At 44.5% G+C, this 112,602-nt stretch overlaps 3 protein-coding genes across 11 annotated transcripts; all 3 read left to right on the top strand.

Moving 5' to 3' along the window:
• The first annotated feature begins 5,018 nt into the window (after positions 1–5,018).
• Positions 5,019–31,945, top strand: pop4 (POP4 homolog, ribonuclease P/MRP subunit). Of its 2 annotated transcripts, XM_085908517.1 has the most exons (7): positions 5,020–5,443; positions 11,795–11,850; positions 15,855–16,078; positions 17,194–17,271; positions 19,633–19,694; positions 24,469–24,570; positions 31,412–31,945. In XM_085908517.1, the coding sequence occupies exons 1-7, from the start codon at positions 5,437–5,439 to the stop codon at positions 31,546–31,548; spliced, it is 666 nt and encodes a 221-aa protein (XP_085764643.1). In that variant the 5' UTR covers positions 5,020–5,436; the 3' UTR covers positions 31,549–31,945. The 2 variants fall into 2 exon arrangements, with proteins under 2 accessions (XP_085764645.1, XP_085764643.1); XM_085908519.1 differs by lacking the exon at positions 17,194–17,271 and having other exon boundaries at positions 5,019–5,443.
• A 106-nt stretch (positions 31,946–32,051) lies between these two features.
• plekho2 (pleckstrin homology domain containing O2) lies at positions 32,052–88,403 on the top strand. 7 transcript variants are annotated; one of them, XM_085908506.1, is made up of 7 exons: positions 32,052–37,271; positions 48,930–49,079; positions 53,287–53,409; positions 65,251–65,355; positions 76,723–76,821; positions 85,681–85,872; positions 86,013–88,402. In XM_085908506.1, the coding sequence occupies exons 1-7, from the start codon at positions 37,263–37,265 to the stop codon at positions 87,150–87,152; spliced, it is 1,818 nt and encodes a 605-aa protein (XP_085764632.1). In that variant the 5' UTR covers positions 32,052–37,262; the 3' UTR covers positions 87,153–88,402. The 7 variants fall into 7 exon arrangements, with proteins under 7 accessions (XP_085764632.1, XP_085764636.1, XP_085764638.1 ...); XM_085908512.1 differs by lacking the exon at positions 32,052–37,271 and adding an exon at positions 46,424–47,622 and having other exon boundaries at positions 86,013–88,400; XM_085908509.1 differs by lacking the exon at positions 32,052–37,271 and adding an exon at positions 61,136–61,271 and having other exon boundaries at positions 49,066–49,079; positions 86,013–88,401.
• On the top strand, positions 88,403–97,111 carry LOC147058899 (uncharacterized). 2 transcript variants are annotated; one of them, XM_085908521.1, is made up of 3 exons: positions 88,403–91,305; positions 91,422–93,263; positions 93,517–97,111. In XM_085908521.1, the coding sequence occupies exon 1, from the start codon at positions 90,851–90,853 to the stop codon at positions 91,277–91,279; it is 429 nt and encodes a 142-aa protein (XP_085764647.1). In that variant the 5' UTR covers positions 88,403–90,850; the 3' UTR covers positions 91,280–91,305; positions 91,422–93,263; positions 93,517–97,111. The 2 variants fall into 2 exon arrangements, with proteins under 2 accessions (XP_085764647.1, XP_085764646.1); XM_085908520.1 differs by having other exon boundaries at positions 88,403–93,263.
• The last annotated feature ends 15,491 nt before the right edge of the window (positions 97,112–112,602 follow it).

The raw sequence follows: 112,602 nt of genomic DNA, 5'->3' as shown, positions 1-112,602 counted from the left end.
CAGATTAATTATACTTAAAATGGACGGTCCTAAGATTTGAAATAATCTTTAAATAGTTTGGCTGGAAGCGGGTCGAGTAAACATGTTGTTTCTTTAGCCGCACTAACTAATTGTGTAACCTTTCGAGGGACACGCTTTTAAAATTTGAAAGGGGTCATTGCATGATCGTCAGCGCCGGTAATCGGCGGTCCCGACTGAGCGATCGGAATGGTCATCTTGATCGCATCCCTAATAGATTCAATCTTTCGAGCGAAGAATTTCATGAATTCGTCAGCTGAGTGAAAGGAGCTATCGGGGGTCGGCTGGCGTAGTGTTCGCTTTGCCACTGTATCAAATAGGTATTTAGGATTGTTTTTATTGAGATTAATGACTTGCGAAAAATAAAGAGTTTTTGCTAAGATAAGCACATCTTTATATTTCAGGAGGCTGTCGCCGCCATGCCTGATGGAAAACCTCAAGTTTGGTTAAACGCCATTTGCGTTCATGCTTTCTACATAATTGCTTAAGCGTACGTGTTTCATCCGTGAACCACGAAGTAGGCAATCCACGGCGAGTTTTCAGACGTAGCGGCGCCACAAAGTCGATGTCATTTAACAATGCAGCATTAAATTCATTTGTAAGATTATCAATAGAGTCGGTATACGGGGGAAATACGGCAGTTGCTGGTAGCAGTTGCGCAGATAGCGCAGTTGCAGTCATGGAGTTAATATTATGACTGCTATAATTCTGATTGCTCTCTTGTCTTTGACTAAGAACTAAAATTACAAATTTTATTAAGTAATTTTCAGACAAAACAGTAGCGTATGGCAGTACTGTTATATTTGAGGTTGCCAGTCCTAGGGATAATACCAGATCTAAGGTATTTCCATTTTTATGCGTTGCTGCCTGTACGGCTTGCGTAAAACCAAACGTATCCGTTAGAGTCTGAAATGCCGAAGTAAGTGGCACTGACGGTAAATTCATGTGGATATTAAAAATGCCCATGATTACTATATTATCCGCATTTGTCACTCGATCAGCCACGAATTCTGAAAATTCATCCAGGAAGCCAGAGTAAGCCACGGGTGGACGGTAAATAACAGCAAGATAAAATGACGGTAAAGGGGTGGATCGGACAGTGAGAACTTCTAATGTTTTAAATACGTTAATCGAACGAGGCGTAAATCTAAGATTGGAATCTGAGATGAGGGCAACACCCCCACCCTTTTTTTGAGGAGGCGCCACATGTGAGCTCACAAAGTTTGGAGGCGAGGCCTCATTAAGCGGTAGCAGTTCATTAGGTTTTAACCAGGTCTCGCAAAGACCAAATATATTTAATTATGTTCCGTGATGAGGCCATTAACGAGAACTGCTTTCGTATGAAGCGATCTAATATTCATAAAACCGAGTTTAAGTGTAATCGGTCGATCAGGGTTCGTATCTATCAAAGGATTTTTAAACGAAATGAAAGTAAGATTGTGTTCTCTAGGCGTGACATCACCTCTCAATTGTTTATTAGCGCAGTGGGATGATACGACCGTAGGAATTTGATAGTTAATATTTCGTACATATGTAATATTATCTGAAAGAGGCACCGTATCATCAGCTATACCGGTCAGGGTGGAGCGATGGGATTTGTCTACTACCTCAGTAGAAAGTGTGTTAACATGTACTGTAGCACTATTCAAAATGTGACGCTCTAGTCTACACAAGGAATTATGTGCATGCTGGAAGTCTAGCCTAGCGCTAGTTAACTTTAACTTAACTGACTCCAAACCCTTCCTGACAGGTGGTCTAGTCACCTGTGCCCCGGCCTGCTCTAAACTGACCTGTCATGAGTGGCTCAAACAGTAATCTATAGTCCTAGAAAGAGTGAAGGTGCCTTCCCGGTTAGGATGAAGGACGTCCTTCCTCAGCAGGTACAACATATGAATTGTAAATGCTAAGGCATAACCTCTTGTCATTACGTCCAAGCTTGAAATTGATTGATAAGGAAATGGACAAACTTTGCAGGACAAAACAACAGCTCTTACTGAAAAACCTCGAAGACTCACCTTATAGTAGCTGTCCTTAGTGTCTTTTAAATGCAATGTGTGTAGACTGAGCAGTGTACTTGCTGTGGACACTTTTACTTTGACTTCTTCTTCGTGCACGTGTCTGCCCCTAGCAATACAACATTGCAATTCAAGATTCAAAAAGAATTTATTCGCCATGTTTGAGCGTGCCAAACAAGGAATTTGACTTCGTTACATCACAGTCTCTGTTCAACATTTAGGTGACTAATAACACTTCGGACATGTGAAAATGACAAATGACAATATTCTCAGCCATCCCCTGATCTTAAACTCCCATGAGGGCAAGGAAAAACTCAAATCTCCGACTAGGGGAAGTGAGAAACCTTGAGAAGAGACCACAGATGGGAGGGTCCCTATTCCAGGATGACCAGGCTGCAATGGATGCAGAGAAGACACATAGTACAAACAGTGTAGACAATTCAAAAAGGTGTGGAGAGCAGGATGTTATTACACAGCAATGACTCTGAGACTCTAAGAGTGGTGTGAGTTCATCAAAGCAACAGCCTGGGGGAAGAAGCTGTCTCTGTGTCTGCTGGTTTTGGCGTAGAGAGCTCTATAACGCTGTCCGGAGGGGAGTAGTTCAAACAGACTGTAACCTGGGTGAGAAGGGTCTGTTGAGATGTTGCTTGCACGTTTCCTGGTCCTGGACAGGTACAAGTCTTGGATAGATGGGAGGTTGATTCCAATTATCTTTTCTGCAGTCCTGATTGTCCGTTGCAGTCTGTGCTTGTCCTGTTTGGAGGCCGATCCAAACCAGACAGTAATGAGGTGCAGAGGACAGACTGGATGGTGGCAGCGTAGAAGGTCTTCAGCAGCTCCCGCGGCAGGTTGAACTTCTTGAGCAGTCTCAGGAAGTACAGCCTTTGCTGGGCCTTCTTCCGGACAAAGTCTATGTGGCCGGTCCATTTCAGGTTCCATGAGATTGTGGTACCCAGGAACTTGAAGGTGTCTGAGGAGAGTATGGTATTACTGCGGATAGTGAGGGGTGAAAGTGGTTCAGCTCCAGGTGATTTTGGCTGCACCAGTGGACCAGCCGCTCCACCTCCTGTCTGTACGCAGTCTCATCACCTTCCCGGATCAGTCCGATGAGAGTCGTGTCGTCTGCATACTTCAGGAGCTTCACAGGAGAGTCACCAGAGGAGAAATCGTTGGTATAGAGAGAGAAGAGCAGTGGGGAGAGGACGCACCCCTGAGGGGCGCCAGTACTGGTGGTCCTGGTACCAGATGTGATGCTCCCCAGCCTCACACGCTGTCTCCTGTTGGTCAGGAAGCTGGTGATCCACTGACAGGTGGAGGCAGGCACCGCGAGCTGGATGAGCTTCTGTTGGAGGATGTCAGGAGCGATGGTGTTGAACGCCGAGCTGAAATCCACAAACAGGATCCTGGCGTACATTCCTGGGGTGTCCAGGTGGTGCAGAATGTAGTGCAGTCCCATGTTGACCGCATCATCCACCGACCTGTTTGCCCAGTAGGCAAACTGGAGGGGGTCAAGCAGGGGGTCAATCCCATCCAATTATAGCTGCATGGTTTAGGGTTCAATATTTCATATTTGATGGATTTAATTTTGGCATCTATGTAATAACTGAGGTGTATTTTTGCCGGGCCTCTGTCTCTGTATGTTTCCCTTACAAGGCCAGGGTAAATGTAGCGGGTCAAACATAGGCTATTTGTGCTGGATAGGGAGGTTTAGTCTCAGTAATGTATAGGTACGACACAGAATATAGAACGGCCAGTTGTTTGTGACCAGAAAAAGAACGAGAAGATGGCGTGAACAAGTGAACTGAGGCTCAACCATTTTTCTTTAGGCGTGAGGCACTTCATTCTGACATCTGTTTAATAAAAATTTTTTCCAATCAGCCGTGTGTCTCTTAAATTTTCCTTCTCTGAGCCAGCCACCTTCCACCAAGTGTTTTTGGAGACCAGCCGAGCAATGAAGACAATTCACCACATAACCTAATATAGACTTCTATATCAGGTTACAGAACAAACCACACTTCACAGGGATCATTGGTAGTTTGTAACAAAGCAATACAACTTATGTACATTATTTATACAACTTATAGCTGGTTTAGGGTTTAATATTTCACATTTGATGGTGGGGATAAGCGGTATAGAAAATGGATGGATGGATTTAATTTTGGCCTCAGGTTATAGAAATAACCACACTTTACACGGGTCAATCAATGGTTGTTTAAAACAAAGCTTCTGTGGATTATTTATACAATTTATAGCTAGTTTAGGGTTCAATATTTCGTATTTGATGGATTTAATTTGTTTTGTCTATGTGTGCCCTGCGATTGGCTGGCAACCTGTTCAGGGTGTCCCCCGCCTACTGCCCGATGACTGCTGTGATCGGCTCCAGCCCGGCCGCGACCTCCGTGGGGACAAGCAGTATAGAAAATGGATGGAAAGATGGATGGATTTAATTTTCTCATCTATTTTAGGTTATTCCATAGCCCTAATATCAGGTTGCAGAAATAACCACACTTCACACAGATAAATGGTTGTTTAAAACAAGCATCACAACATCTGTACATGAAGTCTCGAGAAATGAACCGATTTGCAAACCGTTTGGTGGGAAAGCCTCAAACCCCAATGAAGCCTCATGTGCCCATAACTTACTAGTTAGTATGTCCCGGTATATTTCACATCCTTTCTTAGATTTTAACCTGTCTTTCTCTTTCTTTCTCGCTTGAACTGTGCTTCTGTCTCCCTCCTCTGTCTCCTTCTGGGAGTTTGTTTATAATAGAACTAGGCTCCAGTGTTATGGCTGTATCCCAGAATGTAACGTGTGTGGTCAATTCAATTAGTTGTAAGTCGACGTTTCATCAAAAGACTTATGAAAGAAAAGTTAATGGAGAGTAGAAACCTTGACAGATTAAGTCATCGTCTTTTGTCTTCGTGTAGTTGCCATTCATTTGTGCTTGTGCAATATAGCTCATTGCACATCCAAGATGGCGGCTGTCGATCACGTAACACGCACTGTTCAAATTCCGCAGTTTTCGTGCGCTTGTATCCTGCGCCACTCACGCATTCGTACTCTTATTCCTGGTGTGGACTTCACGTACGATTTACTGCGAGTATTTTGACAGGGCGCATCCAGTACACACACCGTTTGCTGACATGTTTGATGACGCATTCCAGCAGGGTGGCTCACATCGATGACGTAAAACGCACTGTCTAAAGTTTACAGTTTTACGCACGCTTGCACTCTACGCTTTCAAACCTCTCGGACACTTCTACTAGTTTTGCGTCTTACTTGAGGACGGATCGGGCCGAAGAACAAGAAGGAGGAGGAGAAGGAGAAAAACTGGACGAAGAAACACGCCCCTGCACGTGAAGAACAGACGAAAAATTAACGAACGCCTACAAGAAAATACAAATGGATGGTAGGTAACGTAGCAGCTTAGTGAAGTCAGGTCCAAGATTAATGCAATTAAGTCTAGGGCAGACGTTCACCGTAGAACGAACGCTGATTCCGTACATTTGAAAACTCTCTCAATTGTTCGCCTTTCAGTAGTTGGGGGCTCAGTCCAAAATGTTTTTAAAAAGTCATTCATATTTAATGAAAATACGTAAAAAACAAAACAAAACACTGTTTCCATTTGTGATTATGGACTACTTGAGAGTTTGTGGCATAATTTGTGGGCCATGGTTTATGCTACCTGTGCATATGAAAACCTTGAAAGACTATCATCTCACAACTGCTCATAAAAGACATCTTGAAGAGTTTTTAGTCTCAGCCTGGACTTCAGACTGAATTTTGCATCGTCACTAATTAGAAGATTACAACTCGACTACTTGTTTCCCACAATACATATCACCCCCCCCCCCCCCCCCCCCGCACCCCCCATCGTGCTCTCGGTGGAAAAAACCTACAAGATGGAGATTCAGAATTTCTTGGCTCCAGTTGCCCGAGTGTATGCAGCGATTGGTGCAGAAAAATACAAAAAAAATAAAAATAATAATAACTCACGTGCGAATAACAGAATGTGGGCATAGCTCTGGTTATAAAATATTGTCTATGTATGTATATAACACATTTACATATTTTATTTTTAATTGGGTTTAGATTATATTGTATAATACCAAAATATTTTTTTATAGGTGACTTATGCAAAATACACTTTTTTGGCTTTTAAATACATTTTATTGGGCACTTGGATAGTCTGACTTTCCTCCACACAAAGTTTGGGCTCTGGTACAAGCCCTCTCGAGAGGGGCTGGACTCTCCCACTCTGGAGTTGCCCACGGTGAGAGTTGTCGAGCAGGTTTGGGCATACTTGTTGCCCCCCCGGCTGGGCGCCTGCACATTGGGGTTCACCCCGGTAAACTTGAAGGTAGCCTCCCTCAGCCTTTGGGTGAGGGGACGGGTCCTGCCTGTTGTTTGTCTATCCACCAAACGACAATTCAGAGTACCCACCCTTCTTGGAGTCCTTGGAGGAGGTGCTAGAGAGTGCTCCTTCTGGGGACTCCATCGTTCTACTGGGTGACTTCAATGCTCATGTGGGCACTGACAGTGAGACCTGAAAGGGCCTGATTGGGAGGAACGGCCTCCCCGATCGGACCCCGAGTGGTGTTCTATTATTGGACTTCTGTGCTTGACACTGATTTTCTGTAATGAAGACAATGTTCAAGCATAAGGGTGTCCATGTGTGCACTTGGCACCAGGACACCCTAGGCCGCGATTCGATGATCGACTTTGTAGTTGTGTCATCGGATTTGCGGCCGCATGTTTTAGACACTCGGGATAAGAGAGGGGCGGAGCTGTCAACTGAATAGCACCTGGTGGTGGGTTGGCTCCGATGGTAGGGGAAGATGCCCATCCGACCTGGCAGACCCAAACGCTCTGTGAGGATCTGCTGGGAACGTCTGGCAGAATCCCCTGTCAGGAAGAGCTTCAACTCCCACCTCCGGCAGGGCTTTTCCCTCGTCCCGGGGGAGACGGGGGACAATGAGTCGGATGGCCAAGCGGAACGCAGCTTCGGCGGTAGATGAGGCAAAAACCCGGGCGTTGGAGGAGTTTGGCGAGGCCATGGAGAATGACTTTCAGACGGGTTTGAGGAAATTCTGGTCCAGCATCCGGCGTCTTAGGAGGGGGAAGCAGTGGACAGTCTACACTGTTTACAGTGGAGATGGCGTGTTGCTGACCTTGACTCGGGACGTCGTGAGTCGGTGGAGAGAATACTTCAAAGACCTCCTCAATTCCACCGACACGCCTTCCATTGTGAAAGCAGGGCCTGGACACTCTGAGGCGGACTCTCCAATCTCTGGGGTCGAAGTCACTGAGGTAGTTAAAAAACTCCTCGGGGGCAGGGCCCCGGGGGTGGACGAGATCCGCCCGGAGTTCTTAAAGGTTCTGGATGTTGTGGGGCTGTCATAACTGACACGCCTCTACAGCATTGTGGGGACATCGGGGACGGTGCCTCTGGATTGGCAGACTGGGGTGGTGGTTCCTCGCTTTAAGAAGGGGGATCGGAGGGTGTGTTCCAATTACAGGGGAATCACACTCCTCAGCCTCCCTGGTAAGGTCTATTCAGGGGTGCTGGAGAGTAGGATCCGTCGGGAGGTCGAACCTCGGATTCAGGAGGAGCAGTGTGGCTTTCGTCCTGTCTGTGGAACAGTGGACCAGCTCCTCGAGGGGGCATGGGAGTTCGCCCAACCAGTCCACATATGTTTTGTGGACCTGGAGAAGGCGTTCGACTGTGTCCCTCAGGAGGTTCTGTGGAGGGTGCTTCGGGAGTACAGGGTGCCGAGCCAACTGATAAGGGCGGTTCGGTCCTTGTATCACCGATGCCAGAGTTTGGTCCGCATTTCAAAGTCAAAAGTCAAAGTCAGCTTTATTGTCAATTTCTTCACATGTTAAGACACACAAAGAGATCAAAATTACGTTTCCCACCGTCCCACGGTGACTAGACACATTACTCAACACATACAAGCAAATAGCACAAAGAGTAAAAACGAATTGACAAGAGCGATGAATAAGTAATAAGCAAATAACCCAAATAAATAAACAATAAATAAATAAACAGATAAATAAGAAGAGCAAAATGGAGCAAGCATGCATACAGCCGACAGCCAGAATAAAGCGCAAAAGAACAGGACGTCATGCAACTGAGGGTGGAGGGGGGAGAGAATTCAGGATCCTAAAAGCTTGGAGCACGAAGCTGTTCCCGAGTCTGGTGGTGCGGGAGTGCAGGCATCTGTACCTCTTCCCAGAGGGCAGAAGATCAAACAAAGAGTGAGCAGGGTGACTGACATCACACACAATCGCGGTCACCTTGCGGGTGAGACGGGAGGTGTAAATCTCCTTCAGGGAGGGGAGCGGAGTAAGTCGAATTTGTTCCCAGTGAGGGTTGGACTCTGCCAAGGCTGCTCTTTGTCACCGATTCTGTTAATAATTTTTATGGACAGAATTTCTAGGCGCAGCCGAGGCGTTGAGGGGGTCTAATTTGGGGACCTCAGCGTCGCGTCTCTGCTTTTTGTAGATGACGTGGTGCTGTTGGCTTCTTCAGGCCGTGATCTCCAGCTCTCACTGGAGCGGTTTGCAGCCAAGTGTGAAGCGGTCGGGATGAGGGTCAGCACCTCCAAATCCGAGTCCATGGTCCTCGGTCGGAAAAGGGTGGAATGCCCTCTCCGGATCGGGGATGAGATCCTGCCCCAAGTGGAGGAGTTCAAGTATCTTGGGGTCTTGTTCACGAGTGAGGTCAGGATGAAGCGCATGATCAACAGGCGGATCGGTGCAGCGTCGGCAGTAATTCGGACTCTGTACCGGTCCGTCGTGGTGGAGAGAGAGCCGAGTCAAAAGGCAAAGCTCTCTATTTACCAGTCGATCTATGCTCCTACCCTCACCTATGGTCACGAGCTATGGGTCGTGACCGAAAGAACGAGATCCAGGATACCAGTGCGCGAAATGAGTTTCCTCCGCAGGGTGTCCGGGCTCTCCCCTAGAGATAGGGTGAGAAGCTCGGTCATCAGGGAGAGACTCGGAGTAGAGCCACTGCTCCTCCACGTTGAGAGGAGCCAGATGAGGTGGCTCGGGCATCTCATCAGGATGCCTCCTGGACGCCTCCCTGGGGAGGTGTTCCAGGCATGTCCCACCGGTAGGAGACCCCGGGGACGACCCAGGACGCGCTGGAGAGACTGTCTCTCAGCTGGCCTGGGAACGCCTTGGAATCCCCCGGGATGAGCTGGATGAAGTGGATAGGGAGAGGGAAGTCTGGGAGTCCCTCCTAAAGCTGCGGCCCTTGCGACCCGACCCCGGATAAGCGGAAGAAGATGGATGGATGGATGGATGGATGGATGGATGGATGGATGGATGGATGGGCACTTGGAGTCTCCAGGATTGTAGAAAATTTTAATCTAATCCCTCCAGGTGATAGATACAAATATAATCGGAGTAGGGGATATTTTTTAATCTGTTAAATTTTATCAATTTTCCATTACGTATTTTAAAAACTATTACGCCACAGTCTTTACAGCAGAGTACCAATCAAGATAATGGATGTGGCCAAACGATTTCGCAAGTCCGCTATCTTCATTAGTCGCAGCAATTTTTGTAGTCCAAGATGAAGGATGCTGAAGGTACAAGTGGAGAAATCCAAATGTTCCGTTGTTGAATGCATTAATCCACAGAATTTATTACATCGTTCCCTAGCATCAAAATCTCAAAGAAGTGCCTGGTTAAATTTAAATTTTCAGGACAAAGTTCCCACTTCTGTGGGTAAGGTCCTGTTTGTCTGCGCAAAGCACGTCAAGGACGATTGTTTTAGAAATCTCAGTCAGTACGTATAGAGAAGGATTTTTCATTGAGGGTTAATTTCCTTCAATTTATGGAAACGACGGACACAGTAAAGCGGTAAGCTTGAGACGGCACTATAATAGTTAGCAGTATTTTCCACTTTTATTCCGCTATTATTACGTGTCTCTGATGCCCTTGATTTCATAGCATTAGCATCAGTTTTGTACTGCTTGTGGATGTATTTTGAGTAGTTGTATCAGATGAATTGCATCAAAGGTGCTGTTTTATTCTTTAGAACAGGGGTGTCAAACTCATTCTTTTTCTGGGCCACATTGTAGTCATAGGCTTCTTTCGGAGGGCCATTATGACTGTCAACCCAAATAAATGTATGAGCACCGACAAAGCACAGCTACAAAACAAACTGACAAATAACTTGTTTTCAAATCAGACGAGTAAAAACTGGTCAAATATATATAAAAAAAAAAAAAAGATTATTAAAAGTGAAGACAATTTGCAATTCTAGTAATGACGCACAAATTTGATGCACAATTTGTCTTCGTGGGCCACATAAAATGATGTGGCGGGCCGTATCTGGCCCCCGGGCCTTGAGTTTGACACCCGCGCTTTAGAAGCACAATATGTTAAATACATTTGTTAGCTTCTCGCTAATGCTAGCATTAGCTTACATGACTGCAGTTCTTGTTTACAAGACGAGTTCATAAATAATATGGGGCAATTTATTTTGTTACGTGTTATGTATGGTTTGATGGACAAGTCTTCTGCAGTTGACATCTTTCAATCAATCAAAAAAAGTTTGTGTGCCGTAAGGTACCCCTGCTAACAAACTACAAATATGTCCGACTGGTGACCTGTAAGGGGGCGGGGTTCTGAAATATCTCATTTGCATTTAAAGAGACCGCACCAAAACAACTTAATCACAGAGGCGCTTCAGGACAGGGCTCAACGAGGCTACTCAGGACAGAAGTAAAAGAGGGGCCTGTGATGTTATGATAATGAGGAGGTCAGACAAAAGCAAAAGCAGTTCTGTTCCAAAAATTGAGGAATTTTGGGACGAGCCCGTACGCCAGAAGAAGGCAGGGAGTGCCCACGCGATCGTGGATTCTCTCCCCCCCCAAAGAAACTATTCAAAAAATTTAAAAAAATATTAAAATTGAGGAATTATTAACTTTTTACTAACTTAGTAATCTTTTTTTGGACTTTTTCTTCAGTATCAGTCGAAGTTTCTTCAGGTGTTTCTTTCAATCCATCTATAACCAGGTTATTTCTTTTCGATTGTCCATCTTGTCCAGTTTGTCTGACAGTATAATTACAATGTCTCAGATCTTGTAAATTTTTGTTCAATTTTTTTCATTTAGATATATTTATATCAACTTCCTTTTGAGTGAACTGCAAACTGGTTTTAATTTCTTGCAGTTCTTAGTAATATTGTCAAATGTTGTGTGTTTTAGTCCAGGATCAGTTTGATATAACCCCTTGAAGTGTTCCTGTTGGTTTATAAGTGCGGTGAATAGATCTTTCTGTTGTTGTAATTGATCATTTACCTGTAAAACTGTCATGAAATCGTCCTCGGGCTTGGATTCTTATTTTTGTTTGTTGGTCTTTGTTTTGGTGGGATGATTTCACTAGGTGTTGGCAATCCTCTTTTGATGGTCACAGGGTCTCCAGAGGGCGCGGGCTGCAAGGGTTGCTGCTCTCGTTGGTTGCCTGGCTTGGGCAGCTCGATGGTGCTAGTGATAGCCACTCCTGCTGTGGTTGGTCACCAAGTCTCAGGAAAGCACATGCAGCATCGGGGTCAGGGCTTGACAAACCCGTTAATTTTTTTTTTACCTACTCCATTGTCTCGTCAAAGGCCCTGGACTTTGTGTTGTAGCCTGTTATGGTCCTCACACCATCCCAGACATGAAATGGTTCAGCTTCTGTTAATGTTATTGCTATACAATTCTAAAATAGTTTTTTACATGACTCATTTTTCTAACAGAGGCAGCCGTGGACACCCATATTCCCCATGACTTTGAAAAAGTTCTTGGTGTTAAGGTGAGTCAATCACATTTTTTTTTTTTGCTTTGACTAATGAAAGAAAGGTCTTAACACAGAAAAACACATTGATGAAATCTGAATGTAGTACTACTTTTATTTCTTGTTTGACAGAACTCCAGACGAAGTTTTACTTTTGTATGAACACACTGTAACTTGACTTTCAAATTAATATTTAACACGATTTTTCTTGCAAATCAAGATAAGTTTATTTGTATTGCCCTAAATCACAAGCAGTCTCAAAGCGCTTCACATAGACAAACAATTGACAATTATTCTCAAAGCATCCCCTGATCTTGAGCTCCCAAAAGGGCAAGGATAAACTAAAAAAAACCCTACCAGGGGAAAAATGAGAAACCTTGAGAAGGGACCACAGATGGAAGGATCCCCCTTTCAGGATCACCAGGCTGCAATGGAAAGAGCAGGCTGCAAAGAGGGCACATAAAATACATAATATGGAAATCAAAAAGTGGATGTCCAGGCCAAGGTGAAGAGCTGTCGGAGGAGCCCTCGAACGTACTGGCAGTGTCTTCGAGGAGGGTAATCCGCTGCAGTTCCCTCATCCTGAGCTGTCAGCTTGGGTGTCACCTAACCACCTCCCCAGCCGGGGAGGGGTGGGGGAAGTGGGGTCGGGGCGAGGGAGCAAAAACAAACTCCAGCCGAATCGGCAACTACAGGTTAATTAAAGGCCATATCATAGAAATATGTCATTAAACGTGTCTTAAATGTTTCACTGAGGTAGCAGTTCTAATATCCATTGGTAGGGCATTCCAAAGCTCTGGAGCCCGAATAGAAAATGCTCTAGACCCTGCAGACATTTTCTTGGCCCTTGGTGTCACTAAAAGACTAGCGTTTTGTGAATGAAGGTTACGAGACGGAACAACTAGGTCGACGAGATATGAAGGCGTAAGCCATGCAATGATTTATAGGTTAATAGAAGAACCTTGAAGTCACATCTTAAATGGACCGGGAGCCAGTGTAAGTTGGCTAATATTGGGGTAATGTGATCAAATTTTCATGTCCGTGAAAGCAGCCTTGCAGCAGCATATTGTACTAGCTGTAGACCTTTGATGCTGGACTTGGTAAGACCAGAAAATAATGCATTACAGTAGTCCAGGCGCGACGTGATAAACGCATGTATAAGAATTTCCGCATCACCGGTCGAGAGGATTGGGCGAATCTTAGCAATATTACAAAGGTGAAAAAAGCCAATTCTGGTTATATTCTTAATGTGCTTTTGAAAGGAGAGCGTTTGGTCAAATATTTCCCCGAGATTAGTTACAGTATCACTCTGAGTGATAGTACGGTTATCTATAGTTATAGTGGTTTCCTTAAATGTTGATAACGAGCTGGACCAATTATCAACATCTCAGTTTTATCTGGGTTAAGACGAAGGAAGTTAAGAGACATGCATTGCTTGATCTCCGCGAGACACGCCTCAAGATTCAAGAAGAAGATTCAAGAAGATTTTATTCGCCATGTTTGAGCGTGCCAAACAAGGAATTTGACTTCGTTACATCACAGTCTCTGTTCAACATTTAGGTGACTATCAACACTCAGGACATGTGAAAATGACAAATGACAATATTCCCAGCCATCACCTGATCTTAAACTCCCATGAGGCCAAGGAATAACTCAAATCTCCGACTAGGGGAAGTGAGAAACCTTGAGAAGAGACCACAGATGGGAGGGTCCCTATTCCAGGATGACCAGGCTGCAATGGATGTAGAGAAGACACATAGTGCAAACAGTGTAGACAATCCAAAAAGGTGTGGAGAGCCTTTTTCTGCTCATAGCACAGCAATGACTGAGACTCTAAGAGTGGTGTGAGTTCATCAGAGCAACAGCCTGGGGGAAGAAGCTGTCTCTGTGTCTGCTGGTTTTGGCGTACAGAGCTCTGTATCGCCGTCCGGAGGGGAGTAGTTCAAACAGACTGTAACCTGGGTGAGAAGGGTCTGTTGAGATGTTGCTGGGTGAGAAGGGTTGTACCTGACAGGTACAAGTCTTGAATAGATGGGAAGTTGATTCAAATGATCTTTTCTGCAGTCCTGATTGTCCGTTGCAGTCTGTGCTTGTCTTGTTTGGAGGCTGATCCAAACCAGACAGTGATGGAGGTACAGAGGACAGACTGGATGATGGCAGTGTAGAAGGTCTTCAGCAGTTCCCGCGGCAGGTTGAACTTCTTGAGCAGTCTCAGGAAGTACAGCCTCTGCTGGGCCTTCTTCCGGACAGAGTCTATTTGGCCGGTCCATTTCAGGTCCCGTGAGATTGTGGTACCCAGGAACTTGAAGGTGTCTGAGGAGAGTATGGTATTACTGCGGATAGTGAGGGGTGAAAGTGATGAAGGATCTGAAATCCACTGTCATCTCCACGGTCTTGAGCGGGTTCAGCTCCAGGTGATTTTGGCTGCACCGCTCCACCTCCTGTCTGTACGCAGTCTCATCACCGTCGCGGATCAGTCCGATGAGAGTCGTGTCATCTGCATATTTCAGGAGCTTCACAGGAGAGTCAACTGAGGAGAAATTGTTGGTGTAGAGAGAGAAGAGCAGTGGGGAGAGGACGCACCCCTGAGGGGCGCCAGTACTGGTGGTCCTGGTCCTAGATGTGATGCTCCCCAGCCTCACACACTGTCTCCTGTTGGTCAGGAAGCTGGAGATCCAATGACAGGTGGAGGCAGGCACCGCGAGCTGGATGAGCTTCTGTTGGAGGATCTCAGGAGTCATGGTGTTGAACGCTGAGCTGAAATCCACAAACAGGATCCTGGCATATGTTCCTGGGATGTCCAGGTGGTGCAGGATGTAGTGCAGTCCCATGTTGACCGCATCATACACCGACCTGTTTGCCCGGTAGGCAAACTGGAGGGGGTCAAGCACGGGACCCGTGACATGCTTCAGGTGGTTCAGCACCAACCTCTCTTCCACTCTGGAGTTGCCCACGGTGAGAGGTGTCGAGTAGGTGTGGGCATACTTATTGCCCCCTGGCTGGGCGCCCGCACATTGGGGTTCACACCGGTGAACGAGAGGGTAGCTTCCCTCCGCCTTCGGGTGGGGGGGACGGGTCCTGTTTTTTTTGTCTATGCACCAAACAGCAGCTCAGAGTACCCACCCTTTTTGGAGTCCTTAGACAAAGTGCTGGAGAACACTCCTGGGGAATCCATCGTTCTACTGGGTGACTTCAATGCTCACGTGGGCAATGACAGTGGGACCTGGAGGGGCGTGATTGGGAGGGACGGCCCCCCCGATCTGAACCCGAGCAGTGTTCTATTGTTGTACTTATGCTCGACACGAATTGTCAATAATGAACACCATGTTCAAGCATAAGGGTGTCCATGTGTGCACTTGGCACCAGGACACCCTAGGCCGCAGTTCGATGATCGACTTTGTAGTCCTGTCATCGGATTTGCAGCTGCAGGCTTTGTACATGGATGCTGTCAAGCTGAAGAAGGAGTCCTATCGGGCCGTTTTGACCTGTGGGACTCCGAAGGCAGCTGACAAGCGGAACGCGGCTTTGGCGGTTGCTGAGGCAAAAACCCGGGCGTGGGAGGAGTTTAGTGAGGCTGTCTGTACTTTTCGGAAAAAAAACAACCCTCTTTTTTATTTTATTTATTTTATTTGCATTTTATCAAACCTACAAATGTGTCAGATCATTTTGCCGGACCCTGTAAATAAGAAATAAAATAAATAGATTAATAAAAACGGAATAATACAAAGAAACATGAGAAAATGTAAAGTGGGAAGATATCTTGTGGTATGATGAGGTGAGTCATACTCCTACAGTATAAGAATGAGAGAATGAAAAATGAAGAAAAAGTGTGTGATTGTAATATTTAGTGTACCTTGCAGAGTTGTTTTAACTGTGACTGGTGTTTGAATACAGCCATAGAATAAGAATAAGAAGACAATTATTATCCAATGTGGCCAACAATATATAATGTTATAATGTCCAAATTTTCTCGTCTCTAACTGCATATTTTCTTTTCTTTGGTGTAATTAATACTTTACCAGTCTCAGATTCGCTCCAAAGCTCAAGCTTTCACCCAAGCATTCCTGAAGAGAAACACTGAGACGCGGCCACAAAAGGATGCAAAAGGTTTGCTGAGTCATAAGGCCATTATCTTGGAGTACTCCAGGTCTAATAAAAAGATACTGCACAAAAAGAGACCCAAAGGATTAAATGCTCAGCAGAAGAGGGAAATCAAGATTTTCCATATAAAAAGTGAACACCAGAGGTAGGTCATGGATCCACAGTAATTATCATGTTAATTGTAAACATTTACCATTGTTATCGCTGTAATGTAATGCCTATGCTGAGCACTTTGAGATTTATTTGATTTTAAGTGCATTTTTAATTAAATGTATCATAATTAGTGTGAAGGTGAAGACCTTCACACTATTTAGTGTGAAGGCGAAGGCCTTCACACTATTGTTATTCTACTTTTTTGTGTGAAGGTGAAGACCTTCACACTATTGTTATTCTACTTTTTTGTTGTGCCCACTTTTTTGCCGCTTAACTACTTCCACATACTTCCACCGATTCACTCCGTTCCACTTTTCACTTATTCCAAATATTCAGGAATCGACTGCTTACATTTTTTTCATTGAAAAAATTTCCAGTTTTCACAAAATTTACAAATTTCGGGCAATTTTTGCCCCGTTCATTCTTAATGGCAGATTCAACATTTCACATTTACGTTGTTCCAGTTTGAAATTCACATAATTCAACACATTCAAATCACATTGGGGACATTCCCGAACTTGCCAAATTCAAAAATTTCACGTTTTCACGTTTCAAATTTTCACAAAATTTCGCAAAATTTCACAAAATTTCGTTTTTCACTTCTAATTTCTACATACTTCAACCGATTCAACTCGTTCCAACTTTCAACTGTTCATCTTTTGCTTACCTATTCCACACCTTCCCATTTAGCAAAAATTTCACATTTTTCAAATTCAAAATTCAACCAAATTTTCCAAAATGTCCTTTTTCCACTCTAATTTCAACATTTTTCAACCGATTCAACCCATTCCAACTTTCAACTCTTCATATTCTTCCTCCCTATTCCCCAAATTCACACTTACCATAAATTCCACATTTTCAAATTTGAAATTCAACCAAATTTTCCAAAATTTCCTTTTTCCACTCTAATTTCTACATTTTTCAACCGATTCAACTCGTTTCAACATCATTCTTCAGCATTCCCTGAGTATTAATTCAACTTCTTCACCTTCACACGCAATTTCCTCAGGAATTGCAAATTCTAGTTATTATTATTATGCTACAGTTCACCACCCTATTTTTTCCACTTTCTTCCCAGTATCACTGACTTGGTCATTGTTATTGCAGGTATGAGCTTTTCTTACCTTTGCATGATCTCTGGAAACAATATATCATTGACCTTTGCAATGGATTGAAGCCAACAAGGTAATAACCTCAAAATCTCATGATTTTATGTAGAGTTGCAGTGATTAATAAATTGATCGACAACTAATGATACTAAATGGGAAATGAAACTAAATGGGATACTCTTTGGGAATTGATTGCTTTGAGACCTGGTTCTATTTAAAATTATCCAAATCCTCGAAATTTCCACCACTCAACAGTAAATATTCTCAGGTTTGTGTAGTCCTCTATTGAAATGAGCAAAAAAAAAAAAAAAAACCATTTACAAACAACCTGCTCTAATTGCCCTAACCCTCTCATTACATAGGAATAGTATGGAGCGCATACAATAACTCCCAACCTGCGATGTCTTAACATTTTGTATTTTCATATTGTTTTCATTTATTTGTATTTTAAAATTGCAAAGCTTATTGGGCACGTGGTTGATGACCAAAAAAAGGCCAATCGTAAAATCCCCTCCACAATATGATCTAAACCCAAGGGGGAGTATTCTATACTGGTGTCCTTATGACACACTTTGTTCGGGCATTTACTATTTGTTCAATCATGAATCAATTATGATACGTGTTGGTATGGAATTATCACCCAGCCCTGCTGCGTTTAAATAAAAAATGTAAATAGATGTCGATTTGTCTGGTAACTCCTTGTCTTATTCGTGAATTTAAAGCCAAAAGTAAATTATTCACTTGTAGCCACCCAAGAATTCCCCCCCAAAACTTGGAATCATATCACTTTTGATTGGTCTGGAGAAGCCAAGAAGAGCGCTATGCTGCCTGCAACATCATTCAGCATGACCGTTTCGGTGGTGGGTCAGTGATGGTCTGGGGAGGCATTTCCATGGAGGGACGAACAGACCTCTACAGGCTAGAGAACGGCAGTCTGACTGCCATTAGGTATCGGGATGAAATCCTTGCACCCATGGTCAGACCCTACGCTGGTGCAGTAGGTCATGGGTTCCTCCTGATCCACCACATTCCCGGCCTCATGTGGCAAGAGTATACAGACAGTATCTGGAGGATGAAGGAATTGACACAATTGAATGGCCCTCACGATCACCTGATCTAAACCCGGTAGAACACCTTTGGGTCATAATGTTTCGGTCCATTAGACGCTGCCAGGTTGCTCGATAGACTTTCCAGGAGCTCACTGATGCCCTTAGACAGATCTGGAAGGACATCCCACAAGACACCATCCGTCGTCTCATTAGGAGCATGCCGCGACATTGTCAAGCATGCATACAAGCATGTAGGGGCTACACAACATATTGAAAAGAGTTTTGAATTGCAGAAATTGAATTTAGGTAAAACGAGCCTGCCACATCATTTTTTCACTTTGATTTTTGGGGTGTCTATATACTGAGCCCTCTGTAGGCTGAAAACTTTTACTTCCATCAAAAGATGTGGCATCCTTTTGTTCCTGAGACATTAAACTGTCCATATCAGTATAGATATCCAACTTTTTTTTTTTCACCATTGAAATCTACGGAAGAGGATTAGGGCCAGTGAAGAAAAAAAAACGAGGGGTGACAGGATTCTGACTTTTTTTCTCAGAATTCTGACTTTAAAGTCAGAATTTTGAGAATAAAGTCAGAATTCTGAGTTTAAAGTCAGAAATTGGGAATTCTGACATTAAAGTCTTTGAATGTCTTTCTGATTCTGACTTTAAACTCAGAATTCTGTCACCCCTCGTTTTTTTTTTTCTTCACTGGCCCTAATCCTCTTCCGTAGTCTCCGATGTGTTTTCAAAGTGTTCCTTTAATTTTTTTGAGCAGTGTATATATACATGTATTCACTGTAAAATCTTCTTTCTTTTATATTAAATAATTTGTATTATAAAGTCTGTGTGTCTGTATGCATTTATCTCTGTTTGCAGCTGTAACCTTGAGAGAAGAACAGAAGTGTCCTACTCCCTCGGCAGCCTGAACTGAACATTAGATAGACAGACAGACTTTATTGATCTGGGGAGGGGGCGAATTCAGTTGCCAGCGGTATGAATGAACAATTAAATCCATAAATAAACGGACAATATAAACATCTGGCACAACAAACAAAACGAGAGGAAAATAGGTCCACAGTAGATGCAATAGATACCTGTGATTAAATAAAAAAACAAGCAGACCAAAGTGTAATATATTAATAAACAAGATTAAACAAATAACAATAAACAGCAGACAAAAGTGTCAATATATATAAAAAACAAGATAAAATAAAAAATAAACAGACGAAAGTGTCAATATATAAATAAACAAGATCATGCAGCCCTACCCCCCGCGACAAGTTAAAAAGTATAGACAACTCATGGATTGATATCTCATAATTTTGTTTTGTCTTTCAACATACCCAACATTGCTTAATTAGGTTAACAATTTTGTTGTTATTGCAGCAGTCCACACTCTGTGCAGCAGAAACTATTGAAGGCAGACTTCCATGGTTCCATTGTCACAGGTAAATTGTCATTAATCAGCAATATCAAACCTACTGTCTAATAAATGATGTGTGCTTCCCAAGGGTTGCGTTTATGCCAGTTCAGGTTTCTCATACCTCTTGCTATTATTATGCTATTATTTCTTGCATTATCAAAAGCTATACAAGTAAATTACACAATTATCTTCAGTAATAATTAAACAACACATCTATTGCAGCTCTGCAGGCCCTCAGCTCACCTATTCTAATGCTAGGGCCAGGAAATCGTGCGTAATACTGTGGGTGGGCCACAGACTTAATTCAGAGTAGTGATGTAGGATGAGGTAGAAATACAATATTTTGGGAAAATTACGCGAGGCTTTTCAATTGCATTTCAAGGAGACGCACTAAAGATTGTCACGCCATTGCCGCGCATAACAAATGAGCCATCTACGTGGCTACTATTATCATCACAAATATCCACTTTATGCTTCATGTTTCAAGTGGGATTAAATTCAAGTGAAGTAAAAGTCAATACAGTACTCGAAACAACTGCAGAGCCACAGACAATCAAAAAAGTCAGTGTCCCTCTGAAGCAGAGAGGAAGAGGCAGAAAGAGCGATCCAGGGCGCTTGCGTGTGTTGGCTCAAATGTTGAGCTCTTGATTTGTGAAATAAAGAGGCGGTTACCAAACCCATGTCTTGCCTGGTACTTTGGTAAAGCTACAATATAGTTATATACTAGATCTGTGGAGGAATAATTGGGGCCGCAACCGACGACGAGGCTGACGTCAGCGGCGCACATAGATCCGGAATCGACCGCTGTTCTTTTGGGGGGGTTTTGACACAGAGGATGAATATTCCAGTGGATTTAATGGTTTGGAGTGACACGGATGGTTTGTTAAAGTTCTTATTTATATTACATTTATTTGATATATCTAGTCTGAAGTCAGCAGCCCACATAGTTCCGGCGTCAACAGCTGTGTATTTTTCTTTTTTTTAGACATAGGATAAATATTCCGATAGATTTAATGATTTAGAGTGTCACGGATGGTTTGTTAAAATTTTTCTTTACATTACATTTATTCGATATATCTAGTTGGACGTCAGCGGCGCACGTAGTCTTTCTGACGTCAACACCTGTGTGTGTGTGTGTGTGTGTGTGTGTGTGTGTGTGTGTGTGTGTGTGTGTGTGTGTGTGTGTGCGCGTGCGTGCGTGCGTGTTATTTATGTTTTTATTTTTTCAAGTGACAAGACAAAGATTCCGATGGATTTAAAGATTTGGAGTGACACGGATGGTTCGATAAAATTGTTGTTTATATTATTATTTCATACATAGTTTATATATTGTTATATGGGCCTGTGGAAAAATTTGAACTGCTGACGTCGGACTTGTTTACATAAAGGAAGACGAACTCGATCGATGGCTTTAATGATTTGGAGTGACACAGATGGTTTGATAAATGTGTTATTTATGTTATAGTTATTTGAATAACTATTGATGTTACATCAGGCTCGTTCTCAGCTTCTTGTTTGTGTTTATGTCATGTTAGTATACCGTATCGTTAGCCTGTTGTTGCTGGTTCATGTCTGGTTTTGGTGTGTGATTTTGTCAAATAAATTTCTCCCAAAACGCGACTTAACCTCCGGAGCGACTTATATATTTTTTTTCCTCTATTAAGTTGCTGATGCGAATTGTATTCCGGAGCGACTTTTAGTCAGAAAAATACGATATGTTAAAGTTAGAAGAACCCATTATTATGGCTAATGAGGATTATCTGTTAAATTGACTCTTGTGAAACATGCTTTTTTGATGTTGCAATGTTTAATCGATATCCAACATGTATGTAACGTTCCATCGATACATGAATGTATTACCGTAATTTTCGTACTGTAAGTCGCGTTTTTTTCATAGTTTGTGTGGGGGGGGCGACTCATACTAAGGAGCAACTTATATGTGAATTTTTTTCACAAATTTTCAAAATTAAAAAATCCGCGATATAGTGAAACCGCGATAAACGAACCGCGATGTAGCATGGGATTACTTTCATTTGAAATGCAAGTGATGTCACCGGCGCCGCGTGGCAATTGTTTACATAAAGGACAAAGGATTCGATCACGGGATGACGAAGATGACGAAGGGCCCCACGTTTGAAGGTTTTAATGATTTGGAGTGACACAAAGTTTGAAAAACTTAATTATGTTAGTGTTGTGTTTCTTAGCCCTTTCCTTCCACTGGGATTCTAACCCAAGCCAGATCCCATAGCTTGGAAAAACAGACGAAGAAGGATCTAAGCACTTCTTCGATGAACGAAAAAGGTGTGCTTCTCTTAGCCTGTTCCTTCCACTGGGACTTGAACCCAAGCTATATCTTGTGCACTTTTCACTTTTACACGTTTCACATAACTTTAGGGCTTCTACTTACTTGTTCCCTGGTTCGTTGCACTTCCGGATCCCGTCAATCCACTGTTGTCAGACGAAGGCAGACCTAAGATGCTGGCCCAGCGAATCATTTTCTTCCCAGGTCTTTCTTTACCAGGTCCTCCTAATGGACGCTGGCTTGTCGACAGTGCAGCACGTCCTCCTCCGTCCATCAGCAGCGGGTATGTTAGAATCCAGGTCACGGCACCAAAATGTTAGAGTGGTGCTCATTCTAACTTATTTGCATGAACCACACGGGAGACAGTATGCCCTTTGAGCACTTGCAAGTGAAGAATTAGTTCGTTACTGTAGGTACAGCGATGTTCGAACAAAGTCTGTCTTTGGTCTCTTGCAAGAGCATATTTATTGAGAACAAGCAGGGTGGGGGTGACATTGGACATGTTTGGTGGTCACCTCAGCAATTGGTTAATCAGTGCGGAGGGTCCCAGCTCATTGTTTTACAAGGTCGTGGAAACAGAAACTAGTGGAGCATTTTCAATGACTACCGTATTAAAATGGGCCGTTCATTGAAGGTGCGCCTTATAATCCGGGGCACCTTTTAGTCCGGAAAATACGGTAAGCGCATTCTCCGAGACGCTAGGCGGAACGAACCGGGAGCACAGTGGCACACTCAGCACACTTCCGCAGTACACTCCTCCAGAAAAATAAAACCAAACATGGCTGAGCCTGAGATATTCAACCCACTTTTTCCGAGAGATCCGACCTGCTTCGGAAATTTAAAAGAAGACGTGTGGAATCATTTTGGATTCAACAATGTTGACGGAGGAAATTAATTGGACAAAAGCTACGTTGTATGCAAGATTTGTCGCGCTAAAATAAAATACAACAAATATGAGAAGTCACACAGCACGATTCCACCCTACAGAGGAGGTGGGAAAGCTGGCTGCTGCTGTTGCTACTAGCAGCCAGAGAACGATTGAGGATGTTCTGAATAAGCTGCCACACACATCGCAAAAGGCCAAGCGAATTACAAAAGGCATCGCGGAATTCATTACAATGGGTTTGCAGCCGTACTCGGTTGTAGAGAATTGGGGATTTCGGAGAATGATGGAGGCAACAGAGCCGAGGTACGTCATCCCATCCTAACGCTATTTCACTGACACGGCCATCCTGGCACTCTCCAAGCAGACTAAAGCAGAAATAACATCATCGCTCTTGAATGCAGACCGAGTCGCCGTTACATGTAATGCGTGGATGTCTGTAGCCACCGAGTCGTTTGTTACTCTCACTGCGCATTTCATAACCGATGAGTGGGAGCTGAAAGCACACGTGCTTCAAACAAGAGCAATGTATGAAAGCCACACGGGTGCTAATATGGTTGAGCTGCTAAGCAGTGCTTTAAATGCATGGAACATTGCAAATAAAGAAGTTGTTCTAGTTACAGAGAACGCAGCTAATATGGTTGTCGCTGCCCAGCTGGGTAACTTAAGCCATCTGAAATGCTACGCCCACACGCTGAACCTTATGGCTCAATGTGCCCTGAAGGTGCCAAGTGTGGCCAGACTGCTAGGAAGAGTGAGACGCATCGGCACTTTTTTCCACCGCAGCACAGTCGGTGCACATCAGCTTGAAGAGAACCAGAAGCTGCTTAACATCCCCAAGCACAAACTGAAAGTAGACTGCTGTACTGGATGGAATAGTGCCTTTGAGATGGTGAGCAGGTTTTTGGAGCAGCACCTGCCATCACCGCCACACTCCTCTCCCCTCAAGTGAAAAGATCAGAAAAAGACTTATGTACACTCAGTAAGGCTGATGTCACAAATGCTGAGGATATCATAGCAGCCCTCAAGCCCTAAAGGATGCAACAACCGTCATGTCAACAGAGAGAAGCGCCACCATTTCTCTAATTGCTCCTCTGTAGTAGTCGTGGTGGTATTTGGAGACGCAATCCACTTTTTAAATCTATCCTTGTGGTCCTCTAATTTTTCCAGCGGTAATGCAATCACACTTTTTCTTACTCACAGTTGGGTACTCAGCAGCAAATGCAGCATGCCTTCCCTGGAAATGTCCTTCCACATTACTCTTTTTGTTGTTTGACAACTTCTGATTAAAGTCCCAATGATCATCGTCACTTCAAAACGTTGAGAATGATTTTCTCAAGTTTTCCCTGCTACAGAAACTATATGAAAATAGAAAATATATTTTCCCTCATCTTTTTCCATTTTCATACATTTTTATAAAAGCTCCAGGGAGCTAGGGTTGCGCTGCGGCTCTAGAGCCGCGGGTTGCCAACCCCTTCACTAACCAGACTCTACCCAATGCACTAAAACCCCTCTGCACTAACAAATCCCCCACACAATACACAAATAGATCAAGGTTGTTTCTCATTGAGCATCGTAACATTCACCTGGGACTTTTTTTTTTTCTTTTTACAGTGGTTCGGTCTAAATGCCCTTCATATGTGGGCACTACAGGAATTTTGATCCAGGAGTTCAAGCATGTTTTCAAAATTATTACAAAACAGGACAAATTCAAAGGTAAGCAATTGTTTCTTGCTATTTATTTCCGTTCAGAAAATGTCCCTTTGTAAATGTCATTGCTGTGACCATATCATCTGTTAAGAAAATTAAGGGGGGAGGGAGCGAAAACACAAACTCCAGCCGAATTAGCGACCACAGGTTAATTAAAGGCCATATCATAAAAATGTGTCTTTAAACGTGTCTTAAATGTTTCTACTGAGGTAGCAGTTCCAATATCCATTGGTAGGGCATTCCAAAGCTCTGGAGCCCGAATAAAAAATGCTCTAGACCCTGCAGACATTTTTTGGCCCTCGGGGTCACTAGTGTTTTGCGAGCGAAGGTTACGGGACGGAACGTAAGGAACAACTAAGTCAACGAGATATGAAGGCGCTAACCCATGCAATGGTTTATAGGTTAATAGATAACCTTGAAGTCACATCTTAAAGGGACCGGGAGCCAATGTAAGTTGGCTAATATTGAGGTAATGTGATCAAAGTGAAAAGGCAATAAACGAACCGAGATATAGCAAGGGACTACTGTATTGCCAGTCCGTCCTAGGTCCATCCATACGTATTCATAATGTAATTGTGCCTCTGTCTATAATCGACTTTTGAAAGCCCTTCTAACACCAGTCCGTCCCTGCATCCTTCGTCATGTTTTAAAATAAAAAGACATGAATCAAAATGATAGAAACCAATAAAACGGTTATTATTAAACGGTGGCTGCTGAAAATCTTTACATATTCATTTATTTTATCCGGTGTTGTCTACGGGATCACGGTAGTCACACATCGTCAACATTTTAAAGTCAAACTGGCTTTTAGAAACATTCTTTAGAGCCTCACTAAATCTCACGAAGTCGCATAAAAAGTACTAGAAACGTCATGGCTCCGCTCCGCTCTCGCCTTTCTGATTGTCATCCAATGCAGAGCTGCTAAATAAGTGTTGATCGCTGCCACCTGTACCCTTGTTACTGGCTGATTAGGGCGTGTATTTAAACCCATAAACCCGTCCATCTGCGGTGGTTTGTCCGCCTCGATACACGTATGCCTGCCACCTAGTTCTCTTATGCCACTTGATTCCAGCTGATCCGCTATGTAGTCAGATGCCTGTTTCCTGATTCGCTGTTTAGCGAAAGCCCTGTTTTTATGATCTGCTCTGGACTCTGGCTCGACCTGCCTGTCTCCGACCACGAGCTTGCTATGCCAATCTGCTTCGATGGTGCACGAAGTTCGCTCGCTGGTAGGTTATTTTATTAATTCATGCTTGCAGTGGAGCCAAAAAGGCCCTACTAAAAAAACAGCTGAACTTTACAATAACAACATAACAATAAAATGTTTTAATATTAAATATTTAAAAAAAGCAAGACATGTTTTTCGAAGCAGCGGGCATGGCTATCATCCCTAACAGACGAGATTTGCTGGTGTAAACAATCTCAGGTGGTGCAGTTTCATTCAACTGAGAGTAGTCGTCTAGAATTTGCCGAAGACAATCATACTTGAGGTCAAGGAGGAGGTCTTGCAACAGTTGTCCCTTGCCAGAGAGGGAGCGGATGTTAATTAATCCAAAATTGACGTCGGAGTGCTGGTTGGAGAAGCTAACGTCAGCCGACCTGGCTAGGCTGGCTAATGCGCGGTGATCCACCTTCCTGGGGGTGTTATTCGGACACTGGCGGCGGCCGGAGGACCAGATGGAGTGTATGGCAGTAGAATTGATGTTATAACTCCGTCCGGCCCGCGGTGGATGTATCTCCGACCTCCGGGAGGAAGGTGAGCAATGTCTGGGAAGAGGTGCAGTACAGGCGGGGGAGCAGAACGATGGAAATGGAGTTGGAGGCGCTTCGCACTCGTGTATCGGATCAAGGTTGATGCTGGATATATCAAAAGGGACAGTCCACAAGAGAGCAGAACTCACGGCGAGGTTGTAGATCCACATCATGAAACACGGGATGGTGAACCGAGCAGCAGTAACAGTGACCAGGTAGGTATTCCAGGTAGGTGTTCACTATACGCTGCAGGGCCTTCATGTTGTATTCAGTGCAGCTACCACCCCACACAGCGATACAACTGGAGAGGACGCTCTCAATGGTGCCACGATAGAATGTGGTCATGATGGCTGGTGGAGCACCTGCTCGCCTGAGTTTCCGCAGGAAGTACAGGGGGCGCTTGGCTTTCTTCGCTAGTGATGCAGTGTTGGTGGTCCAGGAGAGGTCTTCATTGATGTGCACCCCCAGGAATCTGGTGCTGCTCACTCTCTCCACCACAGCACCGTCGATGGTCAAAGGCAGGTGTTGGGTGGACCCTTCCGGAAGTCAACAACAATCTCCTTGGTCTTGCTGACGTTCAGCAGGAGGTTGTTGTCCCTGCACCACGTGGCCAGAAGGTCGACCTCTGATCTGTTTTGAGTCTCATCGCCCACGGTGATGAGACCCACCAGAGTCGTGTCATCAGCAAATTTCAGCATGCGGTTGTTGCTGTAGGTTGCAGTGCAGTCATGTGTCAGCAGGGTGAAGAGCAGCGGACTGAGCACGCAGCCTTGGGGGGCCCCTGTGCTCAGCATGATTCTGCTTGAGATATTGTCGCCAACCCGTACCACCTGAGGCCTCTGACAGAGGAAATCCAGTAGCCAGATGCAGAGGTAGGAACTGAGACCCAGTTTGTCGAGTTTGCAGATGAGTTGCTGTGGTACAATGGTGTTGAATGCAGAACTGAAGTCCACAAACAGCAATCTCACACGCGAGTCTCTTTTTTCCAGGTGGGTGAGGGTTGAGTGGAGGGCAGAGCAGATTGCATCTTAAGAGGACCGTTTGGCTCGGTACGTAAACTGGAAGGGGTCAAGGGTGGGGCGGAGAACGGATCTGATGTGTGTCATAACAAGCCACTCAAAGCACTTCATTATGACTGGAGTCAGCGCCACGGGGCGGTAGTCATTGAAGCAGGATGGAGCAGGTTTCTTCGGCACAGGTATGATGGTAGCAGCCTTGAAACATGATCGGACGATGGTCTGCTGCAGCGAAATGTTAAAGATGTCCGTGAAGACACCCATGAGCTCCTCAGCGCAGTCCTTCAGCGCTCAACCTGGGATGTTGTCTGGGCCCGCCGCCTTACGGGTGTTGATAAGCAGCAAGCGTCCTCCTCACGCTATCAGCAGAGAGGCACAGGGGCTGCTCGTGAGGAGAGGGAGGGGTCTTCAGCGGGCAAGTAATGTTCTGAGCGTCAAAGCGAGCAAAGAAGCGGTTCAGATCGTTGAGCAGTTGGCTTTTTGCGTTAACACAGGAAAAAATGTGGCTCTTAGTCTCTGACTCGTTGGCCACCCCGTTATAGACGGTAATTATAGCATTCACAATAATAATAATGGGTCAAAGTTAGAGAGTGAAATTTGAGCCTCTGATGCACAGCATTGGAGCAGTTCCTTCGCAGCGACCCTTCTCGTCACGACTCTCGCTCAAGCAGCTCATTCTATCGCGCAGAAGTTGTACTTGTGTTTTATCAAGCGGTTCACGGCAACTTAAAGCGGGGAGTAACCCATCACTCTCCTGTATCAACGGTCACTCTCACTGCTGCATTCCTCCTCCAGATGGCTTCTTCACACTCAGTCACAAGCTGTCACAATACAAGCAGTTTTCCTTGGGCATTTTGCTCCTCCCTGCCTCCATGAACGGATAAGCCAGAGGTACAGTACTGCTGGCATCTGAACCAGTCCGATGGTGTTTATCGTCGTCATCGTGAGACGTGATTTCCATGACAGATTTTGCAATTATAGAAGTAGAGCTACAACGAAAAGCAGTGTTAGGGCTAATGTTGCTGTTGATGCTAGGTTGTTGACTGTCCCTTCAGACTAATGGGATGCTACATATACAAATGCTTTTGCATATTAGAGGCATTTCCTCCCTTTGTTAAAATTTCAACATTGAAAGTTTTGCACGTCGCTCTATTCTCGTCCTTCTTGGCCAAACTTTGGAGCGCTTCTGCCTCACAGGTGCCATCATTGTTTACGTTGCGTAGGGTGCGTAACCTGCGTAACCTGCATCATGACATAATTCATGCTGGCTGGAATCGCTCAGGGAATTGTTAGCAAAAGAGGAACGATTCAGAGGAATTGGTAACGTGGGAACCAGCTCTCAACAAGAACAAGTTCTCAATTCCCATCCAAAACCTGACCACACGATGTGATAATATGATGATTGGGCAACAAGCCCATGTGACCACAACAGCTGCAGAGGTTAGGCACGACAGTAATGTATGCCTAATACAAATGGGGGCGGCTTGGCTCAGTGGAAAAGTGGTCATCTTCCAACCCAGATGTTGGGGGTTCAATACTGATACAGTGATCCCCTGTCACTTTGCGCTTCACCTTTTGCGAATGTGCTTCTTCGCAGGTTTATAAGTGACGGGAGAATGGCATTTAAATACTCACTGATAGCACGGGGCATGCTTCTGAGCAATGTGCGTCACTGCGGACAAGCGCGGCAGCCAGCCTGTCACGAACGAAGCAGGACAACCATGTGCAACACGGACTCTTTATTTAGGGCAGGGGTGCCCAAACCTTTTAACCTATTGAAATGACCAAGTCACAAAGATCTACCCACAAAAAAAAGAATTATATATATATATATATATATATATATATATATATATATATATATATATATATATATATATATATATATATACTGCTACTGCGTGTGTGTGGGGGTGTTGCAATGGTAGTCTGGCAGATAAGGCAAACACTTCGAAAATTTCATTGTGAATATAAGTTCCCTCCCATTCCCTATGAAAGTGATAGATTTTTATCTTCTTACTATGTCCAGCTGCGCCACTCATTTTTATACCCTTTCTTACGTTTAAGAGAAAAAAAAGGGTTCTAAAAATTGGAGGGAACTCGCGAGCTAGCATGTTAGTGTTGTGTTGTTAGCGTCGTTGTTAGCAAACGCATCAAGTGCAAAAAATTAAAATAAAATAATAATAATGTCACGCGATCGACCATCAGTTGCTTGGCAATCGACCGGTCGATCGCGATGGATGTATTGGGTACCCCTGATTTAGGGAATCTGAAAAGAGAAATAGGGAGGTTAGAACACTAGCAGAGCGGGTGCACGAGGCGAGTGACGAGCCGGTTAGCAAGTTTGCGTCGTGGTGGCATCTCATTACACAGCGACTCAGACAAACAAGAATCAGGTGGAAGGCGTGTGCATGTCAAGGCAGACAACCAGCCAGGTGCATTGCTACACAGTGGATCAGGCAAATGGGAATCAGTTGCCAGGCGTTTGTGTCAAAGCAAGCGAAACGGCGTGGACGGTGACAAATGGCTTAATCATTGGGTAACATGGGACAGGTGGTGGGGATCAGCACCGATTAGCATGCAAAGTTCTGTATAGGCGACGTGCGCCCCCGAGGTCTAGCGCGGAGGGTGCGTCAGCCGGCCAGCATCACAAGAGTGGAGACATGGCACCTCCAAACAAACATGAAGAAAAAATTCACCACCATGCTGAAAGAGTTGGGTCAGCGTTAATGAGCACTGATAGCGTGGGGTGTGCCTCTGAGCAACGTGCTTCACTGAGGACAAGTGCGGGCTGCGCAGCTGGCTGCCGCGCATGCAGGAAAAAAGCACTGCTGTTCAGGAGTTGGGACAGCAGTCATGAGCGGAAGAAGCACTAACCGGTGCAGAAGGAGTTGGGACACGTGACAAAATCACGTACAAGGTACAATACAATGCATGCACAGAACAGTGTGGGAATGGTTTTAAATGGAATGGTAAGGGTTTAAGTAGCGTAAAAGTATTGGGGAGGGTTAAAAGAAACTTTAATATTGTGTACTGGACCACAATGCAACAGGAGATTCACACGCAACCATGACTCACTTTGGTTTCGCTATTGGTAGTTAGTGTAGTGTGGCTATTCTGAAGACGCTTTGCATTGCTTTACAACAGTGGTCGGCAAATAAGGGCCCACGGGCCAATTTTGGCCCGCCATCTATTCGGTCTGGCCCGCGAGATGACGTTAATATGATGTAATAAAAAATAAGTAAATAAATTTCAACCCCATATTTTTTTTAAAGAAAAAAAGGGCATACATTTGATGGGATTGTTGTATGCCATACAACAATCCCATCAAATTCGAAACATTTATTGAGGTGTACTATCGTCCTTCGTGACATCAACAGGTGGAACATCCTATTTCAGTTATCCATGACGCACAGGTCGGAACGGTATTGACACGCGAAAAAACCCCAAAGTGTCCTGTCTCCCTCCTCCAGTGGGCAAGGTAAAAAAAGTCTATACTTCGTTAAATTAACAACATAACAAGGTCTGTTCAAATGGAATTAAATTAATTGTATTTTAAAAGTAAGATGTTTATTTTAATATAATAATTTAAAATCCCCCCCCTCTCCAAAAAAAAAGCAATGGCCCGCGATGGCATTGTCTGAATCTTTTTTTGGCCCACGTCCAAAAGTAATTGCCGACCCCTGCTTTACAAGGTAAACCATATTTCTAATTAACTTAAAATATACCCATGTCCTCTAGCAGCCAACAAGAAACACAATTTGTTGGGAATTTCAACATAGTGGAGTTTGAATTTCGAAATGACTTATATACCGTTTCTACTTAGCGGAATTTTGTTTTTCGAGGGCGGTTCTGGAATGCAGCTGCTGCAAAAAATCACTGTACTGGATACTTAACCCCCAGTTGATCCTGATGCTGCATCATTCAGAAATTCAGTGTAATGCACTTAGAGGGCCTTAGCTGGTTGAAAATACTATTTACCAAGACCATTTGGAAATCATAATCAAATCGACATGTTGCAATAAATCTGCAAGGAATTCTTCCAAGGAATTAACCATTTTTCTTTTTTTTTTTCGCAGTAATCCCGAAGAGGAACAGTGTATTTCAAGTTGAGATAAATGGCTTCATCTCTTTCATCTATGGAAACAAGTTTGAGCAGCGAGCCAGCGAACGCTCAGCAAAGAAGTTCAAAATCAGTGGAAGCATTGACTTGTGAAAGTAGGCAGCATGTTAATCATCCTGTTCTTCTCCCCCTCCCTCCAGCTTTTGCTACTAAGGTGGCAAAGATCTCTGTTGAAATAGGACATGTATAGGCCACGGTGGATATGTTCTGGTTCAACTACTGATGCATTCAAGTAAAACTGGCAGAATTTGCCCTTATAAGTCAGTATTTCAATTCATTGACTCCAAAAGAATCCTATTTTTGGGGGTGCGTTAAGAGGTCTGAAAATGGCTTGTACTGACCTGCTTCTCAAAGATGGATCTCCAACTCGGCAAGGCAAATGCATCTTACAATGAATTTTATTCTGTAACTAACTTTATCTCATTTGTCTTCTAAAGTCTCATTTGTCATTTTGATTTAATGTTGCCTAAATAAAGGCAAATCATTCAGATGTCGTTATTCGATTTGTTTTGTCAAAATTGTTATGTGCATAGTTAGATGCACTATTGCTGTCGCACCTCGTTGCAATAAAGTCGACTGACAGCTATATGTTGAGACTTTTATTTTGTAGGTGCCGCGTGTCCACATATTGGGTACCACCTCTGCCACCGAGCCGGAAAAGAGGCTTGTTAAACGGCCACACTCAGCTTGAAGGGTCGGCCTCACTCAGCTTGAAGGGTCGGCCTCCTCACTGGAAGTCTGGTGATGGGAATCTTTCCAACAAGACAACCGCTAGCCGTTATGACGCAGTCTATTGTGAGCCTCCTGGCTGAGCCGGCTGACACTTTGGTGTTTGTAATTTTCCATTCTTAGTCACTAGGTTGATTTTCTTTACTTTTCTTGTTGATCGCATTCTGGCGTAGACTCGGGGTGCGTTCATGGACCACACACACAGTTGGAAAACTCATTAATGCCGCTAAAAAAGAAATGGTGCTTTTTTGACACCTAACTACTCCCACATGCTTTAACCGATTCACCCCATTCCAACTTTCACACGTTCCAAAAATTCACGGCATGATTGCTACCATTGTATTTGTTCATAACATTTACCGTTTTTGCGTAATTAGCAAATTTGTGCCTTAAAATCCCCCATTCATTCGTAATGGGACATTCAACACGAGCCATTTCCCCGAGTAGGTACGACTCTGACATCTGACATCTTTTATCATGATTTCTTTCCTTAACTCATTTATTTTTTATTCATTCATTTATTCATTTAATTACAATTTAAAAACACCATTTTAATAATTTATTTCATTCAACATCATCATTATCAATTTACCATTTAATAGCATCATTCCACCGCATCAACAGTAAGTCACTGTTTAGCTCAGTTAGTTGAGAATGGCATATTCAACACAAGTCATTTCCCCGAGTGGATTAGAATCTGACATTGACATATTTATTCATTCAATTTTAATTTAAAAATAGCATTTTAATAATTTATTTCATTCATCATCATCATGATTAATTTACCATTTTTATTTCATTTAATCATCATAATTAATTTACCTTTTTTTTCATTTCGTTTTAATAATTTATTTCATTCAACATCACATCATAATTAATTTACCATTTTTATTTCATTTAATCATTATTTCGAGTCCCACAATAGTGTGAAGTGCCTTCGCCTTCACACGCAATTTCTCCAGAAATTGCCAATTCTAGTTTTATTAAACAACTTATTCCTCCCACTTTTTTGACACCTAACTAGTCCCACATGCTTCAACCGATTCACCCCGTTCCAACTTTCACACGTTCCAAAATTTCACATCATGCTTGCTACCATTTTTCTTGTTCATAACATTTACCGTTTTTGCGTAATTAGTAAATTTGTGCCTTAAAATTCCCCATTCATTCTTAATGGCACATTCAACACGAGCCATTTTTCCGTAGTGGGTTAGAATCTCACAATGGGCGTCTTGTCATTACACAAATTCACGCGCTTGCTACCATTTTGCCCCACATAAACAAATTCCACCGATTGAATAGAAGGACACTGGTTTACTCAGTTAGTAGAGCATCGGATTCCTAACCTTAGTGTCGTGGGTTTGAGCCCCACATTGGGTAACTTCATCAATAAACGCACTTATCATCTTTTCATATTTATCCCATTTTATCATAATTTATTTCTCATTTTATTCAATTTCTCATCATTTCTCATCATTTATTTCCCATTTCCCGCTTATTATTTTAACACATCAGTTTACCCATTTATTTTATTTAACATCATGTATCATTAATTTCCCTTTTTCATTTCAGAAAAAGTAGAATAACAATAGTGCGAAGGTCTTCGTCTTCACACGCAATTTCTCCAGAAATTGCAAATTCTAGTTCTTAATGGCACATTCAACACGAGCCATTTTCCCGTAGTGGGTTCGATTCTCACATTGGGCGTCTTGTCATTACACAAATTCACGCGCTTGCTACCATTTTGCCCCACATGAAGCGAATTCCACCGTTTCAATAGAAGGACACTGGTTAGCTCAGTTGGAATTCGACCAAATTCCAAAATTTCATTTTTCTACTCTAATTTCTACATTTCTCTCCCGATTCAACCCATTCCAGCTTTCAATTGTAATTTCAAATTTTCAAATTTGAAATTCGACCAAATTCTCCAGTTTTACTACTCTAATTTCTATATTTTTCAACCGATTCAACCATTTGAACTTTCAATTGTAATTCCAAATTTAAAATTTGAAATTCGACCAAATTCCAAAATTTAGTTTTTCTACTCTAATTTCTACATTTCTCTACCGATTCAACCCATTCAAACTTTCAATTGGCAAAAAGAAGGATTCCCCATGGGAGACCCTCTTTCTGCCATCATGTGCAATTTTTTTATGGAGGATTTAGAACAAAAATCACTCAACAGCCCCGGACACATACAAACCCACACTATGGAGACGCTACGTAGATGACATTCTAGAAAAAACAAAAACAGGACATACACAACACCTTACAGAACACCTCAACACCATAGACACCACTGGCCACATAAAATTCACTCACGAAGAAGAAACAGATCGATCCATAGCCTTTCTAGACATCAACATACACCACACAGACAACGGAGACATACAAATAAAAGTACACAGAAAACCCACACACACCGACCAATACCTCCTCTGGACATCAGAACATCCCACTATACATAAATTGTCAGTAGTCAGAACACTATACAAACGAACAACAATAATCACGGACCCGGAGGACAGACCACAGGAAGAAAAGCACATACAACACGCACTGAAAAAATGTCAGTATCCACAATGGGCAATAATTAAAGGTGCAGAACAGGTAAAGAACAAAAAATACACAACACAAGGGGAAAGAAAAAAGAAAACGCAGAAACAAGAACTCAGCGGTATGGTGACGTTGCCGTATGTGAAAGGAATTACGGAACGCACAATAGGGCCATGAAAAAATACAACATAAACACACCTACCAAACCACACACAACACTCCGTCAGATACTGGTTCACCCAAAAGACAAAATCAACCCGGAAAATAAATGCAACTCCATATACGAGATACCATGCAAATCATGCAATAAATCATATTTCGGGGAGACAGGGAGGAATTTCACCACCAGGAAAATGGAACACAAAAAGGAGTGTGCGAAGGAGACAGCAACAAGACAAACAAGTGCAACAAAACAACAAGCAGAACATAAACGCTACAAGTCAGCCATCACCAACCACTGCAAAAGAGAAAATCACATCATGGACTGGGAAAAGGCTAGTCATCCGCACCGAAGAAAATAAACATCAGCGTTGGATCAGGGAGGCCATTGAGATCCGAAAACGGGGCCCGAGGACCATCAACAGGGACGAGGGAGCCTACATGCTCTCTACCACCTGGAGCAGCATTTTGGAGAGGTGAAGGGACAGCAGAGGGCGTGACTCCTCTGTCAAATCTGACAGATGGGTCACACCTTCATTCATCCATCAGATGATAAAGACGCGTCACAACTACAGCAGTGACACTCTGATGAAGGCGGAAGTACATGCCGAAACATGTCAGGTAATGCTACCTAAAATAGTTTGTGATAAAAGAACCAAAAAAAGTGATTGACAAGGGAAACAAAATGAACTTAGTACAACTAACTTTCAATTGTAATTTCAAATTTTAAAATTTGAAATTCGACCAAATTCCCCCAAATTTCGTTTTTCTACTCTAATTTCTACATTTTTCAACCGATTCAACCCATTCCAACTTTCAATTGTAATTCCAAATTCTCAAATTTGAAATTCGACCAAATTCCAAAATTTCATTTTTCTCATCTTATTTCTACATTTCTCTACCGATTCAACCCATTCCAACTTTCAATTGTACTTTCAAATTTTCAAATTTGAAATTCGACCAAATTCTCCAAAATATCGTTTTTCTACTCTAATTTCTACATATTTCAACCGATTCAGCCCATTCCAACTTTCAATTGTATTTTCAAGTTTGAAATTCGACCAAATTCTCCAAAATGTCGTTTTTCTACTCTAATTTCTACATTTTTCAACCGATTCAACACATTCCAACTTTCATCTTCTTCCTACTTATTCCCCAAATTCCCATTTACCATAAATTCCACATTTGAAATGCCACCAAATTCTCCCAAATTCCATTTTCACCTCTAATTTCTACATTTCTCAAGTAATTCAACTCGTTTCAACATCATTCAGCAGTATTCCCCAAGAAGTTATTCAAAGATTTCGCCTTCATACGCAATTTCTCCTGAAATTCCAAATTCTAGTTTATTTAACTGTATTCCCATTGGGGTGGCTCGGTGAGACACTGGATAGCACGTCCGCCTCACAGTTAGGAGGGTGTGGGTTTGATTCCACCTCCGGCCCTCCCTTGGTGGAGTTTACATGCAATTTATGTTCCCCAATTCCCTTTTCAGCATTTTGATAAAAAACACCTTGATTATTTTTGTATGAACTCTATTGAAACGGCGAAATAATAAAAAACATGTAGTTGCTTAAAATTATTCAGATGGAATAAATCACAATACTTTCACCAAATGCTGTAGTGTGTAATACTGGCAGCACCTTCACAACGGAGAACAATCCCATTTGAAATCTCATCTCAGGCCCTCCTCTGTGGTCTTGTGCCTGTCAAGTTTGGGATTTTATTCGAATGGCTTCCACCTCCATCCCAAAAAAATGCATGTCAGGTTTAATTAAGGCTAACTTGTCTATAAGTGTGAATGTGAGCATGAACATATATTTGTTGGCTGCAGGTTAAGATCTTGGACCCACCGCAACTCTAACCTTTTTGAGCAATATAATGGATGGCCATTCACCCAAGAAATGGATCTTAAAACTCCCAGAACTAATCTGAGCCACCAAAATTAAAACATCTTGTGTATGTGTCAGTAATTTTAAGAGAAATTGCCATTTTTCCACTGAGCTGTCATGTTATTTGCTGCGAGACAAATAACGATTGAGAAAACTTGGGTACTGAATTTGAATAAGAATGCCTTAAATATAGTTTTCAGAAAGGCTCCTATGAAAATTTTTTTAAAATGAATGAATGAATACATATTGCCAAATTAAACCGAAAGCCAAACATTTATGGAGGGGGGGGGCAAGAAAAGAGGAAGTGGTACTCTTCTTGGTCTTATAGACCGGCACAGTTCTGTATTTCTTTTCATTTACAGGAAGTGTTGGCAATGTGAATATTAGGGAGGACCCACATTGTCTCAACAGTGATAAAACAGCAGTGATTTCAAACCATTTGCAGTTCACATAACGGATTGTGCCTTTATAATGGAAAACGTAAGTTATTTTTTGATTGTTCTATCAAATACAGTCTTATGTGTTTAGCTAGCATCATTCAGCCCAGAATATGTGGTATGTAGTAAGCAAAAGTGAGATTTCATTAATTTACCAAATCACCTTACAGTACTACAGCGCATGTTCACGCCTGAAGGTTCGGCGTGATGCAAATTGAGAAACATTGTTAGTTTTGTTTATATCTTGTTTTCACACCTCTCATGTACATGTCAGTCCTTTACATCCTGTTGGTTATATTGGATTTGAGTGATTGCCATTAGTTCTGCTTTGTTTAAGTCAACTTTTATTATATAGCCCTTAATCACAGAAACGTCTCAAAGGGCTTCACATGCCCACAGTTCACAAATATTAACACTTTTAAAAACTTTATTAAATGTTTGATTACCTGAATTGGAAATGGTCAGGAGAAAAAAAACATATATTGTTCCTATGTTACTTTTTATGAAAGAAAGCATTTATTTAACAAATTGATTAACGAGTAATTGAAACTACACAGCATGATCTCATGCAAATATTAAAAGAAGTGATCGGGCCACATAAAAGGAAGAAAAGGAATCAAAGACACATCAATTGACTTTAGTATTAATGTTTGGTTTTGAGTGCTCTGTTTGTTTTGTAAACAAATCAAAAACTCACCTTGAAACAAGTGATTCCAGTGAACTGTGTCAAAGTAATTTATTTTTGCTTGAATTTGTTGAGCAAGCAACTGTCAACATGCATCTCTTGTGGGTTCATTTTGAGGAAGCCGATGTGCAAAAAAGGAAGTCAAGTACTGTACGGAAATATCTTACAGCCAGCAGACAACACAACCTTTTGCAAATGCTCCTTAAAAAAAGGACTTAAAAAAGGCATTATTAAACAGATATAACTCACATTCTTTACTGCCTGGACGAAGTGTTCAAAGTGCTTGAACAACAAAGTACACCTAAATCTTGATTTTGCTCGCTTTGATCCTACCCAACTTTCTGTCTAAGGCGGTTTAGTCATGGACCCCAATTAATTTTTTATTTGTCACATTTTCAGGGAGTATTTTTACTGGACGATATAAGGAATGTATACGACGCAACATTACTCGCGTGTAAACCTTAGCGTTTAGCCCCCTTAGCGGAAGCACCTCATCCACAGTCACAAATCAAAGAGCGTGGCCCGACACAGTTGTAGAATAAGTAGGGGAATGGGTGGGTGGAGGTAAAGAGGGAAGGAGGGGGTGAGCGAGGGAGATTAAGAGTTACAGTGAGCGAGAGAAAGAGAAAGAAAGAAAAACAGTGAGAGGCACACACACAGAGAGAGCGAGAGAGAGTTTGTCGTTATCTAACTTTCACCAATAGGGGGTACTAATCACAGTGAAACGACTTCTACAGATTCAACCCGTATCCAAATAAGGCAATGCAGGCTGTCTATTCTCCCCAAAAAACTTGAGGCATCACATTTTTTTAATGACCCTAAGCAGCTACAAGCTGAGGACATTACAGCCACAGCTCCACAAATCTTTCCTCCATATCGTGGCCCATCAGAGAACAACTGTCCGTTCTTTTTTTATGCCATTTTGTTTGTCTGTTCGTGTACAATATGTTCAATCTCGCGCCATAAGTAGGAGGGCACTGTATTTCTATTGGTCAATGCCCAAGAACCACTCAAAGCACTACGTAGGTTGTCACACTATGTGGCATGACGACCAAAGATTCTTACATGCCAGACTTTCGGCGGTGTGATTGTGAACTATCCTAGACGCCAGCCGTCCAATTGTGGATTATGTCACACTACACAGATGGTGACACATCAAGACAATTCAAAATTGGCCACAACACACTACATTTGCCTGCGACACGTCTGTCAGCTCATTATCGAACTACATTATATATTGCTCCATTTTCTGTACCGCTTTGTCCCCACGGGGTTCGCGGGCGTGCTGGAACCTATCCCAGCTGTCATTGGGCAGTAGGGGGGGACACCCTGAATCGGTTGCCAGCCAATCGCAGGGCACATAGAGACGAACAACCATCCGCACTCGCACTCACACCTAGGGGCAATTTGGAGTGCCTGGAGGAACCCACGCGGGCTCGGGGAGAACATGTAAACTCCACACAGGGAGGGTCGGAGGTGGAATCGAACTGGCACCCTCCTAACTGTGAGGCGGACGTGCTAACCAGCGCGCCACCGAGCCACCCATGAACGAGCAACAACAGCCTAAACGATACGGTATGCTAACGTGACTTAAACACAAACGAAGAGCTGAGAATGGGCCTGATGTAACATTGACAGTTATCCAAATAACTATAACATAAATAACACCTTTATCAAACCATCTGTGTCATTCCAAATCATTAAATCCATCGATCGTCCTTTATGTCAACAATGTCGGGTGTGCGCCGCGCCGCTGACGTTGGCTGCAGTTCAAATTATTCCATAGGCCCATATAACGATGTATAAATTATATATCAAATAACTATTATATAAGCAACAATATTATCAAACCATCTGTGTCACTCCAAATCATTAAATCCATCGATCGTCCTTTATGTCAACAATGTACATTGTTGACGTGTGCCGCGTCGATGACAGCGGTTGCGGTTCAATTTATTCCACAGGCCCATATAATTCTAAATAACAATTTTATCAAACAGTCTCTGTCACTCCAAGTCATTAAATCCTGTGATCGAATCCTTTGTCCTTTATGTAAACACCGCGCCGCGGATGTCACTTGCAGTTCCTAATTACAGTAATCCCTTGCTACATCACGGTTCGTTTATTGCGATTTCACTACATCGTGGATTTTAGAATTTTGAAAATTTGTGAATAATTTCACTTATAAGTCGCTCCTGAGTATAAGTCTCCCCCCCACCCAAACTATGAAAAAAAAACTCCGACTTATAGTCCAAAAAATACGGTATGAAGTTTGCAAACCTCATAGTAGATGCAAATCAATTTACAAACATCCATCCATCCATCCATCCAATGTCTGTATTGCTTGTTCACACGGGGGTTGCGGACGTGCCGGAGCCTATCCCAGCCGTCATAGGGCAGTAGGCGGGGGACACCCTGATTTGGTTGCCAGCCAATTCAATGCATTTAAGATGTGAATAACTCCCATTCATGTCATTACTGTCAATGAATATGCAAAATGCCGCGTTCACACAATTTGGCCTAATAGTGGGAGAAGAAAATGTAAATGCAAAACAGATTTATATCATTTTCAACATTAAAAATGTAGTGTTACCCAAAAAAAATACACAATCTAAAACATTTCTGCACTACTTAACTCGACTTCTAGTTTGTGGATCAAAAATGTCTGCTGCATCTGGTAATTAGCCAAAAACCTCTGCAATCACCACCCAATCTTGGATTGACTCTTTTCTAGCATACAGTAGGTTGCGTGCTTGATGGCAAAGGCACTGATGTCTGACATTGTGTTGTTTAAAGACCGCAATAGTTTATATATAGAAAATATAAATACAATATATAATAGAAAATTCCTTCTAACTCAGGGTTCGGGAACCCAAAATGTTCAAAGAGCCATATTGGCCCAAATAAAACAAAAAGAAAAACATACCTGTCTGGAGCCGCAAAAATCTAAAAGCCTTTTATAATGCAACATAGACTGTCAATACACAAGTTGTACGCCTACCATTAAAATAATGTAAAGAAAAATAGTGGTATCTGATCATTTCTTCTTGCGGCCCATTAGAGTTCACGTACCTGCAGAGCCGTCTGTTCAATATCGGTCACGTCACACGAGTCATCCATCACAGGCAATTGGGAAAGCTGGAGCTGAATTGATGTCCTTGATGTGCTGATCGATGATATTGTTTGTGCGGAGAGGCATGTCTTTAATTTTCCGAATGATCTCGGTTTTGTTTTTGAAATCCGAAAATAGGCACTCTGAAAATTTAATGAATGAATCTGTCATGAACTCTCCATCGGTGAATGGTTTTCACTCGCTTTATTATCTCCCGGGTTGCAACAAAACTTGCAGCAGTAGTAGAGTTTAGAGATGCAATCCACTTATTGAAACTGTTTTTTCGTTGCTCAAATTACACCTTTCCCCTCAGTTCCAACAGGGTGATCGGCACATCACTCACACACCTGTTTGTTTACAACTCATCTGTGCTGTGTCGCAGGCTATGGCGCAATTTTGCTATTTGGCGTCATTCTTAAATCGATATTTTTATTATATTTACAACTAAATACATTTTTAAAGCATAAGAATTCTTGTGTCATATGAAAACCATATTTAAAAAAACAACAACAACAAAAAAATAAACCTTATTTTTCCATTTTCACGCAATTTTGCAAAAACTCCAGGGAGGCGCTAGGAGTGTGCTAAAGAGCCGCATGCGGCTCCGGAGCCGCGGGTTGCCGACCCCTGTTCTAACTTAATTATAATACTATTGGTGGCATGGTGGTCCTGGTTAGCATGTCCGCCTCACATTTCAGAGGTGCAGGGATCGAGTCTGTTTCAGGCTTTCCTGTGAAGAGTTTGCATGATCTCCCCATGCCTGCGTGGGTGTTCTCCGGGTATTACGGTTTCCTCACACATTCTAAAGCCATGCATGGTAGGTGAATCTAGCCCTCTAAATTTTGTGAGTGAGGTCTACATATCAACTCTGCTATATGTGCCATTTCTATAAGAACACAGTTTCCAATCAGAGGCAGGGATTTGACAGGCAGAAATTAAATCACTCAAGACCTGTTTAGCCGTTGTATCTGCCTGTACACAGTGACGTGCGGTGAGGTTCATGACTGAGGAGGCACTGACGTCACCCCCCCACCCCCCAATAAAATTTGTCGGACACCTAACCGTCTCACAAAAAAGGTTGGGAAACGCTGCTCTAGAGTAGCTTATTCATTATTTAATTTGAACTATTTTAATTGAAATCCCATATCAGCAGTCTTCACACATAAAACCACTCAATAAAACACATGGAATCAAAAACTTGTTTTCGATCGTGCGTACCACTCCGTTTGAAAAGACATGCTCCTAAGTCCCGTTGTCCGAATCAAACATTTTAACTCCGGAGTTGGTCGTCCTTTCCTGATGACCTCCTGCTTCAACTGAAAATCCATAGTTGAAAATCGTTTGAGTTTGCATATGTAATCCTTATTTGTAAAACGAAATGTAAAACCAAAAAATAAAAAAATAAAAAGTAAAACGAAACAAATAGATGACTGCTCCTCAGTTGTTCATTGTAAATTTGAACTGGAGATCACTTATTGTACAGGTGGGCGCATGAAGCATCCCAGGATCACTAGCGCTCCCTGCCATAAGGCTGGAGAACTTTTTTTCGCTGCCTCTGTTGGGTCTCTTTTCAAAGCCGTTTTGCTCATTTAAAGAAACACGACGTTACAGACAGATGACACGAAACACTAGATATTATATCCATCAGCTTAACTATGAACATAAGTTAATATAGCTACAGTGTTTCAACACTTACAGCGACATAGAGACAGACACCAGTTCAGTCTAACTGCATAGTGACATAGGCAGCCGTGTGATTACACCATCCTTAGAGGAGGCAAGGCAGGAAGTTGCCTCCTCCGAGCGACTCCTCTTTGGTTTTAACATAACTATAAAGATTCAGGGTTTCTAGTTCAAAACGATACAAAACGACTGAAATTAAAAGGAGAATGACTTTATAATAAAAACAACTGAATTTGTTTTTGTTTCGGGGCAGCTCGGTGGAGCAGTGGGTAGCACGTCCACCTCACAGTTAGGAGGGTGCGGGTTCGATTCCACCTCCGACCTCCCTGTGTGGAGTTTGCATGTTCTCCCCGTGTCCGCGTGGGTTTTCTCTGGCCACTCCGGTTTCCTCACACATCCCAAAAACATGCATGGTAGGCTGATTGAGCACACATTTTTGCAAAAACTCCAGGGAGCCGCTAGGGGAGTGCTAAAGAGCTGCATGCGGCTCCGGAGCTGCGGGTTGCCGACCCCTAAACGGGATCGACTAGATACTGCTAATCCTTTCACCACTACAAGCAAAAGTTACAAACTACAACACAGCTACAAACTACGCTACAAAAGCTGCAAGCTACAAGCCACAAAGCTACAGAACAGAAAACAACATCATGCCTGGAGATAGACACAAAAGTCGATCTTGGAAACAAGGAACCTCCTTGCGACCAGCATTGACAATCCTATCTGTGAACATCGAAGGGTTCTCCTCTGCAAAATGAACAATCTTAGCCGATCTACTGTGACGTGCTCTGCTTGCAAGAGACGCACAAAGGGAGTGAAAATAATCTCCCCACCATACCAGGAATGGTCCTGGCCATTGAACGACCTCACAGGTAGTACGGCATGTGCCATATTTGTAAAAACAGGTTTAGCTATAGAAGAGACAGACATGTCAGATGACCATGATATCAAAGTCCTATCTATCGAGCTAAGCAGTGCTGTCGTAACATCTGTCTATAAACCACCACCTGTAGACTTCATATTCCCCCAGCCAATCCCCAAAGTACACAACAAACCACAGATCATTATTGGTGACTTCAACAGCCACAGTATCCAGTGGGGCTACCCTGAAATGAACAAGGATGGTGAAGCAGTTGAGGAATGGATAGATGCCAACCAACTAAGTCTTATCCATGACCCCAAGCTACCACACTCATTCTTTAGTCCTAGCTGGAAACAGGGTTATAATCCAGATCTCACCATGGTCACAAATAACATTGCTGGACTGTGTAAAAAGATTGTGCTGGACCCTATTTTATCAAGCCAACACCATCCCATCGAGATCCAAATCAATGTGGCTGTAGTCCCAACCATCGTGCCCTTCAAAAGGCGCTTCAACCGCAAGAAAGCAGACTGGGAAGGATTCACCTCGAGATGGAAGAGAAGATCAAGAATATAATACCAGTTAGCACAAACTACGACCATTTTGTTAACCTGGTGCTGAAAACTGCTCGGAAACATATCCCCCATGGCTGTAGAGTTGAATATATACCTGGTCTCTCAAAAGACTGTGCAGGACTCTATGACAATTGTATCAGCATGTTTGAATCAGATCCCCTCTCAGAGGAGAGCCCAAGGTGAGAAGATGATGAAAAGCATTGCCCAAGAGCGAAGCAAGACCTGGAACGCTCTTATTGAGTCCACAGACTTGTCAAAAAAACAGCAAGAAAGCATGGGCACTTATTCAGAAGCTACGGGGTGACCCTAAAGCAGCTCCTCAGCGCCCAAAAGTCTCTTCCAACCAAGTTGCCAAATTGCTTGAAAATGGAAAGAGCGCGAGAAAGATCAAGCTGAACCTCAAGGAACATTGAGGACCCTGCATTTGCAAGACAGCTCACCATGGAAGAGCTGGAAGGGGGAAATCGCTACCCTCAAACCAGGAAAATCTGTTGGCCTCAAAAACATTGCAACTAAAAAGGCAAAGTTCAGCATCCCTTCTTTGGTGGTGAGGTAAACACAAATAACCTTTGTGCAAATACACTCACATACTGGCACAAATGTTGACAGTACTATCAGCACTTATTCAGAAGCTACGGGGTGACCCTAAAGCAGCTCCTCAGCGCCCAAAAGTCTCTTCCAACCAAGTTGCCAAATTGCTTGAAAATGGAAAGAGCGCGAGAAAGATCAAGCTGAACCACAAGGAACATTGAGGACCCTGCATTTGCAAGACAGCTCACCATGGAAGAGCTGGAAGGGGGAAATCGCTACCCTCAAACCAGGAAAATCTTTTGGCCTGAAAAACATTGCAACTGAACAGATCAAGCACTTCGGCTACAAGGCCAAGACATGGCTCCTACAGCTCTACAATGAGTGCCTGACAACACACAAGCTCCCCAACATCTGGAAGAAGGCCCACATTATAGCACTGCTGAAACCTGGGAAAGACCCATCCGTTCCCAAGAACTTTAGACCAATCTCACTTCTGAGTCACACCTACAACCACAGACATCTCCTCAGCAAGATTCTGGAGACCACAAGAGACATCTGTCTGACAGAGCTGATTGAAAGCATGCTTGAAAACAGGCGCTTTTTTGTTGAACTTGGACGAAAGAAAAGCAGGTGGCGAAGACTCAAGAATGGCCTCCCACAGGGAAGTGTGCTTGCACCACTTCTCTTCAACATCTACACCAACTACCAACCATAAAGTGCAGACACACGTCGCTTCATCTATTCAGACGATCTTGGCGTAGGTGCACAAGCCGCTGATTTCGAAATCGTGGAAGACAGACTCTCCAATGCTCTGACAGAGCTAACACCCTACTATGAAGAAAACCACCTACGTGCAAACCCGTCTAAGACACAGGCGTGTGCTTTCCACCTGCAAAATTGTGACGCTAAGCACCAACTGAAGGTCAGCTGGTCAGGAACCCCCGTTGAACACTGTGAGCACCCAGTTTACCTAGGGGTAACCCTGGATAGATGCCTCTAATTTAAGACCCACATTGAAAAGACTAAGTGCAAAGTAGATGCGAGGAACAACATTGTCCGCAAGCTCACTGGCACAGCATGGGGTGCTAATCCATAGACTCTCAAGACAACTGCACTTGCTCTCTGCTTCTCAGCTGTGAAGTATGCCTGCCCAGTATGGGCGCGAGCTGCCCATACCAAGAAGCTGGGCCCCGCCCTAAATGCTACCTGCCGTCTTATCACTGGCTGTCTAAAACCAACGCCTACAGAGCGCCTGTACATCCTGGCAGGAATAGCCCCACCAGAGGCTAATACTGCTAATACGTAGACAAGCAGCAAGCAAGGAAGAGCGGCAACAACAGTCCACTGACCAAAGGCCATGTACAAGCCAAAAGCCGCCTTAAGTCCAGGAAAAGTTTTCTGAAAAGTGTCCCACCCCTTGGAACACAGAGCATAGGCAGGGAAAGAGTCACTTGGTGGGAAGAAAGACTTGACAATCTTCCACCAGGAACTACAATGGAGCTTAAGGCAAGCACTGCCCCCAGGAGCAGACACCAACTATGCAACGTGGAAATGCCTAAATAAACTAAGATCTGGTGTTGGACGTGCAAAAGTCACTCGCCAAATGGGGACATCTGGATGATCGGAACGCTGAATGTGACTGTGGCACTGAACCACAGACCATGCAACACCTCCTCATATGCCCCCTGCTGGAACATCCCTGCACAGCACCGGATTTAGCAGAGTTTAATGAGAAGGGACAGAAATGTGTTAAGCTGTGGCTGAACCACATCTAGCCAAGCCTTGTAACTGTCTTGTAGCCACGAAGAGAACTACAAGTACTATTACTAGAAGTACTTAGTACTACAAGTACTACGACAAGTACTACTAGGGATACTATAAGTACTACAATTACCACAAGTACTACTACTACTCTTACAAGTACTATTAGTAAGATTACAAGTACTACAATTACCACAAGCACTACTACTCTTACAAGTACTATTACTACAAGTCAGATGAGTACTACTATTACCACTAGTACTGCTACTACTACAACTACTACTAATACAAGTACTACTACTTCAAGCACCATGACTGCTACTACTGCTATTACTAGTACTACGACTACTACACCATTCCTGTGTGGAGTTTGCATGTTTTACCCTGTGTCTGTGCGGGTTTTCTCCCACATTCCAAAAACATGCATTAAATGAAAGGCCGATTGACCACTCCAAATTGCGTGTAGGTGTGATTGTGAGTTTTGATGGATGTTTGTCTATGTATACCCTGCGATTGGCTGGCAACCAGCTCAGGGTCTACCTGGGCTAAGGCCCAAAAGACTGCTGGTATAGACTCCAGCATGCCTGCGATCCTCTTGACGAGAAGTGCTTTGGAAGATGAACATCACATCACATTAACAAAAACATCATATCACAAATGATCACATCCAATACCAAACATCAAATTACAAAAATTACAAACATCACTCACATAAACACGCCCACAGCGTATAAATGTGACATCACATGAACAACCCAACACTTAAACATCACATAACAAACATCACAACATAAACATCACAAAACATCACATCAACATCATGTCACTTAACAAACATCACAAACACCACATCACACAACAAACTACATTATTATTTACATGTATACCGTATTTTACGAACTATAACAGCTACTTTTTGCACAAGCTTTGAACCCTGCAGCTTGTAGTCTGGTGCGACATATCTATGGATTTTTCGTGATTTTTGTGATGTCTTATACACTCATTAGTATAAAGGTGGTGGACAGCTGTTGTGCAGCACCACTTTGCTCAAAAGAGGGATATGTGACCAGACACACGGTCACTAGGAGAAGTGTAGTGTGTTGATCTCAGGTCCGTCCGCCAGGCAAATAATGCCGCACAATTGACACAAACAAGAGACAGAACGAGATCAAGACGGACAATAATGGAGTAAGGAAGCTTTTATACACAAACCCTCATTAGGGGGGGGACAAAAAAATGCATATGATGCAGCTTTTAAGTTAAAGGCAGTCGTTATGGCTCCAACAAAGGAAATAGAGCTATTGTAGAGGTTTTCTCTGGCACTAGAGGCCACTGGGGTATTGTTGATGACATCTTGTCGCATTAACCTTTTCAGTATTTTTTTCCCCCGGGTCATGTCTTCTCTGGAGCTTTAGGTGTAACTCGTATTGCATGGCAAACTTTACCCCTGTAAGTGGTCCAGTTTTATTTTGTATTAGTCAAAGTCAAAAAGTCAAGTCAAAGTCCGCTTTATTGTCAATTTCTTCACATGTCAAGGCACACAAAGAGATCGAAATTACGTTTTCCACCGTCCCACGGTGACTAGACACAGTACACAACACTCACAATCAAATAGCACAAAGAGTAAAAACGAACAGACAAGAGCAACGAATAAGTAATAAGCAAATAACCCAAATAAATAAACAATAAATAAATAAATAGACAAAAAAGAGCAGCAAAATGGAGCAAGCGCGCTAATAGCAGACAGCCAGATCAAAGCGCAAAAGAACAGGACGTCATGGAGCAGAGGTTGGAGGGGGGAGGGAATTCAGGATCCGGACAGCTTGGAGTACAAAGGTGTCTCTGAGTCTGGTGGTGCGGGAGCGCAGGCATCTGTACCTCTTCCTAGAGGGCAGAAGTACAAACAAAGTGTGAGCGGGGTGACTCACATCACACACAATCGCAGCCGCTTTGCGGGTGAGACGGGAGGCGTAAACTTCCTTCAGGGAGGGGAGTGGAGTTGCAGTGTTCACTATGCGCTGCAGGGCCTTCATGTTGTACTCAGTTGTGTGTTGCTAGTGTTCCCTGCACATTAAGTTTATGCATGTTTGTATGTTTCTAAGTTTACAGAGCTTCTTCATCTCTGTCAATAAGCGTTATGTTAATAAAAGGTATGCATCCCCAAAGAACCATCCTGTGTATATTCTCTTACAAATGATAAATAAACATTAAAACAACAGCGATTTATAGTCCGGTGCGTCTTATATGGGAACAAAACAAAAGTTCCCCCTAAATATAGCTGGCGCGGCTTATAATCAGGTGCGTCTTATAGTCCAGAATTTACGGTAAATTATGTATGGTGCAGGTATGCAAGTGACCTTAGGTATTTTATTTTTTTAAATTTGCTGCTTAACAGAGCTGTTTATGTTTGGTATTCACATAAAAGATACAATACTATGTGTGCATTTTAATGAAACATTTGTATATATAACATTAAGCATTTTTTATCATTGAAGGCTACACATGATCACCAAGCTCCGTCTAACAATCCTGAATTCCTTGGAAAGGCCGGGTGGGTTAAAAGGGCTCCTTGCAGACTGCTGGCTAGCTATAAAGACAGCTACATCCATGTTGACAGGACTGCTATTGCGGTATATCAAAATGAGGTACAGTATGTTGTCATTCCCTTGTATGGTTTATATACTATATGGAAAGTATCATATTGTCCTTACATAAATAGAGTAGGATTGTCTTTTTAATATGTCTTTTACAATATCAGAGTGATTATGGCCCCTTTCATACTAAAAGTGATAATAATGCGTTGGATTTATATTGCACTTTTCTATAGAAGCCTGTACTCAAAGGGCTCACATTATTCATACGCTCACCCATTCACCATTGGTGGTGGTAAACTACGTAAGTAGCCATAGCTGCCCTGGGCCAGGCTGACAGCATGGCTACCAATGTGCAACTATGGTTTTTCCAAGCACCACCAAATATGCATACACTTAGTGTGAGTACCACAGCAGGCAAGGTGGGTGAACTGTCTTGCCCAAGGACACAATGAACCATGACTCAGGCAGAGCAGGAATCAACCAGCCAACCCTTCCGGTGAATGGATGACTGCTCTACCACTGAGCCACATAACCACGTAAATCATATAGGGATTTTCAAACTCATGTTCTACATACGTTTTGTATCTACAATCCAAAATGTTTGATATGATACAAATAAGTATTCACTAAAATTCTATGAGAACACATAGTCTATAGAAAACCTCTTACATTTAATACCTACATAAAGAACATTTTAAGTATCTAGTATAGGCAAATTGAAACTGTTTTTGACAGGTTAATAGTGTAACTCCAAATAATAGTCAATATTTGCTGCATATCTTAATAATAAATACGGTAATCCCTCGTTTGTGTCATGGTTTTGGCGACTGATTTGGCCCACATGCAGAACACACACAGGAGTCTGAGGAGAATTTTAAGTGTTTATTGAAAGGGGGATGAATAGACAACAGAGCTGAGGGTCTGGGAAAGGAGCAACAGAACTGATCCTTCAGAAGTTGGAGAGAGCAAAGTACCACCAGGGAGGAATGGATTCTGCCGGGAGGTCAGCAGGGTGGATATAGCAGCTGGAAGACAGCAATAGAGTTTATCAGATGGCTTGATAGGAATGCAGCGGAGGGCAAACGGGCAGATAGGTTTGCCAGGTGAAGTGGCGGAAAGCAAGCAGGGCAGATCAGAGCACAAATCCAAAGCCTTGGAGGCAACCACATTTGCAACACTCAGACAAGGAGTTGCTGGCAGAAAGCTCCTTAAAAGCTTCACCTTAATGAGCTTCAATCGGCAACAGCTGTGGGTCCTCAGCCACCCTGCTCACGGACGCCACCTTTGGAAAAAGAGGAGAAGGCTCCCAGACCCTGACAGTTTGGGCAATGCATTGCAGAACTACCTGTGAAGAATGAAAATCTGCGAAGTAGAAACGATATGCATTGCGTAGAAATTTAAATACCAATATATTGAAATTTTGAACACATAGTGTTTCTTGATGGCCGCTAGAGTGCATGGGGGTATTGTAAGTCAATTAAAAGTGTGGTTTAGCTTACTAAGCAATGCAAAGTGCACAACCTCAGAATCACTACACTACAGTAACCAGGGGGGGACATCATGCAAAGTGAGACCAAAGTGAGTCATGGTTGCGCGTGAATCTCCTGTTTCATTGTGGTCCAGTGCACAATATTAAAGCTTTTTAAATCCTTCCCAGAACGCTTTACAGCTACATAAACCTTTCTTATTCTCTTAATAACCATTTTCACACTGTTCTGTGCATATATTGTACCTGTACAGTAAATAAAAGAACAAACGTGATATTGTCACGCATCCCGACTCCTTCTGCATTGGTTGGTGTGCATGGCTGGTTGCTGCCTCCTAATCTTTGTCCTCTGTATCACTTATAAACAACACCACTGCTGACAGAAGTCAGACTCATCGTCAGTTGCGGTTCCAATTATTCCACAGGCCGATATAACGATATATAAATTAAATATCAAATCCTGATAACATAAATAACAAGGTTATTGAATCATCTGTGTCACTCCAAACCATTAAATCCATCAAAATCTTCGTCCTCCGTGTCACTTATAAACAACTCCGCTGACTCCGGAAATCAGTGGATGGATTCAGACTCATCGTCAAATGCAGTTCCAATTATTCCACAGACCTAGAGCCCCCTCATGCGGTTTAGTGTGAAAATAACATGTCAAGTGATATACTACTAGTAAGTAGGTAATCTGTTAATGATCAAGTCATAATGTGTTCATCATTTCACATATAAGTCACTCCTGTGTATATGTCACAACCCCAGCCAAACTAGGAAAAGAAACTGCGATTTATAATCTGAAAAATACAGTCATTGTATTGCAGGTTTATCAACTAATCTTGAATAGATTAATGTGCATGTCGAAGAGTACAGAGGAGCCTCGGTTTTCGAACGTCCCGGTTCTTGAACAAATCGGTATTCGAACAAAAAATTCGCTATTCTTTTGCTTCGAATGTCGGACGAAATTTGGTTGTCGAACCTCGCGAGACGAGCCGAGAGGACCCGCATGCCAACTGACTCCGTAGTTATTGTATTTTTGTTACTTTGAGGATTGTATTAACCCCTAATCAGGTCTCCAAATGAAGCAAGTGGGAGCAGTAAAGCCATCTTAAAATACAAAGATGCTCCTAAACCAATGCGACAGTGAGCGCCCAGCGCGCTGCGGTTGCGCGATCGGACCAAATTAAGCTCCCTGCGCACTGAGATCCACTTGAATTTTGGAAAGTACATTAGGACTTTAAAAATATTTTCTAAATTTCAGCGACGGCTCTGTCACAATAATGCGACCAGCGCGCTGCAGTTGCGTGGTCAGCGACGCACTCTGGTTGCGCATTGGGCGGTGCGCTGCAGTTGCGCGATTGGACAAAATCAAGCTCCCTGCGCACTGAGGTCCACTTATATTTTGGAAAGTACGTCAGGACTTTAAAAATATTTTCTAAATTTCAGCGACGGCTGTTGGGTCTTCAATAATCACAAAGAATTTCACAAAAGCAGAGTTGTCTTCAATGGCCACCAGCTTTTGAAAAAGGACGGGAATCAAACACCCAGCAAGTGTTGCTCGAAAACCGCACCCTTCTACAGGCTGGCCGCTTTTTATTGAGTAAATACAATGGGTGGAGTTTACACAAATGTATAGCTTCTCATTGTTCACAGCAGTCAGTTCAGCTCATCATTGCAGAAAACCAAGAATGTTCCTACTTAAGGCGAGCAGTATTGACCTCTCAATGATGTCATTGTTCAAACCCAGAATGGCTCCAGCCATATGCATCCTGTACCATGAAAAACATCATTGTTCTCAACATTCTATATCGGTAGGAAACTCCTTGGACACACGGTCAAACTGCCATACAGGGAACATCTTCCATTAAACACATGGAATCTAACATTTTTCCTAACAACGGCTCTGTCACAATAATGCGACCAGCGCGGTGCAGTTACGCGGTCGGCGACGTGCTACGGTTTTGCGTTCGGCGGTGCGCTGCAGTTGCATGATCAGACAAAAATGCGCAAATGAAAAAATGCTTAAAAAGGCTTTTTTTGTTTGTTTGGAACGGATAAAACATTTTTATCATTATTTGGAATGGGAAAAGGTGATTCGGAATTCGAACGATTCACTTCTCAAACAGCCTTCTGGAACGGATTGTGGTCGAAAACCAAGGCTCCACTGTATCTTGCTGAGAGGTCCAAATATGAAAATATTTAACAGATGCCAATCATACGAACCTCTGTTGTACTTTTCAACTTCGACCTCAGCAGTTAGTAGAGCTCTGCGTTTCCAAGCCAAACCCGCTGGGGCTGTGGCCACAATCCTCAAATGGTGATTCTTTTGATTACGTAATGTCAGGACATAGATTTGTGCGTCGACCGCAGTGATTTTGGTGCAAATGAGGGACACTGTGCGAATGGGCTCGGTAAAGTGTACTTCTATTCCCCAAAGGCGCAAACACCCTGTTACACTGAATTCTACCAGGACAACGTCTAGCAAAATACCAAAAAAAAGAAAACTTCACCCATGCGCACAGACTGCGCTCTGCGCTAAACTTGCACCCAAAACAAAAATAAGGCCCATAGAATAAGCTAGGGCGGCAGTATACTATGTCAGGGGAGATGTAGTGATTTAGCTGTTGAGTTTGATGTATTATCAAAATTACTATTTAAAATTAATATGGCTAAAATAGCAATACAAAATATTGTAGATTTCCCCACACTCTCTGAATTTTATTGATAAAATTTAATTGATGAATAATACATGCTTTTGTGTTACAGGACCTCATAAACTGCATTGAAAGTCTTGACCTACAAAACTATGATAAATGTCATGAATTGAAAAGCCTATTCATGAGGAAACACAGACTTATCCTTATTCGATCGCCGAAGTCTGGAAATGAGGTAAGCTGAAAGAATTTTTAGGTGAAATGACAACAGTACAACATGATTTCAATGTATTGAGTGCGGATTGAGTGACAGGTCAGAGGGAAACCAGTCTATCTTTGACCCGGCCTTGATCTTAGCCTTAAACTCGTATCCCACTCAGGAACGAAATTTGCGAATGTTTGCAAATGTAGTGAATATTGATTTTTTTTTTCTTTGTCAGGGTTTTTTTCAAGGTCACAAACTTTCACAAAGTCATCCAATAGACGTCCACCAACAGTTTAAATGGTTGCAAACAGTTTTTTTTATCATCAAGAAATTGAGCATATTTAAAAATAATTGACTCCAAAATGCATATAATCATCCATCCATTGATTTTCTATACCGCTTGTCCCCACGGGGGTCCTGGGCGTGCTGGAGTTTGGCATTAATTTTTAATGGCCAATTCAGTACCGTAATTTTCTGACTATAAGATGCACTAGACCAGGGTTCGGCAACCCAAAATGTTCAAAGAGCCATATTGGGCCCCACCAAAAAAAACATACCTGTCTGGAGCCGCAAAAATCTAAAAGCCTTTTATAATGCAACATAGACTGTCAATACACAAGTTGTATGCCTACCATTAAAATAATGTAAAGAAAAATAGTGGTATCAATTTGATCCTTTCTTCTTGCGGCCTATTAGAGTTCACGTACCTGCATAGCAGAGCTGTCTGTTCGATATCGGTCACGTCACACGACTCATCCATCACAGGCAATTGAGAAAGCTGGAGTTGAATTGATGTCTTTGATCTGCTGATCGGTGATATTGTAAGTGCGGAGGGGCATGTCTTTAATTTTCTGAATAATCTCGGTTTTGTTTTTGAAGTCCGAAAATAGGCACTCTGAAAATTTAATGAATGAATCCGTCATGAACTCGCCATCGGTGAATGGTGTTCTGCGGTTTATTATCTCCCGGGCTGCAACAAAACCTGCAGCAGTAGTAGAGTTTGGAGATGCAATCCACTTATTGAAACTGTTTTTTCGTTGCTCAAATTACACCTTTCCTCTCAGTTCCAACAGGGTGATCGGCAGCAAATTTAGCATGCTTTAGCTGCAAATGTCGCTCCAAATTCGTCTTCTTGTTATTTGACAACTTCTCATTACAAATCAAACATGCAGGCAATGCTTCAGCATTGGCAATGAAAGCAAAAAGTTCAGTCCATTCTTTCTTAAAGCCTCTGTTCTCATCAGCAATCTTTCTCTTTTTGCCTTTTGAATCCATGGCCCATCACTCACACACCTGTTTACGACTCATCTGTGCTATGTCGCAGGCTATGTCGCAATTTTGCTATTTGGCGTCATTCGTAAATTCTGTATTTTTAATATATTTACAACTACATACATTTTTAAAGCATAAGAATTCTTGTGTCATGATAACCATCTAAAAACCATATTTAAAAAACCACCAACAACAACAAAAAACCCTTATTTTTCCATTTTCACGCATTTTTGCAAAAACTCCAGGGAGCCTCTAGGGGCGTGCTAAAGAGCCGCATGCGGCTCCGGAGCCGCGGGTTTCCGACCCCTGATCTATCCTAACAAGTGGGCTGTAAATTCACGCACCAAGCAACACAAAGAAATTACAGAAGATTCCAGCATTACGCCTGGGGTGCTGGAATGTCAGGACTATGACACCCGGTCTCAGTGAAAACCTCCAAGAGATTAGTGATGTCCGTAAAACTGCAGTTATAAACAACGAACTCCTGAAGCGCAGAACTGACATCTCGACCCTCCAGGAAACACGACTCCATGGATCTTGCTCACTCAAAGAAAAGAACTATACCTTTTTCTGGCGGGGGAAGCCCCCTGAAGAAACCAGGGAATACGGAGTAGGGTTTCGCTGTCAGGAACACACTCCTGGTAGCAGTGGTACCACCTACAGGTGGCTCCGAGAGAATCCTGGCTCTCTGCCTCAATACATCCATAGGACCTTTCCACCTAGTGCAGGGTTCAGCAACCCGCGGCTCCGGAGCTGCATGCGGCTCTTTAGCACTGCCCTAGCGGCTCCCTGGAGTTTTGCAAAAATGCGTGAAAATGAAAAAAAATATTTTCGGCTCGGTGATGCAGTGGGTAGCACGTCCGCCTCACAGTTAGGAGGGTGCGGGTTCGATTCCATCTCCGGCCCTCCCTGTGTGGAGTTTGCATGTTCTCCCCGTGTCCGCGTGGGTTTTCTCCGGGCACTCTGGTTTCCTCCCACATCCCAAAAACATGCTTGATAGGCCGTTTGAGCACTCCAAATTGTCCCTAGGTGTGAGTGTGAGTGCGAGTGCGAATGGTTGTTCGTCTCTGTGTGCCCTGCGATTGGTTGGCAACCAGTTCAGGGTGTCCCCCGCCTACTGCCCGATGACGGCTGGGATAGGCTCCAGCATGCCCGCGACCCCCGTGGGGACTAAGCAGTTCAGAAAATGAATGAATGAATGAATGTTTTTGTTATTGTTGTTGTTGTTTTTTTAATATGGTTTTTATATGGTAGTCATAACACAACCATTGTCATGCTGTAAAGACGTATGTAGTTGTAAATATATTAAAAATACCGAATTTAAGAATGACGCCAAATAGCAAAATTGCGTCATAGCCTGCGACACAGCACAGGTGAGTTGTAAACAAACAGGTGTGTGAGTGATGGGCCATAGATTGCTGATGAGAACAGAGGGTTTAAGAAAGAATGGACTGAACTATTTGCTTTCATTGCCAATGCTGAAGCATTGCCTGCATGTTTAATTTGCAATGAGAAGTTATCAAATAACAAGGAGCGACATTTTCATGCTAAATTTGCTGCCGATCACCCAGTTGCAACTGAGAGGAAAGCTGCAATTGCAGTGCTGGTGGAGAAATTTGAGGACCGAAAAACTATTTCAAGAAGTGGATTGCATCTCCAAACTCTACCGCTGCAGGTTTTGTTGCAGCCTGGGAGATACAAAAGCGCGGAAAACCATTCACAGATGGCGAGTACATGAAAGACTCATTCATTAAAATATCAGAGTGCCTATTTTCGGACTTCAAAAACAAAACCGAGATCATTCAGAAAATTCAAGACATGCCTCTCCGTACAAACAATATCACTGATCAGCAGATCAAGGACATCAATTCAGCTCCAGCTTTCTCGATTGCCTGTGATGGATGAGTCGTGTGACGTGACCGATATCGAAAAGACAGCTCTGCTATGCAGGTACATGAACTCTAATGGGCTGCAAGAAGAAATGATCAAATTGATACCACTATTTTTTTATTATTATTTTAATAGGAGGTATACAACTTATGTATTGACCGTCTATGTTGCCTTATAAAAGACTTTTAGATTTTTGCAGCTCCAGACAGGTATGTTTTTTGTTATTTTTGGGCCAATATGGCTCTTTGAACATTTTGGGTTGCCGAACACTGACCTAGTGAGTGTTTACGCTCCAACACTTAGCTCCCCCCAAGAAATAAAAGACAGGTTTTATGATGAACTTGAAGCGACATCCCCAGCCGTGAACAGCTCTACCTATTTGGTGACTTTAATGCAAGAGTCGGAGCCGATCGTGACTCCTGGCCATCGTGCTTGGGACACCATGGCATTGGCACCAGTTAGACCTGATCATAACATGCACGTCTGAGATCTCAGAGGCATCCTTCAAACACACAGTCTTCACAGTGCAGTCTGCGACACAGACCACTCCCTTATGCTCTGTAGAGTCAAGCTACAGGCAAAAAACCTACACAGATCCAAACCAAAGGGAGCACCCCGCATCGACAGCAGCGAAACAACAGACCCAACCAAAGCTACAGCCTTCCTCTGTGCCTTAGAGGATTCCCTCCCCGACCCACCCCTGCCCAGCAGTACTGGGATGGCTTGAGGGATCCCATACACTGCACAGCCCTGTCAGTCTTTGGCAAAAGGCAGGGAAAGCCAAATGACTGGTTCGATGCCAATTTAACAACATTGGTACCAATCCTCGAAGAAAAACGCGTCGCCCTCACAAATTACAAGCATACTCCAAACACCAAAACTCTGAAGGCCCTCCGATCTTCTAGGGGGAAACTTCAACAAGCCTCTAGACGTGCCAACGACTATTGGCTACAGCTCTGAAGCAACATTCAATCAGCTGCTGACACAGGCAACATCAGACACATGTTCGACGGCATCAAAAAGGCACTTGGACCATCACCGCACAATTGTCTCGTTGAAATCAGCTTCGGGAGAAACCATTGCTGACCGCTCTAAAACGCTGGACCGCTGAGTGGAACGCTACTCAGAGCTCTATGCCAGAGACAACAGTGTCTCTGAGACAGCCCTCATGCATGTAGGGCATCTACCTGTTATGGAAGAGCTCGACATGGAACCAACCACTGAGGAGCTAAGCAAAGCAATTAACAACCTGACCAGCGGAAAAGCTCAAGGCACCGATGCGATAACAGCCGAACTCCTCAAGTGTGGGAAGCCTGCTCTTCTGCATAGACTACACAGTCTCTTATGCCTGTGCTGGAAAGAAGGCTCTATCCCACAGGACATGAGAAATGCAAACATTGTCACCTTGTACAAAAACAAGGGAGACAGGAGTGACTGTGACAACTACCGTGGCATCTCCCTACTCAGCATTACCGGTAAGCTCTTTGCTCGAGTTGCACTAAATAGGCTCCAAGTCCTCGCAAAGAAGCTCTACCCGGAGTCACAGGCAGGGTTCAGAGCAGGAAGATCAACCTTGGATATGATCTTCAGCCTAAGACAGCTGCAGGAGAAGTGCAGAGAGCAACATAAACCTCTCTACATGGCTTTTGTCGACCTTACCAAGGCTTTTGACCTGGTGAGCAGGAGCAGCCTCTTCCAACTGGTGGAATGAATAGGTTGCTCTCGAAAACTCCTCAGCATCCTCCAGTCCTTCCACACTGACATGAAAGGTACTGTTCAGTACCACGGGTGCACTTCTGAGCCCTTTCACATCCGCTGTGGTGTCAAACAGGGATGCATGCTGGCACCCTCTCTGTTTGGGATATTCTTCTCTCTCCTCCAGCGCCAAGCCTTCGGAACATCAACTGAGGGACCTTACTTACACACCAGGACAGATGGCAAACTATTCAACCTCTCCCGACTGAGAGCAAAAACCAAGGTCAGACCACTCACCATTCAGGACATGTTGTTTGCTGATGATGCAGCATTGACAACACACAGCAAGGAACACCTGCAGATTATCCTCGACCGGTTCAACCAAGCATGCGAGGACTTCAACCTGACCATCAGCCTAAACAAAACCAAGACAATGGGTCAAGGGACCACTGTCCCACCCTCCATCACCATCAACAATGACACACTGGAAGCTGTAAGCAACTTTACCTATCTTGGGTCTACCATCACTTGCAATTTGTTACTCGATGTTGAGGTCAGCAGCCGGATTGGGAAAGCAGCTTCTACTTTTGGAAAACTGACATCCAGAGTATGGCATAACAGCAAGCTCACCATCCATACAAAAGTACAAGTGTACAGGGCCTGTGACGTCAGTACACTTTTGTATGGACTCTTTACTCACACCAAGAGAGAAGGCTAAACTCTTTCCATCTGCGTTGCCTGAGACGCATACTGGGCATCACCTGGCAGGACGGGATCACAGACAGTGCAGTCCTGGAGAGTGCACAGCTCCCCACTATGGTCTCCTGCTGAAGCAACGGCATCTCCGTTGGCTGTCTGTTGGATGGAAGATGGTCATATGCCCAAGGACATCCTGTATGCCTGGGGTCACCAACCTTTCTTAAAATGAGAGCTACTTGGGTACTGATTAAGGCAAAGGGCTACCAGTTTGACACACACTTCTGAAATAGCCAATTTGCTCAATTAAGCTTTCACTATGTGTTATTGTCATTTCCAGTTCACGTGTGTGATTTTAACAAGAATAGCAAATATACAGTCAAACCTCGGTTTTCGACCACAATCCGTTCGAGAAGCGAATCGGTCGAATTCCGAATCTATTTTTCCCATTACAAATAATGGAAAAAATTTTAGTCCGTTCCAAGACTAAAAAAAAAAACCCACATTTTTTAAAGCATTTTTTCATTTGCGCGTTTTTGTCCGATTGCGCAACTGCAGCGCGCAGGTCACATTATTGTACAATCCGCACAAGTACGCTTTGAAGTTCCAGACGTTGGCCGGTAGCAGCAAATGGAACACCCTGGCTCTTGTTAGTACCTTCCTCCACAGTCTTGTCGAATATATAAAGGATGAAATGAAGGCCTTGCCAACCACAAAGCATGCCGAACCCATGGAGCTGGGACGAGCTCGCCTTCCTTTAGGGGAGCGCCGTCGATGCCTCACACAAAACTTGTGTCTTTACTGTGGAGAAGGAGGTCATCGAGCAGCAAATTGCTTGTAAAAAGACCAAAGCTCACGCAGCGTCGGGGGATTCGCGTGAGCTTGACCGGCACCAGCTCCCCCATCCCCAGCGCATTCACACTGCAGGCTCGGGTTCAGCTTGCAACAAGCGACTGGAACGTGGCAACCTTGGTGGATGGGCCCTGGGGGGGAGGGCAACATCATGGACATTGGTCTGGCCTATCAGTGGGGCATCGAGTTCTTGTCTCTGAGCACCTCCATCCCGGCCCGCGCCATTGATGGTCGGCTAATTGGCGAAGTGACATCCATCACAGAACCGGTCAGGCTACTTCTTTCTGGCAATCACCATTAAGTCATTCAATTTTACCTCCTGCCCCTCCCAGATCGGTGGCTCATCCTGGGGCACCCCTGGCTGTGGTAGCACAATCCCGTTTTGGACTGGGAGGTGGGGGCCGTGCGGCAATGGAGCCACCGTCAGTGCCTGAAGGCAGCAACCATTCCGCTCGGGAGATTCGCCCCCAGCTCAACCCCAGACATCTCCAATGTACCCGCACAATATCATGAACTCAAGGTTTTCAGTAAGGCCAAGGCCACCTCTCTTCCCCCACACCGGCCCTCCCAAGGGCTGCATTTACTCCCTGTCTGCTCCCGAGCGCAAGGCCATGAAAGAATACATCCAAGACTCTCCTGCTTCCGATATCATTCGACCATCCTCCTCAACCCGGTGACTTCTTCGTGGGGAAGAAGGATGGCACTCTCCGCCCGTACATTGACAACCATTGCGCTGTCTCCTTGAAAATTCCCTGTATGTGAAAGCAGAGAAATGCAAATTCCACGCTACGTCATTCCTCGGGTACATGGTACGGGAGGGGTTCATAGAATGATCCCGAAAAGGTGAGGGCGGTCACGTCATGGCCCGTTCTCGAAACACGCAAGCGGCTGCAGTACTTTTTTGGCTTTGCAAAGTTTTATCGCCGCTTCATTCGCAGTTATAGCACGGTGGCCGCTCCCCTCACCACCGTTAGCAGCCCGCCTCCCCGTACAAGTGGACAGAGCAGGCAGAACAAGCCTTCCGCAAACTGAAAAAGAGATTTGGATCCGCTCCTGTCCTCCAAATGCCTGACCCCAAATGGCAGTTTGTGGTCGAGGTGGATACCTCAAATGCCTACTCTCGCCGCCTGTCGTCCGCAGAAAGGAATTATGACATTGTCAACCAGGAACTCCTCGCAGTGAAGCTGGCCTTGGAGGAGTGGAGACATTGGCTGGAAGGCACCACCATCTCGTTCATTGTCAGGATGGTCCACCGAAACCTGGAATACCTAAAAACGGCTAAAAGACTAAATGCACGGCAAGCTCGGTGGTCTCTCTTCTTCGACCTGTTTAATTTCTTGCTTTCTTACAGACCCGCCTCTTGCAACGCCAAGGTGGACAAACTGTCACGAATATTCCCTGGAGGGGAGAAGGAGCAGGAGCCGGCTCCCACTATCCTTCTAAGTTCAGTCCGGGTCGCTGCAGTCTCGTGGGACATTAAGCGCCAGGTGAGGGCAGCCAAATGAGACCAACCCGGCCCCTCCAACTGCCCAGAGGGTTTTCTATTTGTTCCAGAGGACCTTCGGGTGTCGGTCTTGCGATGGGCGCACGACTCCCGTCTCACCTGTCATCCCGGGGCTGCCCGCACGAGGTATGTGGTGGCCAAGCGCTTTTGGTGGCCTACCTGGAGGTATTACGTCCGGCCTTCCTGTAACCGCTACAAGTCATCAAGCCGTCTTCCGCCTGGGCTGCTCCAACCCTTGCCAGTGCCTTGGCGTCCCAGGTCGCATTTGTCCATCGACTTTGTCACGGGTCTCTCTCCAGTCGAAGGGAACACGGTAGTCCTCACTATCGTTGACCGGTTTAGTAAGATGGCACATTTTATTCCCCTGGCTAAGCTCCCCTCCACGAAGCAAACAGCGTTGATTCTTCTGCGGGGGATGTTTCAACAACATGGCGTCCCACAGGAAATATTGTGGACCACAACTTCCTTCCGCCTTCTGGACAAAGTTCTGCCAGCTCCTTCTCCGCCACAGCCAGCCTTTCCTTGGGCTTTCACCTGCAGTCTAATGGGCAAGCGGAGTGCCTAAACCAGGAGCTGGGCAAGTCTCTCCGGTGCATGTCCACCGGAGATCTGCACGGGTGGACCCAACAGCTCCCCTGGGTGGAGTATGCCTACAACGCACTCCCCAGCTCGGCCACGGGTCTTTCACCTTTCCACTGCGTCTTCAGATACCAACGGCCACTTTTCGACCAACAGGAGCTAAGTGCAGCGTGCCCGTTGGCCCTAGCCTGTGTCTGCCGCTATCATCGGACTTGGGCGAGAACCCGGGCCTCCCAGTCTCCGGCTACGCTTGCCAGGCGGACAAGTGCCTCATGCTGGCCCCAGCGTACCAAGCTGGGCAGCGAGTGTGGGTCTCAGCACGGGACTTGTCACTGCAATCGGAATACCGCAAACTGGCGCCCCGCTTCGTAGGACCATTTCCGATATGCAAGGTAATTAGCCCATCCGGCATCCGTCTGCACCTCCCAGGCTCCATGAAGGTCCACCCTACGTTCCATGTGTCACGGATGCGGCCCGTACATGAGAGTGCATTGATCCCAGCGCCAACTCCGCTACCTCCCCAGCTCATTGAGGGAGAGCCGGCATACACCGTCCGTTCCTTGCTCCAGTCACGACGGCGCGGACGCGGAAACCAGTACCTCGTGGACTGAGAAGGCTACGATGACGCACACCGCTCCTGGGTGCCAAGCCGTTGGATTCTCGACCCGACACTCATCGCGGAGTTTCACCACTGACATCCGGACTAGCCTACTCTTTGGCGAGGGCGTCCAAGAGGATCCGGGAGGACCATGACAGCCGGTCATGTATGGCACCTCCCACTGGCATCTGAATCATCCGCTCCTGAAACTCCAGCTCCTGCGCCTTCCGCACCAGCTTCCGACATTGAGGAGTTAGACGCCTCGGTGGAGTATTGATCCAGCCCGCCCATCTGATGTGAGGGTCCGGTTTTTGGGGACGTCAGGAGCCATCCCTTGATGGGGGGGGGGGTTCTGTCACGTGCCTGCGGCACCTGCCACTCGGCCACGCCCCCTCTAATCAGCTGAATCACTCCCACCTGTCGCCGGCTCGTTAGCTGGGCTATTTTAACGTTGCCAGCGAAGCACTTCCTTGTCAGTGCCTCGTGATGCCACTCGTTAGCTCACTAGCCCTTGTCCGTCCGACTCCCATTGCCAATTTGGTACGTTTGTTGGTACGTTTGTTGGTCCGTCTGCGTCAACCGCCCGCTCGTCTTGCTGATTGTTCCATCAGGTGGTTCCCAGCCCGTCGCCAACTCCGCTCCGGTGAGGAACGCATCTGAACGTCATTCCGCTAGGTTCATCAAACAGCCACCATCCAGTGAAGCCAACCCCCCAATCCGATCGCCGCTCCACCGTTTCCTCCCCTTCTCACAATAAAGTCTGTGTCGGTCTGCATTTGGCTGTACTGCCTGTTCCCTTACAAATATTGAGGATATATTCGTGCGTTGAGGCTTTTTGCGGCATCCCTTAGAGCAGTCATGTCCAAAGTCCGGCCCGCGGGCCAGTTGCGGCCCGTGGTCAAATTTCATCAGGCCCGCAGCCTCTGTGATAAAATCTTTAGTATGTGGCCCGCCGCCATTGTTGACCAGCGCTTTAATACACACGTACCAAAGCTATTTTATATTTATGCCGCAGAAATGTAATCTCGCGCGACCCGGCGTGATTTCACAGCGAGAACATGACTCCAGCTGTCCTGCTATGCGGAGCATGCACAAGTCAAATGCGGAAATAAACCCGTTGTAAAAAGGGTACGCGCGAACCGGCTGCGTGAACCCTGTGTGAAATGTTCATGAGGCGAAAATAATTTCAAACTCATGTAAATTTAAGGTATTTCATACAGTTTGTTCAATGTTATCTTATTTTATGTATTACTTATATTTCCTGTTTAAAATGTTCATGAGGCGAAAATAATTTTAAACTCATGTAAATGTAAGATATTTCATACAGTTTGTTCAATGTTATCGGACTCTTCAGATATGAATGAAAGGCAGAATTTGTGTTTTTAGAGTTGTTCACATCTGCCTGAGTGGCTTATATTTGGTTATTTTGTCATTTAAAAAATAAAGACAATTGGGAGATTGAAATCTGTTTAATAACAGTGTTTATTTGGATGAAATTGTAGTTAAAAAAAATGTCCGAAAAAACTACTGGCCCCCGGGCCCCTTGACTTTATCAAATCTGGCCCTCCTTGCAAAAAGTTTGGACACCCCTGCCTTAGAGCATGGGGCTTTGTCTGCCCATATTACTTTACAGCACACTATTGGCCAGTAGGAGAGCAATCGGAACATACATGTCATCTTGATATGCTAATGTTACATAAACACAAACAAGGAACTGAAAACATGCCTGACGTAACATATTGAATTATTCAATAACTATAGGATAAATAACATGCGAACGAGTTTTTCGAGTGAAATCAAGCTATTTTCAAATTGTGATAACTAAAGAACTGTATAAATTAGAATCATACTTTCTTGTCTAATAGAAGAAGAGGTTCCAATCTTTCATTTGGTACCACCCGTGTGTATATATATACATAGCCATAGCACACAATATTCTGTAGGCTTTACAAAATGAGTGAAAATGCTCGAAATCGGCTGGGATTTTAGGAGTTATTTTCTTCTGAAAATTCTTGGTATTCAAAGAGTGAATATGGAAGACTTCATTAAACAGCTAAATTTTGCTTTTCTTAATGCATCTGTTTATTGTGAACAAGGATGTTTTTTTGTTTGTGCAGAATGTATCAATGTATTTTGTATATCAAACTGTCTTGTATATTGAATAGTGTACAGCAGTTGTGGCCAACCCGTGGCTCACGAGCCGCATGCGGCTCCTTGTCTGGTTTTATGCGGCTCCTTCACGTTCATAGCAACATTTGTTTTTTATGCGTGTTCGCTTCGCTTGAGTTTAATAAGGTATTTTCGTCAAACGCTGCGTGTTTGCTTCGCTTGAGTTCAATATGGTATTTTCATCAAACGCGCATGCGCACGACGTGAAATCCCGCAAAGGAGGAGGGGCAAACCCATTTGAGGAAACAATTAGTGTCAATTTCGGTCTCAAAATGGCAGGGAAAATATGCACAGCTAAACGTGGCCCATTTAAAACTGAGCGGGTGGGGTGGGGGGTTAGTTTATGTGTGCTCATGTGTATGATGTGGCTCTTTGCGGTAACACGGTAAAAAATGTCTCTGACTGGTTGGCCACCCCTGGTGTACAGCATATATAGTTTGTAAAATATACATATTTTGTAAAATGTGCTTTTGTCATATTTTTGCCTTTGACACCCCAGTGAAAAATTCTTGGCTCTGCCACTGCTTGACTACTTTATAAACCAAAAAGGAAAGTTTTATATCTGCAAAAAAAATTTATACTTGATTGATACCCACTTTCTTGATACTATTAACAGATTCGTAATATCAAATTCCAAGTACAGACTGAGGAGGAAAAAGAGGCTTGGATTCAAGCCCTAAATGATGGGATCAACCGAGCAAAGAACAAAGTGTTGGATGAGGTATTGTAAAATTAGTATAAAATGTGTTTTTCTTTTGATAAGGGGTCTCAAACTCAACTCATGTGGGTCGCTGGAGATAGCAAGGGATATTTCTCCCTTTACAACAAATTGCTGGATTTCAGTGCTTACAATCTTGCAGACATACTGTAAAGATAAAATAACTTGAGATTTGTGCTGTCATTTGTATGTGAATGTATTTTAAGTGATGAAAAATGGCTCTCGTGCCCACTTTCTCTGTGACATAACACATCCATTAAATTAAGGTCTTTCTCTTTCTAATTTCCCCGGTAATTTGTATATGCCCTTCAATGTCTAGTTGAGTAATGACGTCTTGTATCTGTTGATCACTGCAACATTCTGTATGACCTGTACTAAACAAAAAACAACAACATAACGTATTCCATCCATCCATCCATCCATCCATCCATCCATCCATCCATCCATCCATCCATCCATCCATCCATCCATCCATCCATCCATCCATCCATCCATCCATCCATCCATCCATCCATCCATCCATTTTCATTACCGAATGGAGAATGGATTACAGTAATCCCTCGTTATTTCGCGGTTCATCTATCGCGGCTTCAGTACATCACAGATCCATCCATCCATTTTCTGAACCGCTTTGTCCCCACGGGGGTCGTGGGCATGCTGGAGCCTATCCCAGCGGTCATCGGGCATAGGTGGGCGACACCCTGAACCGGTTGCCAGCCAATCGCAGGGCACACAGAGACGAACAACCATCCGCACTCGCACTCACACCTAGGGGCAATTTGGAGTGCTCAATCGGCCCAACAAGCATGTTTTTGGGATGTGGGAGGAAACCGGAGTGCCCGGAGGAAACCCACGCGGGCTTGGGGAGAACATGCAAACTCCACACAGGGAGGGTCGGAGGTGGAATTGAACCGGCACACTCCTAACTGTGAGGCAGACGTGCTAACCAGTGCGCCACCGAGCCGCCCCATAACATATTCCTTTTTTAGAAATTGTTAAGTCAAGTTATTTATAAAACCCTTAATCACAGAAACATCTCAAAGGGCTTCACATGCGCACAGTTGACAAATATTGTCTACATTGCCTAATCATAACCCCCAGGAAGGCAAGGAAAAAACATAAAACCCGGACTGGTGAAAATGAGAAGCTGAGGCCCCTTCCAGGATGACCAGGCCGCAAGTGGGCAACATTCAACTTACAATGTAATATGAAACAATCAATCAATCAATCAAGTCAAGTTTATATAGCCCTAAATCACAATCAGTCTCAAAGGGCTCTGTCCTCTGCATTTAACCCATCCCCATGTGATTTTGATCCATCCCCTGGGGGAGAAGGGAGCAGTGAGCAGCAGCGGCGCCGCGCTCGGGAATCATTTTGGTGATCTAACCCCCCAATTCCAACCCAATCTGAAATAAAGTAGTGTAGATATCCATCTAATCAGATGAGGCGCTGCAGGAACACCCTCATTCATCATGGCAGTGCCTGCGAGGAGATGGTCCACCTCAGTTCTTGTCCTGAGCAGTTGGTGTAGAATCCAGAGAGCAACTTTCAATATGGTTGTCACCTTGCCACCTCCCCAAGCCGGGGAGGAGGGGGTAGGAGAGACAGTAAAAACAGCAGTCAAATCGGCCAGCATAGTTTAACTAAAGGCAAGAGAATAAAAATAGGTCTTTAATCGTGTCCTCAATGCTTCTACTGAGGTAGCAGGTAGGGAATTCCAGAGCTCTGGAGGCCAAATAGAGAATGGCTTCAAACATACGGACTTCTTTTTGGCTCTTGGGGTTATTAAAAGACCAGCCTTTTGTGAACGAAGGTTTTGGGATGGAATTTATGAGACACCTAGGTTGACGAGATAAGAAGGTGCTAAACCGTGTGATGTAGTCGCATCTTGAGTTGACCGGGAGCCAATGCAAGTTGGCTTGTATCGGGGTAATATAATCAAATCTTCTCGTCCTTGTGAGGAGTCTAGCTGCAGCATGTTGTACTAACTATAAACTCTGTAATACTAGGAAAGGAAAGACCAGAGAACACTACATTACAGTAATTGAGGCTCGACGTAAGAGCTTGTCAGAGCTTAGCAATATTGTGAATGTGAAAAAACGCAGTTCTAGTAATGTTCTTAATGTGTTTTTTGAAAGAAGAGAGTAGGGTCAAATGTAAAACCGAAATTTATAACAGAATTAATTTGGGTAATAATAATAAATAATAATGATAATAATAACAATCATACAGTGATCCCTCGTTTTTTGTGGGAGATGTGTTCCTAAACCACCCATGAAAAATGAAAATCTGCCAAGTAGATATCGTATATGCATATTTTGGAAATTTAAATACCAATGTATTGAAATTTCCAACACAAATTGTTTCTTGTTGGCCGCAGGAGGGCATGTAAGTCACTTAAACTTAGACTTACCTTGCCAAGCAATGCAAAGTGTCCACCTTCAGAAATATCACATTATACTAACCCGGGGGAAACCATGCTTAGCAAAACCAAAGTGTCACGATTGAGCATGAATCTCCTTTTGCATTGTGGTCCAGTACACAATAAATATTAAAGCTTTTAAAACCCTCCCCAAAACGTTTGCGCTACAAACAGCTTTCTTATTCCCTTAATAACCATTCCCATACTTCACCTTCACCTTCATCTTCTTCCGCTTATCCGGGGTCAGGTCGCGGGGGCAGCAGCTTTAGGAGGGACTCAGAGACCTCCCTCTCCCCAGCCACTTCCTCCAGCTCATCCCGGGGGATCCCAAGGCGTTCCCAGGCCAGCCGAGAGACGTAGTCTCTCCAGCGCGTCCTGGGTCGTCCCCGGGGTCTCCTACCGGTGGGACATGCCCGGAACACCTCCCCGGGGAGGCGTCCAGGAGGCATCCTGATGAGATGCCCGAGCCACCTCATCTGGCTCCTCTCAACGTGGAGGAGCAGCAGCTCTACTCAGAGTCTCTCCCGGATGACCGAGCTTCTCACCCTATCTCTAAGGGAGAGCCCGGACATCCTGCGGAGTAAACTCATTTCAGCCGCTTGTATCCTGGACCTCGTTCTTTCGGTCACGACCCATAGCTCGTGACCATAGGTGAGGGTAGGAGCGTAGATCAACCGGTAAATCGAGAGCTTTGCCATTTGGCTCAGCTTGCTCTTGACCACGACGGACCGGTACAGAGTCCGCATTACTGCCGACGCTGCACCGATCCGCCTGTCGATCTCGCGCTCCATCCTGCCCTCACTCGTGAACAAAACCCCAAGATACTTGAACTCCTCCACTTGGGGCAGGATCTCATCCCAGATCCGGAGAGGGCATTCCACCCTTTTCCAACCGAGGACCATGGACTCAGATTTGGAGGTGCTGACCCTCATCCCGACCGCTTCACACTCGGCTGCGAACAGCTCCAGTGAGAGCTGGAGATCACGGACTGAAGAAACCAACAGCACCACGTCATCTGCAAAAAGCAGTGACGCGATGCTGAGGTCCCCAAACCGGACCCCCTCAACGCCTCGGCTGCGCCTAGAAATTCTGTCCATAAAAATTATGAACCGAATCGGTGACAAAAGGCAGCCTTGGCGGAATCCAACTCTCACTGGGAACGAATCCGACTTGCGGACCAAACTCTGGCATCGGTGATACAGGGACCGAACCGCCCTTATCAGTTGGCTCGCCACCCCGTACTCCCGAAGCACCCTCCAGAGAACTTCCCGAGGGACACGGTCGAACGCCTTCTCCAAATCCACAAAGCACATGTGGACTGGTTGGGCGAACTCCCATGCACCCTCGAGGATCCTGCCGAGGGTGTAGAGCTGGTCCACTGTTGCACGGCCAGGACGAAAGCCACACTGCTCCTCCTGAATCCGAGGTTCAACCTCCCGACGGATCCTCCTCTCCAGCACCCCTGAATAGACCTTACCAGGGAGGCTGAGGAGTGTGATTCCCCTGTAATTGGAACACACCCTCCGGTCCCCCTTCTTAAAGAGGGGAACCACCACCCCAGTCTGCCAATCCAGAGGCACCGTCCCCGATCTCCACGCAATGCTGTAGAGGCGTGTCAGCCAAGACAGCCCCACAACATCCAGAGCCTTTAAGAACTTCGGGCGGATCTCATCCACTGCCGGGGCCTTGCCACCAAGGAGTTTTTTAACTACTTCAGTGACTTCGACCTCCAAGATTGGAGAGTCCGCCTCAGAGTCTCCAAGCCCTGCTTCCACAAAGGAAGGCGTGTTGGTGGAATTGAGGAGGTCTTCGAAGTATTTCCCCCACCATCTCACGACATCCCGAGTCGAGGTCAGCAGCACACCATCTCCACTGTAAACAGTGTTGACCGTGCACTGCTTCCCCCTCCTGAGACGCCGGATGGTGGACCAGAATTTCCTCGAAGCCGTCCGGAAGTCATTCTCCACGGCCTCGCCAAACTCCTCCCACGCCCGAGTTTTTGCCTCAGCAACCGCCGAAGCCGCGTTCCGCTTGGCCATCCAGTACCTGTCAGCTGCCTCCGGAGTCCCGCAGGCCAAAAAGGCCCTATAGGACTCCTTCTTCAGCTTGACGGCATCCCTTACCGCCGGTGTCCACCAGCGGGTTCGGGGATTGCCGCCACGACAGGCACCAACAACCTTACGGCCACAGCTCCGGTCGGCTGCCTCAACAATGGAGGCGCGGAACAAGGTCCACTCGGACTCAATGTCCCCCGCCTCCCCCGGGACGTGGGAAAAGCTCTGCCGGAGGTGGGAGTTGAAGCTCTTCTTGACAGGGGATTCTGCCAGACGTTCCCAGCAGACCCTCACAGACCGTTTGGGTCTGCCCGGTCGGACCGTCATCTTCCCCCACCATCGGAGCCAACCCACCACCAGGTGGTGATCAGTTGACAGCTCCACCCCTCTCTTTACCCGAGTGTCCAAAACATGCGGCCGCAAATCCGATGACACGATTACAAGGTCGATCAACGAACTGCGGCCTAGGGTGTCCTGGTGCCAAGTGCACACATGGACACCCTTATGCTTGAACATGGTGTTCATTATAGAAAATCCGTGTCGAGCACAGAAGTCCAATAATAGAACGCCGCTCGGGTTCAGATCGGGGGGGCCGTTCCTCCCAATCACGCCCTTCCAGGTCTCACTGTCATTGCCCACGTGAGCATTGAAGTCACCCAGTAGAACGACGGAGTCCCCAGAAGGAGCGCTCTCCAGCACTTCCTCCAGGGACTCTAAGAAGGGTGGGTACTCTGAGCTGCCGTTCGGTGCATAGACACATACAACAGTCAGGGCCCGTCCCCCCACCCAAAGGCGGAGGGAGGCTACCCTCTCGCTCACCGGGGTGAACCCCAATGTGCAGGTGCCCAGCCGGGGGGCAATAAGTATGCCAACACCTGCTCGACGCCTCTCACCGTGGGCAACGCCAGAGTGGAAGAGAGTCCAGCCCCTCTCGAGAGGGCTTGTATCAGAGCCCAAACTATGTGTGGAGGCAAGTCCGACTATGTCTAGTCGGAACCTTTCTGCCTCACACACCAGCTCGGGCTCCTTTCCAGCCAGAGAGGTGACATTCCATGTCCTTAGAGCCAGCCTCTGCAGCCGGGGATCGGACCGCCAAGGTCCCCGCCTTTGGCCGCCGCCCAGCTCACTATGCACCCGACCCCTTTGGCCCCTCCTATAGGTGGTGAGCCCATTGGAAGGGGGACCCACGTCTTCTTTTCGGACCCACGTCTTCTTTTCGGACCCCATGAGCGAAGGCCCGGCCACCAGGTGCTCGCCTTCGAGCCCCACCTCCAGGCCTGGCTCTAGAGAGGGGCCCCGGTGACCCGCGTCCGGGCGAGGGAAAACGAAATCCATATATCTTTTTCATCATAAGGGGTCTTCTGAGCCGTGCTTTGTCTGGCTCCTCACCTAGGACCCTTTTGCCATGGGTGACCCTACCAGGGGCATGAAGCCCCAGACAACATGGCTCCTATGATCATAAGGGCACGCAAACCCCTCCACCACGATAAGGTGACGACTCACGGAGGGGACCATTCCCATACTGTCCTGTGCATATATTGTACCATCCATCCGTCCATTTTCTATACCGCTTGTCCCCACGGGGGTCGTGGGCGTCACCTATAAAACGGCAAAGTAGCGCATTCGATTAAGATAAATAGAGAAGTGGCGAGGAATCACTGTAATAATAATGCATTGGATTTATATTGCACTTTTCTATCGAAGCCTATACTCCAAGCACTCACAGTAGATGCATTATCTATCAGCTCAAACATTCACACTCCGGTGGTGGTAAACTATGAGAGTAGCTACAGCAACCCTGGCGCAGACTGACAGTTTGCGCCTTCAACCACCGCTAAACATTCACCCAGACATACACCAGTGTGAGTGGCAAGATATAGTCCATTTATCAAGACTGACAATGGTGTGCTTAAATAGGTGCCGATGATGAGCAGGGCCAATTATCAACATCTCAGTTTTACCTGTGTTTAAAAGTAAGAAATTGAGAGGAAATCCATTGTTTAATCTCAGAAAGACATGCCTTAAAATCACGGCAATCCCGTGAATTTGTCATTTACATATATGTTATATTTACATATAATGTCACCAAACGGAAGCATGTACCGTATTGGCCCGAATATAAGACGACCCCGCTTATAAGACGACCCCCTCTTTTTCAAGACTCAAGTTTGAAAAAATACTTTTTGAACACCAAATTTAATATTTATACAGAAAATATTTACATCTGGAACAAATGCCTCCAACAATATGTTCGAGAGAAAAAATATGTGATCTCGCCTCATTCAAATCATGAAAAAACGGTCTATCACGTCTTAATATCTGAAATCTTTAAATATGTAAACTAAAGTGCAATCATTTATTGACATTTGTCAATTAAAGGCTTCTGGTTTTTGAAATGTAAATAAACCAATCTACTGCAATAAAACAACAAAATTGCAATAACTGCATTAACCATCAACGTGAAGTATAACTGTAGACTTGAAACAAATCTGAATAAGGAAAAATATTGCAATAAAATAATGCAAACTGCTACCGCTATTGTTGGGGAGCCGGAGGACTGTATAGGGCAGAGTTCGGCATCCCAAAATGTTCCAAGAGCCATTTTATCCCCCCCCCCCCCACAAAAAAAACAAAAAAACAAAAAAACATACCTGTCTGGAGCTGCAAAAATCTAAAAGCCTTTTATAATGCAACATAGACTTTCAATACATGAGTTGTATGCCTACCATTAAAATAATGTAAAGAAAAATATTTGTATCAATTTGATCATTTCTTCTTGCGGCCCATTAGAGTTCACGTACCTGCATAGCAGAGCTGTCTGTTCGATATCGGTCATGTCACACGACTCATCCATCACAGCCAATTGAGAAAGCTGGAGCTGATTTGATGTCCTTGATCTGCTGATCGGTGATATTGTATGTGCGGAGGGGCATGTCTTTAAATTTCTGAATAATCTCGGTTTTGTTTTTGAAGTCCAAAAATAGGCACTCTAAAAATTTTATGAATGAATCCGTCATGAACTCGCCATCGGTGAATGGTGTTCTGCGCTTTATTATCTCCCGGGCTGCAACAAAACTTGCAGCAGTAGTAGAGTTTGGAGATGCAATCCACTTATTGAAACTGTTTTTTCGTTGCTCAAATTACACCTTTCCTCTCAGTTCCAACAGGGTGATCGGCAGCAAATTTAGCATGCTTTAGCTGAAAATGTCGCTCCAAATTCCTCTTCTTGTTGTTCGACAACTTCTCATTACAAATCAAACATGCAGGCAATGCTTCAGCATTCGCAATGAAAGCAAAAAGTTCAGTCCATTCTTTCTTAAAGCCTCTGTTCTCATCAGCAATCTTTCTCTTTTTGCCTTTTGAATCCATGGCCCATCACTCACACACCTGTTTACAACTCATCTGTGCTATGTCGCAATTTTGCTATTTGGCGTCATTCTTAAATTCGGTATTTTTAATATATTTACAACTACATACATTTTTAAAGCATAAGAATTCTTGTGTCATGATAACCATCTAAAAAACATATTTAAAAAACCAACAACAACAAAAAAAAAACGTATTTTTCCATTTTCACGCATTTTTGCAAAAACTCCAGGGAGCCGCGAGGGGTGTGCTAAAGAGCCGCATGCGGCTCCGAAGCCGCGGGTTGCCGACCCCTGGAATAGGGGGTTGGCTCGGATGCTCTTTTCGTCCCCGGGTGTCGGTCAGAACACTGGAGAGAAGACGTGGTTCAGTTTGGATTTCTTTACTGAATTGTTTCCAAAAAAACAACAACCATAAATGAAATACTCTCTGCAATCGGCACAGCAGTGGAAAATTGTAACAATGAAATGTATATACTCACTTTGTGTCAAAGACGCACACGATCACAGTCGATACCAGCAACATTTAACTTACCGCTACGCACAAGTGAAAATGAGTATAATGTCTAGAACCCGAATATAAGGCGACCCCCACATTTTCAGTCTTATTTCAATGCAAAAAACATTGTCTTATATTCGGGCCAAAACGGTAAATGCTGAACGATATAGGTCCAAGTACCATCCCTGTAGGACATCCCTGTGACTCTTCAATGTTTTCAAAATCAGAGAACCGGCGACTGAATTCTCTGTGCAGGTCATCCAGTGATTTGCTGTATTTCTTTGCATATCGTGTCGCCTCTTTCGGAGTGTCAAGTGTGGCAAAATGAGTGAAGGATGCGTTCGCAACTTGTCTGGAGAATATAAAGAGCTTAGATTTAAACACTGTAACATGTTTGTACATGTCGTGCACAAACTGATCTTTCTCCTGCAGTTTCACATTCAGTTCATTCAAGTGTGAAAATACGTCCACAGCAAACGCAAAATCACAAAGCCAGTTCTGGTCTCGTAGCTCAGGTAATTCGTCAGATTTCTCATTGAACTCTAAAAATGCGCCGATCTCTTCTTTCAGATCCCAAATGCGTTGAAACACTTTGCCCAAACTTAACCACCAGACACGAGAGTGGTAAAGTAAGTCCTAATGATCCGCATCAATTTCCTCCAGGAACGTGATGAACTGACGATGCTGGAGTCTCAGTAGAGTGGTCAGCTCTGAAACCAGACTGAAAGGTTAAAATTGATTGTTAGCAACCATATAATCATTGAGTTGTTGCGCTACGACCTTTTGAAGAATTTTCACAATGAACGGTAAATATGAAACCGGGTAGTAGACGAATTATTGCGGTTTTAAAAGCTGTTGGCACATGGCCAGAGGAGAGTGATAAATTAATGATATTCAAGGTTGAGGGTCCTAAGATCTGAAATTGTTTTTAGGGCCCTCTTTAACGGGTCGAGTAAGCAAGTTGTCTGTTTTGCCGCAGTAACCAGTTGTGTAAGGTTTTCAAGGGACATCTTTTTTAAAATGGGAGAGGGTTGTCAGATGATTGTCAGCCTTATTAATATTAACTTCAGTAAACACAAGTTTTGACTGGGTTTTAGGAGAGGTGTCCGTAATCTCATCGCTAATGAACTGAATCTTCTATGTAAATAATTGGATGAAATTGTTGGCTGAGCTATTGAAGGTTGGCTACTGTTGTGTTAGCTTTGGCTAGTGGATGCATACCGCAACCCTAGTCAACCTCAGTTTGTTGCAGTATAGCTTCTATTTTGTGGGCCTTATAATCCGGTGCGCCTTATATATGGACAAAGTTTCAAAATGGGCCATTCATTAAAGGTGCGCCTTATAATCCGGTGTGCCTTATGGTCCAGAAAATACGGTAATTGAGTTTCGTGAAATACTGTGCATGAGTATGACCTATCGTAGCCCATAAGCAGTGTTGGAAAAGTTCAGTTCACAACTTCTGAAATGTATGAGCTCAGTTCATAGTTAATGATTGAAAATGTATTAACTAAATTCATCATTCCAAGAATGAAAAGATCATAGTTCTTTTCTTCCCCTCCAAGAAGATGAATAAGATGGTCAGTAGAGTGAGCTCTGTCCTGGGCTGTCCCCTGGACTCCATTGAGGTTGTGGGTGAGAGAAGGACGTTGATTAAGCTTAAATCCATCATGGACAATGCCTCTCACCCCCTCCATGAGATTGTGCAGTCCCTGAGCAGCTCCTTTAGCGGCAGACTTTTGCACCTTCGGTGTAGGACGGGAAATTTCCGCAGGTCCTTCATTCCCTCTGCTGTCAGACTTTACAACATGCGTAGCACCTGATAAAATTAATGTGTTTCGTCTCTACTAGCGGCTCTTGTTTGTCCTTGTCTGTTATTTACCCTTTTTTGAAATTTTGGCACACGTATTATTCTTGCACTCATATGCGCTGCTGTGACAAGTGAATTTCCCCGCTGTGAATAAAGTTCAATCAATCAATAAATTAAAAAAAAGACCACTGCGACCAGTTACCCTCTGACATATTTGCATTTTCACCCATTCCATTCAGACTAGTATCCAGGTGCTGCTATCGCCTTAGAATCTTAAATACAAGAGAAAATTGCTTAAATGAATGACATAACAAAAACATGACAGAATGTGCAAACACAATCTGCTGTAGGTGCCAGACCAAGTTAGGAAACAAAGGATGTACAAATGAAGGCCAAAATATTTAAAGGTAACATATTTGCTTTTACTAACTTTTAATTTATAGTGAATGCATTATTTCTTCTCTTGTTTACTCAAAGAACCAGAAAACGTTTCTAATTTGGAACATAAAAGTGCAAAGGGTGCAAAGCCCAAATAAATTACTAAAACAACAAAAAACAATCTCTAGAGTAATTCGTGGTTCAATGCCGTTGAACAATACAACTTCTAAAATTCCTGAATGAACTCACAAACATTATTGTTGCCGTTTGACAAGAAAGGGCGAGTGGGGACTAAGGATGCCCGTTGCGCGACATTTTCATCGACTGGAACATCTGTTATTTCACTTTTGTCGCATTTTGAAGATGCCAAATCCTTTTTCTCCCGCCTATATAAGCCTTGTTTACAGTGTGGTTAGGTTTTATTTTTAAGTTTAAGAAGAACTTGACATCTTCGAACCAAAGTGAACTGCCAATCAAAACCATTCATTGTCCCCGGAATGAGCGCATTTGCAAAAATGTTCACAAAGCCAAAATGCACTGCATTCAGTTCACCCTTGTCCAAATTATGAACGAGTTCATGAGCTTTCTTTCATTGAACACGTTCAGGTACAACACTGCCCATAAGTGATTAAAAACTAACAAATAAAAACATCCACACACACTCACACAAAATGCCCAGGGCAACAAAATTGGGAGCTACACTAACTTTGACCACAAAATGCCAAAGGCCATGAGTTTGAGACTCCTGCTATAAATGAATTTCCCTCTAAAGTCTAAACAATAATGTGCCTTATCTACAACCATACACTGGGAAATCTTAACACTGACTATATTTTTTCCTACAGGTTAAGATGGATGAAAACAGTAATTTACGGCATTTAACCCGAACAAGACCCAAAGGGAACCGTAACAGACGCCCACCAACCAGGATTCATATGAAAGAGGTATCATGTGACTGAGTGTCCCATATATGAGAAAAATCCCTAATAGCAAGGCAAGGCAAGACAAGTTTATGATGATGTGATAAACCGGAAGTAGCATCATTCAAATAGTTGATATTGAGTGGGAGCACTTTGCTAATTGTGCAGTATGTGGCAGTGTGGGCTCATTGCCTTTCCACAAAAAAGAAGGTCGGCTTCCAGGGAAAGGCACTCCCAAGCTCTATACGCAAATACAAATTCTTAGACCTGGTCCAAAACAATTGGATTACCACCTCCCCCAGACCCTGGGAGGTTCACCCAACAGTTCAGTCATTACAGACTTCTTAGGTGTGGTGATGAGGTCGATGATGTCCCTGGAGATGAACTGAGATGACAGCTGATCTCAGTGACATCCTCAGCCTGCAGAAAAAGAATGAAAAAAATGCTAATTCATATTTTCATAGCAAATTGAAATTTACTTAGATCATAACACAATACCTCTTCCTGTATTCTGTTAATTCTGGGGTCGTTGAATATATATTGAATACATATATTCTACAGTAAATAAGGCAGGGTTTTAAACCTTCAGTGTACTTGTGCAAAAAAAATCATATTATGTCAAGTATCTCTTCTGCTGAAACTCTTGTTTCAAGACTTATCAGGGTGGTGGTTGTTTTACAGTGGCACCCTGGAAATCAACCCCCTTGAAACTCAACATATTTGGTTTTAAACGCAAAATGTCGGAACATCTTTGTCCCGATTCCCGAACAAAGGTTCGGAAACCGATCTGAGTCACGCAGCTATTATAAACAGAGTTTGTACCACTTGCCGCTAGTTGCCGTTGGTTGCCGTTGTTATTTGACGGGTTCTAGACCACTGTAAGACTGCACTGTACTAGGAAAAAAACGTGTCCTAAGAAAGACACAAGAAAAAGGCAGAAGAGGAAGGTGGCGTGAACAATGATAGAGCTGAAAAAGGCGATTAAACAAGTATGAAAGAGGCATTTGTGTTATGTACTTGGCATCGGAATTCAAGTGCCATGATTGACCATAAATTCATTTTTGAGGATGAGATAAAAACTGCTTGTGTTGCTAAGGGGGTTTAGGGCTTACCAGCCAAGTCCCAGTGTACCAAACAAAGAAAGGAAATCACTTACAAAATGCAGCCTCCGGATTTTTCTTATAGAAGAGATTTAATGACACCTCCTTCCTCTCCGCCTCGGCGTTAATAGATTCGGCGCCTCATCAATGTCAAGGTATGTAGATCTTAAATTTACTGTTTTAATTATGTTTCTTATTTCATTCATAGTGCATATTCAACTCTGCGTATTTTTGCTCTGCAATTGTGGTATAAAGAAGGCAACGTTAGGGTAAAAACTTGCTGCCTGAGAATGGATTGCAGTAATCCCTCGCTATTTCGCGGTTCATCTATCGCGGCTTCAGTACATCACAGATCCATCCATCCATTTTCTGAACCGCTTTGTCCCCACGGGGGTCGCAGGCCTGCTGGAGCCTATCCCAGCCATTATCGGGCAGTAGGCGGGGGAAACCCTGAACCGGTTGTCAGCCGATCGCAGGGCACATAGAGACGAACAATCATCCACACTCATACCTTAGGGACAATTTAGAGTCTTCAATCGGCCTACCAAGCATGTTTTTGGGATGTGGGAGGAAACCAGAGTGCCCGGAGAAAACCCATGCGGACTCGGGGAGAAGATGCAAACTCCACACAGGGAAGGGCCGGAGGTGGAATCGAACCCGCACCCTCTTAACTGTGAGGCGCACTGGGTAGCACGTCTGCCACAGAGCCGCCCGTTACATCACAGATTTTTTTTCAAATAAAAAAAAAAAATCAAAAATTCAAAATAAAAATGTCTAAATTGAGAAATTATGGCACGAACGTTGCCCACACACCACCAGAAGGCAGGGAGTGCCCACACAATTGCAGTATGTACACTTGTTGTAAAAAAAGTTGTTATAATAATATTAAGAGTTCTAATAACATATTTACAGTATTGTACCTTACTATAAAAATGTTATAATAAAGAGTTCTAAAAACATATATACACTATGTACACTTGTACCTTACTGTTGTTATAAAAAGTTGTTGTAATAATAAGAGTTCTAAAAACATATTTGCAGTATGTATACTTGAACTACATCTACATATGTTACACACACACACACACGTATCATATTGATATTTATATTTTATATACACTATTATCTGTATGTCATTGATACTACGTGTTCATATAGTATTTACATGTTTGAAACTAATATTTAATGTTCTAATGATAACATGCACTTATATGTTTAATGTACATTTACCTTCATCCTTCACCTTCATCTTCTTCCGCTTATCCGGGGTCGGGTCGCGGGGGCAGCAGCTTCAGGAGGGACTCCCAGACCTCCCTCTCCCCAGCCACTTCCTCCAGCTCATCCCGGGGGATCCCAAGGCGTTCCCAGGCCAGCCGAGAGACGTAGTCTCTCCAGCGCGTCCTGGGTCGACGCCGGGGTCTCCTACCGGTGGGACATGCCCGGAACACCTCCCCAGGGAGGCGTCCAGGAGGCATCCTGATGAGATGCCCGAGCCACCTCATCTGGCTCCTCTCAACGTGGAGGAGCAGCGGCTCTACTCCGAGTCTCTCCCGGATGACCGAGCTTCTCACCCTATCTCTAAGGGAGAGCCCGGACACCCTGCGGAGGAAACTCATTTCAGCCGCTTGTATCCTGGATCTCGTTCTTTTGGTCACGACCCATAGCTCGTGACCATAGGTGAGGGTAGGAGCGTAGATCGACCGGTAAATCGAGAGCTTTGCCATTTGGCTCAGCTCTCTCTTCACCACGACGGACCGGTACAGAGTCCGCATTACTGCCGACGCTGCACCGATCCGCCTGTCGATCTCGCGCTCCATCCTGCCCTCACTTGTGAACAAGACCCCAAGATACTTGAACTCCTCCACTTGGGGCAGGATCTCATCCCCGATCCGGAGAGGGCATTCCACCCTTTTCCGACCGAGGACCATGGACTCGGATTTGGAGGTGCTGACCCTCATCCCGACCGCTTCACACTCGGCTGCGAACCGCTCCAGTGAGAGCTGGCGATCACGGACTGAAGAAGCCAACAGCACCACGTCATCTGCAAAAAGCAGAGACGCGATGCTGAGGTCCCCAAACCGGACCCCCTCAACGCCTCGGCTGCGCCTAGAAATTCTGTCCATAAAAATTATGAACAGAATCGGTGACAAAGGGCAGCCTTGGCGGAGTCCAACCCTCACTGGGAACGAGTCCGACTTACTGCCGGAAATGCGGACCAAACTCTGGCATCGGTGATACAGGGACCGAACCGCCCTTATCAGTTGGCTCGGCACCCCGTACTCCCGAAGCACCCCCCAGAGAACCTCCCGAGGGACACGGTCGAACGCCTTCTCCAAGTCCACAAAACACATGTGGACTGGTTGGGCGAACTCCCATGCACCCTCGAGGATCCTGGCGAGGGTGTAGAGCTGGTCCACTGTTCCACGGCCAGGACGAAAGCCACACTGCTCCTCCTGAATCCGAGGTTCGACCTCCCGACGGATCCTCCTCTCCAGCACCCCTGAATAGACCTTACCAGGGAGGCTGAGGAGTGTGATTCCCCTGTAATTGGAACACACCCTCCGGTCCCCCTTCTTAAAGAGGGGAACCACCACCCCAGTCTGCCAATCCAGAGGCACCGTCCCCGATGTCCACGCAATGCTGTAGAGGCGTGTCAGCCATGACAGCCCCACAACATCCAGAGCCTTTAAGAACTCCGGGCGGATCTCATCCACCCCCGGGGCCTTGCCACCGAGGAGTTTTTTGACTACCTCAGTGACTTCGACCTCCGAGATTGGAGAGTCCGCCTCAGAGTCCCCAAGCCCTGCTTCCACAATGGAAGGCGTGTCGGTGGAATTGAGGAGGTCTTCGAAGTATTCCCCCCACCGACTCACGACATCCCGAGTCGAGGTCAGCAGCACACCATCTCCACTGTAAACAGTGTTGACCGTGCACTGCTTCCCCCTCCTGAAACGCCGGATGGTGGACCAGAATTTCCTCGAAGCCGTCCGGAGGTCATTCTTTATGGCCTCGCCAAACTCCTCCCACGCCCGAGTTTTTGCCTCAGCAACCGCCGAAGCCGCGTTCCGCTTGGCCATCCAGTACTTGTCAGCTGCCTCCGGAGTCCCGCAGGCCAAAAAGGCCCTATAGGACTCCTTCTTCAGCTTGATGGCATCCCTTACCGCCGGTGTCCACCACCGGGTTCGGGGATTGCCGCCACGACAGGCACCAACAACCTTACGGCCACAGCTCCGGTCGGCTGCCTCAACAATGGAGGCGCGGAACAAGGTCCACTCGGACTCAATGTCCCCCGCCTCCCCCGGGACGTGGAAAAAGCTCTGCCGGAGGTGGGAGTTGAAGCTCTTCCTGACAGGGGATTCTGACAGACGTTCCCAGCAGACCCTCACAGAGCGTTTGGGCCTGCCAGGTCGGACCGGCATCTTCCCCCACCATCGGAGCCAACCCACCACCAGGTGGTGATCAGTTGACAGCTCCGCCCCTCTCTTCACCCGAGTGTCCAAAACATGCGGCCGCAAATCCGATGACACGACTACAAGGTCGATCAACGAACTGCGGCCTAGGGTGTCCTGGTGCCAAGTGCACACATGGACACCCTTATGCTTGAACATGGTGTTCATTATAGGAAATCCGTGTCGAGCACAGAATTCCAATAATAGAACACCGCTCGGGTTCAGATCGGGGGGGCCGTTCCTCCCAATCACGCCCTTTCAGGTCTCACTGTCATTGCCCACGTGAGCATTGAAGTCACCCAGTAGAACGATGGAGTCCCCAGAAGGAGCGCTCTCCAGCACTTCCTCCAGGGACTCTAAGAAGAGTGGGTACTCTGAGCTGCCGTTCGGTGCATAGACACAGACAACAGTCAGGACCCGTCCCCCCACCTGAAGGCGGAGGGAGGCTACCCTCTCGCTCACCGGGGTGAACCCCAATGTGCAGGCGCCCAGCCGGGGGGCAATAAGTATGCCAATACCTGCTCGACGCCTCTCACTGTGGGCAACTCCAGAGTGGAAGAGAGTCCAGCCCCTCTCGAGAGGACTTGTACCAGAGCCCAAACTATGTGTGGAGGCAAGTCCGACTATATCTAGTCGGAACCTTTCTGCCTCACACACCAGCTCGGGCTCCTTTCCAGCCAGAGAGGTGACATTCCATGTCCCTAGAGCCAGTTTCTGCAGCCGGGGATCGGACCGCCAAGGTCCCCGCCTTTGGCCGCCGCCCAGCTCACTATGCACCCGACCCCTTTGGCCCCTCCTATAGGTGGTGAGCCCATTGGAAGGGGGACCCGCGTTTTCTTTTCGGGCTATGCCCGACCGGACCCCATGAGCGAAGGCCTGGCCACCAGGCGCTCGCCTTCGAGCCCCACCTCCAGGCCTGGCTCCAGAGAGGGGCCCCGGTGACCCGCGTCCGGGCGAGGGAAAACGACGTCCATTTATTGTAATCATCATCAGGGGTCTTCTGAGCCGTGCTTTGTCTGGCCCCTCACCTAGGACCCTTCTGCCATGGGTGACCCTACCAGGGGCATGAAGCCCCAGACAACATGGCTCCTAGGATCATAGGGGCACGCAAACCCCTCCACCACGATAAGGTGACGACTCACGGAGGGGAATATGTATATTAATATACATATTAATGTATATTAATATACATTTATTGATACTCAAAAAATTTATGTATGTCAAAAATGAGAGGGTGACACTACTTCGCGGATTTTCACATATCGCGGGTGCTCTTGGAACCAATTATCCGCGCTCTGTCCATCAATCCATCTTCTTCCGCTTATCCGGGGTCGGGTCACAGGGGCAGCATCTTTACGAGGGACTCCGAGACATTCCTCTCCCCAGCCACTTCATCCAGCTCATCCCGGGGGATCCCAAGGCACCAGTTCCCAGGCCAGCTGAGAGATACAGTCTCTCCAGCGTGTCCTGGGTCGTCCCCGGGGTCTCCCACCGGTGGGACATGCCGGAAACACCTCCCCAGGGAGGCGTCCAGGAGGCATCCTGATGAGATGCCCGAGCCACCTCATCTGGCTCCTCTCAACGTGGAGGAGCAGCAGCGATACTCCGAGTCTCTCCCGGATGACGGAGCTTCTCACCCTATCTCTAAGGGAGAGCCCAGACACCCTACGGAGGAAATTTCGGCCGCTTGTATCCTGGATCTCGTTCTTTTCGTCACAACCCATAGCTCGTGACCATAGGTGAGGGTAGGAGCATAGATCGTCCGGTAAATCGAGAGCTTTACCTTTTGGCTCAGCTCTCTCTTGACCACGACAGACCGGTACAGAGTCTGCATTAATGTAGACTCTGCACCGATCCGCCTGTCGATCTCGCGCTCCCTCCTGCCTTCACTCGTAAACGAGACCCCAAGATACTTGAACTCCTCTACTTGGGGCGGGATCTCATCCCCGATCCGGAGAAGGTATCCACCTTTTTCCGACCAGGGACCATGGACTGGGATTTGGAGGTGCTGACCCTCATCTAGACCGCTTCAAACCCGGCTGCGAACCACTCTAGTGAGAGCTGGAGATTACGGCCTGAAGAAGCCAACAGCACCACATCATCTGTAATAAGCAGAGACGCAATACTGAGGTCCTCAAACCAGACACCCTCCAGTCACGCCCTTCCAGGTCTCACTGTCATTGCCCACGTGAGCTTTGAAGTCACCCAGTAGAACGATGGAGGCCCCAGAAGGAGCCCTCTCCAGCACTTCCTCCAGGGACACCAAGAAGGGTGGGTACTCTGAGCTGCCGTTTGGTGCATAGACACAAACAACAGTCAGGACCCGTCCCCCCCACCCCAAGGCGGAGGGTGGCTACCCTCTTGTTCACCGGGGTGAACCCCAATGTGCAGGCGCCCAGCCGGGGGGTTATAAGTATGCCCACACCTGCCCGACACCTCTCACCATGGGCAACTCCAGAGTGGAAGAGAGTCTAGCCCCTCTCAAGAGGGTTTGTACCAGAGCCCAAACTATGTGTGGAGGCAAGTACGACTATGTCTAGTCGGAACTTTTCTGCCTCACTCACCAGCTCGGGCTCCTTTCCAGCCAGAGGTGACATTCCATGTCCCTAGAGCCAGCCTCTGCAGCCGGGGATCGGACCGCCAAGATCCCCGCCTTTGGCCACTGCCCAGCTCACTTTGCACCCGACCCCTTTGGCCCCTCCCACAGATGGTGAGCCCATGGGAAGGGGGACCCACGTTTTCTGTTAGGGCTATGCCATGGGCGAAGGCCCGGCCACCAGGCGCTCACCTTCGAGCCCCACCTCCAGGCCTGGCTCCAGAGGGGGGCCCCGGTGACCCACATCCCCGCGAGGGAAAACTGGGTCCATATATTTTATTCATCATAAGGGGTCTTCTGAGCCGTGCTTTGTCTGGCCCCTCACCTAGGACCCTTTTGCCATGGGTGACCCTACCAGGGGCATGAAGCCCCAGACAACATGGCTCCTAGGATCATAGGGGCACGCGAACCCCTCCACCACGATAAGGTGACAACTCACGGAGGCATTATCCGCGCTAAACGAGGAATTACTGTATTGCGTTTTCATTTATTTCTAATGAGGAAAATTGCTTCGGAACTCAGCGGTTTCGCTTCTCAACCCTTCTTCTGAAACAAATTAGCATTGAGATCCGAGGTTCTATTGTACTTCAATCTGTTTTTCTGCCATATTTCAAAATCATTATGACTGTGGCTGTCTATTTCTTTTTTCTTTTGGTTAATGGTGCTTGCTGTTCAACATATTGTTGGAATTCCAGCGGGTGGGAACATCTTGAATGAGTGCATTTTTCAGAATATTAAGCATTTCATGCTTGCTCTTCAAGATATGGGCAGCTGTGGTGCATCTGTAAAAAAAATTATATTTGTGACTTTTTCCAAAAATCTGTACACTCGATTATCTGACTCTTGGGTGTAATTTATTGTATGTGCAAAACAACCAATCGGAGAATCCAGTCCTCCTCTTTTTACTTTGTTGATGAAGTTCCTGGCATTGTCTATAGTGACAGGTATTGTGGTCTCATGTCTCTCTAACTTCCATTATTGCACTGCCGTCAGGAGCTCCGCTAGGTTTTGTGATTGTGTGTTTAACACTAAAACAGCTCACGTTTGTAAAACTTGACTGTCGCCTTCCTGGAAGGGGGCGACTCTGCCTTGCCTGTGTCATGATGTGTGACCTCTCAGTCTTAACTGAAATCAACTCATATGTATGTGCAAAGTGTGTCATAGAGAAGGGAAGGCCTGTGAAAGCAAGAGACGGCTCACAGTAAGATAACGGCATAGCTCAAGCCACCTATCTAATCACCTGTGCCAAAGAGGTCTATTCTAACAATCTGTTCTATGGAGTTTTGAATCGGGTGTGTGCCAAAAATAGTACATTATTCGATACCCATAACTCCGCTCTGGGCCATTGGGCCACTGTTTATATAAAACCATCGTTCTCCCTCAGGCCCTCACCCGGTTGGTCAATGGCATAGGGGTATGTATGGCCTTACCTCAAATTTCTTGCCGGTTTTTACAGAATCTATACAGCAGTCATTTCAACATGGTTTAACCAAATGGAAGTGTAAGTCAAGAATCAAGCTTTTCTACTGCGGCAGCCACTCTAATTTCCAAGGGAAGCATTTTAAAGCATTTGACACCGAATAGAAAATGAGGCCGTGTTGAAGTGGTGTTTTGTTAAAATGATGATTTCGTCTGCATGCAATCACAGTCATCGTTTGTTGATGTTAATGTTGTTGATGCTATAATGCACAGATTTACTTAAAAGCTATATGATCGCGATATTCCTTTCTCCTTTAAGGTTGCAGAGTTGTCATCTGAAGGCATGCTACGCTTGGATCTCGACCTTTTAAATGCTGCAGTGGCGAATGGGACATATGATGCCAATAGTGATGACACTGACGTGCCTCAAAAATCTAACAAATTTGTGCTTCAGTGTAAGTTCACTGAGGGTGCAGAGAATCTACTTGCAGAAACCCAGACTGAGTTAAAGGTTGGTTTCCAGAAAAATTACATTATAGTACAGTACATTTACATGCAACAAAATAGTCAAGCTTGCATATTACTTAAGTCATCAAATATAAAATAGTATCTATTTGTATCATAAAAATATATTTGGTTTATGATTTAAAGGTCTTGAAGCTATCCATTGAAAGTCCATCACCACTTCCCAGACACTCAAGCAGTTCCTCAAGTGAACTTGCAGGAAATTATCAACTGAAACATCACACCCATCCTCCAAATCCACCAACCAAAGACAAGAAGCCTTCCTTCATTCTTTCGGCACCAAACCAAAAGGCTGAACGTCCCCCAGACAGCAATGAGGACAAGCAACAAGAAAATAAAAATGATACAGCAAGACTACCTCAAAAAAAATATCAAATTCTTCCTCATGTTGGTGATGGTACAACTACATGCATAGAAGGAATCATTTTGGAAAATGACAAAGAAAAAATCATTCCACAAATGCCTCAGGGTTCAACGATAATGATACCCACAGAAAGAAAGACAGTTATTCCTCCACTAAGGCCCAACAAAAAACATTCTCTTTCATCTAAATGTAACATCCAACCTGTAGAAGACACAACTAAATCTCAAGAGGAAGAAGATCATGCTTCTTGGCTTAAAAGTTTAGTTTGTTTTTCTTCCCTTTCCAATGATAGTTTGCTGAACAACCCCACAAAATACAGCCAAATGTTTTTGCTAACACCACAAGAAAAGAGAATAAATGCAGATAATGAATGTGTAGGTTGGTGTCAACATCTAAATGCAAAGAGTGCAGTAATTGGACACAAAAACACAGTTAGAATGTCTAAAACCGCAGTTAGTAATCCAGATACAGATGTTCTGAACATTAGTAGCGATGGTAATTTGATGCAGACAGCAGTCACTGCTACAACTAATAATCAATCTAAGGGCTCAATGTGTCGACAATTTAAGTCCATCCCTCTGTCAACCAAGATTAGATCTGTCTCCTTTGGAGATTTGATGTCTGACTCATCACATACTATTTCTTCACGGTGCCATTCAGAGGCTTTCATGAGAAATGAGGTTGACTTGATCACACTTGAAAATGAGTTGACTCTGGAAATGCCAGAGACAAGCAAGCTAATGCGCAGTGTTTGCCAATCCCATATGGAAGGAGATGATGAAGCATCCATGCCAGGGAATCTTCTGATGAAGGCAATGGAAAAACTAAATAAGGCAGATCATGTCCTCAAAGAGCTCAAGCAATTGAAACATATAAAGACTGAGAGAAAAAATACCTGGTGAATGTCACTCAATGAAGTAACAGTTTTAAGCCCACATTGCAATGTCACTATCACTTTAGCATCCTTACTTCTACCACTACTGCACAAACTATCTAATCCAATCAGGAGATACAAAATACTGACATTGGAACACACATTCATCCAACCCTTTTCTATTTTCATCGGGCAGTAGGCGGGGGACACCCTGAACTGGTTGCCAGCCAATTGCAGGGCACACAGAGATGAACAACCATCTGCACTCGCACTCACACCTGGGGCCATTTGGAGTGCTCATTTGGCCTACCAAGCATGTTTTTGGGATGTGGGACGAAACCGGAGTGCCCGAAGAAAACCCACGTGGGCATGGGGAGAACACGCAAACTCCACACAGGGAGGGTTGGAGGTGGAATCGAACCGGCACACTCCTAACTGTGAGGCGGACGTGCTAACCAGTGCACCACCGAGCCGCCCCATAACATATTCCTTTTTCTTGAAATTGCCCCACCAAGACGCTCCTTGGAACACAGTACCACCAAATTCAAATCACACAACGCACCGAAATGGATGCATCCCAAGAGCATAATCCAGAGAAGCAAGATGAACAGTGCTGTTAAGAATAGGCAGCCAAGTTAAGGATACACCTTGAGCAAGACGCTGTACCCAATTTGCTCCCAGTGAGCCTGGCAGCACCTTGCATGGCAGCAGCTTCCTATTTGTGTATAAATGTGTGTGTGAATGAGAGGCATTGTAAAGCGCTTTATGGACCATACGGTGTAGATAAAGTGCAATATAAGTGCAGTCCATTTACCATTCCACTATAATCATATTTTTGTTTGTGTGTTTCTTTACGCAACACAAATTCTTGTATTTTGAAAGCTAGTATGTCAAGAAAAGAGCATGCAAATTTTTCAATTGTCAACGTGGAAGAAATAACACTTTGCTACAATGTGAAGTACTGTAGTCAGTGTACAGCTTGTAACTGTAAATTTAATATCCTCTCAAAATAAGCCACCATTCCGTTTTTTATGTCAAAACCAGAGGCAAAAAAAGATACTCCTAATGTTTTCCTTTTTCCCCAAAATAGGGGAACCATTAATTCTATGTGTGAACATAATTAACTGGTGTCATGGAAACTTGCAGATTTTACGTGTACTGTTTGACTTCTTCCAGTCATGTTCCTTATGTCTGTGAATTGTAATAAAGTAAATCTTTGGATCCTCAATGTCTGGCCAAAATCCGGCATCATTTGGTTAAATGTAAACATCAACACAAGTTACAGAAATAAGAAGATTCCATGATGTGTTTACACCTTAGCCAGTGAGTTTTGTGTTTTTCTTGTGCCATTTAGTTTCTTTGGCCATTTGGCTTTGTCTTCCTGTGCTGTTTATGTATCGTGACAGTTTTCACGTGGAGCAGTATAAACATCTGCGCTTGAGACCCACTCATGGCTAAATTCTAAACCTCAACACTGTTATATATTACCTGTGATTACCTGTGACCCCCAGCAGAAAAAGTGCACAAAATGGACGGATTGATATTTTTAAAAGATTAATGTATAATTTCGATTGGGTTTGTTGATGTATTACAAAAAAGCAAAGTGCCTCACTCAAACATAATAAGACATTATAAAACCCATGTTAACTGTAGTGCTGTTTGCAGTAATTACTTACATTTATATTAATATTATAATCATTTTAGATATTTGTATTACATTTTCATATACGGTAATCCTGCGCCACTTGGCGCTACACCTATTGCAGTCTCAGTGCATCATCACTTTGAGTGCGGGGCTTTGTCTGCCCATATGACATGCCGGTGATTGGCTTATAGCTGTGAGCAGTTCTAACCACGCTTTATCTCAGCTTCCCTCCCGCAGTTGCATTACGGATCCACGCTCCACTTCCTTCGCGTCAGCAGAATCAGTAGCATCTCTGATTTGCACTTCATTTTGTCACGAACGATGCAGGACAACCAAATGCAACACAGGCTCATTATTTGGGGAAAGGTTAAAGGAGTCAAGGAGGGTTGGAATTCCGGCAAAGCAGGATGACGTTGCAAGCTGACAAGCCGGTCAGCGAGTGTGCGTTGTCGTAGCAGACGGGCATAGCAAGCTCGTGGTTGGGGACAGGCAGAAGGTTGAGCCGAACAGAGTTCAGAGTGGATCATAAAAACAGGCTTTCACTAAACAGCAAATCAGGAAAAAGGCATCGCGCGACACAGCAGATCAGGCAACAACAACCAGGTGGCATAGCAGAGTCAGGTTGCAGGCAGATGTGTATCAGACGAACCACCGCAGATTGCCGGGTTTACGGGGCCCTAATCACCTGGTACCAAGTGCACATGTGGCAGCGATCAGTACTGATTAGCGCATTGGATATGTGTGCCCCCACGGACCAGTGTAAGGGCACATCAGCCGGCCAGCACGGCGAGAGCAGAGCGGAGTCGACACATTTACGGTCGTTTTCTTGGTGAGTTTGAGAGTTTTAGTGAAGACCTAAACCATGTTTCTATAAAACAAGCTTAACTTTGAAATGTTTAAAAATACAATTATAAAAGTCTTGTGCGGAAAAATATTGACTCCACATCATGGATTTCCAATTATTAATAAATGAGGGATCACTGTACTGAGAATGTCTAGAGAAACTAGTCACCTAAGGTGGTGAAGAATCACTGTACTGAGAATGTCTGGAGAAACTAGAGTAACCTAAGGTGGAGCTTGCGGCTGGAAAACCCCCATGGCAGAGGAGGAGGAGGGTCCAGGCATCAATTCCACGGGAATGTAAAAGCAACTTCTTTGATGGCAATGCAACGGAAGATCATCAAAACACAAAAAAAATCATCCTCATCTGGGAAACCTATGGCCCACGAAGGGAAGACACGAGCGCTCCTAAAATATCAATGCAGCAGGGTCTTGCTAACCAGCCTCACACACAATTATCTCCATGGCTGCCAGCAACAAAGAACACACAAACATCAAGGTCGGCCCTTTCGATGAAATATACGGCATAGTGTAGTAAGGAAAATGAATTCTTTGTTACTCTGCTTGCTACATTCGTGGTTAGGGACAGTTGTGACTCGGAGCTGTCAAGCTCAAGTACAAGCTGTCAAGTACACCATCTTGTACCATTCTAACCATAGTGGTTAGAATGGTACAAGATGGTGCGTGAATGTGTATCGGATTTGGCCCAGATAAATTGGCTCAGATGCAATTCCAAATTTCACCAGAAGAGGGTTAGGGTTAGGTCCGAACAAAGCTTGACGCGAGAGACCTATGGGTGGCTGAGTAGGGGTTCCTTTGAAGTTAGATCCTCAAAATTAACTATTGTTAAACTGGTAGAGGGAGGGTGACTGGTTGATCTAGTCAACCTCTATTGCAGTTCCAAAAAACTTAAACTGTTAGTGACTATAGAAACACGACCTGTTCTGAATTATCCATATCAACACACAATTTTGGATTATTATATAATATTTTGTTTTGCTATAATATACTTTGAAACTGCTTGAGTATTTTAATCTGCTAATTAGGAGAACCTATGATCATAATTACGATTATGTACTAAGATGACTATTGTGAAAACATGTTTTATTGTTGCAATGTTGAATCAATATCAAACATGTATTTAACATTGATGTTCCATTTACACATGAATGTATAAATGTGACGGAGAGGAGGCAGGGGTTAATAGTGATACTGTGTGGTGAAAGACTGTGATCCCACGCATGAGCCTGACCTGGAGGTCACCTCACCCGGTCGAGGAACTTGACAAACTTGACAAGCTGGGCCTCAGTACCTCCCTTTGCAACTCCCTACTGGACTTCCTCTGTCAGAGGCCTCAAGTAGTGCATGTGGGCGACAATGTCTCCGGCAGCATCACGCTGAGCACGGGGGCCCCTCAAGGCTGCGTGCTCAGTCCGCTGCTCTTCACCCTGCTTACACATGACTGCACTGCGACCTACAGCAGCAACCGCGTGCTGAAATATGCCAATGACACGACTGTGGTGGGTCTGATCACCGGTGGCGACGAGACTCACTACAGATCGGAGGTCGACCTTTTGGCCGCTTGGTGCAGGGACAACAACCTTCTGCTGAACGTCAACAAGACCAAGGAGATTATCATTGATTTACGGAAGGGTCACGCCTGCCGCTGACCGTCGACGGCGCTGTGGTGGAGAGAGTGAGTAGCACCAGATTCCTGGGGGTGCACATCAGTGAGGACCTCTCCTGGACCACCAACACTGCGTCGCTGGCGAAGAAGGCTCAGCGCCGCCTGTACTTTCTGCGGACACTCAGGCGACCAAGTGCTCCTCCCGCCGTCATGACCACATTCTACCGTGGCACCATTGAGAGCGTCCTCTCCAGTTGCATCGCTGTGTGGGGTGGTGGCTGCTCTGAGTACAACATGAAGACCCTGCAGCGCGTAGTGACCACTGCGAGTAAAATCATCGGGGCTCCACTCCCCTCCCTGAAGGAAGTTTACGCCTCCCGTCTCACCCGCAAAGCGGCTGCGATTGTTTGTGATGAGAGTCACCCCGCTCACTCTTTGTTTGTACTTCTGCCCTCTAGGAAGAGATACAGATGCCTGCGCTCCCGCACCACCAGACTCAGAGACAGCTTCGTGCTCCAAGCTGTCCGGATCCTGAATTCCCTCCACCCTCTGCTACATGACGTCCTGTTCTTTTGCGCAATGATCTGGCTGTCTATTAGCGCGCTTGCTCCATTTTGCTGCTCTTATTTGTCTATTTATTGTTTATTTATTTGGGTTATTTGCTTATTACTTATTTGTTGCTCTTGTCTGTTCGTTTTTACTCTTTGTGCTATTTGATGTGAGTGTTGTGTACTGTGTCTAGTCACCGTGGGACGGTGGGAAACGTAATTTCGATCTCTTTGTGTGCCTGGCATGTGAAGAAATTGACAATAAAGCGGAATTTGACTTTGAATATTTTCCAAACTATGGCTTATTTAACTCTTGTCTCCCCATGAGAGCTGCGTTAGAGCAGCGGGGCCAAAGGAGAGTTTTAACCCTTTAAACGGAGAGCCGGGCACTTACATAAGATGAATGTGGATTTGACAGCAGCCATACAAATAAATATTTTGTTGTGTCACTGATGCGATAGATGAATGCGTGTGTTAATTCCTGCACCCACTCAATGAGCACCTTGGAACTCCATAAAGGTACAAGACTATTTGGAGTGGATTATTTCAGTTGGTGACCTAAACGTGGGGGGAGAAGAATTATATTAACGTGTCGTTTGTGATCACAAAGGTCAGTTGAGATGCCACCTCCTGAGTCACTGGAGACGCATTGATTGTTCTCTTCACTTTCCATACCGGCGACCGCTATAATAAGGTAAGCAGAAGCCCATGACCATACTTATTTAATGTGTGATTTGAGGTGGATCAATTGATGTTAGGTTCTGGGTTTTCCTTGCTGGCGTTCACTCGGACGCGGGAGAACATTGTGACATTTCTCTACACATGAGGGAGTTTTGGGGCCCTCTAAAACCGACTGGATTCCTTGCTGGATCTGACTCAGCCCTCTGTGAAATTGGTTGACTATGACTAATGTAGAGAAGTTCACAGAATTTTTGTCTCAAGTCTTGGGTAATCTGAAGGAGAAATATAGAAAAGCTACAAGGAAAGCTTGCAGAAAGAATGGGTAGAGTTGCAAGAAAGAAACAGTAACAAAAAAAAGGAGGTAACATGGAAGCAGATAAGTGATGAATCGCATTGTGAAAAGAAGGGAATATGGAAACAGGTAGAGAACAAGAGAATAACGATGAAAGGGTTAGAGAAAAGAGTAGCAAAGAAACAGGTTGAAAAATCTGAACAAGCCAGACGTTATATGCACACAAATTTAGCGAAAATCCAGGTGGGGCAAAACTCTGTCACCAGTGTGAGTATCCCTGTAAATGCAAGAACGCGGGTAAGTGAAAAAACATCATTGTATCCAACTCTGCCAGTTGACAACAAATTAACAGACATTTCTCTCCCTTTGTCTTCTCAGAGGCACCTGATATGACAGCACCAATGATACAAGTTGTGGGACAACTGCACACTGATAATAAACAACCGACATGGACCAGACAGTAGAGTGCAAACTCATTCATTCGTCCCTGCACAACTTGCACAGAGGTAGGTGGTGTGAGGATGAGGCCCTTTCCAACACAACAGAAGTCCACTCCAGGATTCAACAACACAAAAATTGACCAAAAATGGCAGACGAGTGAAAAGGGTGCAAATGTAACCCATGAGTATAAATTAAGTGATAAAAAACAAAGCTTTACAAATGCCTCTGCATAAATTGGTCAGGAGACTTTTGGGGTTCGGGACTCATCGGCAATGGTGGACATATTACCTAAATTGAATAAATTCTCATGTTTTGCAGCTCAATCCAACATGGCAGTTCATAATGACCCCGGTGCTCTGGCAGTACAAGAGCTGGATGGACAACGTGCAACAACGCCAAGCCCAACCAGGCATGTATCCCCTCGGGGAGGGGTACGGACAATAGGGCTGTCGAGGAAAGGCCAAGGAGGTGGAACTGGCAGAACCCCTCCTTATGATTACGGTGGATGGACTCTGAGGCAGCACATACAATTAACTTCCCATTGCTGTCTTTGTCATTGATGACAAACACAGTGACCCTCATTGACTTCTCTGGGTGCCTCACAATACTGCCATGGACAAAACCGTTTCAAGTCGAGCTACTGGAACAGATGTTACCACGCCAGTTTGTCCACGCTCCACAAACAACTGCAAAAGTGGAGTTGTCTCCTTCTTTCTGAGCTAGAAGCCCTGGGTCCAGACGCTCCAACCTTTCACTCCACCTCTCGACCCACTCCACTGCATCCTGATAGAAATCAAGATGACAAGTTCAAAGAGGTATTTGATGACATTGAAGGTGATTTGTGAACTCCCCAGTACTCAGCCGTTTATATTGGAAATCAAGGCCTTGCTGCTAACGCAGCCTGATTTGCACGCAGTTTCAATGGTACAAAATGAACGAAGAAGTTTAGGTGTCTCACATTTCATTAGCCTGATGCCCTGGCCCTGTCTTTGATGCCAATGGTAGCAGAATTACAAGGGAGACTAGACACATTGGTGGAGTGGTGGGAGGCTGGTGTAATTGAACCATCAATCTCACCTTTCTACACACATTTGCTACTGAAAAGTATTGAAATCTGACAAAAATCAATTACAGAATTGAGCATGACTTACGCACGGTTGACGCAATCACCACCGCTACCTGCCTGACCCACACAGATTGCTGTCTTCCTTACATCGAAGTTATGAATGCTTTATTAGTGATTGATTTGGCAAACATTTTTTGTCCACCACTGGTCAAGGAGTATCGACAATATCTTGCTTTCACACACACATATTTGCCACAAGGGTTCAAATGCAGCCCTGGACTTTTCAATAGATCCTGAAAACACATATGGCTGACCTCAATATGTCAAACACTGCTAAGCTGGTGCAGTGTGTGGAAATAGATCCTGTTGGCGGGAGAGACTTTGTCTCACCTTCTCGCGGCCGTCTCACACTTCTCGATTCACCTGATGATGATTGATATCGTTCCATCTTGACGTGTCAATCATCGGTCGCAAATGGCATTCTTGTAAAAAAATAAGATGTACAATGACAGATGCTAAAGTACACTAGCGTGTCACTCGACGCCATTGATTCCAAACAACTGTCAAAAGTGCTACTGCCCGACCTCACCACGTGTCCTCTGAATCAGGCTAGTAATGCTGTCAGGACAGCCACATGCCACAATCAGGACCGGCTCACTGCAGCCATGCCACTGATCCAGTCAGCATCGCTCGGAGCGTACCTCTCGCACCTTTGCATGTGACCACCGCCCTTTCCCGGTGTGGGTACCAGATCTCCTCAGGTGGTCAGAAATGCTCGTGGACCTGCGACTGTTGATGAGATCATGCTATGGCAAATCCAATTGGACAAACTATATTTAACCCTTTAAGATTGAGTCAGGATGCGCTCATGTTTTCTGTATACAGCCCATTTACAAAAATACAGAGAATAACAGTCCTATAATAACCATCCATTTTCAACAACGCTTATCCTGTTTTGGGTCTCGGTGTACTATAATTTCAACAGCAATATTTATTGATAGCTGTAATGTCATATTGTGTCCCAATAAGAGTCAGAATGTGTTTTTGTTTTCTTTATTAGCATGTTCTCATTCAATTCCCATTGAGGCTTGAATATAATTGTACATTTGTAATAGAGATTAACAACTAACTGTACTGTAATAATGAGGTAAAACATTTACTTGCTAATAGTTGAAACACATAGTGGAAATAAAGATTTATTTTTATCTCAAATTATTTGAGTGGGGCAGCACAGTGTGGGTACTGGTTAGCACGTTCAGAGGGTGCGGGTTTGATGCCACCTCCTCCCTGTGTGGAGTTTGCATGTTCTCCTCATGCCTGTGTGGGTTTTCTCTGGGCACTCCGGTGTACTCCCACATCCCAAATTTTATTTCACCTTTATTCACCCAGGCAAACAAATTAAGAACAAGTTATTTACAATTGCGGCCTGACCCAAAGAACAATGGCACTTTGAGGTGGATGGGGGATAGAGTGCTAAAAAATAAATAAATACATAAAACAAGGTTATATAAATACACAATCAAAAAATAAAAACAACCAAGAACAATAAAACTATACAATATAACAACATATCTAAACTAACAGCTGCAAGAGTCAGTTAAAACTTGTTGCAATTTTTGTTTGAAGACTGTGAATGATGTGATGACAGTAAATTTAAGGGTATTTTTCATTGTATTCCAGTCACAAGCTGCAGAGAAATGGAAGGAGTTTCGACTGAAAACTGTACGTACTTTGGGTATGGTGAAATTAATAAGATTACTGGACCTTATATTGCGGGAACAATGATGACGGTGCAGGAGGGAGGAGAGATAGGGAGGTGACATCCCGAGTATGGATTTGTAAATGAGGTGAAACCAATGGTGAAGTCGTCAGGTGTGGAGTGATGTCCAATCAAATAATTTATACAAATCACAGTGGTGAGTGGAGAAGTGCGCACCTGTGGCGAAGCGGATAGCAGAGTGGTGAAGAGGGTCCAGCTTTTTGAGAGTGGAGTGGGATGCCATTCTGTAGATGGTATCACCATAATCAAAAATGGGCAGGATGGTCATTTTAACAAGAGAGTGTCTAGCTGCACGGGTGAAGGAGGCCTTATTGCGATAGAGGAAGCTAAAGCGAGATTTGACTTTTGACTGTAGATGTTTTATGTGGGTAGTGAAGGAGAGGGACGAGTCCAACCATAAACCAAGATATTTGTAACAATTTACAAACTCGAGTTCAGTGCCATCTGCACAAAATATTTTAGGGGTATTGTTGGAAGTACGAGACCGGTTAAAAATTATGCATTTGGTTTTGTTAGTGTTAAGAAGGAGATGGAAATTATGGAAATATTGTTCAACGGAGGTGAAGCTAAATTGTAATGAGGATGCTGCAGAATGGAGAGAAGGACCATCAGAGTATAAGATGGTATCATCAGCATAAAGGTGGATCTTTGAACTGCCAACATACTTAACTACATCATTAATGTAAATGGAGAACAGCAATGGGCCAAGGATCGAGCCTTGAGGAACCCCTTTGGAGATGGTGAGAGGGTCAGAAAGAATATTTTCCAATTTAATTTGCTGGAGTCGATTATTTAGGTAGCTGGCAAACCAATCACGTGTGTGATGACAGGCCAATAATAGAGAGCCTCTGCAGGAGGATGGAATGGATGACGGAGTCAAAGGCTTTAGTCAGGTCAATGAATGCAGCAACACAAATCTGCTTGGAGTGAAGCCCCAATGATCTTACTAGCAGTGTTCACTATGCGCTGTAGCGCCTTCATGTTGTATTCAGAGCAGCCAACAGCCCACACAGCGATACAACTGGAGAGGACGCTCTCAATGGTGCCACGGTAGAATGTGGTCATGATGGCAGGAGGAGCACTTGCTCGCCTGAGTTTCCGCAGAAAGTACAGGCGGCGCTGAGCTTTCTTTGCCAGCGATGCAGCGTTGGTGGTCCAGGAGAGGTCTTCACTGATGTGCACCCTCAGGAATCTGGTGCTGCTCACTCTCTCCACCACAGCACTGTCGATGGTCAACGGCAGGTGTTGGGTGTGACCCTTCCGGAAGTCAACAACAATCTCCTTATTCTTGTTGACGTTCACCAGAAGGTCGTTGTCCCTGCACCACGTGGCCAGAAGGTCGACCTCCGACCTGTATTGGTTTTGGATTTAATATTTTATATTTGATGGATTTAATTTTGTTGTCAATTTTAGGTCTATGTGTAGACCTAAAATAGACATCTATTTTAGGTTATTCTATAGACCTAAAATAGATGTCTGTTTTAAGTTATTCTATAGACCTAAATTAGGTCTATGTGTAGACCTAAAACAGACGTCTAAATTAGGTCTACACATAGACCTAATATAGACGTCTATCAGGTAACAGAAATAACCACACTTCACCCGGATCAATGGTCATTTAAAACGAAGCAATGCAACCTCTGTTCATTATTTATACAACCTACAGCTGGTTTATGGTTTATCCATCTATCCATTTTCATCCGCTTATCCAGGGTCGGATTGCGGGGGCAGCAGCTTTAGGAGGGACTCCCAGACCTCCCTCTCCTCAGCCACTTCATCCAGCTCACCCCGGGGGATGGCGTTCCCAAGGCGTTCCCAGGCCAGCCGAGAGACATAGTCTCTCCAGCGCGTCCTGGGTCGTCCACGGGGTCTCTTACCGGTGGGACATGCCCGGAACACCTCCCCAGGGAGGCGTCCAGGAGGCATCCTGAGATGCCCGAGTCACCTCATCTGGCTCCTCTCAATGTGGAGGAGCAGTGGCTCTACTCCGAGTCTCTCCCGGATGACCGAGCTTCTCACCCTATCTACCAGAGTTAGCTTAGTTTTAGTCCTTTTCTTTCTTAACTTTTTAAATTACGAAAGTTATTTTTAAGTTAGTATTTTAGCGCCCCCCGCCAGCGCATCCTGGCTGGCCTGGTTGGTGACGCTCTCGGGAGGGGCAGGTTTGGGTGCTTCCTGTGGCTCGACACATGGCTTCCCATGGTGTGTGCCGACGACTGCTTGCGCGCCACCCTTGGGGTGCAACGGCCGACACGCTCGGCATGCTCGGCATGCTGCATCGGCACCATGAGCGTCTCGCCCGAAGAGCTAGTGCGGGAACTGCGCAGGCACGTGCACGAGCTGGAGGTCCTGTACAAAGTGGACCGCCCCCCCCATCCGGCAGGCCATCGCCGACTCCTGGCCGATGGACTTTGACGACTCCAACACCAAACGCAACTGGGCCTGGAAGCACGACTACGACCTGCCCAAGCTGGTGCAGACCATGCTCAACTTCCTCAGCGACGACACGCGCATGGCCTACGCCAAATAGCCGCGCAGCACCTGAGCTAAGCTAACGCAGCTTTTTGTACATAGGTGTATAAGTTGGTCACGTTTTTTATCTTGATAATCTGTTGTAATTGTGTATGTAAAGCGACTTTGAGTGTCTAGAAAAGCGCTATATAAAACCGATACATTATTATTATTATTATTATTATGAATAAAAGACCGCCAAGGTCCCCGCATTTGGCCGCCGCCAAGCTCACTTTGCGCCCGACCCCTTTGGCTCCCCCCACAGGTGGTGAGCCCATGGGAAGGGGGACCCACGTTTTCTTTTCGGGCTATGCCCGACCGGATCCCATTGGCGAAGGCCCGGCCACCAGGCGCTCGCCTTCGAGCCCCACCTCCAGGCCTGGCTCCAGAGAGGGGCCCCGGTGACCCGCGTCCGGGCGAGGGAAAACTAGGTCCATATATTTTACTCGTCATAAGGGGTCTTCTGAGCTGTGCTTTGTCTGGCCCCTCACCCAGGACCCTTCTGCCATGGGTGGACCCTACCAGGGGCATGAAGCCCCAAACAACATGGCTCCTAGGATCATAGGGGCACGCAAACCCCTCCACCACGATAAGATGACGACTCACCTCTCTCATGACTCTGTTCTGGTCTGTATTACGCGTATATACAAAAGCGCATTCGTAAACTAATTCAATGAGCTTTAGTGTAGTTTGTCCAATTGGAGTTGCCGTTATTGACGTCATCAAAATGCTCCCCGAGCGGATCTGGTATTAACATCGGATAAAGAGTACACGTGCAGATAGATCTACAATGTCCTCTTCTGATATGACCCGACAGGCATTTGATAGAGGAACTGAAGGTTGTTATTTTTTGTTTGATTATTTTTTTTTTCCTTTAACAAAGCCTCTGTTAGTCAGGTTTAGCGGTCAGGCAATTTCTTCGGTCCGCTCAGCAATAGTTGCTCTATATACCGTTTCAGCCTTTTTTGTCCTTATTCGTCTATTTTTTTTAAGCAGTTTTACTAATTTTGTACCTCTTGTACAGGAAATAGGAAGACGTTGTGTCCATTTCACGGCTGTAAACGAGTCTACACGGATGAGAGCGCTTTGGATAGTCACGTTAGGGACCATGCAATCCCAGCGCAGTCTCTCCCTGGTAAGCGATTCCAATGACAGTAAAGTGGTCAGCATGAAACTTTAAATCATCCATCCATCCATTTTCTGTACCAAATTGCTTATATTTTCTATTATGGACATATGGATTTTCGTATAATTCTTTTCGATTTAATTCTATTCTAATATAATTCGATTTCGCAAGAGTGTCGGGCAAGTTACATCCTGAATGTATTATTACCTCTTACTAGTAGTGATGCCTGTGGGGCGTGTTTGGAGAGGGAATGCACTCCGTTCCCATTAATTTTCGAATGCTGCCAGCACTGACAGTTGGCTTTTTATTGATGTCAACGCATTTACAGGCTGCGCTGTACACGGACTGGTTTTTGGTGCACTCTGAATTTCTGAATGGAAACATTAAGCAACGCACTGCGTGAATTTCCGGACGCCCCCTCGTTCTGATTGTTCTAGCAGGCACAGTCTCTATTATTGTCGCTTTGTAGTTGTTCAAAAAGGAAAGTAAAAACAGCTTCCAAAATTGGCCATTGAGTACAGAGGACTCTCCACCTTGTGTTGGCCTTACTGTAGCGATATCCGGGCTGACTCACAGAGGAGGGGGCAACAATGTGTACAAATATGTATGTATACAAATACGCATGTCGAGTCTGAAAAAACGATAGTGTCCATCTTAAGTCCATATAGTAATTCTGGTGACAAGACTCCCAATAAGTCAATGTTAAAGTAGTATAGTATAAAACTCTTCAAAGTGAAGTTTCATATAATTGCTCCAAAAATAAATTTCCTTGGATCTATATTGTTAAATACTTGATTTGGTTTTATTTGATTTGTTCCCATTAAGTCTTTTTTGTGTTGTGTCTGTATCCCCTGCAGGAAAAACATTTCACTGCTCCAATGCTGGCTGCAGCTGCTCCTTTCCAAACATGCAGAAATTGATGGAACATATGAGATGCCATCATAAACCAAACATATTTTTCTTGTAAGTTTTTCTCCTTTGAAATTTCTCAGTTTATATTAGTTGCCAGCAAAGATTAAAACACGTGAAATATGTCATTGTAAAACATGGGTGATGTAACCAGTGTTCCCTCTAAGCCCGAGCAGCTGCGCAATTGCGCACTGGTCGCGCAGTCTTGGCACACAAGAAACCCCATGCTGCGCACAAAATAAAATTCTGCATAAACTGATTAATATCTAATGTTAGCAGTAATCTAATCTAATTAAGTGGACGAGTGTTTTTCTTTCTGTGCCTTTTTGTAGTGTAAATCAGTGATTGACAGGTGTCCAGCCAATGATATGATATGGTTCACTTACACTACACAGCCAATCATGGGATTGACAGTGCCTGAACATGTGTCCTGCCCATCCGTGCCGCGCAGGTTGGCTAGCTAATGACAGTGCGGCGTAGTCAAGCGATGCAAATGCTAAACTAGCTAATCATGTTGAAACGAATGAGCAGCGACACATCAACTCGGCAAGCCAAAATAAATAAGAGATGCGGCAGTTCTTTTATGATTGAATGGCTATTGGAGTGTGTGCAAAAACAAGAGGAAACGGTGAAACAGGGTGAGATTTTCTCTTTTTCGAATGAGAAAGGTCTTCTCTGCAAAACATGCAGTGAAACCAACGTGGCGGGCAAGTTTACGGAGGGACAAATATGGACGGAATGGAAGTTGGACTACCTCAAGCGCGACATTCAGCAGAAATGCCATTTGAAAGCTGTTCACAGACTCAAGATGGGGAAGGGGATCGGTACATTATTGCGTGAGCGCTGTTTTCTTTTTTCTTTATTTGGTTGGATGTCAGGTGTGCGGCACTAGTATGTGACGTGATACTGGTCAGTCTGTTCTTGACGACATTTGACTGACTTGGACCAACTAAGTGAGGCTAAAATAGGAACAATTACTCGGGGACGCTGAGTCTCTGCTTCCAGTTTTCCTGCTCTGTCAACATAATTTCACTTGGCATATGTATTTAAATCAAAAACTAATTTTGATTCTTTGTCCATAGGTGTGAAAATTGCCGTACAAAGTTGCGATCATACCGCGGCCTCCTGACTCACCTTCACACCTGTTCCAAAGTTCCACGGGGGAAAACAAAGTCAACAGAACAGATGCCCTTCAACCAGCTGGTGTGAAAAACCTAAACGCAACTCCCTTGTCTATTAATCTGAACCCTGGATGTGTTCACCCCACACCTATTGATCCCTAAACCAGACAGTTCTTAAGTATACCTCTTCCCCATCATGTTTGTTGATGCGTTAAACCAATGTGCAAGTATAGTATAATAAAGAGAAGAAAAAAAAGTCGCACTGGAGTACAAGTCGCATTTTTGAAGAACTTTATTTGATAAAATCCAACACCATGAACAGGCTAAACAGTACGGTATGCTAACGTTAGATAAACACAAACGAGGAACTGAGAACGTGCCTGACGTAACTAACAATTACCCAAATAACTATAACATAAATAACATGTTTATCAAACCATATGTGTCACTCCAAATCATTCTTTTGGGGAGATGTTGTAAGGAGGAGTTTAGCTGGTTGTAAATCTCAATATAGAACAGGAGTTACATTGAGTGCAACAGAACAACTACATTAAGCCTTTATAACACCTCCCCCATACTTATACGCTACACAAAAATGTCCCATTCCCTTACACATTCCCACACTGTTCTGTGCATGTACTGTAAAGTTACACTTAAAAGAACCGTAGATCTGAGAATCATTTTCTCCATTAATTCCTTTTAAGAACCTGCAAAATAATGAAGCTGCAAAAGGTGAAGCACAAAGTGGGATCACTGTAGTTAAGCATATTTCAGAAAACAAGTGTGAAATATCTACCCCTTTTATTGTCCAAGAACAGGGCAAGGCTTGAAAAAGAGTACACAAAATGAAATTGAAAGTGAGCTTGAAGCTTCTGTTCAACAGGAGAAAGGGCTGATATGTTGGAAAAGTGGTTCTGTAAGTGTAATGGGGTAGTCAGTAATGTAAATCTTTCTGGTGGGATGGTTTTGGGAGCGTTTGTGTTTTGTGGTTGCTGCTGTGTTCCCTGCATTAGGGTCTTGATCATTGGACCTGTGGGGAGTCATGAAAGGCCCCCACCATACCAGGCTGTCCAGCGGGGCAAGCATGACATTTTGCCAGTCCCTGCGTTTCCCGGATTGGAGGATGACTCAGAAGAGGACGATTTGGTGTAATTAGTCAGATTTAGGATCCATGATCACTGATGTGTATATACCATAATTTTTGGACTATGAGTCGCGTTTTTTGTCATAGTTTGGGTTGGGGTGCGATTTATACTCAGGAGCGACTTATGTGATTTTTTTACACAAATTTTCAAAATTCAAAAATCCGGGATGTAGTGAAACCGCGATAAACGAACGCGATGTAGCAAGGCATTACTGTCATTTGAACTGCAAATGACATCACCCGTGCCGCGCGGCGGTTGTTTACATAAAGGCCAAAGGATTCGATCACGGGATGACGAAGATGACGAAGGGCCCCACGTACTACCGGCATCATTAGCGGCTTTGTTTGTAAGTGACACAAAGAGGTCACGAAGAGTAAGGACGAAGAGTTTGAAGGCTTTAATGATTTGGAGTGACACAGAAGGTTTGAAAAACTATTATGGCTTTTATGCACACCCGGTCCTTCTCGACGGTAGCTCTCTTTCACCTCCGTGGATGGAAGTCGGAGGCTGGCGCTTGGCCGGGTGACTGTCCAGGGACGGTGGATGGAGCTCGGACATGGCTTTCACGCACGCCCGGTCATACTCTACGGAGCTTTCTTTCACCTCCGTAGATGGAAGTCGGGGGCCGGCGCTCGGCCGGGTGGCTGGCTGTCCGGGGACGGTGGATGGGGCTCGGACATGGCTTTTACGCACGCCCGGTCCTATTTCATGTAGCTCTCTTCCACCTCCGTGGCTGGAAGTTCAGTAGTTGTTGGCTTGTTGAACTCTTTTGTTAAATAAAGAGCCGTTTACCAAACCCACATCTTTCCTGGTACCTTGGTAACGCTACAGTATAGTTATATATTAGATCTCTGCAGCGCATGCGCGGCATTGTTGACAAAGAACGAGGAATTTGATCGATGGATTTAATGATTTGGAGTGACACAAATGGTTTGATAATACTGTTTTAATATGATAGTTATTTGAAATATACTTTATATGTCATTATATGGGTCTGTGGAATAATTAGAAATGCAACTTACAACAGGTCCGACGTGAGCATATGCGGCGAAGACGCGGCATTGTTTACATAAACCACGATCGATGGATTTAATGAATTGGAGTGACACAGATGGTTTGATAAACTTGTTATTTATGTAATACTTACTTGAATAACTCTGAATGTTACGTCAGGCCCGTTCTCAGCTCCTCGTTTGTGTATATGGCACGTTAGCATACTGTAGTGTTTAGCCTGTTGTTGCTGGTTCATGTCTGTTTTTGGTGTTGGATTTTGACAAATAAATTTGCCCCAAAAGTGCGACTTATACTCCAGTGCGACTTGTATATGTTTTTTTTTTCACTTTATTGTGCATTTTATGGCTGGTGAGACTCATACTCCGGAGCGACTTATAGTCCGAAAATTACGGTAGTTGTTTTGCTTGCTCATGTGCTGCACAGGTTTCATCGCTGGCACCAGGTGCACGAATAAATGAAACACACACACACTACATTACAGGTACACTTATGGTGTATCTGTTAGATTTTTCCATTCTGCACTGCACCACACTAGTGGCCCCTGAAGTTAGTGGCAACTCAATGAAAGGTCCGAGGGGGGGGCGGACTTGTTGGTAAGAGCCTTGCCGTGTAGGGGGCCACACGCACATATAGGTAGGATTTTTGCACACAAACGGGGTGGGAGGAACTGATAGTTTAGGCCAGTTCTACAGGGGAGCCACATTTTTTTTTTTTAACCAAAAGTTCAAGTTTAGTTGAGTGACCTGTAATGTCACTCAAACAGGGGGATTGATAGAATAGGCCTCTTTGGCACATGTGATTAGCAAGATAGCTTGATGGCTGGGATAGGCTCCAGCACGCCCACGACCCCCGTGGGGACAAAGCGGTTCAGAAAATGGAAAATGGATTGAGATTACTGCAGAAGTCAAACATGGATGTCAGCAATATAAAAACAGGCAGCAACTGCTGTCCGTTCTGAGACTCTACGGCTAACTTCCTTAGTTGTACCTCTGCTTCACACAGCCTGTTGCCACTCCAAATGTTTCTTTGAATTTGATCTTTTTTCTTTTGTAGAAAGCATTTGTTTACACTATTTACTATGTACTGTACAACTGTACAACCAACCTTAATACTATTATACTGTAGTTCCAGTTTGAAAATATGAACGTCTCTTCGGATGTCAACGCACTGAAAATGTGACTTGACCCAAAAAAACCAAACGCGATTTGGCGCATGACTGACTCCCCCCTGATGACTGGTTGGAGATAACTTCTCCCATTATGTAAGTAATTATCTTATGGTCCAAAATTAAAAATTATCTGCATGTCAGTTGATAAAAATGTGTTTTTTACCTGTTTTATTTGATCATACTTCCCAACTTTGGGTTGTGAAAAATAGGGATTTTTTTTCATTTGCGTATCGACCTACGATGTCGTTGGCCCTGAGGGGCAGAGGGACGGGATGTTATTTATCAACCGGTTTCTTGCCTTCTATGATACTACAGCAGTCTGCCACCACCGATCCGAGGCCTTGTATCAGTCTGTAGACACTCAGTAACAGGCTGTAAAGCAGGGGTAACCAACACGCTGCCCGTGGACACCAGGTCGCCCGTGAGGACCGCATGAGTCTCCCGCAGGACGGCTCTAAAATTAGCTCAAATAGCGGCACTTGTCAGTGAGCTGTAACTATTTATTTTACAGTCAAACCTCAGATTCCGAACGTCCCGGTTCTCGAACAAATCGGAATTTTAACAAAAAATTCGGGATTTTTTTTGCTTCCGTTGTTGAACAAAATTCGGAGGTCGAAACTTGCGAGCTGAGCCGGGAGGACCGGATGCCGACTCTCTCCTTAGTTATTGTATTTTCGTTACTTTGAGAATTATATTAACCCCTAATCATGCCTCCAAAGAAAGCAAGTGGGAGCAGTAAAGCCATCCTAAAACACAAAGACGCTCTTAAAGCAATGCGACAGTGAGCGCCCGGCCAAATTAAGCTCCCTGTGCACTGAGGTCCACTTAAATTCTGGAAAGTACATCAGGACTTTAAAAATATTTTATTTATAAATAGAGCGACGGCTCTGTCACAATAATGCGATCAGCGCGGTGCAGTTGCGCGGTGGGCGACGCGCTAGCTACGGTTGCACGTTCGGTGGTGCGCTGCAGTTGCGCAATCGGACGAAAATGCGCAAATGAAAAAATGCTTTTAAAAACTGCGTTTTTTTTTGTCTTGGAACGGACTAAAAAATGTTCTATTATTTGTAATAGAAAAAATAGATTCGCAATTCGACCGATTCGCTTCTCAAAAACCGAGGTTTGACTGTATTTTTGCTATTCTTGTTAAAATCACACTTTCATGTGAACTGGAAATGACAATAATAACACATAGTGAAAGCTAAATTGAGCAAATTGGCTATTTCAGAAGTGTCTGTCAAACTGGTAGCCCTTTGCCTTAATCAGTACCCAGGAAGTAGCTCTCGGTTTAAGAAAGGTCGGTGACCCCGGCTGTAGAGAAATACTTTTAAAAAAATTCACACATAGTTTGGACGCACCGAGCTGACATAAAAATTTTGTTTGGTATCAGTTCTAGCATTTGACAGCAAATGCATTATTCTGCTATGAGGAGAAAGTGTCATCTTGCAACATGGTTGATAATGGAACATAACATTTGTCTGTGTAAACAAATGAGACAAGACAGCTGTTTGTCTCTCTGTTGATGTGCTGTTTACTTTTAGCTAGTAATGTGCTGAAAATATGGGACAGCAGAACATTTATGCAGCGATGTCATTAGTATGTGATCTTTGGGTGGGCACTTGGATTTGTTGACTAGGCAACAACAAAAATGCAGCTTTTCCTAAATAGGGTATAATGACCTGTGTTTTAATTTTGAGAACAGGGGTTGGAAAGAATACAATTACAGCATACAATTTCTGTAGGGGGCTTACCTCACGAAAAAAAAAAAAAAAATACTCATTGTGTCAGCAGTCTACATTGATTGTTTTGGTAAAATGGCAGTGATTGTTTGTTTTGTCATTCTCCCCCCTTTTTTTTTTGGTCTACAAGTTCCAAAACAGTCGACTTGCTGTCCTTTGAGTCATGGCTTCATGAGACTTTTGCATGTCTACCAAATGTCACGTTGCTAAGTCAAACCAGCTTGTAAGGCTAAAAGTGTAAAAGTAGAATGGTTCCAACGTTACCGTGTCTTTCAGGTAAGCGAGGTGCGGTTGGAGAGAAGTATTGTGTCTGATCCTGATTTTTCGTCATTTTGATCCGACCGCGCAACCGCACCGCGTCGGACGCATTATTGTAACACTGCCGTCGATGACACAAATAGAAAATATTCCAAAATTTGACTTGACCTCCAGGCTGGAGAGGCTGATTTTTCTCTCGTTTCCGTCCGACCGCGCAGCCGCTGCGCTGTTTTTATGTATGAAATTTACAATGTGATCCATCCATCCATCCAGTCAAATCTGCACTTTTTATTGAAGCGACCGACTTCCCATTAAAGGGTTGATTAAGCCGGGGGGGGAAGGGACTCGTCCCAGCGCTAACCACCAGTGTTAAATTCATTCTGCCAGAATCAATATGCCAATCCCTTTGAAGTTAAACGAAGCTCGTGCTGAGTAACTTAAATTTGAGACACATCGTCAGTTTAACCGCGTCCCCTTCGGTGATTTGAGGCTTTTGTTATACCTCGGATATTTTTAGATGTCTTTGTTAAGACCTCAGGGATTCGTTGATCTAGAGCGCACTTGCCCTAGTTGTGCCGAAGTAACTATTTATATGGGACAGCTTTACTTCGTTGATGAAGTAGCGGGCCTCCACGTCTTTTATTCGATGAAAAGTCGAATTAATGGAAGTATGACATTAATAGCTTTGAGAAGAAAGTTGATACATTAATCATTCATTCTAACTCCTTACTGTTGAAATACACTGCTCAAAAAAATTAAAGGAACACTTTGAAAACACATCAGATTTCAATGGTGAAAAAAAAAGTTGGATGTTTATACTGATATGGACAGTTTAATGTCTCAGGAACAAAAGGATGCCACATCTTTTGATGGAAATAAAAGTTTTCAGCCTACAGAGGGCTCAGTATGTAGACACCCCAAAAATCAAAGTGAAAAAATGATGATGTGGCAGGCTCGTCCATTTTGCCTAAATTCAATTTCTGCAATTCAAAACTCTTTTCAATATCTTGTGTAGCCCCCACATGCTTGTATGCATGCTTGACAACGTCGCGGCATGCTCCTACTGAGACGACGGATGGTGTCTTGTGGGATGTCCTCCCAGATCTGTCTAAGGGCATCAGTGACCTCCTGCAAAGTCTAATGGACCGGCGTCTGATGGACCGAAACATTATGTCCCAAAGGTGTTTAGATCAGGTGATCGTGAGGGTCATTCAATTGTGTCAATTCCTTCATCCTCTAGATACTGTCTGCATACTCTTGCCACATGAGGCCGGGAATGTCGTGGATCAGGAGGAACCCAGGACCTACTGCACCAGCGTAAGGTCTGACCATGGGTGCAAGGATTTTATCCCGATACCTAATGACAGTCAGACTGCCGTTCTCTAGCCTGTAGAGGTCCGTTCGTCCCTTCATGGAAATGCCTCCCCAGACCATCACTGACCCACCACCGAGCCGGTCATGCTGAATGATGTTGCAGGCAGCATAGCGCTCTCCTTGGCTTCTCCAGACCCTTTCACGTCTATCACAGGTGCTCAGGATAAACCTGCTCTCATCTGTGAAAAGCATAGGGCGCCAGTGGCGGACTTGCCAATTCTGGTGTTCTATGGCAAATGCCACTCGAGCTCCACGGTGCTGAGTAGTGAACATAGGGCACACTACAGGACGTCGTGCCCTGAGGCCACCCTCGTGAAGTTTGTTTCTGACTGTTTGGGCAAAAACATTCACACCAGTAGCCTGCTGAAGGTCATTCTGTAGGGCTCGGGCAGTGCTCAACCTGTTCCTCCTTGCACAAAGCAGCGGATATCGGTCCTGCTGATGGGGTGAGGACAGTCTACAGCCTTGTGCAGCTCTCCTAGAGTAACTGCCTGTCTCCTGGAATCTCCTTCATGCTCTGGAGATTGTACTGGGAGACACATGAAATCTTCTTTGAACAGCACACATGGATGTGTCATCCTGGAGGAGTTGGACAATCGGCGCAACTTCAGGAGGGTTAAGAAATCGCCTCATGCTTCCAGTCGTGATAATGACTCTTGCTAAAGCCAACACTTGTGGGAAAAACAGTTAAAAAAGATCAAGAGGGAAGAGCTTGAAATGGCCTCCATCTGCAAAAACCAGTCCTGTTTTGGGGACCATCTCGTTGTTGCCCCCCTAGTGTACCTGTTGTTAATTCCATCAACACAAATGCAGCTGAAAGTGATTACCAACCCCCTCTGCCACGTGCCTGACCAAAACCTTATCAGAAAAGTGTAATTGAATTCATGCCATACCCTGATAAAAAAAACTGTTCCTTTAATTTTTTTGAGCAGTGTATTAAAATAAAAAAAATTCAAAGTGCACAGAAATACACATCAGATCCTAAAGTTATGAAAACCTTTGTCATTACCACCTATCAAAAATGTCTAGTTATGTCTTCCTGATTGATTTGGTGTGTAGGTGTAATTATATGCTTAAAATGTTTCTTTTATTGATTTAATATGTGAATATTCATGTCTGCTTATGTACTTTATTCAATGAGGTTTGAGCATATCTGTTTTTGTAGCTAGGCAGGACTTTTTGTATTTCAAGTCAAATCAAGTCAAGTTTATTTGTATAGCCCTAAATCACAAGCAGTCTCAAAGGGCTTCACATAGACAAACAATTGACAATTATTCTCAAAGCATCCCCTGATCTTGAGCTACCAAAAGGGCAAGGAAAAACTCTTTAAAACCCTACCAGGGGAAAAATGAGAAATCTTGAGAAGGGACCACAGATGGAAGGATTCCCCTTTCAGGATCACCAGGCTGCAATGGATGCAAAGAGGGCATATAAAATTTGATTGATTTGGAAATCAAAAAGTGGATGTCCAGGCCAAAGCGAAGAGCTGTCGGAGGTGCCCTCGATTGTCCTGGCAGTGTCTTCGAGAAGGGTTAGGGTTATTCCCTCATCCTGAATTGGTCCACGAGAACCTAGATAGCCGCTGTCAACTTGGGTGTCACCTAACCACCTCGGTTGAGTGGGGTCGGGGAGAGGGAGCAAAAACAAACTCCAGCCGAATCGGCCACTACAGGTTAATTAAAGGCCATATCATAGAAATATGTCTTTAAACGTGTCTTATATTTTTCTACTGAGGTAGCAGTTCTAATATCTATTGGTAGGGCATTCCAGAGCTCTGGAGCCCAAACAGAAAATGCTCTAGACCCTGCAGACATTTTCTTGCCCCTCGGTGTCACTAAAAGACTAGTGTTTTGCGAACAAAGGTTATGAGACGGAACATAAGGAACAACTAGGTCGACGAGATATGAAGGCGCTAAGCCATGCAATGATTTATAGGTTAATAGAAGAACCTTGAAGTCACATCTTAAATGGACCGGGAGCCAGTGTAAGTTGGCTAATATTGGGGTAATGTGATCAAATTTTTGCCTTGCAGCAGCATTTTGTACTAATTGTAGACTTTTGATGCTGCACTTGGGAAGACCAGAGAATAATGCATTACAGTAGTCCAGGCGCGACGTGATAAACGCATGTATAATAATTTCCGCATCACCGGTCCAGAGGATTGGGCAAATCTTAGCAATATTACGAAGGTGAAAAAACGCAATTCTGGTTATATTCTTAATGTGCTTATATCTGGGTTAAGACAAAGGAAGTTGAGAGACATCCATTGCTTGATCTCCGCGAGGCACGCCTCAAGATTACCACAGTCCCGCGGATCTGTCATGGATAACAGCATATATAATTGGGTGTCATCCGCGTAACATTGAGAACTAATATTATATTTACGTATTATGTCCCCAAGCGGAATCATATAAATATTAAATAGAATTCATCCTAGTATCGATCCTTGTGGGACATCACACGTAACCTTATAGAACTCAGAGGACGTATTGCCATGGACCACCTGGTGCGTCCTGTCTAATAGATATGAATGAAACCAGCCTAATGCTGACCCTGAAATACCAATGCAACTTTTAAGACGCTGTAATAAAATATTATAAGTCTACAGTGTCGAAGGCAGCACTAAGATCGAGTAGTAACAATACCGATGAAGTGTTTGAATCCATAGCTATGAGGAGATCATTAGTCACTTCAGCAAGTACTGTCTCAGTGGAATGATTAGCTCTAAAACCAGACTGAAAAGATTCATGTCGATTATTAGAGACCATGTAATCATGCGCTGCGCTACTACTTTTTCAAGAAGTTTTGCTATGATTGGGAGATTTGAAACTGGCCTATAATTACTGAGACAGTCCGGGTCAAGATTTGGTCGCTTCAGAAGCGATTTAATGATAGCGGTTTTAAAGTCTGTTGGCACTATCCCAGTGGAGACAGACAGATTAATTTAAGACGGACGGTCATAAGATTTGAAATAATTCTTTCAATAGTTTAGCAATTTTACTTACCATTGATCTTTCAAAAATATTTTAACAGTTTTTACGGGTCTCCAGTTTCAAACTTAGTTATAGATCAGTTTGGTGACGGCCGTAATGGCCCTCCGAAGGAAATTATGACGATGTGGCCCGCGACAAAATTTAGTTTGACAGCCCTGTCCTAGAAGGTCGAGCAGTTCTACCTCCTATTCGCTCTTAGGTGTTTAGGACTTTCATGATGCTTAAAACACCAAGTTTGCTAGTTTCCACAAAATATGGTTGCTGAGGCCATGCAGATTTCCCCAGAAAACAAGTTGAAATCTAAATGTGCTCAAGGGTAGAAATGTGCACAAAAACTCATGAAACTTTACGCACACAATAACCGAAAAATCATCAATTTATTGATTTAGTTTATGATTTTCTAATAATAGCTCAGTCGCTTTTTTTCCAAAATTTTAAACCAACTCCAGTTCTACATTTTACTTAAAATTATAAAAAAACGGTGGTCTGTGTAACAGAGGAAAAGCTTCTCTATGCCGTTTGCTACACATAACAAAATGCACCGTTTTCAAATTTCCATCATGTTGGACTTTTATAGAGGTCACGTATGAAATAAGCCCTCCTAGAACTTCATCAGTGTTGTCGCGGGAACAAGCTGTTTGACGTTCTTAACATTTATGAAAACATGACACTTAGCACACTCATCACACCTGGTGTAATAATCATTACTTTGATTGATTGTTATTGCACCTTTGCATTGATTAGTTGCGCCTTCTACAAATTCTGAACAAAACAGCCCCGGATAAACATTTCACCTAGATTTACCAAAAATTGGAGAGATACAGCACAAGACCTACAAAAACGTCTCTGGAGCTCTTCTTTAAAGTCAACAGATGATCGGCCATTTTCTACTTAGTTAGAATTTGCCTCTCGTTTGGTTATTGAGTTAATTGTTTTATCAAAGTAGCTTTTAATCTGATGTACTACTTCCATTTTCAAAAAAACATCAAATTCCAGTGTGCCCCAATGATGCCACTTCATAGCTGCTCACTGCTCTAGTTTTAATTCATTTAATTAAAATGTTATTTAAATTATTTGTTAATTTTCTGATTGGTCTTTTGTGCAGCACTTTGTTACACCAGTCATTAGAAGTGCTTTATAAAGAACATTATTTGTATTTGCTGTTTTCTGTTGTGACCAAGACACACATATTTTGTCATT

Source organism: Syngnathus leptorhynchus, chromosome 3 (genome assembly GCF_054491065.1).
Source record: "Syngnathus leptorhynchus isolate UIUO chromosome 3, UIUO_Slep, whole genome shotgun sequence".
In the NCBI taxonomy this organism is placed as follows: domain Eukaryota; kingdom Metazoa; phylum Chordata; class Actinopteri; order Syngnathiformes; family Syngnathidae; genus Syngnathus; species Syngnathus leptorhynchus.
The sequence above is the reverse complement of the archived record's forward strand: the minus strand, read 5'-3'. Positions and strand labels throughout refer to the sequence as shown.

Coding starts and splice junctions, on each gene's coding strand:
- plekho2 (XM_085908506.1), top strand. Junction 53,410..65,250: donor CGCCGAAGTCTGGAAATGAG/GTAAGCTGAAAG, acceptor TACTATTAACAG/ATTCGTAATATCAAATTCCA. Junction 76,822..85,680: donor CCAGGATTCATATGAAAGAG/GTATCATGTGAC, acceptor TTCTCCTTTAAG/GTTGCAGAGTTGTCATCTGA.
- LOC147058899 (XM_085908521.1), top strand. CDS start 90,851: ATGAGCCTGACCTGGAGGTCACCTCACCCGGTCGAGGAACTTGACAAA.
- pop4 (XM_085908517.1), top strand. Junction 17,272..19,632: donor AATGGATTGAAGCCAACAAG/GTAATAACCTCA, acceptor TTGTTATTGCAG/CAGTCCACACTCTGTGCAGC. Junction 24,571..31,411: donor AAAACAGGACAAATTCAAAG/GTAAGCAATTGT, acceptor TTTTTTTCGCAG/TAATCCCGAAGAGGAACAGT.